This window comes from Nyctereutes procyonoides, unplaced genomic scaffold (genome assembly GCF_905146905.1).
Source record: "Nyctereutes procyonoides isolate TBG_1078 unplaced genomic scaffold, NYPRO_anot_genome, whole genome shotgun sequence".
In the NCBI taxonomy this organism is placed as follows: domain Eukaryota; kingdom Metazoa; phylum Chordata; class Mammalia; order Carnivora; family Canidae; genus Nyctereutes; species Nyctereutes procyonoides.
In genome coordinates this window covers 27,344,029-27,488,207 of record NW_026575047.1, presented here as the reverse complement: position 1 = coordinate 27,488,207, position 144,179 = coordinate 27,344,029, and the positions used below count along the sequence as shown (strand labels likewise).

The following is a 144,179-nucleotide window of genomic DNA, read 5'->3' as shown; positions in this document are numbered from 1 at the left end:
CAAACAAGGAGTAGTGGAAGGGGAGGCGGGCAGGGGGATGGGGTGACTGGGTGATGGGCACTGAGGGGGGCACTTGACGGGATGAGCACTGGGTGTTATACTATGTGTTGCAAATTGATCTTCATATATATATATATATATATATATATATATATATATGAAAGAAACTGGACTTTGGGTAATTAAAATGTGTTACGAAAGGTTCATCAACTATAATGGTTGCACCATTCCAATGGAGGATATTGACAGTTTGAGTAGCTGTGTCAGAGAGCAACAGGGGATAGATAGATAGATGATAGATAGATAGATAGATAGATAGATAGATAGATAGATATGCTCTGGGAATTTTGCTGGGAACCAAAAACTACTCTTTAAAACAAATTCTATTAATGATTATAAAAAGAATACTAGGTAAAAAGTATGAAGGCTGAACAAAGTATGGAATTTAACTAGTAATAATATACTCATGTTGGTTCAATAGTTTTATAACTATAGCACTATAATGGAAAAGAATGGGTGATACAGAGACCTGGGTGGGATGCAGGGTAAGGTACCAACTTTACAATTGTTTTGTAAGGGTAATAATATTCTTATGTTTGAAACTATATAAATTTAGAATGAGGAAAGAAAGAATTTACAATTAATTAGTTTGGGCACATTAATTTCTTTTTAATAAGAATATTGTAATTGGCTTCCACTTAATTATTCTCTAGGAGTATGCCAGGCATGTGCATAGCCCACATGAGCCTCAGCTCCATGTCTATATCATGAAGACCCAGGGTGCAGTTTCCTCTTGGGGTTTGTGTGGGAAAAAGTCAGTGAGCTTTCTTTACATACTTCTCCAATATGCAGTAATCTGCTTCATTCTGGGAGCATGCGGAGGCAGTGGGAACCTGCTGTGGACAGCCTTGGTGGGGCTCCAAACCTCTCCAGTTTCCCCAGGGCGCTATAGCACAAGTGCATCATTTTCTTAGTATATGGAGACATGAAATAATAACACAGTTTCAGCACAATGCTAGTACATTGTGTAACTAACAGGGAGTGACAGTCTGTTTCTCTCCATGAACACCCATAAAAGGGTGCAGGGGCATGGACAAGGATGAAGGGACCAATGATACCAACATGGAAGAGATGACATTTGAGCTGAATCTTGAAGGATGAACAGTTGTATGCCTGGCAAAGTAGTACTGGAAGGACACACCAAGTTAGGGAACAGCAGAATCAAAGACAGGAGGGGAACAAGCAAGTGTACCAGGTATTCAGGAAATGTTGGGCCAGTGGTTTAGTGTGGCCTGATTGGAGGGTGTGTGTGTGTGTGTGTGCGCGCATGTGCACGCGTTCAGAATGAGTTCAGAATGACAAGCTGAGCCAACAGGAAAAGAACTATACAGCTTGGTCTAACATTTTACCCCTTGCTTGGAATAGAACAAGCAAGGCAGAAGTTGGGATGAGATCACAGGAAGACTAAATGTCCATGCAAAGCTAGAGGAGGAAGTTCCATGTTCCCTGGCAAAATTTAGAGATAATTCTCAGAAAAGATCCTGGGGTCCATGTTTTCTTTATAAATATGCCTTATGTTCTAACCTGCAGTATTCTTCCAGAAAGAACCTGACTGCCTCTTGAGGGTCAAGATGAATTTCTCATTTTGCAGAAGACCACTATGGTCTATTGCTTTCTGGGAAACAAAGCAGTTTTATTTTGCCTATGTCCAGATAATCATCCACTAAAACATCAGGTCATGGTTCAATAAGGTGTTCAGGACAATGGGAACGAGGGGGAAATAGCCACCCCCAATACAATTCATGAAGAAACTCTTTAAACCACTGAGTGAATTGGTCAATATCCATACCTCTGTAACCTTGGAATTCCCAAATAGGTAGCTCTTGGATGGAAGCCAACTATAGTTAGGACTTTTGCTATCTTTATTGTGAGCCAGGACAGTGTTTTTAGAAAATCTCTGTTAGATACCAACCCAATTTCATATCCACACATCTGGATGTTAATCTATTTTTTTTAAAGTACATGAAGTCTCCATATTTATTTTTACTAATGTATATGTGAAAAGAGTTCATGAGTTCTGAAAATACTGACCCCTATGCCAGCATTCTCTCAGTCAATCAATGCTGGATGTTGACACTTAGATATCAGGACTACCCAATTTGCCACAATCCCTATCATTCCTTTTGTCCCTGACCCCCAAAGATAAGGGTCAGTTGGCATTTACTATCACTCTGGTGTTATTGTTTCTTCAAACCTGAGTTAAATAGAAAATGAATGATTTCTTGAGTCCAAAAATCATGAAAGGTGAGGTGACAAAATGTAGTGAGATCCACATCTTTGTGAAATGAGTCTCCTTCAATATGCTTGTGAAAACTAAGTATGTCTGTTTTTAACAAATACACCTTGAAACCCCAGTATGAGCCAAATCTGTTCTGCTTCATTTTATGTGAATAGCTTAGCCCCATAAAATATTTAGTGTGAGCCCAAAATAAAGTACTGCTATTGTCAGCAATCTGTAGATGAACAAATGGAGATTCAGAGAGGTTAACTGGTTGGAGAAGGTCACACAGCCAAAAGAATACCATCTCCAGGATTCCACATAGATCATTCTAGTATAAGACTCTCCCTATAGGACACTGACCAGAGGGAAATCTGTCCGTGTGACCTGAAAGTGAATATTTACAGCAGAAATCCCCAGACCACTTTTTACCAGCCTTTCAGAACCATAGATTCCTTTGCTCCTATGGTAAATTCAGGTGCTTCTGTGAAAACGGACTTAGAAACTGGGATGGCTTTTCCAGTTTCAGTCAATCATTCACAAACATTTTCTTGAGACAGTGGGAAAGATCAGACAGTGCATGTGGGGAGTCCCAGTGCTCAATTCTGGGCTTCTCATCCTACCATCTCTGTGACCTTGGACAAGCCCTGAATATCAATACACTCCAATTTTCCATCTGTAAAATAATAGGAATCCTCATTACCATATCATGGAGTGGATATGATGGGAATTCAAGGACCACGTTAGGTAAAATGGGCAACACTAGAGCTTGGCAGCTATGATAGTTTTGCTGCCACGGTCCTCATCCCATTAGGAGGGACTTTGCAAGGCTGAACTGCTCGCCTATCCTGGCCCCTGGGGGAAAGGGAAGGGCTTGGAGGAAGCAGGTCTAATGTCCTGCAGTACCTCCTTCCCACAGGATTACACCATTACACCAACCACTTTCCCTGCAGGAACTGGCTCCCTCCCAAGGGGCGTGGCTGGGAGGAGTGTGATAAAGATAGACAGGTGTGTGTGTGTGTGTGTGTGTTGTAAAATCCTGTCCGTCTTCAATAAAAAGAGCCTTCCCTGGCTGGCACGGCAGATGAGACAGCTGTAAGCCTGCAAGCTCACTCTCACATCTGGGATTACACTGGATCTGCATACTCAGAACAAGGTAAGAGTCTGGCTCTTTTAAGAGTTTCAGTCCCCACCTTTCTTTTCACTTCCCTGAGGACCTCAGGATCCTGGGTTATGGATCTTATCAGGGACACATGGGGGCTGAGTCTCAATGCCCTGATGAAAAAGTGGGTCTTCATATGGCATGCCTAGGCCCCTGTCCACGCTTCATTCAGGAGCCCACACACCTGTGACTGTCTCTCTTTCTCAATTCTGAGGAGAGGCCACAAGCCCAGGGTGGAAATAAGACCTGGATCATTTTCTGGGCCTGCCTCATACACAAGCAAAATCTATATTTTCTTTTTAAATGGGGCACTGACAGTATGAATCATCTTATCATGAATTATACCAAATGAAACCCTGAGTAGTTTGTAACTTTATTTGTTGTCAGTATTTTCCAAAGGACAGAGTAAAGCTGAAACTCAAGAAGTGAGCAAACTTGGTGGTTGGTGGTATAAAAGATCAAAGAGATAAGTTCTGGCTCCTTTCCCAGGTTTGTCACTTGCCCAATAAGGGATATTGAGCAATTTATTTACAGTATGAGCCTGAACTTTCACATCTGTTACCTGGGGTGATTTATTTTTACTTACCAAGCACAGCTCTTTTTTTTTTTAAGATTTTATTTGTTTATTTGAGAGAGAGAGAGCATGTATGCATGAGAGAGAGAGAGAGAGCGCACAAGCAGGGGGGAGGGGCAGAGCCAGAAGGAGAAGCAGACTCTCCACTGAGCAGAGAGCCTGATGGGGGCTGGATCCAGGATCCCAAGACCATGACCTGAGCCAAAGGCAGATGCTTAATGGACTGAGCCACCCAGGCACCCATGCAGTGATTTATTTTTAAAAGCATTGGTTGAGGGCTTTCTATATGCCCAGCACTGTGCCACCCAGGGCTCCAGAAATCATTTAGGTATCATCCTTCCCTTCAACTTCCTAATCTAAATGTTGTGGTAAAAATTCACCCCATCCAGGCTGGTTCACTTTGCGTAGTCAAATGGTATGACCTCCCCTCCTTCATGCCTTTCCTTATGCTCTTATTGCACCCTAAATGCCCCCCTCACAAACCCATCTATGTCAGAGTGTCCAAATCCCACACATGTTGAATGTCGGATCAAACGTCACCCTTCATGTCATTTGCTATGTCCATTCTTGTTGTGTGGTCACCTGAGTCCATGTAGAACTAGGTTAGAAATCTATCACATGGAGCCAGAGGAGACTTTGGGAATGATCATACCTAAAACCTCAGTATCCAGAGGAACTGAGACCAGAGGGGAAAGTGACTTGGCCAAGATCAAGTTGGGGACAGGATTGGGACAGACTCCTTGTCAATGCTATTTATATTGTCCAAAAATTTGCTTCTAATCTCTTTAAGATGTGACCTACTCATTCACATTAATAAAGCCAACATCTAGTCTGAGGCATGGTATATAGCAGATGTTCCATAAATGCTTGTTTAATGAGTAAATGAGGGAGTGAGTGAATGCAGGGGTAAAGGAATAGTGAATGAGGGATGAGACTTTATTTGGCTCAGAGAGTGGTGAAGGAATGGAGAAAGAATAGGAGGTTTTTGACATTCAGGACTCAAGTCAAGCAGAAATGTGAATAGATAGGCCGCTAGTCTAGTAATTCCAGGAACCAGAAGAATTCTTGATCTCACTTCTAAGCAAGGAGGCATGTGTCAGGGTATAGGGAGGGTCATCCTGCAGCACTGTATTGCTGATCTATTGCCCAGCACTGACTCACCTGCTCTTGTCAAACAGGTTCCCACCAAGCTGAAGCCATGAAGATCCATAGCCTCACCCTGCTCTCCTTCCTTCTTCTGGCTGCTCAGGTATCATTGGTAAAGGGCAAAAAGGAAGTAAAAAATAGACACGTCAGCAAAGGCACCAGAGATAAATTGCGTGCTCTGGGAGAGACCCATACTGAGCCACCCAAGCACCTGACCAAAGGCAAGTTTGTCACTCGAGACCATGCCAACTGCAGATGGGTGGTGACTGAGCAAGAAGAGGGTATCGCCCTGAAGGTTGAGTGTACCCGACAGGATAACAAGTTTTCCTGTGTCTTTACTGGCAATCCAACTTTCTGCCTAGAGTCAAACAAAAAGAATGTCTATTGGAAACAAATTGGCCGGAATCTGCGCTCTCAAAAGGTCATCTGTGGGGATGCCAAAACCATCCTGAAAACCAAGGTGTGCAGAAAGAAGTTTCCAGAGTCTAATCTCAAGCTGGTGAACTCCACTCTGATTTGGACCAAGAAACCCAGCCAGGAATTAACAGACCCCTCTCCCAGGGAGCAGAGCAAAGTCAGTAAGGCCTCCCTGGTGGAACCTAACAAGGTCAAAGAGTTATCCCCTAAGGAGCAGATAAAGGTCAAAGAGAACATCCCTTCTGGCTCAGTGGAGACCCAGACCATAGCCACCAAAGACCCCAAGTGTGAGGAAGATCCAGACTTAATAACTCAGTCAAAGATAGCCCTGGACTACTGTGGGGAATCCTGGGGGTCTCTCTGCAAATTCTTCATCACCATGGTCCAGGGGAATACATGCTAATGAGATCAAAAGAGAACAAAGTTCTTTAGGAGGTTTTATGTCAAAGTCCTTCAGTATGTGGTACAGCACTCTGAATAAGATGAACATTTGTGCTATGAGAGTGCAGTGGAATATTTAAACGGGTTTTATAACTTTTGTTTTTGTGTGTTTTGGAATTTACTTTATATTCATTTCCTTAAATTTTATTTTCAGAGGTTGTTTACCTCAGTGTATGTTTCTACGGCTCACAAAGCTATGTGTATATAAGCAGTATACATTCTTTGATCTAAGTGAGCCAGAATGATGATTACAGTGCATTGCACTTTCTGCTAAACTAACAAAGTTAATAAAGCTCTGGGTGTTTTTCAGAAATATGTTCAACCATTTTTTGTTTCTTTATGTATACTTTCAATGAACTCATAAACAGTCCCCATATATCAGTGGGAAAAATATGTAAGTAATGACTTTTTGTTCCCTACCCATCCTACGTCATTTCCAACTGTGACCCATTCCAGAATCTTTACCTTTATCCTTTCATCCATTGGTCTGTGGTGCTTGTTGCTTACTATGCTGTAATAATTAGGATCCCTGATTTCAAGAGGGATAAATAAGGCATGGTGTGATTAAAAACACAAATCAGGATCTCACAGATGGTAAGAAGGGAGGAAGGATTTGAACACAGGAGATCCATAAAGCCAAGTCCACAAGCTAGAGAAATGTCCTCCACTGACTCAGGTCAGAGCTGGGCATTACTTCTTGCTATATGTGAAACCCCTGATTTTCAGGGGCTCATTTCTGGCCTGAAGGAGAGAGGCTTGGTTAAGTACAGCATCTTATGATGAAAACCTCAATGGAAACAGGAAAAATCAGTGTGGAGAGAGGAGGTGGAAGCTGCTGGAAGAATTCTGGATGAACTTCATGGAGGAGGTATTACTGGAGCTGGATTTTGGAAAGAGTATCCATAGGTAGCAATGGGGCAGAATGGAGACACTTTGGGCAAATTACAACATGTGTTAAAGTGAAGAGATATAAAAAATCCTAGAAACTGGGAGAGGCCAGGTGGCTGGAATATGGTGGGATGTAGGGGTGATGTGATTGTTAGTCATTTACATGTTATTAAGAAGGATCTGAAAGTGTTTTTATTCAACAGTTGGGGAGAGAGGAGGTTGTGCCCCCAATGCCTTGTCACAATTTCACTAAAAGCAGAAAATGAAGAGCAAAAAATGGTAAAAAAAAAAAAAAAAGAAAGAAAAAAAAAAAGAAGGAAAAAAAGAAAAAAGAAAGAAAAAAAACAACAAACCAAACCAAAACAAAACACCCCACTGTACTGTAGAGTTCCTGTCAGTTGCAAGGAGGAATGGCAAGTGGGGTGTAAGAGTGGCCATTTACACTCACCAAATTGCCAGGACCTACACTGAGAATTGTCAATAGCCAATCTAGAGTGTGTTGTTATTCACAATGTCAGCACTAACATTTATCTCTCACTTGCCATGTGCGAGGCACTGTGCTAAGCTCTTTCCATGGAGTCTGCATACATTCATCCACTCACTCATTCATTCAATATGTAATTTATTAAGCACTGACTGCCAGGCTCTGTTCTAGGTGCTAGAGAAAGATACAGCAGTCCACAGCAGATGAGCATATGGATGTTCTGCCCCTATGGAACTACCAGTGGGGAAAGTGATGATAAAATCACAAACGTACAAGAGATAGAGAGGGAAAGTAAAAGAGGAGATGGAGGTAACAGTGATGATAGGTAATCAGTCTTAGATTAGATGGTCAGAAGAGGCTTCTCTGTGGAGGTGACTTTTGAGTCTAGATATGTAAGAAGTGAGGAATTCTGGAGTAAGGATGCTCCAAGCAAAGGGAGCAGTCAGTGCAAATGCCCTGAAATTAATTAATGGCCTATTGTGAGCTCCTACTATGTGCCAGACACTGTTCTAGGGGTAGAAAATGGCAGCGAACAAAAAGAAAAAAATCCTTCTCTTCATGGTGCTTATATTCCAATGACTGGCTCATGTTTGGCATGTTCAGGAACACCAAAGGTTGCAGAATCATTTGTAGGATAGGGCCCAGGACCTGATTAATGAAACTTACCCACATTTGCAAAAGAACTGAACCAACATTCCAGTCCATCCCAAGCTTCTCCTAGCCACCCCATGTAAGGGACATTTCCCCTTAAAGTCTACACAGATTGTAAGCCCTCTGGATCTCCTCTCTACTCCTACATCTCAGTTTCGTGTAGTCCCGAGACAAGAAAACACTTGAACACTTCTAGGTCTCATTAAATATTAACCCTGTTCTAGCCAGAATGACATGAACATTGAAGCACTGACCAGATTAGATGCAAAGACTTTTTAAGGCCATTTCCAGCCCATGAGAGGGTGGTTTTTCTAGTTCATTCATGGCCTTTGACAACTGCAGAACTGGGAGGAGGTTTGTTTCCAACATGGCAGAGTTTCCTAGATTTGGGTTAGAGATTTGCTTCTGCTGCTTCCCATACAACATCTCCGTGTCAATGGTTTAACATTCCTGAACTCCAATGAGCTCATCTCAACAATGGGGACAGTGAAACCCACCTGGAAGGGCTGCTGTAAGTCTTACATTGGTCAATAAATCTAAAGCACCTAGTGCCCCACTGTTTGCACAGAAGGTGTTCAACACAACTGACTGCCTTAAGTCCACAGCACAGGACCAAGGGAGTTCAAAATTTCCTTATAGAAACTTTTTAAAAGTGTGAGGGGTTTTTTCCCTAATGCAATAAGCAAAGAAGAACAGTGATTATTGATAATCTAGCAGGTGTCAGTGGCTTTGGCTCTTGGTTTATATAAATCCCCCTCAACAACCCTGTCTGATAGGTGTTATCATATTTGTGTTCTAGATGAGGAAACTGAGGCCCAGAAAAGCTGGGCAACTTGCCAAGGTCACCAAGCAGATCTGTAAGTGAGAAACCCAGGTCTGGAGTTTCCCCAACCCTTTCCATATTTGAAGCTCATGATTTTCTTTACCTGATGGGAGAAGAATGAAATCTGTGGTTTTAGACATGGACCAGGCCATAAATGCCTCCATCCTTTCCATGTGTACATCCCCTTTCATGCCCTACAAAAAGAAAGCTCCAGAAGTTAAGCTTTTGTTCATCCTTAGCCTTCCTACAGATTTACATCCCAGTGTAATGTTTTTAAAAACACAGAAAAAAAAACATTTTTTTAAAGACAACATAGATTTTACATTAGCTTCCATCCAACTTGGCACTCCATATTTTCTCTCTGGAGACTTTCTGAATATGAAGTGAAGGGGCCAGCTTGCATGTGTGCCCGTGTGTGTGTACACATGTTTAAGATATTGTTCTTCTTGACAGCAAGAGACAGGAAGATTTCAGGTAGGTAAGAGGTGCTTCAGGATGGCATGTCTGCACCCCCTAAAACAGCTCAGTAATGGGATTGTCTTATGTTCATCATAAAACTACCTCTTAGCATAAAGAGGGCCTCTGCTCTGCCTGCGGCACTGGCTTTATGTAGTAACTCACAACCACACCAGTGCCAACTTGAATCTCTGGAGTCCAGCCTACGTCATCTGGCCTCCTACCCACCCACTACTTCCCCCACCTCTCTCCTGAATTGTTTTTGGCAGAACAAAGAAGGGAGGCAAAAGTGTTTGGAACTGACAAACGCAAGGGCAGCCATCATCTGTGGTGTTGGTTCCCATAGCACCACACATACAACATTGACCTTCAGATGTTTCACTCAGAAACAGTTCATGAACAATATGCAAGAAAACATTCATTAGGAGCCCTGATACATGAAGCATCAGGATGAAGATGGGGAGATTTCAGAAAAGGGCTGGTGAGTTCAAAGAGGGTTATCCAAGGGGAGTTTTTATCAGGTAATTGGGTATGTGGGAAATAACACAGACCAAATGAGCACAGAGAGTGGCCCAGGTGGAGCTTGGAGGGCACTCTCTCAATTGTCAAAACAAAAGGACCAAAACATTGATTGGCAGTCCTGGCCACCCTGGGGTCCTCTGACTCTATCCCTTCTCTCCTACAAGCTAGTCTGCACAAAGAGGCAGCACACCTTTAGGTGTGGGTTTCCTAGATGCTCTGAGGATGAAATTACCCCCACTAGACAATGAGAAAGTTGTATCACATTCTCAGCTTGCTCAGTTCATTCAGAAGCAGGTATTTTGCTGAAGGCCAGGGGTGGAGAGAGACATGTAAAGATATGAAGGCAGCTGACAATTCTGTCTGCCCTGGTCCACAGGGAACTACACACAACATGAAAAATGTAAGTTTGCTGCAGCTCAGTGAATTAGAATTATGCATTTTATTTTAGTTTTAAATGCAAACCAAGGACTTGTTCTGGCACTCAACCAAAGGAAGGCCATAAAGGCAATTTTGACTAAAATCAATTTTAACAAAGCAGGCACTGACGCTAGAACCCGACCACCATGTGTCATGTGACTTGGCAATGGCATTTTTGTACTGTATGTCAGAACTAGCTTCCAATGTCCAGTGACAGCACCCAATAAGACCAGCCAGGGTGGGGTCTGCTCTATCACACAAGGCTTCCCAGAGCCTCTAGGTTGCCATCCCCATCTCCCTTAGCACCCACCTTGCTCTTTCATCCCTCGGTCCCCAAACTGCTCATTTTCTCCTAAGCCCTCTGCACAAAGGTTAACAGATAACTGGCATTTGCTAGAAAGAAGCTAAGGTGTGACTGTCTTCAGCTCCTTAACCCAGTGCATGCACACCTTCAACGGAGAAGAGCGTTCATTCAAAAAGGACCCGTTAAAAGAAAGAAGAGAAGGGGTGAGGTAGAAAGAATATGCTAGTCATTTTTGGTAATTCAAAAGTAGTACATCATAAGAACAGCAATGAACAAACTAGAAAGTGCACACAAGTAAGAAAGAAAGAATTCCACCCCATCCATCAAGAGATAACCCCAATTATACTTGAGTGTGGATCTCTCACATCCTCCCTTAGATACATTTAAAAATATTCTTAATTGGATTATAATATCTCCTGCTTTTATAACTTTTTTTTTTACTTAAATCATTACAAAGAAAAAATCATGAACATCTTTGACAATACACTTGTGACTGCAACATCTTTTTAAGTTTAAATAGCTTGCAGTATATGATATATTGAAATTATGGTAAGACCTTCCCACTGTTGCAAAATTCGATTGTTGCCAATTGTTTATTATAAACAATGCTGTTGAAAACTATCCTTAAAGATAAATCTTTTTTTTTTAACATTTAGGAATTTGTTTTCTTTAGGATAAATTCCTAGAAAGTAAACTGAAAGGTCCAAGATTTGGCTTTTGAAAGATACTTTTTATTACTGAAAAATACAAATATCTGTAAGTAAAGAGATGACTGTAACAAATGTCTAAGTATCCTTCACCCACATTAAACAACTATCAACTTGTGGCCAATCTCATTTGATCTATACAGTTTCCCAATTATCCTCCTCTCAGATTGTTTAGAAGTAAATCACAGATATACATCATTTCACTCATAAGTATTTCAACACATATCTCTAAAAAGATAGGGCAAGAGTACACTCATTTTTAAAGCTCTTGGAGCAGATTGCCAAACTGCCTGCCAAAAAAATTTTGCAACAATTTCCATTCCTACCAATAGTATTGAAACATGGCCATTTTTCCTCATTTCTGTCAATTCTGGGTATACCAGTTCAGTGTCTGGTTAAGGGTGGGGGGGTAGGAATCAAACACACAAAAGTAAAGCAGATAATTCAAGAGAGATGATTGAGTATGGGGAACCAGTTACAAAGATATTGGAAAAGCTAAAAGGGCAAACAAGGCACAGTGAGCCCAGGAGCCAGGATGCAGAGTGGGATCTGGGACCCTGAAGGGAGGAACCCCTGAGGGAAACTAGAGTCAGTGGCTACTGGGAGTGCCACCAGACACAGAGTGAGGGAACAGGGTCCTGGCTGCACTGCCCTATCCAACAGAAGCCAGTGGGTAAGGGAGTCTGGGAAATTAGTTTGCTTCGCCCCCCCTTCACCCCTTCACCCCCCCATACCAAGCAGCATGAGAGAGGATGGTTGTAGGTCTGAGAGCCAACAGACCCATGACCAGCACTCTGAGCATTGCTACTTTAGTTTAGCTTTGTTAATTAAAATAAGCTATTTATGGGCAAAAAATATCTGCAATTAGGAGGGAAGGCATGAGACTGACAAGTATAAAGTGTAAACTATAGAGCAACAAAGACATGCTATTGGAGAGAATGTAAATTGTATAACCCATTTTGAGGGGGAATTTGTCAATATTTCTCAGAATTTTAAATCACAAGCTCTTTAGCCTAATGATTTCCTTTTCAGAGATTTATGCTGCATATACTTGCACAAACCAAAGATACGTGTGTGAGGATATTTGTTACAGCATTGTTTTATAAGAGCAAAACACTGGAAACAATCTTTGTATCCATAGGCACTGGTTAAAGATATTGATGAGTTAGTTGGAATGATTTCTAAGAGATGCAGCTAAAGAAATAAACATTTAAAAAAAAACAGCTTGCATATAATGTTTCTGTGTGTTTATAAATTAAATGTGTGTAAAATATTTCTCAAATTATATACAATTTTTTCTCAAGTCATTAGTGGCAGCTGTTGCCTTTGGGGAGAGGAAGCAGGCAATTAGAATAGGAGAGAGATCTAGTTACCTTTTGTACATTTAAAATGTTTTCACAAAAAATAAATAAATAAATAAAATGTTTTCACTATGCATTATATTAATCTAAATCATAAGAAATTGCTGACATTCTCATTTTTGACCCACAAAACAGCAATTTCAAATGATCTATAGTACTATTCTTTATCAATAAAAGAAGTAATTAACTTCTAAAAGATCAAGAAGAGCTGTGACATTGGAATGTGAATTTGGTTGACATTTTCAGTAGGATAAAAAGGTGACAGGTGAGATATTACCCCATCCACTGTCAGAATGATTCCTTATTTCCTCAGTAGTTAAGTTAAAAAGCCATGTGACATCCCATGAGCTTGATTCTTTCAGAAGAGTATACAAGAATGGCTTCTTGATTCTCCAGACTATATGGCCTTTTAAATCTGCTTAAAATGAAGGACAGTTGACCACTGCCCTGGGGGCCAGTTGGTTAAGTGGGTGCCTCTGGCTCAGGTGCCAGGATCCTGGGCTGAAATACTGCGCATTCAGGCTCCCTGCTCAGTGGGGAGTCTGCTTCTTTCTCTGCCTCTGTACCCACCTTCCCCATCCCACACCTCTGTCGCCTGCGTACTCATGTGCACATGCTCTCTCTTAAAACATTTTTTAATGGACAGTTGAGAGGCAAGCTGGAGCTGTGCATGCTCTCCTGTCAGCTCTACATGCTGCCAAAGGCACAAAACAAATCCAACTAGGAAGTCAATCCTCCCTCTGCTACTGTTTGAGGATATTGGTAGCTCTCTGTTCCCAGAGCTTAAGTACAATTTTCCTCAGTTAGATGAAAAGAAATTTAGGCAATCTTGACGGCTTCTGATGAAAATAGCCTGAAGCTCTTCACATTCCAGAGCCTCACAGGGACTTGGAGAGTCTCCCAGATGATGGAAGTTGTTCTGATTCACCAGGATCACTTCACAGGGGAGGGTGTTGCAGTCAAAACAGCCAAGTTCCATGGTGGTAACATTAACATTGGGAAAAACAGGGGACATCAGTTCAGCAAGAAGAGCCTTACACACATTATCTAAAATCTCCCTCAGGAAGGTGCAATGTCTTGTGGCAATTTCACAGCGGAGAAAAGTGAAGCTTCAGTAAGTCCAATAACCTGGAACCTAGATCTGTCTTACTTCAAAGCTCATTCTCCCAGTTGTCACTCTGGACATGACAAGAGTTGGGATGTCAGTTGGTGACGATGGTGCCAGCTGGAAGAGGTAGTGCTGGGCAGGTATTGTTTGCTGGGCATGGGCTGTTCAGAAATGAAAAGGTGGTGGGCAGCACATCTGGTCAAGTCATTCCCTTGCTTCAAACTCCTCAATGGTTCCCAATTGCCTTGAGAATACAATCCAAATTTAGCACAGCATGCAGGAGTGTTAGGCTCCATCTGCCTTGCCGGTTTCCATTCTCCCCATGACCCTCAGCTCTTGCTAGATGCCCAACAGAATCCAAGCACTTTCCCTTTCCAGGGTGCCCTGTGCCCTTGCAAGCCAACTGCCTTTGCAAACTGTGCATGCTTGTTTCTGCCTGGAGTCCCTTTCCCCCACACTGCACCTGTGGCCAACTGTAAGAGTCCTTTTCTAATGCTCCCTCCTGGCCTCCACTCCATTCCCATCCCCAACCAAGGAGAGACTCCTTTTCTTGTCTTCTTTGGCTCCTGATGCTTCCCTTAAATCTGGCATCCTTCCCTTTCTCTCTCCTTACTTCTCTTCTTTCCTACTTTCCATCTTTTATTCCTTCTTTCTTTCTTTCTTTTAATTTTTTTAAATTTTTTTCCCTTCTTTCTTTCAACACTTTTTCATTGAGCAGCCACTCTATACCAGTTATTAAATTGTATTTGGGAGATGAAAGTTGAATAAGAAAAGATTCTTTTCTTCCTAGAGCTTATTGTCAAGAGCAAGAGGCAGATGATGACCAAAAGCTCACAGTTACTGAACATTTCTATGTGTCCAGCACTGTGTTATTCATTCAGCATGCATTACTTCACTTAAGCAACACTGCAATTCTATGAGGTAGTGACTTTTGTTTTTCAGAGGGGGAAAATCGAGGCAGAATCAAGGTTTGAACCCAAGCTATCTATCATTTAATTTGATGCTCTTACATGCCAAGATCAAAGAGGAGTTTTATAAGAAGGTAATACAGTGAAAACACACTGACCCCTAATCTCAGCTTGAGACAGAGAGAAGAGACTTAGACAGAGGGTTAACATGGGCAAAGGTGTAGTGGTGAGGGAAAGGATGGCTCCCTAGAAAACTCCAGGCTGGAGTGCAATGCTCAAGGATGGAACAGGGATGATGAAGTGGTGGCTGGGTTGCAGAGAGCCTCATTTGTCACTAGGTGAGTGAGTGCTGCAGGAAATAGGTATAAGATGCAGGGCAATTGACAAGAGTTTGATGAAGGGACTAGTACAAGAATATGGGCAGGGTTGAGGGAAACCCCCAAGGGGTAGTGGAATACCTGGATTAGCAATTCTGAGCCAAGCAGCCCCAATTCCCCTTGGCCAGAAGGAGCTAAAGGAGAGGCTGTTACTAGAATCCAAGAAGAAATGGTGGTGCTAGCTTTAACCCTAGAGACTCCACTCCCTCACCACTGGAGCTGGAGGCTTTGGTAAGAGAACCTCTGGCTGGGAAACAGGAGAATATCCCAGCTTCTTGCTTTTCCTGCCTCCTGATGCCCTCTGGCACCTCCCAACAGCCAAACCCAAACAGAGGCCAGAGGGCAAATGAATCCAGCTGAGCCAGTCTATAAGATCAGTCTCCTAGGGCAGCCCGGGTGGCTCAGTGGTTTAGTGCCGCCTTCAGCCCAGGGTGTGGTCCTGGAGACCCGGAATCGAGTCCCACATAGGGCTCTCCATCTGCCTGTGTCTCTTCCTCCTTCTGTGTCTCTCATGAATAAATAAAAAAAATAAAAAGATCAGTCTCCTAAGTCAGAGAAGGATAGAGAAAGGTGGCAAGTGGATCTGGAAGGACAAATGGAGACTACCCAGCACTTCCAGATTAAGGAGTTCATATTTTATGCCATTAGTGATGGGTGCCATTGAAAGTTTTTAGGTAGGGAGGCAACTTGGTCAGATAAGGGTTTTCAGACCTCTATGGCAGTAAATTCAGTGGACAGAGCTGCAGGCAGTTAAGCATGAGTAAAGAGACCTGTTGGTCCAGGGAAAAGAAAGGGCAAGGTGAGAGATGGTGAGGAATAAGGGATAGAGACAGAAGAATATGGATAGAGATGGAATGAGATGGACCATGTCAGGTGAGAGATAACAAGGGGCTGGAAAAAGGCATTGATAGAAAGGAAAGAAGATTAAGCTTTGATTTTAAAAAGAAAAGACAGAAGTCAAGGAGAATCAGGAGAATGAAGCTTCTGAGAGCACAGGCTAGAGGACCAACACTATTAAATACACTAGGAAAAGAAAGATAAGAGCGACTACAGATTGGAAGTAAGTCATGGGCGTCTTTAAGAAACAGCAGTAATGACTGAAGTTGGTAGATGGATTGCCATGGGTTGTGAAATGAAGTGAAGATGAAGAAATGGATCCTTCTGCTTACAAATCTGGATGATGGAGAAGAGTGGAAAGTTACCTAGAAGGACCACTCTTTCTGAGTCCACTCAGAAGTGGACCACGCCAGGTGAGTGGAATTTTCTGGTATGAAATTAACTTTGAAAAAGAGCTGGTAGAGAAGGAGAAGCAGAGGGAGAAACTGATCATACTTCAGAAGAGGGAAGATCACTGATCACTGATGGAGCCCAGACACAGAGGGACCAGGGCCAAGTACCTTCTACACGCTTTGCCAGGTTATCTGCCCAGACCCCCAAATCCCACTGCTATGCTGGGAACTCTATATTTTCTGTGCCAGGCACATTGTCCAGCACGTGGTTGTACTCAGTCAATGCTTGCTGAGTGAATGAATGACTGAGTGGATGGCTGGATGGATAGTCACACTATAAGATCAGAGTAGAAGAAAAGATGCTTCTTTCTGCAACTCACATAAGAAGGCTAAGGTTCAAACATGAACTCATCCAACAGAAGTCCAGACACCTTGAGCAAGATAACAGTCTACAGTGAGGAAATCTTCAAGATTTCCTTTATGTACACACATCTATAAACAAAACCCTCAACCGTACCAATCTGGTTGAAGACCTCTGATGAGGGTTGTTGGATTAGAATCAGAGAGGCTGGAAACCAATAATCTTTGTGTTTAGATGAATTGAACATTTCAGTAGTACTGATTTTTTTTAAGATTTTATTTATTTATTCATGAGAGATAGAGAGAGAGAGAGAGAGAGAGAGAGAGAGGCAGAGACACAGGCAGAGGGAGGAGCAGGCTCCATGCAGGGAGCCTGACATGGGACTCGATCCTGGGTCTCCAGAATCAGGCCCTGGACCAAAAGCGGTGCTACCCAGGCTGCCCCAGCACTGATTTTTATTAGCTCATTTAATTTGGCTTGGAAGAGGGTATGGTGATTTTGCGGTTTCACTTTTTACCTTGGGAGTGGTGGAGGTTGGGGGAGTCAGTTTTTTTCTCAAGGCATCTTTAGGTTTTCAGTTGAATTTCTCTCCCAGAACAACTAAAGGTTTGGTCACTTGCAAAGAGAGCTGAGGAAGGGGTTCTTGTTCCACTTGATCCAGGTCTCAAGACTGTGGCCTCCATAGCTCATGCCTCCTATCTGGGAATAGAATACTTTGAGCCCACAATGGGCCACATCAACCAAGAAAGTCACATTTACAGTAATTGGCTGAGAACAGGCTGAAAGACAAAATAAGAAATGTGGTCATTTGGGAAGAGAGTGAGAAAGGAACGAGGAAAGCAAAAAGCTGGTATTTCTTTTGAGAAGTAACATGAAGGAGCAAATTGCACTCACTCCTTGGGTCCCAGCTTCATGTTTCCTATTGGTGTAGGCAAAGCCCCTATGAACCTCATCTATAAAGCAGAAATTCATTCAATTAAAATTGTCCCCTGCAGTATGCCATACACTGAGCGAGGCACTTAGAGAACATCAATGAACAATAATAATACCCCTTCTTCTGAATATTTTTTCAATTTTTTAAAAGATTTTATTTATTCATAATAGACATAGAGAGAGAGAGAGAGAGAGAGGCAGAGACACAGGCAGAGGGGGAATCAGGCTCCATGCTGGGAGCCTGACGCAGGACTCGATCCCAGGACTCCAGGATCACGCCCTGGGCCAAAGGCAGGCGCTGAACCGCTGAACCACCCAGGGATCTCCTTCTGAATATTTTAAGTAAATGAAATAGTGTCTATAAAATTACCTGGTGACAATTTATGAAAGGTGCTGAATTAGAGGTAATTCTCTTTATATTTCAAATATGGTGCTTCTCATATGTGGAATATAATGACACAAGAGGGACGCCTGGGTGGCTCAGAGTTTGAGCATCTGCCTTCGGCTCAGGGCCTGATCCCAGGGTCCAGGATCGAGTCTCACATCAGGCTCCTTGTGAGGAGCCTGCTTCTCCCTCTGCCTGTGTCTCTGCTTCTCTCTCTGTGTCTCTCATGAATAAATAAATAGAATCTTAAAAAAAAAACAATGACACAAGAATGTGCCAGAGGAGGGGGTTTGACAGAATCATTAATGTCATGTCAGCTGGGCTGTGAGTTCCACGAAATTAGGGATCATGTCTACTGTATTCACCTCTCTGAATCACTAGCACAGTCCTTGACACATACATATCAGGTAATTAACAAGAAATCATTCTCAAGTGATTATTGCCAACTGAGTTACCAAGTTTGGTAACTTCAACACTATTACTTCAAACACTAATTTGAAGTTTGTGTTCTTCAGCTATAAATACCCCATAACCCTTCTGACAACTGGAGATAATGCAAGATACCGGATATAATGCCTGTTTCATAGAGGTACTCAGGAAAGCCAACCCATTCCTGGGGGTCACTTCTTATTTGTAGACTCAGCCCAGTTGAGTTTATTCACTTGGTAGTCATGAGTGGGACAGTCTTCAGAGCTCCTCAAGGGACTCCTGACGTGTATAAAGGAAGAATTAGGCACAGTGATGTGACAGGAGGTGCCTAGAGACACTCACTTAATAAAAGATAGGGCTGGGGCTGCAGGAAGCCAATGCCCTCAAGGTATGTCTGGTATAATTAGGGAGATCAGCTTCTCACCAGTGTAACAATTAAATCCATTTTGGCTGACTAAATGTCTGGAGCTAAGGGGAAAGAGTGTGAACAGGAATGGAGGAAGAAGCAGTGTGGAGAAGTGGGGACTTCAGCGGGGCCCTGAGAGGGAAGTGGGGAGGAGCTGGGGAAAGATTTATAATCAGAGAGCACACCTTGAGCAAGACCTCAGAGATAAGTGAGTGTGGTCAATCCAGGGTTCAAGAGGACAGCAGACTGGGAAAGGGACAAGGCTAACTGACCTACACCAAGTCCCTACACATGCCTGCCAGGGCTCTCCACCCTAGCTTATTTCACCCTTCCCATAAACTTACAGTACAGATTCTTGTTGTTGCCAAGTGGGACTCTGTGGTAAACACCAAAGCTGGTATTTGAACCAGGTCAGTCTAACAACAAAGCTTCTGTGCCTTTCACTCTACCCACAAGTCTTCCTAGAGGGACCAAGTGAGGCCACCTCACAAGATGATGAATCTCTCACTGGAAGTATCAGGTTCTACTCCTGAATAACAAAGTGAACTGGGCAAGTGATGTAGCCTCCATCCATCTTCCCTTCTGTCATATGAGGTGGTAATGGTTCCTGTTTTGTAAATGGGAACAGCAATTCCTGCCATACACCTGTCTCAGATCAGCCCACAGGATTTCCTCTGTGAGGTTCTCACCCCAGGGGATGGGTTGAGGGTGTGCCAGAGTCACTTTACTCTTGGAAAAGTAAAGCGGGGCAAATCATGCATAGATTTTTAAGGCTTCCACCCAGTGACACACTCGTTTCCGCTTCTTGGGCCAATGCAAATCCAATGGCCACACCAAAGCTTAAGAACCAGGAAAAGGCTTTCTTAGCGTGTATCTGGGTGAGAGAAAACTGGAAAGAGTAATGACTACCAGAGGTAACTCACACCTGAATCACTACAAATGTTTTGCAAGAGCTTTTGACACATCTGAGTTCTTTCTATCTTTCAAACTCAGGATGAAGAATGTAAATGTGATTCTAGGCAATGAGAGGTCCTTTAAGATTTCCAAGTTGGGAAGTGTAGAAGTGCTAAAGTTTCATAAGTCAATGAAAACTACAGTCAGGGTGGTGTTAGAGATCCGTGGTGATGGAATGCAGGTTACATTTGCAGTGGGAGAGCCTGGAAAGATGGGAGCCATGGAAAAGATGCTAGAATAGTCCAGGTCTAACCTAGACTTAGAATGGTGGCAATGGGAAGATAAGGCAAATCCAGAGATATTTTCATGAAATAAACACTAATCAAGTACCTACTCTGTGCCAAGCACTGTGCTAGGCACCAGAGGCCAGGGATGGGTAAGAATGATCTGACTATGGAGGCCCTTCCAGTCCTGGTGGATGAGACAGACATGAACAACTCTTCCTCATAGGAAACACACAGAATTAATAAACTCTGAGCTTGGATGTGGCCACTGGACTTGCTTTGACCAAAGAAGTAGAAATGAGCATGTCACTGCGCATCCTCTGATCTCACCCTTGCACCTGCCTCACAGTAGGATTCAACACATAGCTGTATCCCTTAAAAAGTAAACCTGAAACATGTCATTAATGAGGAGTCTACATTTTACTAAAGATGTCATCAAGAGTCTGAAAAGAGTGAACCATCCCACGCCACACAGCGGAATGTATTCCAATCCCCCTCCAATGATGTTCTTCTTCCCCTAGCTTGTACTTTGGCCACAGTGGCCTTACTTCTTTGTTCCAGGGCACCAAGCCCTCCCCTCTCCCATACTCCTCAAGCTGTTCCTTCTCTTTTCCAAAGTGATTTAATTTTCTCCCTGAACCTCTCAGAGTTTGCAGTCTGGCACACACCCGCACGTTCCAGGCAGGTGTTCAACCCTCCTTAGAATTCACCTTCTGAAGAGGAAACAGATGGTGGAAATCATCATTGGCTTTCTGTCTTCCCAGTTGCCTTCCCTGACCCTCTTCATGGCTAGGATGACAGTGGTTTCAGCCAATCTGTTACCTAATCCTCTCTCAGAGGGCTCTGAGAGGACAAAGCAGGTCATTCACTTGAGCCTGGCCTCATCTCACTCCTCATCAGGCACCCTCCCCTCTTCCTGTTGGCTCTGCCCTGCCACTGAGAGTTCTCCCTGCTGGGCCAGGCTGGCCTCCCCAGGGGTCCACAGGCCTCCCCAAGGAACTTGGGGGTTTGTGACTTTCTCTGCTTCTGCACACCGGTGATAGAATTCCAAGGGGCTTGGAGAAGGGGATGGAAGCTCCTATTTGAGAATTGTACTGACCTTTCTCTCCACCAAATGTTCTTTTAAAAACTCAACTCATGATGCTATAACTAGATAGGTAGAATTAATGTTCCAAATAAAAATTAAATGATGATTATTTGTAAATGCTCTTTCTAGCAACACTAAAGCAACCATTAAGTATTTGTTGATATCTTAAAAATGCTGAATGAGTGAGATAACATTCTAATGAACAGTGTCCATTCACTAAGTGTTGTTGAGATCCATTTCGTACCATTTGTTCCAGATGCTAAACTGTTGGCTGGACTCTGCCTCACCCCCATCACCCCCTGGGGAAGGAGAAGGCATTACATGTGTAATGCCTTGAATAGGGCTTCTGTCCTCACTTCAGTCAGGCCTTCTGGAGTCCCTCTAAGCCCTAAAGAAGGACCTATGACAAAGCCCTTCCCATCAGAAGAAGGCAAGTGTGAGCAAGGTTTTGTCTCTCCTAGTCCCAGATGGGGTCAAAGCTCAGGTTAGAACAGGGCAGTGGTGATAGAGAGGGGTACATAGGACAGACACACAGCACTGGTGACAGCTCCTCCCCTCAGACGACAAATAAAATTAATGAAACTTGAAGCAAGTCCACCAACCTCAGTATGTCCTTTTCCTGGAAAACAAACAAAAACCAAATAGCTGTAAAGCAGGAGAAAATGCACTGCCTGCACAAGTTCTTGCACCAAGCTTTCTTGTTGGGGAGGCCGTCCTGGCTGAGTACTCTGTTCCTGTTACAAAACAGAGAGGATTATAAACACCCACTCCTGCTGCTAGGGATGGCAAATGAAGTAGGAGAGCTGGGACTCTGGCCCAAGGAGAACATAACAGGACTCCGGACATCTCAAACCTTCAGTCAGCTGCTCAAAGCTGTGGAGGTTGGTTGTGCTTGCAGACCAACTGCTAAGGGGATATGATGGAGCCAAAGTCACTGCCCTACTCTATTAATCATGTTCTTTATTTTCTCTATTTTCTGATGCTTTGACATTTCAAGGCCTTGCTGACCCAAGAGATATTCCCCCTCCCACGGCTAGACAATTTCTAGAAACGTTAAAGGACCCACCAGCAAATGCTCCTTTCATAAGCAAACCAACCAATCCAAAGCCCACACCCCAAACATCTCCCCTGTCAGTTTCTCCAAAGGCTATTACACTTTAGGCCGATATTCCCATGTGCTGATCACCCCAGGCCAGGCACCAGACAACTCAGGACAGACAGCCCCTATACCCCAGAGCCTGCCAAAATTACTCAGACTAGCCAATTCTAGGTCTGCTTAACCTGCCTTGCCCATTGCTTCTGCAGAAACCACAATACAGACTCTTGCTGTGTGTTCTCTCACTCTGCCTCCTAACCCACCCTGGTGCTTCCCTGAGTGGCCTCGAATGGTGCAATGTGCCCCCCCTTTCTTGGGAACAGTGAGTAACAAACTATTTTTTCAATGGTGGTCATCTTCTGGTCTGTAGGCCTCACCATACCCAAATAAAAATGAAACCTACATTTTAATACACCTGTCTCGGGCCGAGGGCTGGAAGTGCCATGGGTAATATTTGAATGTTGTTTAGCTCTGCCTTGTATGGGGACAAAGGATCTTCAACTACTTCCAGTCTTTGGGTGTCCTGAAACTTCTGTCTGTCTGGGATTAATACAATGAAGGCAAGGCCTGGGACAGAGAGGTGAGTCACTGACAATTTGACAGGTCTCAAAACAGAATTAACTCTAGTAAGGGTTTCTCATGTACCGATGTTTTGCAGTGCAGCCTGTCATAATCCAAGGCCAATGTATATTCTTTCCATAAAATCCCACAGCCTTCTTCAAGGTGTCTATAACACAGGTCAAGAAGCATAACGTCTGTGTCTGAAAACCCACTGTTCCCCCAACACCACCCACTACCCACCTGCCATGTTTCTCTATTTTCTGATACCAATATCACACTCACAATATTTCTGGTACCAAATGTGGGGATTCTGCTCACCAAGCAACTGTGCCACACCAGCTGGTTGCCCTATAACTTCACTCAACTCTGAGACTACTGAGATAGCATCTGATTCCACAGGTAAGGGCTCAGTTCCACAAGACTGCCCCTACCCCCTTCATGCCAATCACAAGTAGTAGGTCCCAGGGTACTCACAACTTCTGTCCCATTTGGCTACAAATCAGAGATTCCTCAATCTTGGGTTCCATTTATTTGCTAGACCAGATCATAGAACTCAGAGAAACAGTTTGCTAGTTTCTTAAAGGATATGATAAAGGACCCAGATGAAACACCGGATGAAGAAATTTCACAAAGGATGAAGTGTGGGAGGGCCTCAAGCACAAGAGCTTCTGTCCCCTGGAGCTGAGGTGTGTTGCCCTCCTGGAAGTGCTCAAACCCATATCTTTGAGATGTTTATGGAGGCTTCATCATGGGGGCATAATTCACCGTCAACTCTACTTCAACCCTTTCCCCTCACCGGAGAATGGAAGTGGGGCTTCTAATCATGGTTTGGTCTTTCTGGTGACCAGCCCCATCCAGGAGCCCACCAAGAGTCACCTCATTAGAACCCAAAACAGTCCTGTCACCCAGGAATTTTCAAGGGGTTTAGGAACTCTGTGTCAGGAACTGGGTCAAAGACAGAGGAACAGAAAATGTTCCTAATACTCTTAACCCTTGTGAAATTATAAGGGTCTCAGGAGTTCTGTGCCAGGAACTGGGACAAAGACAAATTTATATATTTTCTATCATCTCCTAAGGTCCAACTTATGAAATTGGAATCCTTGTGAATAAATGTGTCTGAAAATAGATTACATACATCTCTGCTTTCTTAAGTTAATTCAAAGGAGGCATGGCAGGCCATAAAACAGGCAACCAAAACAAGAATATTTAAGTTCTTTGTGAAGGCTGAAGCATGTACTCACCTTCAGCAGGACATCTGAATTTTAGTGTTCAGATAATATCTATTTCAATGGTTGAAGCGACATTTGTTTCATTTTTTTTTCTAGCTTTCTGGAAAGCTAAAGTAATACTAATTTCTATTAGTATACTTGAGAGTAGATGTCTTTACTAATTTTTCGCTATTCTCATTTACAGAAGGAGCAGACAAAGTTTAAAGAAGCTAAGTGCCCTAAGATTGATGGCTTGAAAATAATGGAACTGGGCTCTGAAACTAGATCTGTCAGGCTCCTGAAACCCAATTTCTTAACCTCACTCATGTCTGGACTGAACAGCTAACATTGTCAGGTTAGTGGCTTGTGGTGACTAGTATATTACTACATTTTATCTAGAGCAAGGCTCATCAGTAATGCTGCTGGAATGATGTGAAATGCCACAAAGTTTGCAGGGTAGCAGAGAATCAAGCTCCAGCTGGCAGATCCTACAACACACTTCTGATGCAGTACAACACGACCCATTGCTCATTTAGGGAGTGTTTACTCTACAGACATTTCAGAACATGAATTTCAGGGGTCTCAGAGGTTCCCAACTCTGAGACTACTTTATCCTGCTCTGTGTTGGTTTGTTTTATTTTCCCAAATGTCATGAATATCATTTTTTCACCAGTGCCTCCTAACTAAGAGCTTGTCTCAGTAACAGTCTAGGATCTGCCCTGGTTGCAGCTTTGAAGTCTGATGTGGAGCTGTGTGAGTCTTTGCCTCAGCACTTGTACCTTCAACAAAGTATTTCTGAATGATTGATCTTGGACTCAGTTCTGCATCCACACAACTAGTAAGACCTCCCCACTTTTTTTAAAAAACATTTTTTTGATTGACTTGAGAGGAAGTGGCAGGCAGAGGGAGAGGGGGAGAGAGAAAGAATCTCAAGCAGACTCCCCACTGAATGCAGAGCCCTACTCAGAGCTCAATCCCAGGACCCTGAGATTATGACCTGAGCTGAAATCAAGAGTCAGATACTTAACCCGGGCACACCATGACCTTCTCACTTTTTAGTTGTACTGATATTTGGTTGTTGGACTAGAAGGCCAGGTTCTATTCCCAGCTGCTACTGATGAGCTGTGTGACCCTGGGAAAGTTATTTAACCTTTGCGCGCTTCATTTTAGTCAACTCACCTAGAAACAATTCGTTGAGGTCCTACCAAGTACCAGGCCCTGGACTAGGTTACATAGAGTACATGTTAAAAGTACAGGTTTTAGAGACAGATCTGGATTCACATTCTAGCCCATCACCCTTCTAATTGTGTGGCCTTGGGCCAGCCACTTCACTTATCCAATATGAGGCAGCAACCTGGGACTGCATGCTTTCTCCATCATCCCACAAGAATGGAGTATGCATACATCATGCACCACGTCTTCAGCCTTGGGTAAGGCATCAACAACATAGCAAGGGAAATAAGCGAAATAAGTCAGTCAGAGAAAAATAAATACCATACCATTTCATCCATATGTGGAATTTAAGAAAGAAAACAAATGAACAAAGGGGGATAAAGAGAGAGAGAGAGAGAAAAACCAAGAAAGAGACTTTTAACTATAGAGAACATATTCTTGGTTACCAGAAGGGAAATAGGTGCAGAGATGGGTGAAACAAGTGATGGAGATAAAGGTTAGCACCGCGTGATGTATGGAAGTGTTGAATCACTATATGGTATACCTGAAACTAATATAACACTGTAGGATAACTAACTGGAATTAAAATAAAAACTTGAACAAAAACCAAAGCCAACATGAGGCCAAACATTCTAAAAATAACGATCTCTTTCACTATAGCCTAGAGACTCTAGGGAGTCCCTGAGACCCTTCCAGGAGTTCACCAAGTCAGAACTATTGTCCCAATATATTAAGATATTATTTGCCTTTTTCACTCACCTCCTGAGGAAGGGACTGTGGAAGTTTCCAGAGCTTATAGGAATATCAGGACATATGGAATGCAGCAGCAAATAGGAGAAACCAGCTGGCTTCCATTAAGATCTGCAAAAAGATAAAACAATGCCACCCTTCTAGTTATTTTTTTTGGAAACTATAGTTATTTTTCATAAATATGTTTCTGTTATATCATGGGTTATTACTGTCTTTAAATAATGGTTTTAAATTCTCTTGGTTTTAATTTCTAATATAGTAAATATTAATAGTTATTACTACAGAAATAAAAGTTTTGGGGGTTCTCAATAATTTTCAAGGGTGCTAAGGGGAGGGACACCTGGGTGGTTCAGTGGTTGAACATCTGCCTTCAGCCCAGGGTGTGATCCTGGGGTCCCAGGATTGAGTCCCACATCGGGCTCCCGGCATGGAGCCTGCTTCTCCCTCTGCCTGTGTCTCTGCCTCTCTCTCTCTGTGTCTCTCATGAATAAATAAATAAAATCTTTTTTTTTTTTAAAGAGTACTAAGAGGTCTGGAGGACAGAATATTTGAGACTACTATGCCTTGTAGTCAAGAGGACACGGTCACAATCTTCCCAGAAAGACCTGGTAAAGACTGGATGGACCTGATTTGACCAGCAGGGTTGGAGTCCAGGCTCAAGGGAGTAGGTGATGAGTGGGGAGGGAAGGCAGGAGCATCTTTCCAGCCAAAGAAAGCCCTCGACGCATAAAGAAGAGTAAGCTGGCTGACATGGTAGTTTTAGGGAGCACATTCTCAGCCCCCAGAAGAGTCTGGAGGGCGTGTGTGCCTGCAGCGCGATGCCCAAATCCAAGCGCGACAAGAAAGTTTCCTTAAGCAAAACTGCCAAGAAAGGCTTAGAACTGAAACAGAACCTGATAGAAGACCTTCGGAAATGTGTGGACACGTACAGGTACCTTTGCATCTTCTCCGTGGTCAACATGAGGAGCAGCAAGCTGAAGGACATGCGGGATGCCTGGAAGCACAGCCAGATGTTCTTTGGCAAAAACAAGGTGACGATGGTGGCCTTGGGTCGAAGCCCAGCTGATGGGCACAAAGACAACCTGCATCAGGTCAGCAAGAAGGTGAGGGGTGAGGTCAGTCTGCTTTTCACCAACCGCACCAAGGAGGAAGTGAATGAGTGGTCTACAAAATACACAGAGATGGACTTCGCTCGAGCCCAAAACAAAGCAACTTTCACCGTGACCCTGGACCCCCGGGCCCCTGGAGCAGTTGCCCCACTCCATGGAGCCACAGCTAAGGCAGCTGGGTCTGCCCACTGCCCTCAGAGAGGTGTGGTGACTCTGCTGTCCGACCCTGTGGTGTGCAAGGAGGGTGATGTGCTGACCCCAGAGCAGGCCCACGTGCTGAAGCTTTTTGGGTAGGAGATGGCTGAATTCAAAGTCACCATCAAATACATGTGGGATGCACAGTCTGGAAGGTTCCAGCAGATGGGAGGTGACTTGTCCGAGAGTGCCTTAGAGTCAGCGGGAGAATCAGAAGGGGAGGATGACAGCTGACAGGCACCTGGGGCCAGGACTGAGGGGCCGCCACTGCCCCAGGCAAACAGCAGGGAGGGCAAGGGACGGACTGCTTTTCTGTAAGGAATAAAGCTGTCTGCAGGGTGGCTCCTGTGGACAGCAAAGAGGACTTTTCCTAAAAAAAAAAAAAAAAAAGAGTCTGGAGGATGTGAGCAATAAGGACCCCTCCTAAATTCTTGACTTGCTGATTCAGTGACATAAGGAATTCTAGAGAAGGGAATCTGGATAGAAAGATGCAGAGTGGTTTTCTGCAGGTGGTGTTTGAGGCGTGGTGGCTTCTCGTTACCAGCCACAATATGGGAAATCGGTTTCAAGTCCCTAAGCAAATCTAGGAAAAATAAGAAGATGCTTAACAGAATAGATCTTAAAAGTTCTTATCACAAGAAAAAAAAAAAGCTGTATATGATGATAGATGTTAACTAGACGTGTGATCATTATCTGTAGTATATCATGGTACTATATGCATATATGAAATCACTTTTCGTTCATCTGAAACTAACATAGTATTACATGTCAGTTATATTTCTATTTTAACAAGAAAATGCTTTATTAATGGCAACCTACAGTCCTTAAAAAAAAAGGGTGGGGGGACACCTGGGTGGCTCAATGGTTGAGCGTCTGCCTTTGGCTCAGGTCCTCATCCCGGGTCCTGGGATAGAGTCCCAGCATCAGGCTCCCCAAAGGGAGCCTGCTTCTTCCTCTGCCTGGGTCTCTGACTCTTTCTGTGGCTCTCATGAATAAATATATAAAATCTTAAAAACAAACAAACGAACAAATCGACAGCGATTCAGTCCCTTTGGAGGCAAAAGATCTGAGGGTAGAGTTGGAAGCCTCACTCCACCATTTGCTGACTCCAGGGGGTGGGCAATTCTTAGCGTCTCTGGTCCTCAGTTTCCCCATCTGTTGAGTGGTTACTTAAAACAGTCCCTACTTTTTAGGGTCCTTGTGGGAATCCAATGGGCGAGCATGTAAAAGACGCAACACAGTGGCCAATAAAATGCCTTTTTTATGGGGCGGGGGTGGGTTCCTCCTGGAGGCGCCCAACAGTCGGTCAGGAAACCCTTGTCATTCTCTCTAAATTCACTTTCCTTCCCCACCAAGCCGACGTAGTCACCGACTTGGCAACGGCGGGGCCTGCTGGCTCCCACGCCAGCCGCCGCGCACCTGGGGAAGAAGGGCAACAAGGCGGGAGGCAGGGGCCGCGCTCGGGCGGAGCCCGCGCCCCAGATCCGCCCGCCCCACCGCCCCATGTCGCCCCACCCACGCCGGCCAATCAGCGCGCGCGCCGGCCTCACCTGCCACCTGGCTCGCACCTGCCCCTGCGGGCCTGGGCGGGGCGGGCGGGGCCTCGCGCTCTTCCTGCGCCAGGTGAACCTGCGCCCGCCCGCCCCTCGCGTCCCCTCCGTCCCAGCCTGTCCACCGCCTCTTTTCCTTAAAAGGCGGGTTCCTCAATTCCTGCGGGCGGGGCAGGGGACGGGAGGGGAGAGGCAGCGAGCCACCCACAGGTAGGGCTTTCCTTGCGAGGCTGGCTTTGCGCTTTTTTTTTTTTTTTCCTTTTCTTTTTTCCCCTAAAATCCAAACTGGCTTTTTTCTCTTCGCTGGCATAGATTTGCACGGGGAGGCGACTTCACAGAAGAGGAAATCAGGTGGTTCAATGAGAGGACAGTGGGAACAGGGTGCCACGGGCCAGGGCCCCCAGGGGTGACTGCCAAGCCACCCCCACCCACTTCTACCCTGAATATCCTTAGAGCCACGAGCTTTATTTAACTTTGAGACCTTTCTTTCCTTTTTTTTTTTTTTAAGATTTTATTTATTTATTCATAGAGACACAGAGAGAGGCAGAGACACAGGCAGAGAGAGAAGCAGGGAGCCCGATGTGGCACTTGATACCAGGACCCCAGGATCACCACCTGAGCTGAAGGCAGACGCTTAACCACTGAGCCACTCAGGCGTCCCCTTTGAGGCCTTTCTTGAAGATGATCCTAGGGGAAGACACGATGTCTCTAATACCACTAATTGATTCAGATCTCTTGAGTACTTACAAAATGGTAGGCATCCTCCTAAAATGCTTTTTCCGTGATCTTATTTAATCTCTCCTTCGGAGGCTTGCGTCCTTGCCCCCAGTTTGCGCACAGGAAAATGAGGTCTGGGGAGAGGGATTTACACAAGTAGTAAATGACAGCGCCAGGAAGCGAAGCTCTTGGAAGCTCTCTTACTCCATGACGGATAGGTTGGTATCCATCTGAGAATCAAAATAAGATGTACTACTTTTCTTATCAGAGAACAAAAACAGACCAAGAGAAAAATATTCATTTTGATGGCGACTTTCTGACCCATTCTGTCTTCATGGTAGCTCATCAGAAAATCCCATGATTTATTTATTCATTCCTTCAACAAATATATGTCGAATCCTTTCATGAGCCAGGCACCATATTAAGGCAGTGCAGCAATCAGACATTTAACCCTGCCCTCGTGGAGCTTACATTCCGGTAGAGCAGGAGTTAGGGGGAGCCAGGCAATAAGCAATAAATGTAAGAAAATAGTAATTGTATTATGTAGCACAGTAAGTGTTATGAGAAATAGCAGAACATGATAAGGAAGGTTGGGAATGTAGGGTAGGACTTACTGAGGAGGCAACAAGGGTATGAGCTTGATGCTATCTTAGGGAAGAATTTTCTAGACAAAGGAGTGGCCAGGGCCATAGCTCTGAGGCTAGAATGTGCCCAGAGCAACTAGGAAGCTAGTAGAGCTGGATTGAAGGGAAAGGATGAATAAAAAGGAGAGAATGATACATATGAAGTCTGGGGAGAGACAGGAGGGGCATCTCCTGCCCTATAGGACCTTGTAAGTCATTATAAACACTGACTTTCACTCTGGGTGCAATTGGACACCATCAGAGTGACATGATCCAACTTTCATTTTAACAAGATCACTCTGCCCTATGCTGAGAATAGTGCACAGGAAGTCATGGGTGGAAGCAGAAAATCAGGTAAGAGGCATTCCCAGCAATCCAGTTGAGAGACATTGGGGACCCCAGACCAAAGGTGGGAGCACTGAAGATAAAGAGGAGGACTTGGGTTTTGGATCTCTTTTGAAGGAAGAGTGGTTGAATGAGATTTGGTGATCGGCTGGACGTGGGAACAAGAGGAGTCAAAGGTGATTCGAAGGTTTGACCAAACTGAAAGAATAGAGCTACTGTCACCTGAGACAGGAAATGCTATGGAAGGAATGCTGGTAGTGGAGATTAGGAGTTCACTTTCATTTCTCAGTGATTGTGCAAACAAATGATAAGACACAACCACATGTGGGAGGCTTTCCCCATGCTCCAGTGTGCTGTTTCATTATGTGAATTGGGCTTTCATAACACCATATGCCTCCAGGTTCCTTTCTACCATCCTTGCCTGGTAAATTTCTACTTATCTTAGGGAAATGGCACCTTTCTATGAATCCTGCACTGATACCAAGTGCCTGGTATGAGTCTTCCCTCCTCTCAACAATCTCAGTTCTCAAGTTCATGCTGCCCAATATGACACTGTATTATATGCTGTCATTTATAGTTCACTACTTCCTTGAGGTTTGCTAGATTTGGATCTTAAAAGGTCAAGGCTCACACTTTATCTTTTATATCTCACATAGGATTTGATGGGACTTGATCAGAGGGTATTGATTGAGCCCCTTTATACATGCATTGTGGTGAATGACCATTGCTGTCAGATGGGAGTCCCAGATTTGGGATCATGGAGTCAACATTGCTCTAGTTCATCTTGTCATTAAACGAGAAACCTAGGTCCCAGAAAGGGTAAATAACTGGTCTAAGATCCTTTATTTGCTTTGACTTTTAGACTGGGGCTCTTTCCCCCACATTCAAACCTGGTCCTTGGGCAACTGGCATCTCCTAAAATAGACTCCAGTTTGAGACTGCAATGGCCTAAGAGTGGGTACAAAAGAGGGTGTTTTGAAATAGACATTCTCAAACTCTGTGGTAATATAATTGCCACAACCTCCTTGGCAATAAATAACCAACTTTATAAATGAACAAACCCTTTATCCCAGAAAATCACTTTCTAGATATTTGTCCTAAAACAGACTCATATGCATTGGAATTGCCATTTATACAAGATTAGTCATTACATCAAGGTTGTAGTAGCAAAGTCTGGAAAGAACCTAAAAGAAAATTAATACGGAGGTGACATGATAAATCCTACTCACTCATGCAAGGTATGTAATTTAAAAAGGAATTCAGCAAGAACTTGTGGGTGGCTTAGTCGGTTGAGCATGTGTGACTCTTGATCTCAGCTTTGGTCTTAATCTCAAGGTCATGGGTTCAGGCCCTGAAATGGGGTCCTTTAAAAAAATTACTTAAAAATAAATAAATAGGAATGTAATAGATTCTATGTACTGGCATGTAATAGGGTCCAGGTGGGACAGCCTGGGTGGCTCAGTGGTTTAGCGCCGCCTTCAGCCCAGGGCATGATCCTAGAGACCCAGGATCGAGTCCCACATCAGGCTCCCTGCATGGAGCCTGCTTCTCTCTCTGCCTGTGTCTCTACCTCTCCTTCCCTGTCTGTCTCTCATGAAAAAATAAATAAAATCTTTTTTTTTTAATTTATGAAAGTCACAGAGAGAGAGAGAGAGGCAGAGACATAGGCAGAGGAAGAAGCAGGCTCCATGCACCGGGAGCCCGATGTGGGATTCGATCCCGGGTCTCCAGGATCGCACCCTGGGCCAAAGGCAGGCGCCAAACCGCTGCGCCACCCAGGGATCCCAATAAATAAAATCTTAAAAAAGAAAATGAAGTAGAATCCAGGCAAAATATGAAACAGTGTGTGTACAAGATGGTCTCATTTGTATAAGAAAGATACTGGCATATCTATATAAATATGCTGTGTAAAAATAATGTATTTCTGGATGGATACACAAGTTGATAACAGCAACTGTTTCAGATAAGCCTAGAAAAGGAGGCTTATCTTTATATACATTTGATTTTTTTCAACTTTCCTATAACTTTTTCTGTGAATTAATAAAATTAGTTAAAATACATTCATATCATTTAAATGCTAAATATTGCAAAAAAATTTTGCAAGGAGGCCTTGCCCTCCCCCACCCCCCCCCTTTTTTTTTGCAGATGACCTGGATGAATAAGTATGCTGTTTCCCAAGGAAGGAAATCTGTTAGTAACCATTTCCCTGAGAAAGCTCACTGATTTTGACTGTCAGTTGCATGTTCATTCTTGCTGGTGACTATTGATAAATTGGGAAATGACTCCATAACTAGGTGTCCTTGAGAGGCCAGACCTCGAAGGAGATCAAGAAAACAAGCTTCCACCTGTTATCTCTCACCTGTTTCCTCCAAAGATGGGCCCCAGACTTGGGCAATTGTGATCTACCCACTTATGCAGGAGGAAAGAGGACTTAACATGGCAGCCACTATCCCTGATTTAATGAATTAGAATCTTTGGGGTAAGGTTCTGGCAGCTACGTTTTTTTATCCCCTCCCCTGCACACTGAGGTAGTTCTAAGGCCCACAGCTTTGCTAACTTCTCTCCTCTCTAGTTCACTTATGAACCCCCTGAAACTTAGTTTCACTAGTAGAATGACAGTTTCTTAATGGGACTCTTGACATGATGACACACAAAATATCACCTATGAAGTTGTAGTAGACGTGATACTGCTTCACACAAAAGATGTCCATATTCTAATGCCTGTAATCTGTGCATGTGTTATTTTACATGGCAAAAGGAGTTTTGCAGATTAAATTATCACCCTGAATATGCAGGTAAGCCTAATCTAATCACATGACCACTTAAAAGAGGAGCACTTTCAGAGGGAGATGTGACTACAGAAGAATGGCCAGAGAGATATGGTGTTGCTGGCTTTGAAGGTGGGGAAGGGAGTCCCAGCCAAGAAATGTGGGCAGCATCTAGGAGATGAAAAAGGCCAAGAAACAGATTCTCTCCTAGAGCTTCTGGAAAGGAACACTACCCTTCCATCACCTTAATTTTAGCTAGTGAGACCTATATAGGACTTCTAACCTCCAGAACTATAAGACAATGAATTTGTATTGTTTCAAGCCACTAAATGTATAACAATTTGTTACAATAGCTATAGGAAACATAAGTATTCTGGGCAAAAGTATTTAATGTTAATCTAATCAAATGTCCACTTCAACAGGACTGTAGAAAATACAAAGACTAAAAGAAAGATTTAAATGACATCAAACCAAGAATGTAGCATGTTCTTAAAGAAACCTGGCCTAATTATCAAAAAACAATGGTAAGGATAAGAAATCTGGAGAGAGTGCTTTGGATTTAAATAGACAAAAGAGACAAAATCTAAGGGTAATGTATGCTCCTTGATACTTGCATCAAAAAAAGAAAAGAAGAAAATTATAAAAGATATTCTCAAGACAAATGGAGAAGTTTTTAAGATAGTCCATATTTTAGATCAGATAATAGAATTATTGTTAATATTCTTAGGTATGACAATGGAATTCTTGTTAGTAGGAAAATGTTATTACTCCCAGGAAATACTCGCTGGAATATTTAGGTGGCAAAGTATCATATAATATCTACAGCTTAATTAAAAAAAAAGTAGAAGGAAGGAAGGGAAAGAGAAAAATAGAGTAAGGAAAGAGAAAGAATATAAATATGATGAAATATTAACTTCTGTTCAATCTGGGGTAAGAGTTTCTGTATACAATGAGTTCATTGTATATTTTTTCAATTACTCTTATATTTGAAAATGCTTATAATAAAATTTGAGGTATGGAGAAACCTGAGCTTGTGGCAAATTTGAAGATAGAGGAATAGATCCTGAATCACCCGTTCTGGCAAATACTACAGGTGGATGAATGGGTTTTGCAGTGTGGGTTTTGCTATGGATTCACAGTGGAGAAAATAAAGCCCCTCCCCTTATGAAGTTTATACTCTTTTAAAGAGTGAGGATGACAAAAAAAAAAATAAAAAGTAAAAAGTAACCATGTCAGGCAGTGCTAAGTGTGACAAAGACAAACACAGCAGAGTGAGGTGGATAGGGGGTCTGGATGACTGGAATGGCCTCCTGAGAAGTTGAGCTTTGAGCAGAGACCAGAGGGAAATGAGGAAACCTACCATATGACACTCTGGGAAAAAAAAAAGAAGGGGCATGAGCTGAGTCCCTGGTAGCAAATATTCTTGGTGTATTCAACAAGCGACAATATGGCTAGAGTGGGAGATGGTAGAAAAGAGGCTGTAATAGAATATTAATAATAATAATAATAATAATAATAATAATAATAATATATTTGGGTTTTGTCCTTGTCCTGAAGTCCTTGGGATTTCCTGAATGATAGAGGGGATAGGCATGTATTTTGTTATTCATAACAAGCCATTTTCCATCATACCTGTTAATGCAAATGAGGTGACTCTTAGAAGATCCTTGGGGAGTTTCAAGATGGGGGCTGGTTGCCAGAGGAACCCCACCCCCACAACCCTGGGGAATAGAGAAGGAGTAGATACTGAGCTTAATCACTAATGGCCAGTGGTTTAGTCAATCATGTCTACATGATGAATCTCTATAAAAACCCCTAAACAATGAGATTTGGGGAGCCTCCAAGTCTGCAAACACATCCATGTGCCAGGAGGTGGCACACCCCAATGACTCCTGAGCTGGAGACACTTTCAGACCTCACCCCATGTACCTCTTCACCTAGCTGTTCATTGTATCTGTAGAAGAGAAAAAAGTTTCCCTACCCCCCTAGGACATTCCTGATTGTTTCTGAAAATAAAACTGACAAAGACAGATTAATGGGAGACAAGGATGCAAGTTATGTTGAACTTTTACATGTACATGGGAGCCTTCACAAGAAAATGAAGACCCAAAGAAGTGACCCAAGCAGAAAGCTTCTATATCTTTTAGATAAAGAAACAATACAGTTGTGAAGAATTGGCAAAGCAAAGGAGTTTGGACCAAAGATATTAAATACCATGAATTAACAAAGTTTGTTTATCCAGCCTATTCAGACCTAAATTCCCTGTCACTGATGATAAGAATATGTCCCTTCCTCCTGGTAAAGAAAGGATTCCTTTCACATAGGAGATTTCTCTCCTCCTTGCAAGGAGGAAAAGAAACATGGTGTGGTGGGGCACAGTACCTTCCTGCTTCCACTGTTTTCTCAAATTCCTCCAGTCTAAGATATTCAGAATACCAAGGTCCAATATTTTGGACCAGTGTGTCCTGAACCCCACCATATCCTTTATAATAAACTCCATAAGTAAGCATTGCATTTTTCTGATTTCTGTGAATCATTTTAACAAATACCTCTAAAGTAGGGGTTTGTGAGAACCCCTACCTTGTAGCCAAGTTGAACACAATGCGGGTGGCCTGGGGACCTGACGCTTTCAACCAGCATCTGACCTGAGGGCAATCTTGTGGGGCTGAGCTCTTAAAGCTGTGGTCTGAGACTAACTCCAAGTAGTTAGCATCAGAACTGAACTGTAAGACAGCTAGTTGGTGTCCAGAGAGTAGAATTGGTTGATGTGGAAGGGAGAATAACCACGTTTGGTGTTAGAAGTGTTATGAGTAAAAATAGATCATAGAATACTCCGTGATTGATCTTCCAAACTTTTTTTTCTGTTTTAGTCTCAAAAAGAGAACCAACGGAAGTCCACCTTCATGTGGAAAGGATCCAAATTTACCTCTACTTACTGCCACAGGGCAATCTGGATCTACCAGTTTACTGTCAGAGTTTGGTCAGAGGAGTTTGGATTTGATGGAGGTCCCAAGGTGATAATATACAATATTGATGATCTTATGATAATATTGAAAACCTAAGAACAAGCTAGGACTGACTTGAATGTTATCGTGACTCATGTGAACAACGAAGGGAGGTTAATAAACCCAACAAAGATCAAAGGACCCACCCAACCAAGCAACATTCTTAATCTGGTCAGGAGCCACCCAGGACATTTCACAAGTGACTGAAAAAAAAACTGCTGCTATTTGTTACCCACCCCTAAGACCAAACAAGGAGTCCACATTTCTTTGGTTTATCTGAATTTTGGAGAACACATATTCCTCACCTAGAAATATTGCTAGTTCCTGAAGACTTCCTGAGAGAAGGCTATGTCTGAGTGGGGAAATGAACAAAAGCAAGCCACATCTCAGTTATATAAAGGGATAACTCTCAGTGCTTTTAAGCCCTATGATCCCTGCTCAGATATAATTTTAGAGGTGTCTGCCACTGGACATGCAGAGTGGAGCCTATGGTGAAAGCCTGTATCTGCCTCCCAATGACAACCATTGAATTTTGGACCTGAAAATTCTACATGCTGCTGCTTAATACTCAGCATTTGAGAGATAATTACTAGCTTGCTATTGGGCATTTGAGACTGCCTGTATGGCTGAAGGACATGAAATAACCACGAAACCTGAGATACCCATAATGTCTTGGGTGATGTCAGAGAAATGCTCTAATAAGGACAATAGGGCCCCAAGGAGTTCCAGAAAAAAATGGCAACAGTTTCTACAGGAACATGCTGTTAGGGGAATTGAGGAGTCATCCACCTGTATGCATAGGAGGTAGTCTTTTTTCCCAGACTTTGGAACCACCTCAGGAGCTGCCAAAACCTGTCACCACATGAACAGTACCCTATGAATACCACTCAATTGACTAACCAAGAACTGCTTGGTTTATGAGACAGTTCCAAGGAGAATGAATACTATACTGTTTGCAAAGCTGCAACATTAATACCAGCAGAAGGAAAGACCCTAAAGAAGGTAAGAATAAATCAGCTCAATTAGCTAAACTGGATGCTCTTTTCATAGCAGTAATGGAAGACTTGAATAAAGGTAAAATCCTTGAGTTTTTACCAATTCATGGGCAGGAGCCAGTGCTGGTCAAGTAAATAAACAGTGGAAAAGTGGACTCTTAAATGGATGCCTATGTAAGATACAGCCCTCTAGAAATTGCTGTGGAAATTTAAGGGATGTGTTAAAGGAATACATGTTGATGCCCATCAGAAGAATTCTTTCCCAGATTCGAAAGATGATTGGGAACCCCCAAATGGACCTTCTGATGCTCTCCCTTGAAGTGACTATCTGGGTCCTTGGATTGAAAGGGAATGGCGGTGCTATAGCAGGCAGAGGTGAGCTGAATCTACATATTCCTCTTACATCTTCCGAGTCACAAAACACCAAGAACTGTTCTGTCTGCCAATAAGTGAGGCTGCAAATGGCTATGGGGAAAACTCCCCAGGAGAAAGGCCCCACCCATAGCTGGTAAGTGGATACATTGGACAAATGCTGGTGGCTCCAGGAAGCTATAAATGGGCCCTAGAGGAATAGACCCTCCAGACTGGGCTTTGCATTCCCAAATGTATGCAAATATTCAAACTACTATTAAAGGATTGGAACAGAATATACTGGACCAATTTAGCTGACTGAGTTACATTTCTTTAGGTCAAAGGATGCACTTCACAGCCCATAGTGTCCAACAGAGGGGCAAGAGATACACATCAAATGGGCATACCGTACTGCATATCGTTCTTAGAGGAGTAGTTTAATAGAGAATTGGAATGGGCAGTCGAACATTTGCTGACTAAAACATTTATGTCGAAAACAGGGGGAGAAATAAAGGCATGAGGAACTGGATTACATAACTTCATGAGTGTGTGTTCACCCTCAACATGAGAGGGGCTAAGTATCCCCACTGGATAGATTCCTCCAATTTTCTGGGGGATCAGGGGAAGGGGGTAGGGGAGAATGCTGGTGTGATTATACAATTCTCCCCCATGTCACCACAACTTTCTTTTTTCCTACCTGATGCCATGCTTCCAGAGCCAAGGATCTAACTGTAGTTACTGGAAGTAGAGATGATTCCTAAGTAGGAAGCCATAACTGTACTTTTAAACCTTTATGTCAGAATTCTTGAGGACCTGCTGGGGTAGACTGTGCCTACAACCCATCTGGGAAAGTTGGAGTTCACAGCAAATACTATTGTCATGTCTACTGGTTGAGACAGCCCATTAGTTGTGTATATGTGTAACCTTACCCTAGATGAATGGGAGTGGACTGAGGCAGTGGGAGGGGAAGATATTTGCTAGACTAGTATTGCTGCCAGCAATCTGAACCAATGTCCTTTCCAAAGGTGGAAAAGTCTGAGTAAAAAAGATACATATCTATAAACATATGGAGAGAAGGAGAAATAATAGCTGAGGGTAAAGAAATTATAAGCAAGCTATGCAACAAGGGAAACCCAATATTATATTAATCACTGTAGAGAGACTCAGAGCAAGGGAATAATATTATCTCTTAGCACAGTTAAACCAGATGCCCAGAAGTGTGAAGCTGATGTTTGTCAAGACCACTCCTGCTTTTGGAACCTGACAAAGTCAAATGGCAGCCTGAAAATCTGAGTGAGAGCACTCTGGAAGACATTCTGGTCATATGATATGATAATAAACTGGACCAACCGTAAATGACTAAATGGAATGCTAGTAATATGACTATATCTTTGGGCTACCAAATTGTACCATGACCACACTGCCATGTGGTGTAATCCTGGTGGTGTTGAAGATTCAACTATATCATGTAAATAAGTCCTATGGTAACACCAGTATTGGTTATCAAATGTATTGGGGGGTTGTGTCAAGACCTCTTCAGGACACGCCTACAGAAATTGACTGGCTTGAGGAGGAACTAACCATCAGTTGATTTCTATGCTAAATAGTCCTGCACAAACTTATCATAAGCACAAACTACAGTAGATCGAGGGAGAAGAGAGCAATCCAACTGGCAACCAAATTTTATTATAACAAATTAAAATGGCAGCCAATGTGCCAGTGTGCTATGCAGAGATACATATTACCCTCGTTTTTGTGGATGGAAAGCTTTTAAGCTGAATAGGTCAAATGTATGTAATTTTCAAGAATATGAAAGTGTCTGTAATGGCTTAGTGGGACAAATTAGTTGTTTCTTCAAATCTATTTCTAGCCCACATTGGCTTCTCCAAATCTGTTAGGTATATTCATGTTGGTACTATTGCTGTATCTATAATAATTCTATACATGCTGCATCAAATGTAAATGTTCTGACAAGACATATGATCATTTTGCTGAAAAGGATCTGTAGTCAAAGTCTGAGGAGTAACTAGTGGAATAATGTAATAATAATAATAATAAATTTGGTCTTTGTCCCCAGTTCCAGCACAGCTCCTAAAACCTTTGGAATTTTCTGAGTGACAGGAGTGGTATTGGAGCGTCTTTTGTTACTTGTAAGGAGCCTTTTTCAACCATACCTGAGTTTATGCTAATGAGGTGACTCTGGAACTCTCCTTAGATAGCCTCAGGATGAGGTCTAGTTGTCAGAGCAAACAGCCAGCTATGTGATTTGAGGGTTGCAACCTTCAACCCCATCCCACCCCACCTCTGGGGAGAGGAGAGGAGCTAGAGATAGAGTTCAGTCACTAATGGCCAATGATCTAATCAATCATGCCTATGTAATGAAACTTCTTTAAAGACCTCTAAACAATTGATTCAGAAAGCTTACAAATTGGCAAACACATCCATGTGCTGCTGGCAGGGTGATTTACCCCAACTCCACGAAACAGAAGCTCCTGTGCTCAGGTGCCTTTGGACAGGAGCGATATATATTACATATTATATATTATATGCTGCTTCATGTAGCAAATTATGGAACCAGGGGTGGGAGGCTGGGGAGTTGGAGGGGTGGAGAGTTAAGGGCTAGGAACCTTTGACAGAAGTGTGAGAAGCTTGAGGACCTGATATTTACTACTGGCATCTGAAGTGAGGGCAGGCATTCTTGTGGGAATGAGTCCTGGTGAGTCTTAGGTTAATTCCAGGCAGTCCGTGTCAGAACTAAATTGAATTATTCAACACCCCATTGGTGTTGGAGAATTGGTTGGTTACACATAAAAATCATTAGACACAGAGAGTGCCCAGCCACCAGACCTGGGGGTGTGAAGAGAAACCCTAATTCTCTTTTAAGTACTCTTTTATCATTTATATTTTTTGGAACACCAATTCTATATCCAGCTTCTTACATTTATTAATTCCCTTATTTTTAATATTCTCATTTATCCTTTGAGATCAGTATTATTATGTACATTTTTTTAAAGATTTCATTTATTTGTTTATGAGAGACACAGACAGAGGCAAACATAAGCAGAGGGAGAAGCAGACTCCTCACAGGGAGCCCGATGTGGGACTCAATCCCAGGACCCTGGGATCACAACATGAGCTAAAGGCAGATGCTCAACCATTGAGCCACCCAGGTGCCCTATTATGCACATTTTATAATTGTGATAGAAAGTAAGGCTCAGAAAGTGTTGTAGGTGACTTACATGTAGTCACACATATGGGGATGGGATAAACACAATTTGAATTCAGGACTGCCTGACAATGTCTGCCTGGCAAAGGCAGCAGCAGAATTGAGAGTGGAGGTCCCCCTGCTGTACCCAGATTCTTTGAGTGGCAGGACAAGAGTATTGGAACAAGAGGCAACTGCTCAGGTATGGCTGAAAGCCCATGAGAAGTAAGAGCAATGCAGTTCACCAAGGGGTATTGTAAGAAACTAGACAAAAAGGGGATAATGTTATTAAAATAGTGTGTCTGATAACATAGTTGTATTTTTCATTCCTTTTAGAGCATATTGCCATGTGGCTCCATGCTACACCGGGTGGATGGATGGATGGATTTCTCTGCTTTCAAAGAAGAGCTAATTAGAAGTCTTTTCTAATTAACCCCATACACAAGAGGTACAAATTTCCAGTTATAAAATAAATAAGTCATGGGGATGTAACGTACAGCAGGATGATTATCACTGATAGTACTGTATATATTACATATTTTTAAATTGCTAAAAGAATAGATCATAGAAGTTCTTCTCGTAAGAAAAAAAAAAAACTTGCAGGGGTGCCTGGGTGGCTCAGTCGGTTAAATACCTGCATTTGGCTCAGACCATGATCTCAGAGTCCTGGGATGGAGCCCTGTGTTGGGCTCCCTGCTCAGTGGGGAGTCTGCTTCTCCCTCTTCTCCTCCCTCCAGCTCATACGTTCTATCTCTATCTTAAATAAATAAATTAATTAATTAATTAATTAATAAGTAAAAGCTTTAAAAAAAAAAAGAAAAGAAAAAAACGTTTTAAACTATGTATGGTGACGGAAGCTGACTAGACTTATTGTGGTGATCATTTCACCATAATACAAATATTGAATCATTGTGTTATACAACTGAAACTAATAAAATGTTGGTGTCAATTATATTTCAATTAAAAAATAATATATATTGTTTCATTACAAGAACATTCATTAATATAATGCACCATATTAATAGCTTCAAGAAGAAAATTGTTACTATTTCCATAAATGTTGAATAATTTCTGACAAATTTCAACACTTATTCCTTATTCAAAAAAAAAAAACTTATTTCTTAGCCTTGACTCTCAAAGTTGACTCTCTAGGGACACAGTAGTATTAAATACTGGCCTTTTTTTTTTTTTTTTTTTTTTTTTTTTTTTAAGAGAGACAGTCTTCTCTACATTGGAAAAGTTCTTTACTTACCAAGAACCAAGTCTGGCCACCTAGGATCACAGAATCACAGAGAAAAGACCCCGAATAAGACAAAGGGGTCAGAAGCAAGTGTCCTGTCTACCACTTCTCAAGATTAAAGCCCCTGATGGTGAAGGAGTGTGAAGAACAATAAAAAAAAAACAACATGGCGTTGGAGTTAATGTAAAGGGAGAGCTTTGTTCTTGCACACCTATCATCACTAAGGCAAGTGGCAAGATCCTGAGAGAATGCCTTCATTGATCCTGGCACCCACATTAAGGTGGCCATGGCTAAGGGCAGTGAACAACACTGCTGTGCTCCCCGTCGTGAGAAGAAAGGACTCAAAGATAGACCAGAAAAGGCCTGGGCTGCTGATTAGGGCCAAGAGCTTAGAAACAAAGCCAAGACTAAAGAACCAGCCAGCAGGTGCTACATACATCAGCAAAGACCAAAAACCAGTGGCCCATCCTTGCCCCATACACTCCCTCCTGCCCCCAGAAGACTTTTTGAGAGTCAGAAGAAACCTTTGAGAGAGGGGAAAATAATGTTGATGAGCAGTTCTGTCTTTGAACTTAATACTAACCCCAAAGAGATTGAGTTAACCCCAGAGAGAATAACTAAATTTTTTTTAAAAAATTAATTAAAATAAAATAAAATCCAAAAAATAGGAAGCAATCTTTAATCACCTCACTAATCCTCTCTTTTGCCATCATTAGCAGGAATGAGGACTTGAGAGCACAATGCCGGTAGTCCACAGAAAATGTGTGTTTTGCAGATCTGAATTGTTTCCACTTGCCAATTCTGAGAACTTGCCTTACTCAAACTCTGAGCACCTTTGACATATTAATCACTCAATCATTCTGGAAATGCTCACTTTACCTGGCTGCCAGACATCATACTCCTGGTTTGCCTCACCTTACAGGTCACTACTTTTCAGTAGCCTTTGGCAGGTTCATCTCCGCCTTTTATTTATTTTTTATTTTATTTTTTAAAAGATTTTATTTATTTTTTTAAAATTAATTTTTATTTATTTATGATAGTCACAGAGAGAGAGAGAGAGGGGCAGAGACACAAGCAGGCTCCATGCACCGGGAGCCCGACGCGGGACTCGATCCCGGGTCTCCAGGATCACGCCCTGGGCCAAAGGCAGGCGCCAAACCGCTGCGCCACCCAGGGATCCAAGATTTTATTTATTTATTCATGAGAGAGAGTGAGAGAGAGAGAGAGGCAGAGACACAGGCAGAGGGAGAAGCAGGCTCCATGCAGGGAGCCCAATGCGGAACTCGATCCTGGGTCTCCAGGATCAGGCCCTGGGGCTCAAGGCGGCGCTAAACCACTGAGCTACCAGGGCTGCCCTCATCTCTACCTTTTAGTCTCTATATGTTAGAGTACCCCAAGGACTGGTTCTTAGCATCCTGCTTTTGTCATCTACATTCCTGCCTCCCAAAATATCCCAAGACCAATTTATCATCTGGGTTCAGACTCATTTGTCCAAGTACCTGACATGTTGCATGGATGTCTGGCAGACATTTCAAATTAAGCATGTCCAGAACTCTGACTCCCAACCTGCTCCTTCCCAAGTGCCCCCACCTCTATAAATGATATGATTATCCCTATTATATCTAAGCTATAAACCTAGGACCCATCTTTGACTCTTGTATTTCCTTTATGCCTTACATCTGGTCCGTTAGCAAGTCCTGCTAGTCTACCACCAAACCACGCTCTTCTCTCACCTTGTACTCTAACCAGGCTTCCTGCTACCATTCTCCTACAGTGAATTCTCTACCTAACAGCTTGACAGAATGGTTTGGGTTTTTTAAAAAGACTTTATTCATTTATTCATGAGAGACACAGAGAGAGGCAGAGACACAGGCAGAGGGAGAAGCAAGCTCCCTGTGGGGAGCCCGATGTGGGACTCTATCCCAGGACCCCAGGATTATGACCTAAGCCAAAGGCAGATGTTCAACCACTCAGCCACCCATGTGTCCTGAGAGAATGGTTTAAAACATAAGATAAACCTATAACTTTCCTGCCCCAAACCCTCCAAAGTCTTCTTCTCGCATATAGAGTGAAGTCCAGCCTCTTTTCCATGGCTTATACATCACTATATAATCTGCCCTTGCCTCTCTCTCTCTGGTCTCATTTCTAATATGTAGCATCTCTAACTCATTTCTCTGCTTTGCTCGCCCTATCCCAATTGGCCTGCTACCAATTGCACACACCCTAAACATTCCTAACTTGAAATCTTTGACTTTTGCCTTTTCCTCTGCCTAGAAGGTCTCCACTAGGAGTTCACATGACCGATTTAACTCCCCTCTTCTTAGAGACATTCTTGATCTCTCTCTCCCTCTCTCTCTAAAATAGCATGTCTCCATCATTTTCCATGTTTCCCATTAGTAGAGGGGGTTGGCTTGAGAATGAGACTGATACAGAAAACAACAGAGTTGGGTAGCCCTGGTGGCACAGCGGTTTAGCGCCGCCTGCAGCCCGGGGTGTAATCCTGGAGACCCGGGATCGAGTCCCACATCAGGTTCCCTGCATGGAGCCTGCTTCTCCCTCTGCCTGTGTCTCTGCCTCTCTCTCGCTCTCTCTGAATGAATGAATAAATAAATCTTAAAAAAAAAAAAAAACAACAGAGTTGAGAAATGGAGAGAAACACAATAATGATATATCTTTCTATAATCATATATCCATAGCAGATGGTCTAATAATGTGAGCCCTTGGTTCTAGGCATGCCTACACTTGGATTCTTTGCAGTATCCTGAGCCAACAGAATCTCTGTCTGAAAATCCTGTTTGGGTTGTGTTTTCTGCCATGTGTAACCAGGAGTCTTGATCCTAAGAATCAAACTCATGGACACCCACGTGCTGTCTACCTTGACAGGACTTCAGTATTCTGTCTTCATCAACATGACTTTACTCTGCTAGCTAAACCTTTTTCTTTTTCTTGTCCCTTAAAAAAAATTTCTCAGTAAGGGTGTCTAGGTGACTCCGTTGATTAAGCATTGGACTCTTGATTTTGGCTGTGGTCATGATCTCAGGGTTGTGCAATCAATTCCCACATTGAGCTCCTTGCTCAGCAGGACTCTGCTCAGGATTCTCTCTAACCCTCCCCGTCTGCCTCTATCCCTCTCTCTCCCTCTGTCTAAAAAATTGTTTTTAAAAACTCTCAGTGAAATCAATATTGTACAGAAATAGAAGTTTTTGTGAAAGTAAAAATTGCTAAATCACACTTCAAAATTCCTGAGTGGGGATCCCTGGGTGGCGCAGTGGTTTGGCGCCTGCCTTTGGCCCAGGGTGCAATCCTGGAGACCCGGGATTGAATCCCACATCAGGCTCCCGGTGCATGGAGCCTGCTTCTCCCTCTGCCTGTGTCTCTGCCTCTCTCTCTCTCTCTCTCTCTCTCTGTGACTATCATAAATAAATAAATAAAATTAAAAAAAATTCCTGAGTGGCAAAAACAAATTGTGCCATCAATTGTCTTTGACAATATGACTCAACTATTCCAGGGAACTCTTGCTGGGAAGATAAAGTGTTACAAATGACTGTATTATTCCTTTTAGGAGCTTTCTTAAATCATATCGATTGAACATCAGACTGCCCAGTATTTCAATAGATAGTATCTAATGACTGTTCATACCTCAAGATGCTTCTATTTAAAAAAAAAAAACTTTATTTATTTTTGTATTTGAGCACCTACATGAGTGCACACACAAGATGAGGAGAGAGAGAGAGAGAGAGAGAGAGAATGAGCAAGGGCAGGGGCAGGGGCAGAGGGAAAAGCAGACTTCCCACTGAGCAGGGAGCCTGACATGGGTAAAGATCCCAGGACCCCAGGATCATGACCTGAGCCAAAGGCTAGTTGCTTAACTGACTGAGCTACCCAGGTACCCAAGACACTTCTATTTTTTTTTTAAGATTTTATTTATTTATTTAAGAGAGAGAGAGCATGAGTGGAGAGGAGGGGCAGAGGGAGAAGCGGACTCCCTGCTGAGCAGGGAGCCAATGCAGGGCTTGATCCCAGGACCGTGGGATCATGGCCTGAACTGAAGGCAGATGCTTACCCAACTGATCCACCCAGGCATCTCCTCAAGGCACTTCAAAACCTTCACCCTGAGAACCTCTGCCTTGCTGTGTCCACTAATTCTAATCAGTCCCTACATTGAAAGACCTGCCTTAAACCAGCCCCTTTGATATTTTGATTTTCAAAATATCTAAATACACTGACTTTGTCTTCCCATTCTGATACTCTGTTACACTGTCAAGGTGGCAATAGACTCAGATTGGCTGACCTATCAGTTGTTCCAGCAATATTCTTACAAACAAGTTTTTAAGAATGATGGACACCTGACTGGCTCAGCCGGTAGAGCATGAGACTCTTGATCTTGGGGTTATAAGTTTGAGCCCTATGTTGGATGTAGAGGTTACTTAAAAGTAAAATCTTTAAAAAAATAAAAAGAATGAGTACAAGCAACTAATCCTAGACCTGAGCTCTGTGAGTATGAGTTTAGAGTGTGTGTGTGTGTGCACACATGCTGTTAGGGACTTTCTAAAGAATGCTATCTACATGGAGTCTCTTTGGCCACATGGGTGTCACATCCATTTTACCTGCTTTCTCCAGACCTGTTATCCTGAGTCCTGGAGGCCCAGGGAGGAGTGGCAGTTGGAGTCCAAAGTCTGCTAACCGAACTCCTTGCATGGGTGAGGTCAGTCTTTTTCTAATAAAGCCTTCAGCAGATTGGATAAGACCCACCACAGTAGGGAGGATAGTTTGTTTTACTCAAAGTTTACTGATATCTTTAAAAACATCTAGAATAATGTTTGACCAACTATCTAGCTAGGTAAGATGGCCTAGCCAAGTTGACACATAAAATTAGCCATTATACCATACCAGACTGTCTGTTTTTAACAATAATAAAAAAAATGATCTACCTCAATCTATTGTCATTTTTTCAAACTCCAAATATTACCATCTTCTACTTTTCTAAAGTTATCAATCATCAATTATGATTTTTATTTGAACTGACTGAATTTTAAATTTAAATTTATTTTAAATAAAGGTTTATTTCACTACATTGAAATAAAAGCTAGTATAATTTTAGATATACAGAAATTAATTATAAAAATAAATACAATGTGAAGAAATTTAAGGTATTAAAGTCTAGCTAGACACTACTGCCTCATCTAGGCTCTGGCTTGAGGCCTGCTCAAACTTTGTTAAAAGAAAAAAGAAACAAAAAGAAAAAACAACAACAAAAAGGCATAGAACTATAAAAAAAAAAAAAGAAAGGAAACATAATGGCAAACTGAACTCATTCTTGTTGATATATTCAGAAGGATTAAGAAAAAAATTTTAAAGAATAGTTTTTTTTAACTACAAGATTTGATATTGCATTATTTCTAGGAATGATCTAAAATCATTACGTGTACAACAAAAAGCATTTCTCATGGATATGTATCTTACTCCTTGGGAAACAGAGATGCTGTACTTTTGAAGAGAGAGAATCCAGTGCTTAAAGCCAAAAGAGAGTGAGAGAGACTAGAAGTGCATGTTTGATGAGGAACAAAATGCTTCATACTCTGTAAGGTAGGCTTTTTTCTCTATTTTCCCTAAAAACTGCTCAGTAAAATCAGCATTGGAAGCTAATGCAATTCATTCATCATAGATGTAAAAAAGTGCTGAGTTGTGTTTCAAAAGTTGCTGCACAGCAAAAACAAAATCCACAGAGACAGCCAGCATGTGGGTGATACATGCCTCTCATTCAAAAGATTATTGGACATTTATTAGACCAGGCACTGGTCCAAGGCTTGGGAATGTAGAGACAAAGAAGACATGGTCCTTCCCTTTGTGGAGCTCATGCTAGGGAGAGGGACGTGGTGGAGTGGGTGGTCTCCCACAGAACAAAAGCATTTTCATACAGTTATATGTAGAACTCCCCATTCTGTTACCTTTTTTTTTTTCTCATAGAACATTATCTAGTTTCCTTCTCTCTTGGGCAAATAGTATGTTTCCAGTTCCACTATTACATTACAAATTTATATTTTTAAATGTATTGGTATAAAAATCATATATTTACTTTGTTAAATAAGAGATTGAGAAATGACATGGCATGGTGAAAAAAGATCACTCATACGGGGAATACAAAAACTAGTGAAAGGGGTTAGAAGGGAAAGGAGGGAAAATAAGTGGGAAAAATCAGAGAGGGAGACAGAACATGAGAGACTCCTAACTCTGGGAAACAAACAAGAGGTAGTGGAAGGGGAGGTGGGTGGGGGGATGGGGTGACTGTGTGACAGGCACTGAGGGGGGCACTTGACGGCCTGAGCACTGTCATATGCTCGGGGGCACATACTATATGTTGGCAAATCAAACTCAAATTAAAAAAATGTACACAAATTAAAAAATAAAATTACCAAAAAAAGATTAGAATTTCTCATTTTTAGGTGGCCTTTCAGGAACTGGATAATCATTTTCTGACTCAAATTTTCTTAGAAAATTTGGGACTTGGGATCTCTGGGTGGCGCAGCGGTTTGGCGCCTGCCTTTGGCCCAGGGCGTGATCCTGGAGACCCGGGATCGAATCCCACATCGGGCTCCCGGTGCATGGAGCCTGCTTCTCCCTCTGCCTGTGTCTCTGCCTCTCTCTCTCTCTGTGAGTATCATAAATAAATAAAAATTTTAAAAAATTTTAAAAAAAGAAAAAAAAAGAAAATTTGGGACTTCCAAAGGCTTAATACTATATATCTCTTATAGAAAAAAGATTTGCAAAAAAAAGAAAAAGAAAAGAAAAGAAAAAAGATTTGCTAGTGAAATTTACTTTTATATAAAGTACATAACAAGTATATGCCCCTTCCATCCCTGTGTGGCTATGGGATTACTCTCTTGCCTATGGAATGTAAACAGAAATCTAGTAAAAAAAATAATAATAATACTCTGCTCCCGTTTTTTGGTCCATTCCTCATCCTGCTGCTTGGAACATCCTGAAACATTAGTTGTCATCTTGGAGCAAGAGGATGAAGGCCACATCCTAGGTGTGCAGAGTGGGGAATTTGGCTTGATTTGGTTTGGTTTGGTTTGGTTTGGTTTGGATTGGATTGGAGATATTTTGTTTCAGACTTTGGGGATTTTTTTTGCTCTTTTATTAAGTTTTTTTTATCTTAATTCCAGTATAGTTAACATACAATGCATATAACATAGTGTTATATTAGTTTCAAGTGTACGATGTAGGAATTCAACCCTTCCATGTATCACCCGGTTGCTCATCGTGACAAGTGCATGCCTTAATCCCCAACACCTATTTCCATTGTCCCCCTGCCCACCTCCTCTCTGGAAATCATCAGTTTGTTCTCTATAGTTAAGCATTTCTTGGTTTGCCCCCTCTCTCTTTTTTCTTTAGTTTGTTTTTTTTCTTAAATTCCACATATAAATGAAATCATATGGTATTTTTCTTTATCTGATTTATTTCACTTAGCATTATACTCTCTAGCTCCATCCATGTTGTTACAAATGACAAGATTTCATTATCTTCTAGGCCTGAATAATATTTTATATATATATAAATATATATATTTATATAATATATATATATCACTTCTTTAATCCATTCATCTATCAATTGACACTTGAGCTGCTTTCATAATTTGGCTATTGTAAATAATGCTGCGGTAAACACTGGGATGCATGTATCCCTTTGAATTAGTGTTTTTGTATTTTGAGGGTAAATACCCAGTAGTGCAATTACTAGATCACAGGGTAGATCTTAGATCTCTTTTGACTTTTTTAACTTTTAACTTTTTGAGGAACCTCCATACTGTTTTCCACAGTGGCTGCACCAATTTGTATTCCCAACAGTGCATGAGGGTTCCTTTTTCTCCTCACCAACACTTGTTGTTTCTTTTTTTTTTTTTTTTAATTTTAGCCATTCTAACATGTGTGAGGTAATATCTCATTGTAGTTTTGATCCCATTCTGTTACTTTTTACAGTAAGAAAACAATGTGAAAATAATATTGTGCTCTTAAAGAAACTGTAATGAATGATTTTCACTAGCAGGTGATTTTCTTTCAACCAATCCTGAATGTTTAAATTTGAAAAAATAAAGCTGGCAGCCCCATCTGGATTATGGATTCAAGGTTTTCTATTTCTGTCTTAGCCCAATATCACTGGCATACATTAGTAACTGCTTCAGAGCAATGTATCTTAAATCTAGATGGTAGATTTATCCATCCATACTTTTAAGCCTGGAGCCGATCAATGTATTGGCTGTGACATTTAAAGCTAAATCCAGTGACCCACTGGTGGCCCATTGTTCCATAAATGATTTCTGGATTATAAGAGCTTCTCTATTTAGGAAATCTGGAGGGAAATACTAAGTGATCAAACCTGTGTTGACTGTGTCTGAGCCTGAAGACAGCAGAAAGGACGTCACACTTCTCCACCCACCCGGCCTTAGGGGGCAGGGTTGAAACTACTTCTCACTGAACCCAGTAGTGAATAGTCACCTGCTTTAATCACTTTCCCCCTGGTCTACAGAGTAACTGCTGTGATTAAAGGAATTCATTTTTGCATAAAGTTGGGGCATTTCTCAATATTCTTTCAATACTGGAATTGAATGCCTTTGTTTAAGGCAGCTGCACAAAAGGAAGAACAGAGTAGTAACAGTAGTAGTAGTATCAATATTATTATTGCTTTTTTAATTCCTCTTTAAAAAATTAAAAAATTAAATTAAATTAAAAATTCCTCTTAGATAAATAACACAGTCAAATCTCTGCTTGCTCCCATTTCCAAGTCTCCCTTATTAGTGCATTCATTTGTTCATTCATTCATCCATTCAACAAATATTTGCTGCTTATCCACTATGACAAACATAAGTTGCCTTTGCCTTTGAAGATCTGATGGATGTGAACGAGAAAACTGACCATTTTGGCACACTGTAAGCAGCTAAGTCATGATGGTCAGGACAGGCTTCCTGAAAAAGGCAATGTTCTCGCTAGGTCCTGAGGACTGAATATGTGTCAGTCAGGCAGTGATGTCAGAGAATAGGGTTCCAGGCAGAGGAAACACCACGTAGAAAGACCAAACTGAAAGAGCATGAAAGAGGAAAAACATGGGGGAAAAGCAAGAATAGTTGCTCCACATGACTTGAGTGAAGGCATTTGGGGGAAATGGTGGAGGGACATTTTATATAGTTTCAGCCCTATCCTGAAAATGGTGGAGAGCCATTTAAGGAACTTACATTAAATTAATTCCTCAAGCATTATATAGGTTAAGTAGTTAGTAGTGGGACTTCTAGGAATAAGAGCCATCCCTCACACAAATTTAAAGAACAAAGCAGATCTGGGACACCTGGATGGCTCTGTGGTTGCGCATCTGTCTTTGGCTCAGGTAGTAATCCTAGGATCCTGGGATCAAGTCCCCTCACTGGGCTCTCTGCAGGGAGCCTGCTTCTCCCTCTGCCTATGTCTCTGCCTCTTTCTGTGTGTCTCTCATTAATAAATAAATAAAATCTTTAAAAAGAAAAATAAAAAAGCAGATCTAAAACCACAATGCAATATCTCCTCACACCCACCAGAATGGCTAAAATGGAAATGATAAATAATGCCAAGTCTTGGCAAAGATGTGAAGCCTCATCCACTGAGATAATGTATATTGTGACAATCACTTTGAGAAATTTTGTTGGTAGCAACCACTAATTAATAACCTATGACTCAGAAATCCACTCCTTAAATATATACTCAATAGAAATGTGTACATATGTCCGTCAAGAGACATGTACAGAATCGTAGCAGGATTGTTCCTAATAACCTAAAACTAGAAATTTCCCAAATGCTCATCAAGAGTATAATGGGTAAATGAATTATTATATATCCACACAATAAAATACTGTACAGTAATAAGAATGAGAAAATTTTAACAACATACAGCAGAAATGAATTTCACAAACACAATGCTCAGCTGAAGACACCAAACACAAAAGAGTATATATTCTATGATTCCCTTTGTATAAAATTAAAAAGAGGTAAAGAAGCTCTCTGGTGTAGGAAGACAAGAGAGTTTGCCCATACTGGGTAGTTACTAAAATGAACATGAGAGAAGCTTCCGGGATGTAAAAATGTGGTTTCTTGACCTGAGGCCTTGTTATATGGGTGTGTTCATCTTGTGAAAAACTAGTCAAAGTTTTTACAATTTGTGTACTTTTCTGTATATATGTTACACTGCAATAAAAAGGTACTACCCTCAGGGACCTGGGTGGTTGAGCATCTGCCTTTGGCTCAGGTTGTGATCCCGGGGTCCTGGGATCAAGTCCCACATCGGGCTCCTCATAGAGAGCCTGCTTCTCCCTCTGCCTGTGTCTCTGCCTCTCTCTCTGTATCTCCCATGAATGAATAAGTAAAATCTATAAATTAAAAAAAAAAAGTACTACCCTCCCCCAAACACACACACACACACACACACACACACACACAGAGGAAGTATAGAATACCAAAGGTACCAACACATTGAACTGAGACTCAAGTCTAGTGAGAGACAGAACAGCCTTTTCAGCAGGGAGTTGCACTTAGTGCAAAAGTAACGAAAGGTTGTCAGCTGACATGTGATTTTGGTATCCTCCACAGTATTTTTAACATTTGTAATTACAGTTGACCCTTGGACAACATGAGTTTGAACTGGGTGGGTACACTTACATGTAGATTTCTCTCTCTTTTTTTTTTTAAACAATAATCTTTAAATATTTGTTTGTTTATTTATTCATGAGAGACACAGAGAGAGGGAGAGAGAGAGAGAGAGAGTCAGAGACACAACACAGGAAGAGGGAGAAGCAGGCTCCACGCAGGGAGCCCAATGTGGGACTCAATCCCAAGACCCCAGGATCGTGCCCCAAGCCAAAGGCAGACACTCAAAGGCTGAGCCCACCCAGGCATCCCTATATTTCTCTTTTTTAAAATAAATATAGTACAGTACTATACAGTACTCTTCATTATGATTTCCTGAATAACATTTCCTTTTTTCTAGGTTATTTTTCAGTAAAAATATAGCATGTAATATGTATTATATACAAAATATGTGTTAATCGACTGTTTATGTTATTGGTAAGGCTTCTGGTCAACAGGAAGCTATTAGTAGTTGAGCTGCAGAGGAGTCAAAAGTTCCCATGGCTTTTCAACTGTGCAAGGAGGTTCATGCTCCTAACCCCCATGATGTTCAAGGGTCAATTAGACCCTTCACTAACACTAACACTGTGAAACTTTTACATAAAAACCTAAATGCCCTTAGCTATTTGCTTCTTTAAAAATCAATAAAGATCTAACAACACTACAGGGCGCATGGAAAATGTCCTGTGCTTGTTTAAATTCTAAGAGGAAATCCTTGGCTGCTTTGTGGAAAAATACTGGAAACAGGAAAAGCAAAAGTGAAGACCAGATAGGAGACTGTTGCTAGAATCCAGATAAGGAGCGAGAGTATCTTAGGTCACAGAGATAACAGGGAAAATGCCAGTACATGTGCACACTCTAGATATATTTTGAAAACACAACTGACTGGACTACCGTGCATACAAAGAGAAAGCCAAGCAGAACTCTGAAAGTTTTGGCCTGACCAACTGGAGGGAGAAAGTTGTCAATCACTGAGATAGGAGAAGCCTGAGAATTAAGTAGGATTTAAGGGGCATGAATGGAGAGTGGTCTGTTTGGGATGTGTTAAATTTGAGCTAGCTCTTAAGTAGTCAAGTGCAGATTCCAAGAGATAGTTGATATTTGATTCTGGGGCTCAGGAAGGGATGTAATTGTGAAAACTGTCAGTTTATGGTGGTATTTAAAGCCACAAGATGAGAGGCAAAGAAGGAGGTGGAATCCAAGGCCTGAGGCTGGGGGGTGGGGTATAGGAAGCAACAAAGGAGACAAAAGAGTGGTCAAGAAGGTAGGACATAACCAGGAAAGTATGGTATCCCATACAAGGAAAGCAAATGTGTTTCTGAGGATGCAGCAATCAACTGTGTCAGAAGTCAAGGAAGGTGAATACTGCTGAAGGGCCAGTGGATTTAGCAGCATGGAGGTAGTTATGACCTTGACTCTACGCTCTCTTGATAGTATAGTGGGGCAAAAGGCAGACAGGACGAGTTCAGGAGACAATGGGAGGAAAAGAATAGGAATCAGTGAATTTAACGCTTTCATAGAATTTTGCTGCAAAAGGTAGTTAAGAAGTAAGATCACCAATCCAGGGATGCAGAAAAGCATCTTTCTGTTTGTGTGTCTGCATTTTGTTAAGTGGGAAAATTAACTGCATGTTTGTGTGCTGATAAGAATAGTCTAGTAAAAGCAAACAATGTCATAGAAAACAGAGGGGGCAGACCAGGTGGCTCAGTGGTTTAGCGCCGCCTTCAGCCCAGGGCATGATCCTGGAGACCTGGGATGGTGTCCCACCTCGGGCTCCCTGCATGGAGCCTACTTCTCCCTCTGCCTGTGTCTCTGCCTCTCTCTCTCTCTCTCTCTCTCTCTCTCTCTGTCCATCTCTCTCCCTCTCTCTCTGTATCTCTCATGAATAAATAAATAAAATCTTTAAAAAAAAAAAGAAAAACAGAGGGAAATTTTGGGGGAAATGTTCTTGAGTAGGCAAGAGAATTAAGGTCTGGTCCACACACAATTGGCTCTTGATATCATCCAAGGTGGTACGTTGTTTGGGTACAGATGCTAGTAGAGAGAAAACCTCTATTGGTCTCGGTTTCCTTATTCATAACTGAGGCATATAACGCTTATTGCACCTAGATTTTATAAAGGCTAAATGACTTAATATAGCTGAGTACCTGGTTCCCAGTAGCACTCAAAAAATGACAATCACACTGACTTGTCTCATTGTCCCTAATCACAGTTTTCAGGTCTGGAAATCTCTCTGTTGAGTGGTTGTACATCTATTAAGTAAATACAAGAAGTTAATGAGATTAGGTTTATCCATAAATAATTCATCAAATTTTTTAAACATTTTTACTCTTAGTAAAATACCTCAGGGTGCTGTATGAAATGCCTTCTTATTAAAATATTAAATCAAAGGCAGTAACAAAATCTGACAGAGCATCATATTTCCTATCTTTGGCATCTTGTTTGCATAGGTTAATTTTAAAACCAAAGATTTATTTAAATGTTCCACAGCCTTTATAACAAAATTCAGGTATGGGAGCTCCTTCAGGCTGTGGGTCAGACTCTGTGAGAAACCACCTCCTGCCTATTTGATTTCACAGCACAGATCAACCAAATGGATAAGCCAAAAGTTTGAAGTCAGCCAAGCTGCACTAATTAACTGCTGAAATTGAGGTTAAGGTCAATTCACTAGGAATCATGAACGCTGGGTGCCAGTTCTGAGGTTAACTTGCCTCAGTTGGACCCGATCCTTGGAAAGAACTTTCACTTTCTGGGCCTCTGTTTCTCAACCTGAAAAACAAAAAGCTTAGGCCTGATGCCATCATTTCACCTCCTACAGTCTATGATTCTGAGAGTTTGAGATTATGGGAGGCTTTATGCACAGTAGGAAGAGATTACTTGGGGCCACTGCTATCCCACTGCAGAACTTGGACAGATTATGCAACTTCTTTGAGTCTCAGTTTTCTCCTCTTTTCATCTGAGGTGTGAGGACCAAACAATCCCATTCAAAAACCACTTTATTAAGGGCACTCTGCTGCTCCAAGCTAAGGGGTAAAGCAGTGGCCTCAAGCAGGAGAGGGCAAGGTATGCCAAGATCAATCTGTGGAGCATACTTAAAACAGTCACATCTCCCCTACCCCTCAGAAGGTGAGCCGGAGTGGTAGACAGATGTCTTCTCTTTTTCAGACTGGTAGATTTGTAATGGTGGCATAGAGCCTTGACCTGGGAAGAATGTTAAGGGCACACATGGACTTTGTTGTTGATTAATGCCATCTGCAGTGGATACAGGAGTGGTGAGACGTAGCTGTGGCTCTGTGCTTGCAATCCCGGGTTTCAATGTGTATAGGTTTGTCAGAATGCTTTTTTCAGTTCCATTTCTGTCACTATTCCCTTCGTCTCCCTTCGAGACCATATCCTCTCCATACATAGGCTTTGAGTGCTCTTCAGTTTTTAACTTTGACTAACACTGAGGGAAGTCAAGTTCATGGAGAAGTGTGGCAAAGCTGACTTTTCTTGTTGGTCTCTGTGGTAGATTGCCTGCAAAGGTGATCACTATGCCCCTCCTCACATCAGGAAAGGTGTCACTTTCCCCAGTTCCATAACTGAGCTGGCCTTGTGATTTGCTTGGACCAATAGAATGCAGCCAATGTGATACTTTGGAATTTCTAGGCCTACACTCTAAGGAGTCTCCATGGATTGTTCTTTGACTCAGAGGAGAATGTAGCCAACCATAGAAAGCCCAGACTATCCATAGAAAAGAACACATAGAGAATAAGCTAGATTCCAGACATATGAGTGATTCCAACCAACACCAGAAGAGCAAGGCCCAGTCATAACTAGTGGGTCCCCAGCCATTCAAACTGTTCCAGCTAGGACAGAAGACACTTGAGTGAGGCCACCTTGAGTCCTCTAGTCCCCAACGAGCCATGCCAGCTGAGGCCATGTGGGGGCAGACTTGAGCTCCTCCAGCTGGACCCCCGCTCCCTCAGATTCCCAGCCCACAGATTGCTGCACAATATAATGGTTACTGTTCTAAGCCACTAAATTTTGAGAAAGCTGAGTCTCAGATGAGTTGATTACCTTACCCAAAGTCACAAAAAGAGTAAATAGCAAACCTGAGATTAGAACACTAGCCCAGGCTTTCCTAAATTGATGATGAAATTCGTATTCTTTCTCCTCACATTCCATACTCATTGCATAAAGAACTTGAATTTCAAGATTTTAATTACAGAATGATAGGCTTCAAAGCACAAGCATGTTTAGTTGGTACCTGAAAATTCAGTTCTCAATTATACACTGACTTACTCTGCTCTCTAATTATTTGATCAGATGTATTTCAGTTTATAACTTTTCAGAAATCAGCAAAAGGGAATGTGCTTCCTAACAGTATTTTCAAGAATATTCATTAGATTTATTATAGGTAGACCTTATTTTTCATAATAAAACCAATCTTTTAAAAGTGTTATGAAAGTTTTTTCAAGTTTTATGTAAATAAAGCTGTTGTAATTTGAATTATATTTTAATGAAATAGAAGTTTCCATTTAAAGAAAATTAGCAGTGAACTTTTTTTTTAAAGATTTTATTTATTTATTCATGAGAGACATAGAGAGAGGCAGAGACACAGACAGAGGGAGAAGCAGGCTCCATGCAGGGAGCCCGACATGGGACTCGATCCCAGGACCCCAGGACCACACCATTGGGTTGAAGTCAGGCGCCAAACTACTGAGCTACCCAGGGATCCCAGCAGTGAACTTCTTAATAGAGCTTTTGAAGCATTTTGAAGTTGATAAATCATTTAGGGTCATTTTCTGTCCTAGAAGCTGAGATTTTTATGTTAGTTTTTTTTGTTTGTTTTTTTTTTTGTTTTTTTTTTTTAAAGATTGTATGTATTTATTTGACAGACAGACATTTATTTGACAGAGAGTGAGATAGCACAAGCAGGGACAAAGGCAGGAAGAGGGAGAGGGAGAAGCAGGCTCTCCGTTGAGCAGGGAGCCCGATGCAGGCTCGATCCCTGGCATTATGACCTGAGGCCAAGGTAGAGGCTTAACTGACTGAGCCACCCAGATGCCCCTATGTTAGATTTTCTTAAACTGGGGCACAGCTTTAAAAGATGAGAACTGGGGTGCTGGTTCCAGTCCCCATCACAGACCTCTAAAAGCAGAAACCCAATAATCTATATTCTAACAAGGTCTTCAGCTGACTCAATGGGATGGAAGATAGGTAGCAGAACATCTGGATTAACAAATTGACTCTCCCAGTTCTTCTTTGAAATAGAGTTGGTTACTGGATTAGAGATGGAAATGTTCTTAGGGGCCAAAGAGCTTCCTGAGAGAACAGGGAAAAACTTGAAAACCTTCCTTTTTGCAACTCAACACTAGTAGAATGTATTTGGTGGTTGGAATGATCTTGGCTGAGGTTAAGCTTCCAGTGGGGAATTCCATAAGAGGAAGTGGAAAGTCAGGCTCCAAGCCAAGTTTCCATGATAGAAATGCTGATTCTGGCTGGTATGTATCTCTGCCTGAAACCCCTATCCAACCCTACCCTGCTGATTTGATCATGCTTCTGGGGGCTTGCTAAGCATTTGAATTTCAACAAAGTGTTCCTACCATGAGAGTTCAAGCATACACCCAATTGTCCAAGTGTGACAGTCAAAGAGTAAGACCTTCTTGAAGAGTTATTGTGTCTTTACTACAAGGTCAGACTAGTGTTCTTCAGTGGTGCAGTGTGGCCAGAAAACACACTCTGTGCTTAGGACATTTAAAAGCTGAACTGACTCCCTTAGCACTAAGAAGACTGCTGAGATTCTCGGAGGATTGATGGGAAGAAGATTGGCTCTTAAAGCTCTTTGTCCTGCTCTCGATGTACTACACCTTCAGGTTTACCTTGCCCTGCTCTACTCTGTATCCATGAGGGTGCTGAACCTGAGGGCTCCTATGTCCTCTGGCTTCTTGCTGAGTTCAATCAGTGGAGGAGTTTGTGAGAGCCTAGAGGGCAAAGAGGAGGGAGAAGTGAATGCAACTCTCCCACACTTTCTGCCGAGGTCAGCAAGCTTGTCATCCCTGCTTCTGACCTTCGGGTTCATCATGGTCCCATCTTCAGCCACGTCACTTGGCCCCCAGGTTCTGTTGACACATTCTCCTCCCTTTGGTTTTCTAGCCTGGGGGCAGCGATGGTTTCTTGATATTATTCATCTCTATCCCCTGTTTGGCTTCTTGGCCTTTTCCATTACTGATGTAATAAATTCCCTGCATTAAATTCCCTTTGTTGTAAATACCTAGAACACTTTCTTTTTTTTTTTTCCTGATCAGAACTTGATGATATAATTGATTTGGCAATTGTAACAAAAGGGTAAATTGGATCTCTCAACTGAGATACACAGATAAAATAGATCTCAGATATCAAAGGGAGTTGTGAATCAGATGCCACAGTCCTGAGAATTTGCAAAAGATCAGGAGACTGAGAGGTGTTGTAAACCCCTCACAGACACTGAGGGTTGATCTCTATGGTGTGTATGCCCCGGGCTCCTATGCCCTCTGGCTCCTGGTTGGCTTCAGCCAATGTAAAACACTGGTTGGAGATGGGCGTGCAATAGGAAGAAAGAGGGGGTACTAAGACAAGTTTCCTAAAGCATAATCATGGTGCCAGCAGGTGTCAGGTGAGGACTCCAGTCTTGGACCCACCCCAGCCAAAATCAGCTGACTGTCACTCCTACTCCGCTCTTCCAGTCTGAGATTTTAGCAGTGGCTACTTTCCTCACCTATGGCTAGTCTCCTTAGCAGGCAGTCTCTCTCCAGTGATTACAGCTTTCCCCAGGTCCCTCTAACACTCATACCTAGGAGTAATAATAGCTCCCCTCTGTTGCTATTCACCAGATGCTTCCCATCCTCTGTTGGTTCCATTAACCCTGCCCAGACTTTTGGAAGATGACCCCTCTTCCAACTCTTTGTAATTACCCTCTAAGTGTGCCATCTGTTTTCTGCCAACAAAGTGATTTATACAGGGCACCCAAGGAACAGGAATTGAAGATTAAAGACAGGGTGTGTGAAGAAGACTTCCTTTGAGGAAACTGAACTGGGAATTCAGGAGGAAGGGCATCAGGGGTGCCCAGGGAAGAAAATGACTTGGGTCATTGGAAGTTCTGGGCACAGGGTACAGAAGCGGAAGTGCTTTTTGAGTGTGGGCTTCACTATAGGGTGTTCTGACAGGCCTATTTCATTGAGGAAACCTCTGATGTCATGGGCTGGTCAAAATTACTAGAGGAGATTCCTCAAATCTCTTCTGAATGGCAAAGCCACACTTCAATTTTGTAAAGATTAAGTGGAAAAAGAAGAGTGGGAGCAACGTCTCTGCATTCAGAATTCCACCTGACACTTCCTTTTGTTTTTGTATTTACCACCGCTTTTGCATGCGACCATTGCCACATCCTCTAAGATCCTCTCTAGAAAATAAACCTCCGATCATCACCCAAGGGGCAGAGGAGAATATGAGAATTTCAAATATTTCTTATACAGACTAAGGAATCCTCTGGTCTGACACACCCCTCTCCTTTAGTTTCCAGAGGTATCTAATTAATTCTTTCTGAGGGATTGGTGATGTGTATAGTTTGCTTGGGTTGCCACAACAACATACCACAGCCAGGGGAGGCTTAAATGACAAAAATGTCTTTTCTCACAATTTAGGAGGCCAAGAGGCCAAAATCAAAGTGTCAGTAGGGTTGGTCCCTTCTGAAGCTTCTTGCCTTGGCTTATAAATGGCATCTTCTCCCTGTGTCTTCATATGGTCATCCCTCTGTGCAGCTGTGTGTCCTAGTCTCTTCTTATAAGGACATCGATCATATTGGATTAAGGCCTACCCTAATGACTTTAACTTAATCACATCTTTAGAGGCCCTGTTTCCAAATACAGTCTCATTATGAGGTACTGGACATTAGGTCTTCAATGTATGATTTTGTGGGGGAATATAAATCAACCCATAACAAGCAGGATAAAATTGAATTATTTTGACTTCCCCCTGTGCTAGCTTAAATTTAGCTTTTTCAATTTACTAAGTCCACTCAATTGCAGCTGTTTTCTACCTTCCAAAATGTAGTTGTCATTAAGAAATAAATAACCTGGGGTCCCTGGGTGGCACAGCGGTTTGGCGCCTGCCTTTGGCCCAGGGCGCAATCCTGGAGACCCGGGATCGAGTCCCACGTCGGGCTCCCGGTGCATGGAGCCTGCTTCTCCCTCTGCCTATGTCTCTGCCTCTCTCTCTTTCTCTCTCTGTGACTATCATAAATAAATAAAAAAATTAAAAGAAATTTAAAAAAATGTTAAAAAAAAAGAAATAAATAACCTGAGTGTTTTCTGAATCACTTGCATTTTGAAGTTGAAAGGAAAAGGGAACTCTTAGGTGTTTCCCATTGACTTCAGATAAATAATGTGACAAAACAACCATAAATATTTCCCATCATTGAGTTTTTGACAAAGACACCATAGACATCAAGGAAGTTAGGCCTTGCACTTGAGAATCTAGGACCAAACCCTAAATGCTCTGACATTTTTTATCAGTCCAATCTGGAATCTGTCATCCAAAGATTATATTCATTAATTTTTCTTTGTTACGTATCTATTTAGAATATATTCTTAACTGACTACAATTTTCAGAGAGAAAATTCAATAATTGCTACTCTAAAGCAAAATATTTTAGAATATTATTCCTTCTTCCAAAATATATTTGTTTTGCTTTCCCCCATCACCCTTGGCTCAAATATATTTTATTGCATCTCTCTGGCAAAAACTTTTGACTGAATTCAAACAAGGATACTTGAAGGTTAATTGAAATGCAAACTTTTTTTTGTAATCTTTTCCCATTATTAATGAATTTCTGCCAAGCCAAGATAAAGGTGAAATGTAAAGATAAGTCGATGTCTTCCAAATTAGAAGTCTGGCTATTATGATGATTCCATGCCACATCACATCCAGAGTGGCACTGCATGGTCTAATTGAACATGGTGTAACTAAGTGAGAAGCCAGGAGAGTTGATCCCTCTAAAAATGTTCCCAACTTCCTCTGGTCTGGAACAAACAAAAGTATAGCAAGGACTTCTGAGAATTAGCCATATTCATCATTTTTTTTTTTAGATTTTATTTATTCATGACAGAGAGAAGGCAGAGCTAAACCGCTGAGGCACTCGGGCTACCCCATATTTATCATTTTCAAGGAAATCACAGAATATTCATTAGAGAATGGCTTATGTGAGGTTGCCCTCATTAGGAATTGTGGGAATCCTTGCTATGAATCACTGGAAGCTAGCTGGGTATCAGATGGCATATGATAGGGAAGGGGAGGCACTGAATACTTTGGTCCCTCTAGTTGTGAACACAAGGAGAGGTCACATTCCTTGAATCTAATGGGGATCTACATGGTTCCCTCCTTTGCAGGGTCTGCTAGATCCCCAGTCTGTTCTATAAGCCACTGCTAGACTGATCTCCCAAAATCCTTTCCACACATATTTGCTGGTGGCCACTTACTGACACGATGATTTGATGATCATAGAACTTAGAGCAAGAATGATCTTAGAAATTACCTTGTCCAGCTCTCTCACTTAAAAGCACAAGAAAATTGAAGCCCAGAAAGGTGAAGCAACTTGCCCAAGGCCAAAGAGCAAGTTATTTCCATGCTAACTCAATCCTCAAGGCAATGTCCACTTATCTGCCTCCTCACAGAGATACCTAAAGCATCAGACACATTCTCCTTATGGGTTGAAAATATTCCTACTGCTGAAGAAATAGTATGTGGAAAAGTGAGGGAAGCCAGAGATCTAGAAGAGTCCTGAAGGCTCCACTGGCAGGGCTAGGAATCAGTTATAGAGAGTTGGCCTTTTCCAAAGAGGGCTAACTTGGCTGATGTCTGAATGGAATGTGTTTCCAGCGAACAGCTAGAGATGCAATGAGTGCCTGAATAGCAGGGAGGAAGGCTGCCCTGCTCTTCTTCCCTTCAAGCTTCGAAGAAGGCCCTAATTCCTCATCCACATGAGGATGGGCAACTCACCTTGAGGTCTGAATAATTTAGGGATTAGTCTGTCCTGGTCTCCAAGGTTTCAAGAGCTAGTGAGGTTTTAAGGGAAATCCAGCAGAGAGATGAGATGAAGCTGCCAAAAAAGAAAAGAAAAGAAGGGTTTGCCCACCCTTCCCCTTCTCCAATAGCCCAAGATAAGTTAATTCAGTTACTATTGATCACCCACAATTACTTACAGAGTCGGGCTATATCCCAAAGACAGAAATTAATGGTGACCATGTCAATGAAACAGGTAATATTTTGGAGCATTTGCTCCATGCGAGGTGCTCCACTAAGTATCTTCAGTTCATTAACTCCTGTGATCCTCACGGTGGTATCATAGCATGTGCTATGATTAGCACTATTTCATAGTCAAAGACACTGAACCATGGAGAGATCATATTCCACAGCCAGTAAGAGAAATGGCTGGACTTTAGAGTCAGATCACCCAAGTCGTGAGTCCATGTTTTTAGCCCCTTCCCCTGCCCTTAAGGAGATAACCATGTAGCAAAGGGTGCAAACATGGGAATAAGTAAATTTCCATTTACTCCTTCACCCATGCAGACATTCAGTGGGCATTTATCGAACACCTACTAAATGCTAGGCAGTGTGCTAGGCTCCAAGGAAATAAAATCCAGAGAGGCCTGAACCCCAGAGTCAGAGATACAGGGTACCAGATCTCCCTTCTCTGGTTCCCTGGAGGGCTCCATTTATAGCACTGTGTTTGCCTTACTCCCTAACTAGATACACAGCAACCTGATGCCAAGGATGTGTCTCATGCATCTCTGTATCCATAGCCTCCAGGCAAGATACCTGGCATGCAGGAAATGCACAGTGAATATTTTTTGGATAGAATGTAAACAGCTTGAAAAGGGTCCAGGTGTAGGAAAACGATTCCCTGGTTCATTTAGCTTCTGCCTTGTTGAATCCACAGAAGAAGCATCCATGATGTAATCTATGTAGACAACTTGGCTGACAGTATCCGCTTGTGGGTGTCTCCCTGTATATCCAGATTGGAGCTCTGGGTTTTGCAGTCAGCTCCCTTGATCCTGGAATCTATCACAAACTTGGACCTTACCAAAGCAAATCCTTTCAAATAGTAGCATTAATATCTAGAATCATGATAAAACTGAGTGAAGAAATGAATTTTGGAGTTAGACAGACTTGAGTTTGAATGCTAGCTCTGCTCCTAATCGTTTTTTCTAAAAGTCATTTAATTTCTCAGATTTTCGGTTTCCTCATTTGTAAAATGGGAACAGTAGTCTACTTAGGAGGATCATTGTGAGGATTAAGTGGTATGATAGTTAATTTTATATGTCAACCTGGTTGGGCCACAGTACCCAGATATTTGACCAAATATTACTCTGGATGTTTCTGAGAGTGTGTTTTCTGCAGATGAGATTAACATTTAAATCAGTGGACTTTGAGTAAAGGAGATCATCCTTTGTGTGGGTGGGCTTCACCCAACTATTTAGAGGCCTGAATAAAAAACAAAAATGGACCTCCCCTGAACAAGGAGGAATTCTGTTAGCAGATAAGCTTCAATCTTTTTTTTTTTTATTTTTTATTTATGATAGTCACACAGAATGAGAGAGAGAGGCAGAGACATAGGCAGAGGGAGAAGCAGGCTCCATGCCCTGGGAGCCTGACATGGGATTCGATCCTGGGTCTCCAGGATCGTGCCCTGGGCCAAAGGCAGGCGCTAAACCGCTGCGCCACCCAGGGATCCCGATAAGCTTCAATCTTGAACCGCACTATTACCATTCCTGGGTCTCCAGCCTGTTAACCCATTGTGCAGACTTTAAACTTGTCAGCCTCCACCATCGCATGAGCCAATTACATAAAATAAATATCTCTTTCAGAGCGCTCTGTTGGCTCAGTTGGTAGAGCATGCAACTCTTGATCTCAGGGTCACGAGTTTGAGCCCCATGTTGAGTTGTTAGAGCATACTTAAAAAAAAAAAGTTAAAAAAAATCTATGTGAGTGTATATATAAACATTTATGTGTGTGTGTGTGTGTGTGTGTGTGTGTGTGTGTGTATACACAAACAAATCATACTGATTCTGTTTCTCTGGAGAATCCCAACTAATATAAACGGTATGATACACGAAAAGTCCCTGACATACAGCATGTTCTCAATGGATACTAATTTTTTTTTCCTTTCTCAGAGACCTTCAGCCTGTTCATTCCAAAGGTAAGCAGAAGGCGGTTCAAAGAGGTACCAAGACTCATCCACTTTCCCAACATAACCTTGAAGAGTTTAAGAAGATGAATGAGATAATCAGCTTTAAGCATCACAACTTAAGGCACAAAACATCTGTTCCAGGCCTGAAGGGATCATTTCATTTTCAACAAAGTATCCTTGAAAGGACTTCAGAGTTCATCTGATGCAAAATTACAAGATGTTGGCCTAAGGACCACATACTGATATAGTTGGTTTTGGTTTTTTAGGGTTTTTGTTTTGTTTTGTTTCCTTATTTTTTACTCACGCAAGCTTTTATGTTCCTGGCTTCTTTTGATAAGTAGAAGGTCTGGTGACCTCAGGGGTACATACCTGGAGCTGAGAGGTCACTGACACCATTGGGTCATTGGGCCACTTTATTCATTTGTGTCAACCCCTGAAGACATTTGAGTTTATGACTCCTTGTGTCTTCCAGCGCCTTCAATTCAGAAAAAAAGGAAGCATAGATGCGAGAGGGTCTAATGTACTTAAACAAAGCCACATGCCAGATTGGCAAAGCCAGATCTAAAACCCCACAGTTTTGCCTCTGAGACCCTTTAAAAATATGCTGTATTCCAATTGAGCACAAATGCTTTTATTAACAAATTAGATGATTCCTAAGGGTCTTTTGTTCCCCTGTAAGGGTTATTTATTTTAGCAGTAAGATCAAGTTTAGTGTCACAATTGAAAGCAGTGTTTTAAGATGGGGCTAAAATATGAATTGTCTTACTTATCTCTGTGTTTATAAGCACAGTTCTGTGGTCAGACCAAACTTGGCTTTGCCATTACCGTGGGCAAGCTTCTCATGTTTCTAATAAGAGTTATATATATCACACAGTGACAATGGTGAGGATTAAATGAAATATTTCATGTAAAGTGCTCAGTATGGTGTCTGGAATATAGTAAGCATTCTACAGATTTTGTTGAATTATGACCTCAGAGAAATTAAAATAAATATGGCAAAACTAGCAAAGTAGCTAAATACTTTTGCATCTGCAGATATGTATGGGTTCAAAGTGACCCCCACAAATTCAAATCCAAAACCATGGTGTTTTCCTCAGCATCTCCCATTTTATACATGTGTTCCATGGACTCATTTGATCTAACTTGCAAAACATGAAGTATGTCCATACAAATCTATTGATTAAAGTTCAAGACTTATTTGTGGTTATTTTTAATGCCCTCAGAATATAATTCACTAATAATACACAGTCAAGGTATTATGTTAAAAAAAAAAAACAAACAACATGTCTTGAATTAACTCCCATTGTCTGGATGGTTGAGCTATCAAGGTATACACAGTTGGGTTAATTTGCCATTCTTTGTATTGATTTTAGGATCTGCTTTATTTCATCCTTTATGGTTTTGTTTTGGCATTTAATAGGTTATGCTTCAGTTTCAATCAATAAGTTGAACTATGTTATTGTATAGCACTGTGTTATTGGAATTAGAGCAATGAAAAGGGCAGAGGCCTTCTAAAAGCCTAGCCAGAGTGGAGGAGCAGACATGTAAAGAGACCATTATTATAAGCAATGTCTGGGATGTGTGCACTGAGAGCTTAGGCAGGTCTTAGTACCATGAGCCATAGAGCCATAGACAGTGGGGCTTAAGGAAGCTTGCTGAATGAATGAATGAATGAATGAATGAATATGAATGAATCATTGCATTTGTCTCCTCTAGACTGTGAATTCTTTAAGGTAAAGACTACACCTAATTCATCTCTGCATCCCAGCTTTGACCTGAGTTAGGCTCCATCTGTGCTTTTAGAGTGGAAAGCAACAATCCAATGGTCCCGCATGCAGAACTAGGCCCTAATTCCAAGAATACAAAATTTTTCAGTTGCTGGAGTAGCTATCCTTTTCCTGATCTTTTCAAACTCCTCACTTGCTGCCACTCCCCTCTGTTCTGCACTTTGCTCTGGTCTATGAGGAAACAACGTCCCTCCTCCTCCTCTCTGGGACCCACCCTGTATGCGTCCCTGGAAAACCCTTCCAGACTAACCCCACCTTCCCCCTTCCAACACCCCCGCTGGCCTCTGCTTCTTTCTTATGCAGAATCTCTGCCTCTGGGCCAGAGTGACTGTGGACGAAGCCCAGGGACTGCACTGAAGACTCTCCTTGACCCACCTACTCTTCAAGGTCTGAGATAATAACTGTCCTCCTAATGCAGTTTCTGTGTAATGAAAACTTACGGGGTGCTAAGGTCTTTATTTGCTTCCTCTTGTCTAACATGACAAGAGCAGCCCTTTGATGGAAGCATATTTTTGAGATTGTGTGACTTCTCTGTGTTAAATCATCAGTGATTCTCTTCCTGAACATTAAATGAAAGAAAACATAATGAAAGACAATGCCAGCTTGCCAGCGGGAAGGACCTGAAAGGCCACTTACCTCGTTTACTGATAAGGAAGCTGGAACCTATTCACCATTTCATCTGAGGACACCTATTGCGCGCCCTGCCTTTATGGACCTTGTGCGCTTTTCATTATGTATTTTACTTATGATAAGTTTATTAATTCACTCAACAAATACTTACTTAAAATATGCTAGCCCTTTCCTAGGAATACAGCAATGAATAAAACTGGCAAAAGTCCCTGCACTCCTTACAGCTTACATTCTAGTGAAGGCAGACAGAAAGTAAATAAGCATATACATAAACACTCTGTCACATGGTGCGGTGTGCAAGGGGAGGCAGCCCAGGCAGTGTACAGCCTGGCTCCCCCCTACATGAGCTCTAGAACTTTGGTCAAGCCACATAAGTTTTCTGTACCTCACTTCCCTCATCTATAAAATGCAAATAATAATAAGGCCCGCATCAGAGGAATGTTGTGAGACGTAAGCAGGATATTTTGGAAGTGCTTAAGATAGTCTCCAGCACATAGGAAGCACCATGTAATTTAACGAAATGTGCAGAGAAGAGGCAGATGCAAGGAGGAATACAGCGTATAGAGGCTGGTCAAGGAAGACTGCCAGAAAGAGAGACATTTAAGCCAAGACATGAGGAGGGAAGAGAACTTACTGTGCAGATATTGAGCAAGCGTTCTAGGCAGAGGGAGTAGCCCGCGCAAGGCACCAAATGGGGAATGGCAATCAGGGAGGAGGCCGGTGTTGTGGGAGCAAATGAACCCAGGAGAGAAAGGAAAAACTGAGGCACACAGACGTGGAATGGGGGATGCAGAGAACCCCGAGGGGCTTACAGTCCATTTTGGCTTTTGCTTTACTGCGCCAAGGAGCCTTTAGAGAGCTTTAGCCTCAGGAGGGACTCTGTCTGTGTTGTGTTTCAAAAGCACCCCCCTTCCATCTGTGCATGTGGGTGGTGCGGCCCTCTCTCTAACCGGCGGTTAGACCTGGCGAAGCACGACTATTGTAAATGTGTAAACTAAGAGGATGGTTGGATTTTTTTTCAATGTAAACACTAGAAACAAACAAACAGCAACAACAACAAAAACCCACAAAATTTTTATGAACAGCAAACTCAATGTAAAGGCATTTTAGTATTAATTTTTTATTGATAATTTGCTTAAGAATAAATATATGAATTATTGTAAAAAAAAAAAAAAAAGCACCAGTCTGTCTGCATCAGACTCACTGAATGGAGGCAGAATCAGGAAACCAGTCAAAGAGGAGTTTGCAAGAACCTGAGGTAATTAGGGGCTTGAGAAAGATGGTGAGATGTGGTCAGGTTCCAGATATATTTTGGAGGTCAAGCTAATGGGATGTTCTGTAGGCTGGATATGGGATTGAGAGAAGAGTCAAGGAGTGTAATAAAGGAGAAGTACTGGGCACTATGAAAGCACAAAGGAATTCTGGAAGGGGACTGAAGAAAGCAGACAGTGAGGAGGGCCCCAGGGCTGGAATTAGTAAGGAAAAGCCTTGAAATGTGGGGCCTGAGATAACCATTCCATTTAAACATCAGCCTCCTCAAGTCAGAGTTATTGTTTAAATACTTAATCCCTTGAATTTCCAGAGCATATGGAACAAGAGCCAGAACAAGCATGTGGATACCCTACAGCCCATACATAATGCACCTGTCAGGTCCACTCTGAGCCCATAAAATGGGCTGTTATACCAATGTGATTGTCTATCTCCTCCTGCTGGCCATCCTTGTATTTCAGTTTACATGCTGGCTGTTATTTGCAGGGTATTGTTATACTTACCTTGAATATTTGCCACAGCTTTCCTTTACATATTCAATTTTTATATGGGCATTTTAAATAGAGCCAGATTTATAAAAATTATATTTTTGCCTTGAATTTTAAAATGATAATTGAAAAATCATATCACCATCATCATCATCATCACCACCACATCAATAATCCACCTTTGTTCTATGCTTTCCCCAACATTTTCTCCTACTCCCCTCCATGAGGTAGGTAAGTTACTCCCATTTTATACAAGGAAAAACTGAGGCTCAGAAAAGTGGGACTTTCTACTCTGGGACTGAGATGAAATGAATGAGCTTTTTGGATTTGAAGAAATAGTTAGGTAAGAGCTTGTCTTTGTTTGACATTTTTAATTTTCCAGAATATTCTTATATCCAAGTTGTGTGTATCCACAGTGTATCCACTGTGTCACACACTCAGCCAATACTCATCCTCTTCTTTTCTGGGTTTTCTTTTTTTAAAAAAAAATTTATTTATTTATTCATGAGAGACACAGCAAGATAGGGAGGCAGAGACATAGGCTGAGGGAGAAGCAGTCTCCATGCAAGGAGCCTCATATGGGACTCCATCCCAGATCCCGAGATCACGCCCGGGGCCAAAGGCAGACGCTCAACTGCTGAGCCACCAGGTATCCCTTTTTCTGGGTTTTCATCCACTGGCCTTGGCTGAAAAATAGCCATTAGTCTTCAGCAAAGAAAGGAAATTTAAGAAACAAAGTACACAGAAAACCTGACTACCTGCCCTTCAAATCAACCCCAATATTTGCAGTAGATCCAGTAATAAGCTCCCAGGACAATGCCTTTAATGTCTCAGAAAATGACATTATGAAAGTGGAAAAGCCCAGATCCCTTTCTCCAATTTAAAACCCAGCCCTTGGTTCAACACTTGTAAAACAATCAATGTGATTCATTATATCAGCAAGAGAAAAACCAAGAACCATATGATCCTCTCATTAGATGCAGAGAAAGCATTTGACAAAATACAGCATCCATTCCTGATCAAAACTCTTCAGAGTGTAGGGATAGAGGGAACATTCCTCAACATCTTAAAAGCCATCTACGAAAAGCCCACAGCAAATATCATTCTCAATGGGGAAGCACTGGGAGCCTTTCCCCTAAGATCAGGAACAAGACAGGGATGTCCACTCTCACCACTGCTATTCAACATAGTACTGGAAGTCCTAGCCTCAGCAATCAGACAACAAAAAGACATTAAAGGCATTCAAATTGGCAAAGAAGAAGTCAAACTCTCCCTCTTCGCCGATGACATGATACTCTACATAGAAAACCCAAAAGCCTCCACCCCAAGATTGCTAGAACTCATACAGCAATTTGGTAGCGTGGCAGGATACAAAATCAATGCCCAGAAATCAATGGCATTTCTATACACTAACAATGAGACTGAAGAAAGAGAAATTAAGGAGTCAATCCCATTTAAGATTGCACCCAAAAGCATAAGGTACCTAGGAATAAACCTAACCAAAGAGGTAAAGGATCTATACCCCAAAAACTATAGAACACTTCTGAAAGAAATTGAGGAAGACACAAAGAGATGGAAAAATATTCCATGCTCCTGGATTGGCAGAATTAATATTGTGAAAATGTCAATGTTACCCAGGGCAATTTACACGTTTAATGCAATCCCTATCAAAATACCATGGACTTTCTTCAGAGAGTTAGAACAAATTATTTTAAGATTTGTGTGGAATCAGAAAAGACCCCGAATAGCCAGGGGAATTTTAAAAAAGAAAACCATATCTGGGGGCATCACAATGCCAGATTTCAGGTTGTACTACAAAGCTGTGGTCATCAAGACAGTGTGGTACTGGCACAAAAACAGACACATAGACAATGGAACAGAATAGAGAACCCAGAAGTGGACCCTGAACTTTATGGTCAACTAATATTCGACAAAGGAGGAAAGACGATCCACTGGAAGAAAGACAGTCTCTTCAATAAATGGTGCTGGGAAAATTGGACATCCACATGCAGAAGAATGAAACTAGACCACTCTCTTGCACCATACACAAAGATAAACTCAAAATGGATGAAAGATCTAAATGTGAGACAAGACTCCATCAAAATCCTAGAGGAGAACACAGGCAACACCCTTTTTGAACTTGGCCACAGTAACTTCTTGCAAGATACATCCACGAAAGCAAAAGAAACAAAAGCAAAAATGAACTATTGGGACTTCATCAAGATAAGAAGCTTTTGCACAGCAAAGGATACAGTCAACAAAACTAAAAGACAACCTACAGAATGGGAGAAGATATTTGCAAATAACATATCAGATAAAGGGCTAGTTTCCAAGATCTATAAAGAACTTATTAAACTCAACAGCAAAGAAACAAACAATCCAATCATGAAATGGGCCAAAGACATGAACAGAAATCTCACAGAGGAAGACATAGACATGGCCAACATGCACATGAGAAAATGCTCCGCATCACTTGCCATCAGGGAAATACAAATCAAAACCACAATGAGATACCACCTCACACCAGTGAGAATGGGGAAAATTAACAAGGCAGGAAACAACAAATGTTGGAGAGGATGCGGAGAAAAGGGAACCCTCTTACACTGTTGGTGGGAATGTGAACTGGTGCAGCCACTCTGGAAAACTGTGTGGAGGTTCCTCAAAGAGTTAAAAATAGACCTGCCCTATGACCCAGCAATTGCACTGCTGGGGATTTACCCCAAAGATTCAGATGCAATGAAATGCCGGGACACCTGCACCCCGATGTTTCTAGCAGCCATGTCCACAATAGCCAAACTGTGGAAGGAGCCTCGGTGCCCATCGAAAGATGAATGGATAAAGAAGATGTGGTTTATGTATACAATGGAATATTACTCAGCCATTAGAAACGACAAATACCCACCATTTGCTTCAACGTGGATGGCACTGGAGGGTATTATGCTGAGTGAAGTAAGTCAATCGGAGAAGGACAAACAGTGTATGTTCTCATTCATTTGGGGAATATGAATAATAGTGAAAGGGAATATAAGGGAAGGGAGAAGAAATGTGTGGGAAATATCAGAAAGGGACACAGAACATAAAGACTCCTAACTCTGGGAAATGAACTAGGGGTGGTGGAGGGGGAGGAGGGCGGGGGGGTGGGGGTGAATGGGTGACGGGCACTGAGGGGGACATTTGACGGGATGAGCACTGGGTGTTATTCTGTATGTTGGTAAATTGAACACCAATAAAAATTAATTTATTAAAAAAAAAAACAACCCAGCCTTACTTCTCCTGACTTTCTTGAAAACCAGGTGATGTACATGTTATAACTCAAAAACTCAAAATGGTTTTCTACAAATGCATTTAAACATCAGTAGTGTTTCTTATAAATCCCCCTGATGTGACACTGAATACATTAAAAACTCAAAAATATGCTACAGCCCCATAACCAAACACAAGACATATTTATCAGCATAATCAGATGTCGAGCCTCACGTAGGGTAATATCTCAAACTACCAAGGCTCAGAATTTTCTTTTAGTAAATAGTTGGAAAAAGAGTCCTTGGGTTACAAATACTGAATCACAAACATCTTATAAATTCGAGTCAGCTAGGACTGTATTGGTACAGAGGACTCTATCTCACTGAGCAGCAGACTGTCACCCTGAGTCCCTGGGAGCCAGCAGGGCCTTGATACCAGAATCCAAGGATGAGGCACTGTTTTCACCCAGGATCTTCACAAGAGGACTGATAAGAGGTGTCACTCCCCCTATTATACCCATGAGGAAAGATTCCATGAGGAAATGAAGCAGTGTGTTCAAAGTCAGACAACTAGTTAATAACAGAGGTGGGACTCTGACTCCAAGTTAGGATGCCCAATTGTCCCATTTGCCTGGGGCCGAGAGGGTTCCCCAGATGAGGGACTCTCAGTGCTAACATTGGGATAGTCTTGGGCAAACCAAGGCAAATTGGCCAGCCTGTATATAAGTCCAGTGCCCTTCCTACTAAAAGGGACTGCTATGAGGTGACCTGGTCATCCAACCTGTCTTAACAATATGAGAATTTCAAATGCCTAGTTAAAAACAATCTTGTGGGATCCCTGGGTGGCTCAGCGGTTTAGTGCCTGCCTTCAGCTCAGGGTGTGATCCTGGAATCCCGGGATCAAGTCCCACATCGGGCTCTCTGCATGGAGCCTGCTTCTTCCTCTTCCTCTCTCTCTCTCTCTCTCTCTCTCTCTCTCTCTCTCTCTTTCATAAATAAATAAAATATTTTTTTTTTAAATCTTGTGTGGTCCTATTCATCTAATTCCATTATGGCAACCCACAGCCTTGCATCACAATTGGTGATGCTGAACTAGGTTATGACCTAGATTTATTTTGAATATCTAATCATTACACCAAGGATTTAGAAAAGGTTCTTATTCCTAAAGGACTAATCATGGACAGAACAAATTGGCTTACACCTGAAAATCTGTGAAGGTAGGAGGCTATCACATGGCAGCCCAGTTGGAGTATCTGCATGCCCCAGGGGGACTATAAATTCCCTACTGACTTGCTGGATTATTACAAAGCACTGAACAAAAATAGTAATATATCCACCTCCTGACTGCAGATTTTATGAGACCAAAAAGCTATTGCAATGACCATTCAATTGGGGCCATAAAATAAATTTATGGAGATGATTTGGCAACTTTAACTGGAAAGAATGCCTTGGTTGCTATAGATACAACTGACATTGGCAAAACAATGCAAATCTTGCTTTTCTTTAGTCAAGCAGTATTATCCGAAGATGGTCAGCACTGCAAATTTGCTGGTAAAAAAGCTCCCCAAAACTATTGGATATAGACTAGATTGTGTTGGATATGAAATTCCAGGCTACTTTGTTGTAAGATGTGTCTTTGACCATAATTAATACATCAAAGGTTTATTTTTTTATTTTTATTTTTTTAAAGATTTTATTTATTTATTCATGAGAGACACAGAGACAGAGAGAGAGGCAGAGATACAGGCAGAGGGAGAAGCAGGCTCCATGCAGGGAGCCCGATGTGGGACTCGATCCCAGGACTCCAGGATCATGCCCAGGGCCAAAGGCAGGCGCTAAACCGCTGAGCTACCCAGGGATCCCCTACATCAAATATTTAAATCACGTTTGTGTCCTTAGCAAAACTGGAAAAGCAAAATATCAAGCCGAAAATGAGAGCTCAAGTTGGGTGGCAGAGTTTGGGAACATCTGTAGTCCCATTGTCATTACCAGTAAAATTTACAAATGGTCATGTTCTGTGGCCATCCGTGTAGTAGAGCTTCTTGCATGTACTTTCTGAGAATTTTAATACCAGTGGCTGCCATCCTGAACTCTTTAGTCTGAGCTTGATAGGCTATCGGTTCTCTTTGGAGAGATTATTGTTTGAGTTATTAATGGAAAAGTTTTAATGACAAAACAAAACACTTCTGTAAGAAAAATTTAAAGAGAAGATATATTATTTTATTGAAGTGCCCTATTAATTTTTTATAGTCATGAATTCATGAAAAGAAGTGATTGAACACTGTTAATTATTATACCACTTTAAAGAGTAAGAAGCAGTTAGTTTTCTTATCTGACATCATGTTTTTTCTTTAATTATGTTAGTAGCATTTCAGTGATATTAACTGAATTTTCTCATTTATTCTCATTTATTCAGACTATTTCCAGTGAATCTTCTTTTGGTTCCTTTAAATACTAATCAGTATATTCCAAAAACCTTTACACATTTTGAAATTTTCAATGAAGAATCAATGCCTCTTAAACCAACAACAACAAAAAACAACATTTTTTTTTTAAACACTGTCCATTGATAAGCTACACATTGAATGGCAGGGACAGGACTGGGTGGGGCAAATGTGACACCTAGGGAATTGCACAGGTCAGAGAGTGATGCCTCCCTAAATTCTGTGTCCTCAGTGACTTAATTCACCCTCTACACTGCCAAGTAGAACAGACATAGACAAAACTTCCTGGCTTTGAAGTATCCTATTCGAGTTTCTGATTGATAACATACATATGCATGCCAATTTGATAACATTGCATGAATTTAATGTCTTACTTGGGTTAAATTAACTCAAGAGGAAAACCCCATGTCAATATCGACGTTTTCAAACACTTTGTCATTGATGAAGATTTCCATCAAATTCTACCAACTTTTTTTCTTTCGTACATAATTTATTCAGATAAAATATATTTCTATCAGCTACTTTTTAAAGTAAACTGACATTTCTATTCAATTTGAAGATTAAACGCTATTTTAATCCATGAAGACTGAGGGCTTCTCTACTTCAATATGCCCCAATTTATAGAAATAACACAATTTTATTGATCTCCTTCCAATAAATTCAAACACATGGGTAAAGCTTTTGGAGGGCACCTTAAAAAATACATCTATCCTTACAAGCACAAGATTGCTCCTGACTTCCAGAGATCAGAACAGGGCAGTGCCAGGAATGATAGAGCGAGAGCCTTTCTCCTGAGTCCTCAAATGAGCAAAGTGTACATAGATGGACAATAAGAATGATGATAACAGACATCTGTTGCAGGCTTACTATGTGCTAAGGAGTAAATTGTCTACATAGGCCAGAGCCAACCAGCTTCTCTCCAATACCCACTCTTGCCTTCCTTTAAAGGAATAGCATTTTTATGGCTGAACAGAGTAAAACCTTCACTTTCTGGCCTACTCTCCCACTGGGTGAAGCCACATGAGCGAGTTCTGGCCAATGGGGTGTTATCAGAAGTGCCCCATGGCAGTTTTCTGAAAACTTATTGAAGAAATGATGCAGATTTACTCTTTTGCTCTTTGTCATCCATTTTTCTTCCTGCACGGAGCCATCGTAGACCATGAAACCAAGAAGATGCATCATAGTGATGAGGGAGGAGGTCAGGTCTTTGAGGACCCTCTGAGCAGAAGCCCCCCATCAGCCACAGACCCTCTCCTCTGGGCTTTTACATGAGGGAGACATAAACACTATCAGATTTAACTCACTGTTATTACAGGGTTTCTGTCACTTTAAGATAAATCTAATTTTTACTAATTTCTGCCTTACTACAACCCATCAAAGTAGTCATTATTATTTTACAGACCAGAAAACTAAAGCTCAAAAAGTTTACAGACAATGGGTGAAAATCTTCACAGCATGGAGCCTGTGATTGAAGGCTCCATGCTGCTCTCTGGGGCACTTCTGTTCTCCCTCTTACTCTCTCCCTCAAGGGGACTCCACAAGGCAGGGCAAGCTCCAAAAAAATAAAATAACAACAATAATAAAACAGCTATTTATTAAATCCATGTGGCCAGCCAGGCACCCTTTATTCTACGCTTAAGGGAGCCAAGGCCTGGGGAACATTGGCTGAAGTCACACAACTCATAAGAGATGCAGCAGGATTCAAGCCCAGCCTCTGGCCCAGAGCCTTATTCAATGGCTGAATTTTATTGCCAGACAGAATGCACCAGGTGCAGACAGCATGTGCTGAGAGGTGGTGGCAAGAGCAAGCACCAAGGAAGCTACAAGACTGGGGCTGAGGAAGACGGAGAGAGAACATCATGTGAGAGAGGCTTGCAAACAGGCAGGGTCACAAGTCTCCCCCACATGTTGCCGTTGACCCTTGGTTCCCTTTCTTCTCACTGTTCAAGGATAGAAAAGGGAATTTCTTATTTAAAAATGGCTCTCAAAAAAAAAAAAAAAAAAAAAAGGCTCTCTAGGGATCCCTGGGTGGCTCAGCGGTTCAGCGCCTGCCTTCAGCCCAGGGCATGATCCTGTAGTCCCGAAATCGAGTCCCACGTCGGGCTCCATGCATGGAGCCTGCTTCTCCCTCTGCCTCTGTCTCTGTCTCTGCCTCTCTCTCTCTCTCTCTCTGTATCCCTCATGAATAAATAAATAATATATTTAAAAATAATAATAAAAAAATTAAAATGTGAGACACAGCTTTCTTCAGGTTCTGTCTCTGGCAGGTTCCATCTGCTCAGCCTGTCCTCCACCAGCATCCTGAAGAGCGTCAGCCACTGAGAGGGATGTGCAGCTGAGGGAATCCCTCCACCCCCGTGCAGATTTTGAGGCCCTTTAATTCATAAATTCTTCAACCACCCCCAAAGGAGTGCTCCAGAAAGGACACATCAACTTCTGTGTTGCCAGTAACAACGGCTCCTTTCCTGAGGCTGTCTTGATCTTCATCACTATCATTTCTGACATTTCAATCATCTGAATCTTTTATAACTGCCTTACTTTCTACCACCCTGACCGCACCCTCTTGAATCCTTATTCACTCATCCTTCAGACCTCGATGGCCCAGGAGGAGCATGGCCATAGCTTCTTGACAGTCTTTCTACCGCCACTGAAGCCACTTTCCAAATTATTTTCTACAAAGTCATCAGGATAATCTTTCTATATTTTAAATCTGAACATGTCTCTGCCCTGGTTAAAATCACCTCAAGTGTGCTCAATGTCAAAAACAATAGCCACAAATTCCTCCCATTTCTGTATATACATTCCTTTGTAACATGAATTTGCAGCTTCCCTGACCAAGAGGTGGACCTTATTCCTCTATCCTTTGAATCTGAGCTTGGCCATGTGACTTGCTTTGACTTGCATTGCTCATAATGTTTTGTTTTGTTTTTAATTTCTCTTGAGTAGACTTCATTGTTTAGAGCAGTTTTAAGTTCACAGCAAAATTGAAGTGAAAGTAAGGAGAGTTCCTACATAGCCCCTCTCTTCAAACACCCACAGCCTTCCACTGCATGTAGCCTCTCCTGTTATGGTTACATTTTTTTAAAGATTTATTTATTTACTGAGGGGATGGGAGAGAGTGCGTGTATGAGTGTGGGGAAGGGGCAGAGGGAGATGGAGAGTCTCAAGCAGACTCTGTGCTAAGCACAGAATCCCACACGGGACTCAATCTCACAACTCTGAGACCATGACCTGAGCCAAAATCAAGAGTTGGAAGCTTAACTGACTGAGCCACCCAGGTGCCCCTACTATGGTTACTTTTTAATGGAAATAAAATAAATGTAGCGAAACAGGGGATGGATAAGCAAATTATGGTACAATTACATGGTGGAATATTCTTTGCCAATTAAAAATGACAATGTAAAGTTCTACTGACTTAAGGTGATGTTTGCAACATATTAATTGAAAAATTCAGATCACTGTAGGGTGATAGCATTTCTCTGAACATGTATCTATTTTATTAGATCTCAGATGTCATCAGTTGTAAGATGGGCTGTTAATTTACTGATCACTAAGAAGAAAGATACTGCCAATTAAACCATGACATACTACTTTCTAAACACATTGATTCAAAGACCTATCAGGATTTCAGAAATTTTAAAATGTGGGGGGAAAAAACGTTCTTAGTTGTGCATGTATGATTGATATGAAAAATGTGATGTACTTGAAAACTGTGTAATATATACACAGATGTTAAGAGTAGTGACTCCTGCGTGGTAAGATTATCAATTATTTTATTTTTTATTTTTTATTATCTGTATTGCTTTATATTGAAGAAAAGACAACTTAGCTAGTAAAACTTTTTTTTAATTTTTATTTATTTATGATAGTCACACAGATAGAGAGAGAAGCAGAGACACAGGCAGAGGGAGAAGCAGGCTCCATGCACCGGGAGCCCGACGTGGGATTCGATCCCGGGTCTCCAGGATCACGCCCTGGGCCAAAGGCAGGCGCTAAACCGCTGCGCCACCCAGGGACCCCAAACTTTTTTTTTTTAAGATTTATGTATTTATCTTAGAGAGAGCACACATGCATGAGTGGGGGTAGAAGCAGAGGGAGAGGGAGAGAATCCTCAAGCAGATTCCCTGCTGAGCATGGAGCCCAACATGGGGCTCAATCCCAGGATGCCAAGATCATGACCAGAGCAGAAATCAAGAGCTGGACACTTAACTGACTGAGCCACCCAGGCACCCCTAAAAAAACCGTTTTAAAGGAAAACTAATCAGTACCTCGCCTCTTTGGGGAAGCTTTCATCCTCTACTTCTTGCCATTCAGCAATGGGCTTTTTGCTCACTGAGCACATCTGGGTTCTTGACAATCCTAACCATATCATGCTCGGCTCTCTTGAATAACTGGTTTCCCAGTCAACACAGTGGGCAACTGCAAAGTAGGGCAGAGTAATGACTTCCAGGCCCAAGCTGCAGCAAAGAGCTCCCCCGCCACTGCCCTTCAATCAACAAGGAGTAGGTTATAAGCTCCATGAAGATAGCTCTTGCCTGTTTCTATCAATATTCTGTTACTAGCATCTGGTACCAAGAAAACAATAGACTAATAGCGGTGGCTGAATGAATAAACAATAAATCAATTATTTAATAGTGAGACTGAAGCAGTCAGCAAAGCCAAGTCTGGAAGAAGGAAAGAATCAAAGAGTCAAGAATTAAGCAGGGTATCATGGAGACGGGAGCAAATACTTTCTGAGTTTCTATGACATGCACAGGGCTGATCATAAAGCAGATTGAATCTTGCATCCTGGAATGAGATTCAGGGTGAACATGGATGGGAATGGGGGAAGGGATTTGCTGTCCTCTGCCAGTGGCTTCCATCTGTAGGTCTAAGGCTGCTACTAGAGTTTCAGTGTTTTTTCAGCAAAGGGAAGGGGAGGGTAGTGGAAAATCTGGGACAGGTGGCTTTGTCTCTAAGACAACCAAGCAATTGCATTAATCATGTCTCGGAGTCTGGGTAGTCAGACCCAGACACCGAGCTGGGAATGTATTCTGTGGTCGGGAAACCATGTTCCCAGTTACTAATGGGAGTGCGGGACTACTATTTAAGAAGAGGAGGAAATAATGGATGCTAGGCAACAGTCAGCAATCTCTACCATTCTTATGCTTTGTGAGAAGAAAGGGAGACACATACAGGGAGAACAACCTTGACTCCTAGGTTATTGCCTACAACTCAATATCCACCCTCCATGACTCATAAAAGAAGAACTGTCTCTTCACTTGTCAAGTGAATGAGTGAAATCACTGCTCTGTGGCCAAAATGTTCCATAACTCTGTCATGATTCTTTATTAAGTTACTGCAGAAATGTCTACTTTGTTACTATTGTTGTGAAAGTATTTGACACGGTAATGGTCATGGGTGACACTGAAAAAGTAACGCATCTTTACAATCACCCATCTGACAGCACAGACTCAATGATTCATCCCATCTTCGAGAAAGCTGACAGCAGAAAGGACACCTGACACCACAGAACAGAGCTTTCTTCTTCCCACCTCACTGGTCCAACCAAGCTGCGCCCAGAGAACCTACCAATTTCCATGGCCATGAGCCAGACAAAGTCAGAAGATTCTGAGCAACAAAGATTAATCTGAGACTTAGTGGCTCCCCAAAGGGCTTTTCTCCCTCCAACGGCCAATGTGGATCTTATTATTATACCCATTCAGGGAAATTCCTGGAAGGCAACTCTGAGAAAACTGGACTGATTATTGGGTCATTCACAAAGCAGGATTTATTCAGTTCCAAGTGAAGGCTTGGGTTGGCTACCCCATTTCTTCTCAGTCTTATCCTTTTTGAGTATTCTTTCTGTTTATTACACAGGAGACAATGTCTACTTCCAGCACCTTTTCCCTTCTGATTTCAACTACCAAGGAGAGCTGCACACCTTTCCTATCACTGAGAGCAGAGGTTGGGGTGGCAACACCAGGGGAGGCTGTTGAACTCCTGGTCAGCTTGAGAAATGAAAATTATACATTAGACTTAGGGCAGTGGGGATGGAGGGGGTGTCCATTAATATTGTTTGTCAACATCCAGTTTGAGATGGGACAACCCTGGTGGTTGGCAAGAGAGCCATTCCCTGCCCTCTTGTCTATTACCCCCGGGGTCTCAGCCTCTAAACCAAGTAGTCTTGTCAAGGCATTTCTAACAAAAAATAAAACAAACATTTTCTAACAAAAAAAAAAAAGTTCTAACTTTTTTTTTAATTAAAAAAAACCTAACCTTAATAGAGCTCTTACTTTGTGTTAAGCACTATTCTGAGAATTGTACATCTATCATCTTGTTTAATGCTCAAAACAACCCAAAAAAGTAGGTACTTTTGTTACCTCATTTTCTAGGCAGAGAAACTGAGCTCTGTTCTAAACATTTTATGTGTATCAGGCCCATACATCATGGATCTGTACAGCCATGAATCTGAGGCTAGTGAGCCAGGGAGGCAGGTGCACATTTGACATGCCATCCACCATAAGTCATCCACCACATGCTTTGGTTACAGCAATCCCCTCACCCCCCACCCATGGTTTCAGTCACCCATGGCCAACCACAGTCCAGAAGCAGATGATCCTCTTTCTACCTATTGTCAGTAGGTCACTAATAGACTAACACTAGGTTAAAATGCCTGTGTCATTCACTTCACTCCATCTCATCACGCAGGCATTTTGTCATCTCACAGCATTACAAGAGGGATGAGAACAATACAATAAGATATTTTGAGATACAGTATTCACATAACTTTCATTACAGTATAATTATTCTATTTTATTCATAATTATTGTTGTTAATCTCTTACAGCACATAATTTATAAATGTTACCATAAGTATATATGAAAAAACAGAGTATACATAGGGCTCAGAATTATCTGCAGTTTCAGGCATCCATTGGGGGTCTTAGAATGTATCCTTCACAGAGAAGTGTTGGGAGACTACTGTACTTCTATTCCCAGACACAATAGTGGCTGCACCTGGCAGTGACAAAGCAACAGCCTGGTGTCCTCAGGGCGAGAACAACTTCTCTACCTGACCAGTCTGTGGAGTAATTTTGGGTGTTGTTCTTAGCTAAGAGGCTTCAAACTGTTTTTTTTTTTTTCCCTCCTGGAGAATCTATAAGCTGTTGATAGTGTCTAGAAATTTATTTCCAGCCAGAGTTGCATTCTGTTGTTGTGGCTGAGATCACTGACTGATATAAAATGTAAAGTGCCTGGTGCATTACATGTGAGTTTTCTCTTCTTTGCAGGTCTACATTTGTGCTTCAAGCCTTTAAATGTTGTTTCAGATTTAGATACCTTATTAAGAATCACACATTGCACTATGTCATCACTATGTCATCACATCACATGGAGGTCCCAAGGTGAGTTATCTTCATGGAGAACAAAAGTATTTCTCAAAGCTTAGATTCTTGCTGAAAAGCAAACAGCACTATTCTTTCCTTGATGTCTCAGAACATAAAGAGGAGTGAATGAAGACTTTTGGCTTTTCAACACACTGTGAGTTCAGACTCTTTTGGGCATCTATTCCCACCTCCCTCACCCATAAGACACACTCAGGATGACCCCATTTTCCAGGTGCCCAACTCCCCTGGTCTTGGGATGGGGTGCATGAGAGGACCTGTGGCCTTTGGCAGTGCATCACCAGCTTATTTGATTCTCTCTTCAAGCCCAGAAGTGACTGTGGATTTTTTTTCCAGCTTTATTGAGGTATGATTGACAAAAAAAAAATTGTATTTAAGGTACACATGTGATGCTTTTATATACACATACACTGTGAAACAATTACCACAATTAAGCTAATTAACTTACCCATCACCTCACAGTCGTGTGTGTGTGTGACATGAACACTCAAGATCTAGTCTCTTAGCAAATTTCAAGTACACAGTACAGACTTAGTAACTATGTCACCATGCTGCACATTAGGTATTCAAAATATATTCCTCCTATAAATAAAAATGTGGACCTCCGACCAGGTTTGTCTCCCTGTTCTCCACCCTCTCCAGCCCCTGGCAATCACCATTCTACTCTATGTTACTAAGAGTCTGACTTTTTTTAGATTCCACATATACATGAGATCATCTGGTATCTGCAGAGATAACTGTTCTTAAAAAAAATGATTCCACAAAGTCTTTATTATTCTTTTATTGTTTTGTAATTTATTCATGCCTAAGTATATTTGGAACTTGAGATTCACAGAAGCCATGAACTTGGCCAATGGGTCACTATGCATTAATTCCATGGTTTTTACTACTTTGAATTGCTCGTGCTTCGATCAGAAAGCAAATGGCACTGTGCACCTATGTGGTCAAGGATTAATGCCCTCTCAAGGACCAGTTTAAAGTCTTCTGTGTTTTGTATGAGTTGAAAGCCAGCAAACCACTGCCTCTGGGGGCAGCACACCAAGGTACTGAGTTCCTGATGAATTGTTTAAAAACATATATGTTAAAAATGACAGCTCTTAGTAGTATAAATTAATTAACTGCTTCATTATTTTTTAAAAACTGTGGGAAAAATCCCTAGGTTAAGCATTCACATAATGCCTTTCAAAGTTATAGTATATTCTAGGTTTAACATTTTACCCCGTATGGTTTTAATTTGCCATGCGTAATATTTATTCTTGTCTAAACAACAACAACAACAACAACAGCAACAAAAACCTTCTGTGCAGTATGGATTCTACCTGAGAAACTCAAATCACAGTCTTAGGAATTATTTTAAGGAGAAATGGGATACCAGGAAGTAAATCAATGCTGTTCCTATCAGGAATTTGTGCAGATATGGGATCAGCTTGTTTCCAACAAGAACTATGTGTTCTTTCAAGTATTCAACCTAAAATTTCAGAACCTTATTTGAATATCTTGGATGCTATAAGATTAAGAACCGCTACAGAAGGAAAGTAGTGAGCCTTTGGAAGTGAGATAGGGGAACTTAGGTCCTGGATCACAGCCTTTGAGTTAAGTATGATGGTGACTTCCAGTTGGGGTAGTAAGGGCATATTCTAGAGCAAACAGGAATGGAGTGGGGAGACAGGGAGTAGCAGGCTGATGAGTAAAGTATGAGGTTATGAGAAGTCAGTAATTCAGTGAGGATGTCACTTATAAGAAGAGGGATATGAAGGATGTATTTATATACAGAGGCCAGAAAGTCCTTAGGGCTAGAGATGGCTGCATGGTCATGGTCACGGTCATGCAAAGATACCCAAAGTTGGAACTCCAGAGAGACAGAAGTCATCATGGGAATGAAGATACAGAAATGGAATACAAGGAAAGAGTGCCTCAGCCCCCTGACACTCCCAGAGCTCCCTGGGGTACTTGATACACAGTGTGAAAACCTTGGGACCAGTATCCTCTTAGTGTCTACCAGCTTTGAACTTGAACACTCACATGAGTCTTCTTGGGGGAAAGCCTCTTGGAAACTGACTGCTACTCTATCTGTTTTATCTGTGGAAGGGGATGTAAAGAACAAAACTTTTCTGACACTTCAAGGGATATCCTGGTGAAGAAGGAAGATACATTAGAGAGTTCAGAAATCAGCAAGTAAGCCCAACAGCAAGGCAGAAAGGGTTCAGACAGGAAAACAGCCAGGTCACCCATGGGGTTCGTAGGGAACTATTACTGAAGACATTCTGCAGATGAAGTTCATTGAACTCTGGGACAAGCCTGAGTCTTCATCAGAACTGGTCATGAGTATCCATCTTCATGTCCAGCCCAAACTAAAGCCTGTGAGGATGTGCCTGTGTGGACACTGGGACCAGTGAAGAATCTGTGGACTACCCACAGTGGCTGTAGCTGTCATGGCTCCTGATGGAACCCACCCTGGGACCAGCAGAAAGGGGCTAACCTTGGTGGAATGCTCGCTTACCTATGAGGCACCATGCTGCACCATTAATTGTTGTCATCTTTTAATCTCAACACACCTTCAGGGTGGTAAATTATAATCCTTATTTGAGTAGCAAGGAAGCCAAAGTACAAAGAGTATTTCATTCAAGATAACAGAGCAATGCCAAAATATGAACCCAAAACATCTGACTCTAAAATTTATACTGTTTTCAACACATCTAATGGGGTTCCTGAAAGATCTTCAAATTAGTTTATTCTTCATTCAACAAATCTGTTTTTTTAAACACTTAGAAAATCTCCAGATATTTGAAAATCAGGCAACACATTTCTAAATAACAATTAAATTAGAAAATATTTTTAACTGAATGATAACAAAAAGAGACAAACCAAACTTAAGATCTGCAGCTGAAGCAGCACTCAAGAGGAAAATTTATAGTACTAAGTGATATATAAGAAAAGAAAGTGTGCTGAAAAGTCAATGACCTAAGCTTCCATCTTCAGAAAGCGAATAAAGAAACTTATGGAAATTAGAAGGAATTTTTATATCCCTAATAATAAAGAGAAGAGTGAAAAACCAATTAAATAGAAAGAGAAAACAAAGCTAAAGTTTAGTTCTTTGAAAGAGTAATAAAAGTGATAAATCCCCAAGCAAGACTACTCAAGATAAAAAGGGAAAAACAAATTGCCAATATCAGGAACAAATATATATTTTAACTGCCTATTATATATGTAAGACATTGAGCATGAGGAGAAAGAGGAGGAAAAAGAAAAAAAAAGTATGTTTTTGAAGCCACCCAGAAAAACCACAGTTCAGATTCTATTATATTTAATATAATCCAACATGCATTTATTGGAAGAGAACATAAAGCATGTCAGCTGGTATTACAGGCCTAGAAAGAGACCACATATACTTTGGAGTCAGATAGAGCTGAGTTGAAATCCAGCCTCTACCTTGAACTAAATGAATGACTTTAGGCAAATTACATATCCTCTGTGAACTTCCATTTCTCATCTAACATACAGGAGATAACAGTACCAACCTCATAGGACTATTGGAAGAGGGGGAGGTAAAGTACATGGGTAGTTTATATCCTACAGAATTCTTTCCCCAGCATGACCCATAACTATGGCATTTATATTTTAACTATTTGTAGAAAGGGTACAAAAATATATCCTGAGACAAGGTCACTCATTCAGAAATGTAAAATTTCTTTAAAACGTTTCTCTTAATAATCTACACCAATAAGAGAGGTTTGGTATGGTCATTCTCCACAGAAAGGATGCTACCAACATATAAACAACATAAAAGCACCTATGAAAATGAAAATGAAATAACTTAATATAAAATTTTCATTCTAATTTTATGCCATAATTTTTTCATGAGTATTAGGAAATCAAAATAAAAACTATGTCAATAATATAAGTTATTTTAAAACTTTGGGGGAAATACTTCCAGCTCTAGTGTTGGCAGGATGACAGAAGATGCCCCCCAAGTCCTCAGCTTCCCAGCAGCGTGTCTCCTGAGTCATGCATGCTGATGTATACAAGGCTCAAAGATCCAAAACGACCACGCTGATTGGCTCATAAGTTTTATCTGCAAGATGAGTGCTCAGGATTTTTCACACACTGAAGAAGCCTGACAGGCCTATGACAAGAAAGAAAAAAAGAGGTAAATCAATCAGCAGTGCAGTACATCTATGGTTCAATTCCCTAGTGCAAGGAGTCCTTCATTAGCAACAAAAGTATGCACGGACCACTCAGCATCCACACAGCTTCCTCTCCTGCAGTGACAACACAGAGAAAGGTCAAGTCTAGGAATGAACAACTTGAAGTATGGCCTAATTTGGTTTCATTTCACTTGTAAAATCATAGAAATAAATACTGAGAAGGGATGTTTGATGATAATGAGTGAAAATGAAAACAAATGTCTGGTTCTAACATGTCACACTTGCTATGAATGTCAGCTAATGATCAAGATGTAGCAGAGGCAGTAACCTGAGATGAGGGACCTCCATATTTTTTGTTGGTGATTTGCTTTATCCTTTTCAGAAGCTTCCTGAGAGAGGGTTGAGCCACAGGGTCAGGGGCAAAAGAGAGAGTAGAGACTCTCTGGGGGAAGGCAGGTGGTCATCAGCAGGAAGACCACACATGTCCTTTGCACAGAACAAATCCTAGATAAGAATCTAGCCAGTGAGTGACTCTCACTTTTATAAAAATGACATAAGAAAGCCACAGGATCCAATGGGAGTGGCTGGCCTATGGAGAAGTGTGGATAGTGAGGAATGTGGTTCATTAAACTGTAGCTGAATCTGATTTTGTTAAATGTGAGTCAAGAAAGAGAGAGATCCTTAGAAGCAGCTAACAGTACTGCTGGGCTTCTGGGATGGCCCATCTTAGGCTTGTCTCAACCCACAATCATGACCAGCTGGGCACAGTGGCTCTAAGTGTAGAGTGACTCCATCCCTGTTAATATGGTGGCCTGGGATCACCTACATGAATAGCTTCCAGGGGGGAAAAGTATCCTTTGTTTAAGGAGATCCTGCTATGGAAAAAAATCCTTCAAAGACAATCAGAAATTTTGAAGCTATCTTTGCTTTACATTAAATGAAGAGAACAGGAATATATTCCTTAATTAGTTTCTAATTAGGGGGAGTTCAATTTTGGAAAAGAAGCAGCAGTTACGCTGTTAAGATGATCTCTTGGGCAGCCTGGGTGGCTCAGCGGTTTAGCACCGCCTTCCGCCCAGGGTGTGATCCTGGAGACCCGGAATCGAGTCCCATGTCAGGCTCCCTGCATGGAGCCTGATTCTCCCTCTGCCTGTGTCTCTGCTTGTCTCTCTCTCTGTGTGTGTGTCTCTCATGAATAAATAAATAAAATGTTAAAAAAAGGATTATCTCTCACCACAGATATATAAAAATATTCATATCCAATGTTCCAATAAAATGGACATACTTTGGATATGTTGGATAACACGTTGTTGGATAAAGTAGTATATTTTGAAGTAACATAGGGGAAGAAATACACTCTTTAGTTTTTTGTGTTTTTTTTTAAGATTTTATTTATTCATCATAGACATAGAGAGAGAGAGAGGCAGAGACACAGGCAGAGGGAGAAGCAGGCTCCATGCCGGGAGCCCGATGTGGGACTCGATCCTGGGTCTCCAGAATCGCGCCCTGGGCCAAAGGCAGGCACTAAACCGCTGAGCCACCCAGGGATCCCCACCCTTTAGGTTTTTTAAAAATATGCTACAAGGAGCACTAACCAGAAAAAACATGCTGACATTTTTAAGGTAATCCAAAAAAGTATTGTTACTCTCTATTCATTCCGCTTGTGAGAACATATGTGAAGAAATTCTGTATATATTTCACCAGAAGTGTGAGTGTGTGTATGGGAAAAAGGAAAAGGACTTGAAGGATATATAACTAAATGTTAATAGCATTTGTCTCTGGGTGGGATTCATATGGGGATAACAGCAGAATCAGTAGGAGGTCTAATCTACATAAGTGTATTTATACTCCTGTTTGCCAATCAAACAATCATACCAAAACAACTAGACAAAAGTTTGCTAAATTGGAAGGTATGCTTGCCATGGAGTGATTTCAACTTCAGTCTACATCGATACCCATGACACACACTTTAGGCTCCCCCGGGGACAAGCAGCCTTCTTGCAAAGCCACAGAAATCTTAAGATCCAACAAGGTGCCCTGAGGAATCAGTAATTTAAAGAATCATGCTGAATATATCACAACCTTATGGTTAGAGAAAGGACTAGTGATTTCAAATAGGATCTTCAAGTTTAAGGACACTCGAGATGATGCTCAGAATGACATGTGTTGGCTTACAAATCACTTCCTTCCATGTGGGCCACTGTACAAGTCCAGATGGAACGTATGCTTTTACATTCTTCCCAGAGGGAGAACGAGTGAGCTCACCTGGAGCCTGCAGTCAGCATGCATGAGGCTGACTGGTGGCCATTAATGCAAGAAAGGGGAATGATTAAAATGAGAATAAAAGGGGGGGGGGTGTTGAGGGTTAGACCCATGTAGATTTCCCAATCCTCCCCTAGATTTTTAGTGTTCTAGTTTCCCAACACGAGATATCTTTGAATAACTTAAACGGGTCAGATGTCTGCAATGCTTCTTTTAGAATTGCCCTTGCTCCTTTGTTCTGGTTGTTTTCCCATCTAACTGCAGTAGAAAGCTTGTGTTATTTTCTGGCAGTTTCCAGAGAGGAGCCAACTGACTGAGGGGGAATTCAGGTCATTTTGAGACAAAAGCCCTCAGTGAATATTCCTGGAATCTGTCCTTCTGCCTTTCCAATAGGGTCGGTGGGAGAAGGTGGTGACAGAAGGATACAGGAAAAGGATTCTCGATTTCCAGCCTCTGCATTCCTTGAGAACATTTTTCTCTGCATCAATCTTATTCTAAGCAATCACTTATGAGCAAATCTCCAAAGATGCTTCTAACAAGGAGTCCCTGCCGCAACTACTTAAAAATGAGTCAGGGTCCCAGTTTGGATAACAGTTGCAGATGACTTTAAAAATATATACTATCTGTAATTTTAAATGTTTCCTCTGGTAAACATGTATTACTGGTAAAAAAAAATTAAGATTTTACATTTTCTAATTTATAAAAGATAAAGTTTGGTAGATATCTACATGGCAACATCTCAAGTGTTAGGCAGCTATACTGAGACCCAACTAAAGAAACTTCACATGCAAGATATTGCCATGTTACAAGGATTTTACAAATCCTTTGCATTTGACAAAACATGCTTCTGCTCCTCTGAAAGCCAGCAGGTTTGCAAGCCCCAGGTCAGGCCTCTTAGGTAGGAAACTAGGAAATACATTCTCAAAAGCTGAGTCAGTTCAGAGCAAAATCAATGATTGGGGCATGTGGAGAAGAAAGGAAGAGGAAGATGGGGGAAAGGTGGCCAGTGAAGGCAATGGGCTGGAAATAGTTTATAGGCTGGGCCAGGAGGAAGAATGTTCACTATAGGTCACCATCTGGTATCACCGTCAGGACCCAAGAGGGATTCCCACAACCCTCCGGGCTCAGCCGAGGCCAAGGAGAGGAAAAATACCTATAGATGGCCAGAGAGCCATTTCTTTTCCAAGAAACCAATTACCTGTAGTTATTCTGGCAGACAAATATAATATTCTTTGTCTTGAGAATCTGTTTCAGATTATTCAAGGAGGAACTTGAGCATGAGTCACTGGGAAAGAAAGAAAAAATAGCCAAGTGATAAGGTTCTCACAAACATTTCCTGATCTCAGTGTCTTCTAGGTAGCAAGCCCTGAGCCAGGCCCTGGGATAAAGTGGAGCAGAAGTTATTTTTAAGTGCTCACAGGGCAGCTGGGGATCTGAAGGTGTGGACTACGTAGATACTTATTGTGGATATGAAATTGAGAGGTTGCTGGGATGGACTGAATGTCCAGGGAGGCCCCAATCATTTTCTGAGTCACTGTTCTCAATGCATTCTTGTGACTGTGGCTTCTTCCATGAACAAATTCCAAAAATAACCCCGAGGATATATACGCACAAAGTAGGAGCATATACCTGGGGACACTTTCGATGTTATGCATCACCCAGGCCTTTAGTGTATGAACCTTCTCTGGATGCAAATTAAAGACTTCCACACGTCCAAAAGTGCTACAATAGAAGAAGCAGAGAACATTGTTAACCCTAAACTGAATTGTTCAGCCATCTACAGGCCTTGTCAAGAGCCAGCTCTCAGGGAACCACTGGTTAGAACCTGCCCTTTGGAATGGACCAGTGGTTTACACTAGAAACAGCCCATCTCATTCAGTGTGACCCTTATGGAATAAGATTCTCAAAATAAGATTCTTAATCGGTACTTTGATGATGATTCTTTAAATACTTCTGGTTCAAAGAGGGAGCCTTGCACCAACAGAATGAGCATCGCCTGGGAGCTAGCTGGACCTGCAGAATCTAAGCCCACAGCACCTGCTGAACCAGAATCTGCAGCCGAACCATCCCCAGATGACCCACACTCAGTAAGGCTTGAGATGCACTGCCCCGAAAGCCCCTGATGCCCTGCTCTGACTCCAGCCCTAGACTTCTCCCCATTGGTCTCTGACAGCTGCCATTCCCATTGCAAGTACTTTGATGCTGAATATCAGATTATAAAATCATGGAATGTTGACACTTTCACCCAAAAGCCAGCAAGCTTGAGGTCAGAAGAAGACAAAAAGGACAAATGCTTCCTTGCAGAATTAGATACAGAATTAGATTAGACAAATGCTTCCTTGCAGACTCTCTTCTCAGTCTGATCCAGGAAAAGACTAGAGAACAAAGGCTAGAAAAGTATCCAATGTGGTAAAAACTGTAAATAGAGAAGGAGGTCAGAGAAGGAGGGCATTGGTGTGGCCAGGTGCTGCGCTGTGGATTTCAATGTAGATTAACTGATAGTCACTGAGAGCTCTCTCTGTTGAGAGGCACAGAGCTCAGCACTTGCCATACATTATCTCATTCATTATTGAAGACCACTGTCATGCATGGTCTTCAAACTACCACCACCACTTCTTCTGGTACATACTACAGGGCTCCCAGAGGTTAGGTGCCCAGCCTATGGTCACACAGGTAATAAGTAATGACCACTACCATAAATTATGGGCAACACCCAGAAAGAGATAGTGAAGGCCAAGAGCCCAGCACAGTAGTGATTTCACTGCTCAACTGGGATGCACACTCTTCACGAGGAACAGAGGAATCAGGCCAGATCTTCAGATGGTAAGGATTAAACAGATGGGAGTGGGAGGGGAGCCCGGGAAGGGGAACAGCATGAACAAAGGTGGAAGTTCAGAGAATTCAGAAAATTATACCGGGCCTTGAAAAGCTAAGAGGAGGACCCAGACGTACAAGGGCCATTGGGCCAGTTAGAGGATTTTACACAAAGGAGACATCAGACAAAAGCATTGACTTAGACAAATCTATCCATAGACAACAAACATTTTACCTTTTTAGGCCAAATCTTCAGTACTGACTTAACCATGAAAAAGCATATTCTCCAAGGGGTGAAATATTTAGGAGGAGGCTGTACTAACACTTGTAAATAGGATGTAAAGAAAAGAGTACCTTTTCTCATCAAAGGTGTTACTGATGGACCCATTGAGCACCACATGGACCACACCACAGGCATCTTCTGCAAACTTAAAAGAAAAAAAAAAGCCCACCATTCCTCAGCATGCAAATTTAATTTCCATACCCCAGCAGCTCCTTCCAAAACAATTCTTAGCGTCAGCCTGTTAAGGAGGGCTGTATGGTTCTTGCTCCAGAATGCCAGGTGTATGTAATTTGCATCCTAAGCCACTGGCAGGATTATGCTTCATATGAGAATTCTGAAAGTGGTTGTTCCAATCTGTGTTTGAACAATGAAGGTCAACATCATTGTTCACAGGGTTGCTAAATTGATGATTCAGGAGCTGGAAGTTCAAGGAGTAGGAGAAACATTGTTGGAGGAGGAAGATCAAAGCGCTTTCTTAGTGCCATGCAGTATAGACACTGCACATGTCATTCAGCGGGAGCAGGGTGGACACTACAAGGCTAAGGGAAAAGGGGACAGGAAGAAAGGAGAAACTGAGAGAAAGCCTGCACAGGCAACAAAGGGAAACAGGGAATGAATGAATGAACGAACAAATGAATTACTGAGCAAGGAGTTTTATTTCTTCATGCAACGAACATTCAGCTGCAATCTTTGCTAGGCGTTGGGAAAAACAAAATGAACAAGGCAAAGCAATCTACAAGTCCCACCAAAAGGCCCCACCCAGATCCCTGGGAGCAGCTCAGGCTCACTTCTACATAGTATTCTAAAGATGAGCTCATTGTGGGTTTAGTCGTCACCACTGAGTGCTCTTTGAGGGCTGGGATCATGGTTGTCCCATCTGTCACCACAGCCCTGGAGCCGGTGCATGGCACAAAGAAGGCAGAGGGAAAAGAGGGAAGGACGAAGGAGGGGAAGAGGAACAAGAAGTTTAAATAATCATCAGTGATGGAGATTAGGAAAGAAATAGAAAAAACATGGCAGAGGGCAACAAAAGCGAGGTCCTGCTGGGCATATAGGATCTCACCCAGGAAAGGCTGAGGCAGGTGCAAACAGAAAGGCCTAGAGATTTGAGAAAACAGTCTTTTTGGTGAAAACCTCAGTGGATACAGAAGTTGGGTAAGAAAACAAGTTCACAGAGGGCTATGAATGCTTGGCCAAGGAATCTGGCCTTTATTCCCACTGAACAATTTGAAACCGAATTATAAGACTCTAGTGCAGCTTCTCTCTTTCCGCTGGGGGTGATGAACAGAGGACAGAGGCCCGATTACTACCAATAACAAGTGCTAAGTCAACAGAGTGCTTCCAGAGGGCCAAGTGCTGAGTCTGACATCTATGACTCTCCAGAGCCCCCATGAAATAAGCATTGAGTCATTTTGCCCCCAAGGTCACACCACTTGGAAGCAAGGAGGTGAAATGGGGATTCAAACCCCAAGCAGCTCTGCCTCTCTTGTCAGGAAAAGGACCTCCCCTGATAAAACGAGGTTGTCTCGGTACATGTGTGAGCATTTAGCCAAAATAAAGCTGCAGCCCCAGGGTAGCTCACAATGGTAAAGCGCATCATCTTTGATCACCTTCACCACTGGGCTCCTAGCTTCAAGTTGTTGACTGACACAGATGAAATGTGTCACATAGAAAAGTTGTTTGCAATAACACTGCCCCAAAACATATCAGAGAGTGAGAAAATAAATAGGAGCCTTTCTCAGAAACAGCAAGCAAGCAAGCAAACAACAACAAATTATACAGTGCCTCTGTATAATTACACAGCACTTAGTATTCAACATATTTGTTACTCAACATATTTGTTAAAGGACTGCATTCTGAGTTAGTTAATGGGGTAGCGGTATCTTGTTTAAACATGGCAGTAACCCCATGGGACAAGCATTTTTTTTTTAAGACTTATTGATTTGAGAGAGAGAGAGAGAGAGAGAGAGAGAGAATGGGGTTGGAGGTAGAGGGAGAGATTCTTCAAGGAGATTCCCTGCCAAGCAGGAAATCCAGCTTAGGAATCGATCTCACGACCCATGAGATCATGACCTGAGCTGAAACCAAGAGTCACTTAGCCGACTGCACCATACTCATTAGCTCGTTGACCTTGGATGAGTCACTTAACGTCTGAGTTTTTGCACCTGCCCACAGCACGTACTGTGAGAACTAACTGGGGTGACATGGGTATGGGACCTGGTCAGGGACTTGTCATGAATATGCAATTAGAAAATGTGAGTTTCACTTGCCCTGGCTCCTCGGATGGCTAGACTCAATTCTGGAGAATTATAAATAGTGTCGTTTTACTTTCTCCCTGGTTTTCTCTCCTCCAGTTCTTTCTTTTTCCTTTCTTTCCCTTTTTTTGCTTAGGGCATTTGCAAAGAAGCAACTTATGAGGAAAATAAATGTGCACCAAGGCAGATTAGAGTCAAGTCAGAAATAGAGAGCAATGGGGGAGGGGTGATGTAAGTAATTGCCAGCAGGAATTCTGGAACTGGAGTCAGACAATTTGGGATAAACTCCCAGATCTGCCGCTTACTGTGTATGTTTAGTAGACTGTGTATTTACCTGCACCTCCATTCTGTCATCTGTAAAATGGGTATGAGACACATGGTACCCAATTGATAGGATTCTTGTGAGGATGCAAGCTTTTAATCCATGTAAAGACATGCCTATACCTGGCACACAGTAAGCAGTCTACAAATGTTGATTATTCAGACTGTTTCAGGAATCTAAGTTAGGCCAATGCTTAGATGAGAGGATTAAAACAAGCTGGAGGTTCCTGGCAACCAAAGCCCAAACATGGGTAAGAGCTGGGATTCGCCAACTGGAGCCCAGCGACCCTCCATGAATGCTCTAAAATTATATGTGAAAATTTTCTGGTATGTGCTTAAGTATATTATTCTCAATAAATAATCCTAAATTTTTTTTTTCCTAAACGGATCTGTGATCCAAAAAGAATTAAAACCAACCATTGACTGAATGACCTCTTAAGTTCTTTGGTCTCCAAAATTCTAAAATTTCCCTTTTGGTACTCACCCTTTTGGACACTGTGTTCCAGAATACGGAAACAGAGTTATTGCTGCAGTCTTCCCTCCAGTGTGGACAAGATTGATAGTTCATTTCTAAAAGGCATAGTTTACAGAAAATAATTAAAGTAGAAAGGAAAGGGTATAATTAAGCTCTGTTTTTCCTGGGCTATTCGATCACAGTGGAGCCATGTTCCAATAGCATCCCTGCCAGGATGGAGGATGGAAAATGGACTCATCTCGACCCAATTTAACTAAAGGCCCCCTGAATCCCTTCCAAGTCCTTACCTTACCCTCCAAATTCCTGACAGGAACACAGTGACCAGCTTTGAGTCATCGTTCTGGAAAATTACAGCAAAAGTTCATCTGGCAGAGATGAGCCCTCAACAATATCTCCTTGTCCAGGAAAAACTAGAGATAAAACTAAGGGCCTCAGGAGCCTCCCTTGCCAGCTACTCCTCTGCTTCCTGCCAATTCTCAGCTGTCAATTCTTGTTGACAGCTTTCCTCCCCGAAGTGCCTCAGTCCCCACATGCACAGGCTCAGAGAGCCTCGGAGTCCTACTACACTCACTCGCCCCAGCCGGTGAGATATAGCAGGTGCAGGGCACGAATGCATCATTTCTGTGGTACTTCTCCCAAACATATCTGTCTAATACACAAAAATTTTTTAGATTATCTTTTGAGATATAACTAACAAATAAAATTGTGACATATTTAAAGTATACAAGGTGAGGCTTATATATAGAGAGACATCATGTAAAGATTCCCCCACATGAAGTTAATTTAACAGATTTATCACCTTCCCTACTGATCTTTTTGTGTGTATGAGAGAACATTTGAGTTCTACTCCCTTAGCAAATTTCGATTATATAATACAGCGCTAGCAACTATAATCCCCATGCCAGAATCTCAGAATTTATTCATCTTATAACTGAAAGTTTGTACCCTTTTTCCAACCTCTCTCTCATTCCCACACCTCTCGGTCCCTGGCAATCACTTTTCTCTCAATTTCTAAGAGTCTGACTTTTTTTTTTTTTTTAAGATTCCACATATAAGTGATACCATGTAGTACTTGTCTCCTCTGTCTGGTTTATTTCACTTTGCACAATGCCCTCAGATTTATTCCATTGTGTGTGTATATATGTATGTGTGTGTGTGTATGCATGTGTACCTACTTTTTTTTTCTTTTTTTATCCATTGCACTTGACTACACAAACATCGAGTATTAGGTCCTAGGGATAAAGAGATGAATCAGATAGAAGCCCTGCTTTCAAAGACTACATGATCTAGTACAATCAAATAAATTAGAGAATGATCAACATGGATTGAGGGGGGTGGTATTCAGCACCTTTCGGGAAGGCTGATGTTCCACTTGGTTTTGCAGGATGAGTAGTCTTCAGATAGATAAGGTAGGGAAAGGTGCTCCAGGCAGAGAGGGCACAAGCAAAGACACCACAGGTTTAGATCAGTATCACCTGAGCCAAAAGGATGAGAAGGGCATAGGAAAAGCAAAGGGCAAGTCATGCTAAGGAATTTAGACTTTATCTTGGAGACAAAATTTAGGTTGTAGGTAAAAGACAGAAGCAATCCCACTGTGGTGGCTGGATGGAGGCTAACCTAGAGTGGTAAGGAGGGAGCAGTAAGAATCTTACAACAGCCCCCACAAGAGAGCAGGGTGTTCATGTGCTGGACTCAGGCAGTGGTAACAGGGTTAGAAAAGGTAAACAGGGGACACCTGGGTGGCTCAGTGGTTGAGTGTCTGCCTTCGGCTCAGGTCGTGATCCTGGGTCCTGGGATCGAGTCCCACATCGAGCTCCCCACAGGAAGCCTGCTTCTCCCTCTGCCTGTGTCATTGCCTCTCTCTGTGTGTCTCTCATGAATAAGTAAATAAAACCCTAAAGAAAAAGTAAATAGATTATGTTGGTGACTCTGAGGCAGAATCTGAGAACATCATACTTCACTTCTGGATCATTGAGCAGGTAGGACAGGTACATAAAGAGAAGTCCTAGAACTTTCTCATATTTCCTCTGTGAGTATGTGTACAGCTGACCCTAGAGAAGCAACTGTCTTTCTACTTCTTCCTTGTTATGAGTTGAATTTTGTTCCTTCAAAAGATATGGTAAAGTCTTAACCCTTGGTACCTGGGAATGTGACCTTATTTTGGAAAAAGGGTCTTTGCTGATATAAGCAATGAAGATGGGGTCATTAGTGTGAGTGAGTCCTAACCCAATATGAGTGGTATCCTTTTCAGAAGACGAAGTATGGCCACAAAGATAGACATACACAAAGTGAGGGATACTCTGAAGACAACCATGTGAAGAGGCAGGGTTTGGAGTGATGCGTCTACAAGCCAAGGAGCACCAAGAGTTGCAGCAAACACCAGAAGCTAGAAGAGGCAAAACATTCTCCCCTAGAGCATTTGGAGAGAGTACAGCCCAGCTGACACCTTGACCTCAGACTTCTAGCTTCTAGAACTTGAGAAAATAAATTTCCAATGTCTGTGGTACTTTTTTACAGCAGCCACTGGAAACTATGCACTTAGAGTCCACAGACATGCACTTGACTGCCAGTGGCAGGGAAAAAAGTTCTAGATCAGAAACCCTTCCCAAGATGAGGAAGTAATTCTGGGAGTTTTTATAATAATTAAATGCTAAAAACAAAATCACACAAATAAAAAATATTTCCATGCATAGATATAAATAATTACTGCACAGTCCAAAGATGTATTCGAATCATCTCCTGACAGAGGCCAAAATCTTGACTATGATGCAATGAACATGCATTTTGTGAGGTGCTGCAAAGGTGCTACCATTCATAGGTTTTCAAGAACATAAATTTCTTGCTGCCTGACATTATATAAACAGACCATTTAATAAAATTTTAAGGTCACAGCTAAAAAGGAAGGAGGGAAATTTTACAACAAAGTAAGAGAAATTAAATTAAATACATTTAAAAAGGAAGAATAAGAAGTTTTTTAAAAAAAGATCAATAGGTCATAACAAAAATTGAAACTTTCAGGGGCACATCGCTGACTCAGTCAGTAGAGCATGTGACCCTTAATCTCCAGGCTAGGAGGTCAAGTCCACATTTGGCATGGAGCATACTTAGAATACAAATTTTAATTAAAAAAAAATTAAAACATTCATAGTAAAACAAATACTAATTTAAAACTAAGTTATAAAATAATGTGGACACCAGAATATATAACAATTAAAATATAAATATCAGGAAATACAGTAAATAAAATAGGGAGAAAAGGTTAAAATAAATAAAAACTGAGGCCAAAAACAAAAACATGAAGTCAATAAAATAACCTATACAGGTTTCAAGTGAAAACTGAGCAAAAACAAAGAGCTCTAAAATATAAATAGATAAGAATTTGATTTTTTATTTTATATATCTCCATTTTATTCAAAGAAAGAATTGAGGTGGTAAATTGAAAAGTAAAGTCAAAAGAGAGAAGTTTTCATGGTAAACAAATATAAAACCTAAAAGAATTCAATGAATGATCAAGAAAAGCTGACTTGCAAAATGGGAAATTCAAACTGGAAAGCAGGAAGCATAGCAACAGGTACAAAATTTAGGGGCTCCTGGCTGTCTCAGTTAGTAGAGCATATGACTCTTTTTTTTTTAAGATTTTATTTTATTTATTTATTTGTTTGTTTGTTTGTTTATTTAAGAAAGCACAAGCAGGGGGAGCAGCAAGCAGAGGGAGAGGGAGAAGCAGGCTCCTCACTGAGCAGGAAGCCCAGTATGGGGCTTACTATCATGACCCTAAGATCACAACCTGACCCAAAACCAAGAGTTGGTCATTCAAACAATGGGGCCAGCCAGGTGCCCCAATATGGCTGTATTTCTATTTACTAATTCTTAATGAATAAAGCAAAGTTGCAGAATAGTATGTGTACCTTTTAATATATGTATTTATGTGAACATAGGGCCATGCATGGAAGGTTTCATTCGGAATTGTTGACAACAGTCCCCCTTTGAGAAATGAAATGGAAACCGAGGAGCAGGGAAGGTGTAGGGTGACCTTCACCTTTTACTTTTATACATTTCTGTAACATGCAAGTGCTTTGCAAATAAGCATGCATCATTTTTGTAATTGAAATAATGTAAGCCTGGGATGAAGAAGCTACTATAATAAGTTTTTTACAACAGCCAAAAGCAAGGTGCCTGTGTGGCTCAGTTGGTTAAGTGACTGACTCTTGATTTCAACTCAGGTCATGACCTCAGGGTCCTGGGATTGAGCCCTGCCTTGGGCTCCATGCTTAGCAGGTAGTCTACCTGAGAGTTCTCTCCCTCTCTCTCTGCCCCTCCCCCCACTCATGCTCGCTCTCTCCCTCAAATAAATAAATCTTAAAAAAAAAAAAAAACAGCCAAAAGCAGTAAGAATAAAACAATATAAAGTAAAAATATGCACGATATAAATAGAAAGAAAGAAAAAAAAGAACCCCTGGGGTCCAGGGATCGAGTCCCACATTGGGCTGCCTCCATGGAGCCTGCTTCTCCCTCTGCCTATGTCTCTGCCTCTTTCTCTATGTCTCTCATGAATGAATAAATTAAAAAAAAATCTTTAAAACAAAAAGGATGTAAATGACATCAGGACAGATATCTGTGGCTCTGTCTTCCACACTAATCTGCCACAGCCCCCAGCACAGCCCAGGGCTCCTTCACGTCCCTGGGCAATCCCAAAAGGCCCCAGTCCTCACCAGAAGAGCCTGAGTCTCCACACCACTTGAGGCCATCCGCCATGTAACCCAACAGTGTATCCTCCAGGGTGTACATATCCCGCTGGACCCACGTGTAGTCATGCGCCAGCTCACTTGATTTGCTCCAAAAGAGGGTCTAAGAAAGAGAAACACAACCTATTATTTTTTAATGGTCCCTAAAGAAACCTTTTAATTTTTTTTTATTTTACTTAAATACAATTAATTAATTAACATATAATGCACTACTGGTTTCAAAGGTAGAGATTAGTGATTCATCAGTCTTATATAACACCCAGTGCTCATTACATCACGTGCCCTTCTTAATAACCATCACCCAGTTACCCCTACCCCCTACCCTCTCACCTCCTACAACTCTGTTTGTTTCCTATGATTAAGAGTCTCTTATGGTTTGTCTCCTTCTCTGATTTCATCTTGTTTTATTTTTTTCCTCCCTTCCCCTATGATCATGATTTGTTTCTTAAATTTCACATATGAGTGAGATCATATAATTGTCTTTCTCTGATTGACTTATTTCATTTATTAGCATGATACCCTTTAGTGCCACCCCCACATCATTGCAAATAGCCAGATTTCGTTTTTTGAGGCTGAGTAGTATTCCACAAACACATTCTATTATCAACAACAATTCAGTAAGTCAAAAAACAAAAAATAGAAAAATAAAAAACAAATCCACATCTTTTTAAATGAAAGAAGAACAAGAAGCAGAGTAAATTATATTGAGTAAGGGTGAGTGCTGTTAAGTCCATCACTGCTTTCTGTACGTGAAACTGAGAGCATGAGTGTGGGGGGTATGTTTTCTAGGTCATAATATTTTTGGCGGCAGTAAAAAAAAGTCTGAAAGCCATTGGTCAAAATCTTACAATAAACACAGAACCAGAACACATCTGGAGAAGGCATTAGGAAATTTCTAAAGTTATCTGCAAAACAATTTTGTCTACGTGCTATTTTCTGGTGAAAGTGCTCCTTAAGAGGTTCCACAACCTCTACTTCTTTCCTCAACTCTCTCCTCTCCCCACAAAGAGAAAAGAAAGAGAAAAAAAATACAGTGAATTTTTTCAGGATCCCTTGTAAAGGTACAGAAGGTCAAATTTCAGAACAATCTCAAGCCCTGTTCTTCCCAACAGGAGGCAGGGGAGGGTGGGGCTTGAAACATGGGCCCTGGAGACCCACTGCCTGTGAAGCCAGCATCACCACTTACAGCTGTCTGACCCTGGGCAGCCAAAGCCTTGCTGTGCCTCACTTTCCCCATCTGTAAAATAATATGGGCATATCTGTAAGGAACTCAGGAACATGAAGAGATGAAATGAGACAATTGCAAATCAAGTGCTTCGTCCTGTATCTGTGGCCTCGATACTTGTCACTGGGGTTATTTCCCAAGCAGCCCCTCTGGGCAAGGCCTTGCATCCATGCACCAGGCAGGAGCTCTGTAATAACTCCAGCTCTTCAGTGATGGGATGAGTGGCTATAATACATGGGTGGCTCAGGGGCTTCACAAAGATGACTGGGGGTACATTGAATTTTCACCCTAAATGCTGTTTTAAAAAAGAGGCACTCCATTAAACATTTTCCAGTACAATCAATGCCTCTCTGGCTCCTAATCTTGTGCTAAAACACATCAGCTGGTCACTTCCAAGGCCATTAGACTTGAACAATCACTGATGCCTAACCTCATCAAGCCGAGGTTTTCTCACTGGTCAAATGAGGGTGTTTATTATTATGCAGGGTGACTGAGTTATTATTAACATCATCATCATCAGAGGTCAGGTGACAGTTTGGCAATTAGGTAAGGTTGGGTCATTTTTGTTTGGGTTAGACTGGGCTGTGTTTTGGATAGGCTTGCTTTGCCTGTATTTTGGCCACGTCTCCTTCCTCTTTCCCTGTTCCCATTTCTCTCTTTCTTACAGTCCTTCCCTAGACGTCCTAAATTCTGATGAGATCCTGGTCCCCTAAAGGCCCCCCAAACTCCATGTCAGCCAACCACACATACATTCTAACATCCAGATTTTCCTCTTCCCTCATTTTGGCCAAAACATGGTCCTGTGACCTCTTCCTTTGCCTTTTATCCTCTGTTAACATCAATAGCTTGACCCCCATTACCTTGTCACAAGGTACAGTTTGAGTTGTCAGTTCCATTAGTGGCCGATAGTCCTGTTCTGTACTGCCACAAGGGTCCTTCGAAAGAAATGCACTTGTGAATGCCTTCCCTATCTTTTGGCAGTCTGTATGTCTGCGAGATAAAACATGGAAAAAATAAAACAGGAAAGGTTAGATTTCAAACCTTGTGCTCCATATTTTTGGAGCACAATTACCCAGAAAAATGTCACTTGGGAAGCAATGACCATGTGCCAAGTAGTTCAGGCACATCATCTCATCTAAATATGTGGCATTTTTGATGATATGAACATTACCCTCCCTACTCTACAAAATCCTTGTCCCTCCTGGAGCTCACTCTGGTTAGAAAGACAGATAGTACTCAAATAAGCAAATCAGTTCACAAAATAAGTGTGAATTATTCTAAGTATTCAGGAAATCAATGGAGAGGGGCATCAGCAAAATACTGAAGCAGTAACCGATTAGGGGGGCTGGTCAGAAGAGTTGCCCCTGAGAGGTCACATAAGCTAAGACTGAATAATGAGGAGAGCATTCCAGGCAGAGGGTACTGCAAGTACAAAGGCCCTGAGGCACACAACATAGCTGCAATAGAAAGGAAAGTGAGAGTGGTTAAAAAATCAAGTCAGAAAAATAATCAGACGTTAGGTCATTTACCACCTTTGAACCAAAGAAGAAGGCATTGGATGGTTTTAAGCATGAAAGTGGTCTCATCTAGGGGCAGGCACCTGGGTAGCTCTCAGTCAGTTAAGCAACTGACTTCAGCTCATGTCATGATCCCAGGGTCCTGGGATCAAGCCCTGAGTTGGGCTCCCCACTCAATGAAGAGTCTGCTTTTCCCTCTCTTTTTGCCTCTCCTCGCCCCACTCGTGATCTCTTCCTCTTAAATAAATAAACAAAATCTTAAAAAAAAAAAGTGGTCTCAACCAGATTTTTTTTTTTTTGAGTCATCACTAGAAAGCTCTAAGCTGGCCCAAAAAAGGAGAAAAGTCTCTGAAACAAAATTCCAATTCCATGTCCCCTCCAGACAACCACTGGTAGTGAGAAGGCAAGCAGTCAGGCAGGGAAGAGCAGATGGAGGGAGGAGAGGATCAAGGGATATTGGAGAAGACAGCAATTGGAACTCTCCTTGCATTTGTGTTAACAGGTGCACAGAAACTTGTCACTGCCTTGGGACAAAGAAGTGGGAGTGCTCCCTTGAGAGCACTCAGTTATCATTATTGGGATAAACTCCAGTCTTTGCAATGGTGATCCTAGGTATGGTACCAAGGCAGACAACTTGATCCAGGGGAAATAAAGACCCTTTGTCTTCCATTCCCTTCTGAGCATCTTTCCCACTGCCCTCCAGAGGGTCTCCTACCTGCCCAGCCCAGACTGGCTTCTCCCTGTTAAGCCAAGGAATCAGAGAATATCAGTGTATACAGGCCTTTTTACACAGGAGCACCCAGCCCACCGGGTGTATTTTTTGGACACAAAACATCGGAAAGCTTTTTTGTTTAGGGCAAGGAGGAAAGCCCTTGAGTTAGGCTGCCTGCCGGAACTCTCTGGTTTTGGCAGTTATGCTGTGTGTCCTTGGGGATGTCACTCTCTCCCTCTGTTTCTTCATCTGTAAAGTATCTACCATCCCACGCCTGAGGTGGCAAGAGCACTGAGCTACTAGGAGTCAGATCTAAGGTGCAAACACAAGCCAGAGGATAATATCACCGCCCATCCCCTTGTCCACAGGCAATATGATTGTTTCCCTGCTCTCAACTTTGAACGGGAATGGCATCCACCCTCACCTTTGTAAGAATCAGCCTATAAAAAAATCTAATGGCTTTGATGTAAAACAGCCACAGGACAGAATTCCACATCAGTCACCAGCAACTGGGTGGGCTAAGGTAATAATAATAATAGTAATAATAATAATAATAATAATAATAATAATAAAACAATAGTAGCACTTATTGGGGCTTAATATATATTTCACATTCATATCTCATTTAACCTCATAACATTTCTATTAGCAAATATATCAGGATTTGACTTGAGTTAATAAGATCTAAGATTTCAGGGACTTAAGAGAAAACTTTATTTCTTCTCCATAGCTCAATCTCAAAGCCAGCATCTGAGATTTCTATGACATTCCACATGTCTGAGACCCAGCTGTTTGGTCCAAAATGGGTGCTTCAGTTCCAGCCCTCATGACTACATTCCGGTCAGCAGAAAAGACTAGGGAAAAGAAAGAGAAAGAAGAAAGATGAGGAAGAAAATAACAGCAGAAGCAATGGGCATGTGGACTGCCTCCTAAGGACAGGTACTTACAAGATGTTCTATTTACATTCATTTCATTTGCTATAATGTCATCACAGGCCACAACCAGCTGCAAGGGAAGGTGAGAAATGCCATCTTTAACTGTGACGACCATTGCACATCTAAAATCACTGTTTCAATTCTAGGGGAAAAAAGGCCTTTGTCACAGGGAGATACCACCATTTTCCCATTTTACAGATGAGGACATTTGGTGGCTGTGAAGTTAAGCAATGCATCTGAGGTCCCAGGGAAGCCGGGATGGGTCCCAAATCCATGTGAGCCTGAAGGTCAGGCTCCTACCACACTGCTGGAGCAAAGTGCTCCAGCCTCAGCTCCCTCGTCTATAAAAGGGAGGTAATAACACGGCACTCATGAAGGTTTGTGAGGATTCCGTGAGCAAACACACAACATGCTCTCTCGTGCCAAGGTCCTTCCATTCCCCAACCTGCACAGGACATTTAAACTCTCATCACGGTTTTCCTTCGAAAGGAAACCATTCCTGTGCCAGGAAACCATTTTCCACCTGGCTTTCTCCATACATTATACATTTAAAGGTAGAAGGTGATTGTATTATATACTTCAATGTCAATCAAAATTTATGGGCACCTGATGGTGTTCATGGGGATCATGCTTTAATTCCATTAGTTTAATGCAGTGGCTTCTCAAAAACATGCTGTTCCAGATTCCAACTCCCTTGTATAATTTTTCTACCTCTGGCCTTAGCAGCATCTGTGGGACTTGAAGCAAAGATTGAAGGGAGAGAGATATCTCCATGGGATGAAGAGCAAGAGAATTTGCTGAAAGTTTGAAAAATTTTTGAAAATTTGCAAAAAATCTGGCACTGAGTCCACCCCATATACCAGATGTTTTCACGAACATATTCTTATTTAATTACCAAGGACTCAATGGGATCTCCTACAGAACTCACAAACCTCCAGATTAGTTTTATGTTTTTTAGATATACAGATTAGTTCTGGAAAAATTGCTTTCTGGGCTCAGGAATCCCCAGGTTAAAAATTTAACAGAGCTCATTGTTCAGAAGGGGAAGAGTTATCCAACATTAGAGTTGGAACAGACCTCAGAAGAGTTTATGACTCAGCTGCCTTCCCTCTGTCTTGGAGACCACAGTCCCCAAGTCCCCACAAGTTAGAGAAAAGTGGGGACGGGACAGGAAAAAATCTGGAGGCAGGCTTTATGAAGCTGCTTTTTATCCTTAAATTCAAAAGTAAAAATTTCACCTTCAATGTGCAAGTCAACATTTTATTGGCATAAATGGAGAGAGAGAAATAAAAAGGCATGAGGACGGCATTGTACAGAGATGTCTGTAGTACTTATCTATACAGGTCATCACAGAAAGGAGCCTCAAATTCACAAGGCACGCATATTGTGGTACCAGACTGAAAAAGAACAGAACTAATTATAATCAGAGCACTGGTGACTTGCCCAAATCACTAAAACTTGAAAATGCAGTAAATAGTAGAACGTTTTCTAATTTTTTATTATAGAAGATAGAAACAGAATAAAAAAAAAAACTCCTTGACTAAATATTAATCAGTATCCTTGTTTTGAAAATGATTTTTCTCTGTATGCTACTCCAGTTGTTGTGACATGCAAAATCTATCTGCATATATAACCACTATGGGTTTCTATTTGCCCACTTTCTGGCTTTGCTTCCTTTGATGGGGTCCAGAGAGATTAAAGATGTGTAGCCAACAGGAGGGGATGGTTTCAAAAAGTATCTCCACTTAGTGGAATATAAAGCAGCTTTTGAACAAAGCTTGAAATCACTTGGAGAATGTTTATTTTACCTTAAGTGATGAAAGTAGACCTCACCTTATAGAAAATAGAAAAAAGATGCCCATCAAAGTAGTAGTTGGGGTTGTCTCTCAGAAGAAAAATAAAGACAAATTTCCACTTTTACCCCATATTTTTCTGTATTGTTGGTTTACAGTAAGAATAGATCCATTTATTATCCAAGACATCTAAAAAGAAGGAGGGGGTTAGAACCCTCTTACACTATTAGTAGGAATGCAAACTGGTACAGTCATTCTGGAAAACAGTATGGAAGTTGATCAGAAAATTAAAAAGAGCTACCCTATGACCCAGCAATTGCACTACTAGGTATTTACCCCAAAGGTACAAATATAGTGATTTGAAGGGGCACACGCACTCCAGTGTTTATAGCAGAATGTCCACAATAGCCAAAATATGGAAGGAGCCCAGACATCCATTGACAAATGAATAAAGAATATGTGAGAGAGATAGATAGATAGATAGATAGATAATGGAATATTATTCAGCCATCAAAAAGAATGAAATCTTGCCATTTGCAACAATATGGATGGAACTAGAGTGTGTTATGTTAAGTGAAATAAGTCAATCAGAGAAAGACAAATACCGTATGATTTCACTCATATGTGCAACTTAAGAAACAAAACAGATGAACATAGGGGAAAGGAAGGAAAATAAAATAAGATAAAAACAGAAGGAAAGGCAAACCATAAAAGACTCTTAATTCTAGGAAATAAACTATGGGTTGCTGGAGGGGAGGGAGGATGGGGTAACTGGGGGATGGACATGATGGAGGGCAGGTGATATGACGAGCACTGAGTGTTATATGGAACTGATGAATCACTAAATTCTACCCTGAACCTAATAAAACACTCTATGTTAATTAACTTGAATTTAAATAAATGATAAATAAAATTTTAAATTAATTACTTAAAAGAGGTGGGGAGTTTCTCTTTAATCAGAGACATAGTATAATCACAATAAATTTTTAAAAACTGAGGGAAAAAAACCTCACAGGAATCAAACCATGTTTTAAAAATAGTTATATCTGGATGTGAGAAGTACAAGGGTTGCTTTGTAATCTTCCCTTCCTTATATTTCATGTTTTCCTATAATAAACATATATTACAATGGAGATCATAACAAAACTTTCATTTCCCTTTAGAGTCACCTGAGCAATTAGACCAAGCACTTAAGAATCTTAGAAAGCTTTAGGACCCGGGTTGAAAGAAAACATATGGCCTTAGGAATTCCTGTGCCCAGCAGAGATGGATATGGATATCCACTTGGTCACCACTTATTATTTTTTGTGTCCTCTCTCATGTCTCCTAGTTACAGTGTTTTTTCTCATCTATCCTCCAATTAAAGACAATAGCATGTGGGACACCTGGGTGACTCAATCAGTTAAGTGTCTGGCTCTCAGTTTTGGCTCAGTCATGATCTCAGGGTCATGATCTCAAGATCGTGAGATGGAGTCCTGCATCAGGCTCCATGCTCAGGAGGGAGTCTGCTGGAGATTCTCTCTCTCTCTCTCTCTCTCCCCCTCTGCCCCACCCCCAACTCTCTCTCTCTCTTTCAAATAAATAAATAAATAAATAAATAAATAAATAAATAAATGACAAAAGCAGTAACTGGGCAGGATTTGGTGCCCCAGCCCCACTTCTCAAGGCCCAGTGACATGATACATGAGGAGGGGTAGGGGCTATGGCTGCAGACTTTTTCCAATGGAGCTTTCTCTCCAATTTAAAGACTTTCTTGAATCCTTAAGCAAGATTGGGTTGTCCAATCACTCTTAATCACAGAGCATACTAAGAAACTCTATGAATAATATCAAGGAGGCAAGTAATCAAGAGGCTCAGACAAAGCAAGGGAAGGATGGCACTTCCTACATAGCCTCCCCGGTGTCCTACCCACCTTCCTGCATCGGACACACACTTTCTCACCCAGAATCATGAATCATGCCATTGAGTGGGTTCTATAGGGTATGTCACACAACTGGAAGGATTGAAATGATGAAACATCTCCATCTTATTCCCCAGAGAGCTCCACAACTTACATGACTTTTCCAGAGACTCACAGACTATGAACTTATTTTAAGTGATCCTTTAACCAAGGATATCCTGTTAAGGACATTCAAGAGATAGGCTTCTTTGTTCTAGCAAGAAAATAATATTTAGTCTATCTACCTGGAAGTCCAGTTGATAAGGAAATTAGACCACCACTCCCTTGCCTTCCTTTCTTTCCCTCAGGATCATCCTTCCAAAATTAGTTAAAGCCACCAAAGCCAGCTGCTCTAGCTCCTTCCTTGCTGGGACCCAGATAGCACAAGGTTTTACATGGAGATATTGGTGATGAAAAAGAGAAGCAGAGCCCCTGACACTCAGGAGCTGGCCTGGCACTCACTTGGTATTCTACTGCTGGACCCCATCCAAAGACACCTAATATCAGATAAGCCTCTCTGTACCCCTGAGACTGTGATGTGAACAGACAGAAGCCACACACACACACACACACACACACACACACACACACACACAGACCAAATATCCTTCTATCTTAGCAAATATCAATGCCTGCTCCTTCTTTACCAGTAATAGCTTTGGTTTTGCTTCATTCTTCCAGCTGACATATAAGATTAATCTACCCTATCAAAGAATTAACCCCATTCCTAGTGCTTCTGGGCAGCATCCAGGCAAAGCCAGCCTCCTTGAAGCTTGCCCTAAATCTCACAAAACAAGCTCCAATCCTATAAATTGTTCCTAACATCATCACACTGAGCCCTTCCTTGTCCCCATGAGCTCACCTATTGAATGCTCACTCTTGCAAAGAGCCATGAAACCCTTGTTCAACTGCTGTGTTCCTGGTGGTCTTGGGCTGAGGGACATTGATAGTAACCTGCCATCTTGAGGCGGATATTAAAGAATCAAAAGGCCTGTGAGAACCAGCATGCCTTAAGCAGTGTGTATGCTTGACAGAAGTTCCAGGAGCAGCTTCTGGAAGACTCAATCTGCTAGTAAGAAAGTCTGCATGTTGAGCTGAAATCTTAGCCACGACAGTATTTCTCTGTCTGCCTCCTTAACTGGTGACCTGGAGGCTAGGTACAAATGTCAGGACTCAAGGTCAAGGACATGTCCTCCCTCTTCCTACTACTTGGCTTCTTCTAGCAGACCCCAGATGGTCGTCAATTGCCCTATCCCCCATGAGTCAATCCCTCTTGCTCGCCTTCTCCCTACCTCTGACCTACCCAGGCAGTGGTCTCTAGGAGCACAGAGGTAGGAGGGAGTGCTAGAAGGTGGAAAGGAGAGTGCATGACCACCACAGAGTGCTCCCCATGTGCTGGACACTGTGCTTAGTCCTCAACTCATACTTATCCAATTTAAATCTCACACTAGCCGCATGAGGAGGATCCTGTCATTATCACTGTTTTAGAGTTACTGAAGTTCAGAATTTAGTAACAACTAAATCCAAACAATTAGAGAGGGACAGAGCTGCCTGACATGCCAAACTAGGCTCTTTCTCCAGAACAATGCTGCCTCCCACAGGACACAAGTTGTTCCTAACATAAATGAGGACCTAAGACCGCAGAGGGCTTGTTCTTTCCCTAGATCCCATGAGAAGCTGAGGACCAGAATGGGGCATGTTTTCCCCAGGTGATGGGATAGAACCACCAGTGGGGTCCAGGGGATGCACAGAGGGTTAAAGTCCTATGCTAAGGTGAAAACCAGGTACATTTGGTGGTTAAATCTGTAGGTTGTCAGGCTCCTTAATGTTTCATAACTCTGTGCTGTCACCTCTCAGCACAAGTAAGTTTTATTCAAAGTCCCCCTCTCACCCCGGCCCCACTCTGCCCACAATAAAGCAACATCACCTTCTTAATGTTGGGAAATCTCTCACACCATAAATCCTCATCCCTAAAAGCACTTAGATCTCAAAGGGTAATTACATTCATTCTATGAATTTTCCTGCTGTCAAGTCCTGCAGGGAACTTTGTCTGGACCCAGGGAAGACAAGCAGGTTAACTGGGTTCACTCTCAAATTAAGGCTGAGGGAACCTATATTGTAGGTGAAGACTGCCATCTTGTGGGCAAAGAGAACAACTGGCGAGATTCACTGAGGAAGACAGGAATATCCAAGTAGGGTCTCAAAGGAAGAAGACTCTTGGGGCTACCAGCTGGCTCAGGGGGTAGAGCATATAGGATTCTTGATCTCAGAGTCAGGGTAAAGAAAGATCAGAAGTCATTAATTCCATTAATCTGCCTCTAATGCCAGATATGTTCAAGAAACAGCAAAGAAGCCAATGTGGCTGGTGGCTGGATCAGAGAAAGCCAGGTAGATAGTAGACAGAGGTAAAGGCAGACTGGGGGAGCTTCCTAAACCATTGTCAGGAATTTAGCTTCTACTCATGGAGAACTGAGGAGCCATAGAAGATCCAGAAGCACATGATATTACTTAAGTTTCAAAGTATTTCTCTGACTGCCTCGTTGAGTACAGAGGAAGGAAAGAGCAGAGGCAGATAGACTAGTAATCTGGGCAAGTGCCAGTGATTCACACCAAGATGGTGAGAGGTGATAGATTCCAATTACCCTTAAGTTTCCTAATGGACTGGATATGTGGGGTTAGAGAAATAAGGAATCAATAATAATTCCAAGGTTTGAACCCTGAGACACTGGAAGGACACAGTTCCCAAGAACTGGGATGGATTAGGCTTGGGTGGAGCTGACACTGATCAATTCAGCTTTGAACATGCCGTATTTGAAATTTCTATAGACGTGCAGTGAAGCTGTGGAATAATCAGATGACATATGACTCTGAAGTTCAGGAGAAACAAAGGCATGAAACTCTCAGATCAGCATCCAAAAGAAAAAGAGAAGATGACCAAGGATTTAGCCTTGAGGCAATCATCCAACAGAAGAGGTTGGGAGAAAAAAAAAAAAAAAACAAGAAAAACTGGAATGTGGGACAAAAAGCAGGAGAATGGGTTATTCTGGAAGCCAATTGAAGAAACTATATTGGGGATCCCTGGGTGGCTCAGTGGTTTAGCACCTGCCTCCAGCCCAGGGCGTGATCCTGGAGTCCCGGGATCGAGTCCCATATTGGGCCCCCTGCATGGAGCCTGCTTCTTTCTCCACCTGTGTCTCTGTCTCTCTCTCTGTGTCTCTAATGAATAAATAAATAAAATCTTAAAAAAAAAGAAGAAGAAACTATATTAAGCAGGAGGAAGCGATGAACCATGTAGGATGCTCTTGACTGGTCAAGGAATATGAAGACTGAGAACTGATTGTCTGAAATATCACTAAGGAAGGGCTGTTTTAATTTCCAAATGCAATGGGTGTTAGGGGGTGCATATCTTTTTGTTATTGATTCCTAGGTTTGTTTTGGTTTTTGGTTTTGGTTTTTTGCCTTTATATGTCATATCATGTATTTTGTGGATTTACTTGGGGGAAGATCGTGGGAAATGCTGCCTATATTTAAATATTTTATAAATGTATCCTTAAGAAAGCAATATCCCTGAATTTATCCTTCCATGTGCTCACCTTTCATGCTCATTTCAAGCTTAGGCATGTCTTCTCCTAGAATATTTTTGTTGTTGTTGCAAAAGGTGCTTTTATTAAAGTACGGGAACAGGACTTGTGGGCAGAAAGAGCTGCTCCTCCTAGAATATTAAACAAGCCAGTTCCTTACTAATCAATCATTTGTTGGAATGACAATTTTCCTAAAACTGTAAAGCAAAAAAAAATTAGAAAATAAATTTAATGTTGAGGTTTGAATCATTCTGTGATAGTCACTTCTTGCAATTGCTTATTTCAAGCTTTTATACTCATTAACACCTAGTATCATTATTATAATATCCAAATACTACAAATATGAACTTATAAAACATATTTATATTAACAAAACTATTTGTATTTCCATTCTTTTGTCCAATTAATACAGAGCACTTGCTCTGTGCCGAGCAGAGCATTAGGTATATTCTAAGAATGCAGTACTTAACAAGACACATACTACCCCTGACCTCCAAAGCTTTGCTCCATAGGGAATTACAGTTATTAAATAGGAGGTGACCATAAAGTGAATCATGTGGTGGCTAAGGAAATGTATCACTTTGGGACCTGCTCTTTTGGAAGATTGGATCTTTTTGGAACTGTATATAAGTAAAAATGTTAAATGCCTGTACCTTGATAACTACATGAACTCTGGCCACCCCTGACCTAAAACTGTTTGCCTCTGCCCTTCATCTTCTAGGTGCCAAAACTGTCCTATTTCTCAAACATGTCAAACTTGTTTCTGTCTAAAATTTGTGAATACAATACCAGCATTCAAAACTTGAATTATTAGAAAATATTTTCTAAATTAGATATATGTGTATATATATATATGTATATATATATATATATATGTATACCTATACTTGAAGAGAGACTATAGGAATGCAAAAATAGGAACTATTGAGCCATAAATTTAACAAAATATATGCAAGACTAGTACTCTGAAAACAAAACATTGCTGACTGAAATTTTTACATGCCTGAAGAAACTGAAAAGTGTACCACATTCATGGGTTGGAAGGCTCCCTATTAAGATGGAAACCATTTGCTAAGATGTATCTGTAGATTTATCAGATCACAAATAAAAATTCCAGTATACTTTGTTAAAAATATTGACAAAATAATTCTAAAACTTACATAAAAATACAAGCAACCTAGCCAAAGTCAACAAAAGGAAAAAAGCTGGAAATTTTATGTTATTTGACTTTAAGATGTACTAAAGAGCTAGAGAAGCCTGGGTGGCTCAGTTGGTTAAGTATCTGACTCTTAGCTCAGCTCAGGTCTTGATCTCAGGGTCATGAGTTCAAGACCCACATTAAAAAAAAAAAAAGGATGTGGTAAAGACCTCCAGTAATTTAGAACATGTGGTAGTGGTGAAGAACTGATACAGATCAAGGAAAGAGAATGGAGAGTTCAGAAAGAAACCCATACTTACATGGTGCTATAGGTTGAATATTTGTATCCCCCAAAAATCAGGTTAAAATCCATCCCCCCAGTGTTAGGAGGTGGAGCCTTTGGGAAGTGACTACAGCATGAGGGTGGAGTCCTCAAGAATGGAATTAGTGGTCTTATAAAGAGACCCCAGAGCATTCCCTCCTCCCTTCCCCCATGTGAGTGCACAGAGAGAAGTTAGCCATGTGAGTTAGGAAGCCAGCTCTCACCAGACACTAAATCTGCTGGTATCTTAGTCTTGGACTTCCCAGCCTCCAGAACTGTCAGGAATAAATTTCTGCTGTTTATAAGCCACATAGTCTCTCATGTTCTGGTATAGCAATCCAAACAGGCTAAGGCATGGTTGATTGGTTTTTCAGCAAAGGGGCCAAAGCAATTCAATGAGAAAAGAAAAGCTCTTTCAAAGAATGATGGTACAGCAAATAGATTCTCATATTAGAAAAAAAAATGAAATCTACCCTTACTTCATACTCTACACAAAATTAACTGGAAATAGATGAAAGACAGCACAGGCTATACAGACAGTCCCCAACTTAACAATGGTTCCACTTATGATTTAGTACAAAACTGATATGCATTCAGTAGAAACTGCACTTTGAACTTTGCATTTTGATTTTTCCCCAGATTAGAGACATGCAGTCTGATCTTCTGTCACAATCACTGCAGGCTCCTATAAGCGTTCTGAGTGTGCTTTAAGTGGGCTAGGCTAAGCTATGCTGTTCAGTAAAGTAGGTGTATTAAATATATGTTTGATTTACAATATTTTCAATTTATGATGGGTTTATTGGGATGCAACCCCAGTGTAAATCAAGGAAGATATAAATAAGAAAAAGTGAACAAATCAGATCTTGTCAAGATATAAAAACAACTCGACCCTTTAAAAGACCCCATGAAAAAATAAAAGGAATACAGCAAAATGAAAGAAAACACTTTCAGTACACATCTGACAAAGGACTTCTATTCAGAATACATAAACCAATAACTCAATAAGAACAAAAACCTAACTTTTTTAAGATTGGCAAAAGATTTGAAAACTTAATTCAATAAGCCCATGTTCAACATCATTGGTCATGAGGGAAATGCAAAATTAAAAGCACTATAAAAATACCACTACAAACTCATTAGACTGGCTAAGAAATAAAAGTCTGACAATATCAAGTGTTAGTAAGAATGTATAGCAATGACAATATTCATACATTAATGGTGAACACGTAAAACCATACAATTACCTTGTAAAACCATTTAGTATTTCTTAAATCACTTTGTAAATCATGTGGCTCTGCTATTTCAATTCTGGGTATTTGCCCAAGAGAAACAAAATCATATATCCATACCGTAACTTTGTTCATAGGACCTTTATTCATAATATCCAAAAAGGGAATACAAGCCAAATGTCCATCAAAAGATGAATGAAGAAACAAATAGGGTATACAAGCACAAAGTGGGCTACTATTCAGCAATAAAAGGGAACAGTCTACTCATACACACAACAGGGATGAATTTCAAAAACATCATGCCAAAGCCATGAAAGAAGCCAGACACAAAAGAGTGCACAGTTTATGATTCTGTTTCTATAAGTACTTTAAAAAAATGTAAACCAATGCCTAGTAACAGAAATCAAACCACCTTTGATGGATATCAAGACATTAGTAATTTAAACAATGTGGTCATTGTTTTGGGATAAATAGATTATAAAGCAGATTGGAAAACTCAAACTAATGAACTTGAAATCAATTAAAGTGCTGCATGTTGGTAAATTGAACACCAATAAAAATTAATTTATTAAAAAAAAGAAATCAATTAAAGTGGCATTATAAAGCCCCTTGTAAAGGATGGATTATTTGATAAATATTACTCACACAACTGACTATCCATCTGTGGAGAAAACAAAATTAGGTCCCTACATTACACCACACACAAAGATAAATTCCAAATGGATAAGAAGAGTTCATTGCAAAAAAGCAAAAGTTTAAAATTTGGGGAATATATGTGACCTTTATTGTGATCTATGACTTAAAAAATAAGGTCTTAAATAAGATGCAAAAGGCACAAGAATAAAAGATAAATGGGATTACACTAAAAATCATCAGTCATACAAGAGATCCAATAAAGTCAAGAGTCAAGACACAGATTGGAAGAACATATTTGCAATCTGCAAAACTGACAAAAAATTAGAATCTTGAATGTTTAAAGAAGACAGACAATTCAACACAAAAAAAGGGCAAAAAACAAAAATAGGTACTTCACAGAAGAAACCAGAATGGCCCATAAACATATAAAAAGATGATCAATTGAGTTAGTAATCAGGAAAACAAAAATTAAAGCCACAAAGAGAGGGGCAAAATTGTTCTAGGCGATGGTAAGGATACATAGCAACAAAGACTTTCATGCTGCTTTTCTGAAAGTAAGTTGACACCACAAATTTGGAGACTGGTTTGAGCATATGTAATGTGGCAGACACTGTTGGTTCCCAACCCAAATAGATTTTCCTTACTCTTCTTCCCTCTTGGCAAAGTATGCCTCCTATCACATTGATTCAAAATATCAAATACTCAGTTCACAAGCCTCCTTTCCAGCTGGGGAGCCATGTGGCTCAATTCTGCCTAATGACAATTGGGGGAAGCACAGAGGCAGTTTAGGGAGGTCTCCTGGGAAAGACGTTATTTCCTGATAAAAAGAGACTCAAAATGGTGATTTTCTTGCCCATCCTCCTGCTCTCTGTCCCTAGGCATTATTCTATAAGGAAGGACATAATACCTGGAACTGCAGCAGCCATCCTGTGACAAGAAGCTTAAGGATGGAAGCCACCCAGGGACATGGAGAGTGAAAGGGAAGTCCCACACCATCACTGAGCATGGAACCAACCCTAGGACCACCCCACCTCTAAATGTCTTGTAATGTCTGTCTGTAACATCTCTTGTCTTAAACTACTTCCATTTGAGCATTCTTTTACTTGTAGCCAAAAGCATCTTCATTGATACACCCACTGGTATGGAATGAATTGTATCCTCCCCAAAAGATGTGGAAGTGCTAACCCCCAGGACCTTGGAATGTGACTTTACCTGAAAATAAGGTCTTTGAAGATGATCAAGATGAGTATAAATGTGGACCCTCATCCAACATGACCGAGATCCTCATAAAAGGGAGGAATTTTGGGGTGCCTGTGTGGCCCGGCTGGTGGAGCGCCCAACTCTTGATTTCAGCTCAAATCACAATCTTTGGTTCATGGGATGGAGCCCCACATCAGCTCCAGGTTTAGCGCAGGGTCTGTTTGGGATTCTCTCTCCCGCTGCCCCTCCCCCTGCTCACATGCACACAGCTATGCTCAGTATGTATAAATAAATAAATAAATAAATAAATAAATAAATAAATAAATAAATCGTTTTTTAAAATAGAGAGTAATTTGTACACAGAGAAAGACATGTGCAGAAGGAAGACAATGTGTGTAGACACAGGGAGACCATCATTTACTGGATAAAGTACACCTAAGGCTTCTAGAAACTAGGAAAGAGATATGGAACAAATTCTTCCTCACAGCCTTTAGAAAGAACAAACCCTTCTGATAACTGAGCTTCAGATTTCTGACTCCAAAAATATGAGACAATCCATTTCCATTGGTTAAGCCACCCAATTAGTGGTAGTTCCTTACAGCAGCCCTAACAAACCAGTAACACCCAGTAGTGGGTAAGAACGCATATTCCATGACTTAGTACTTCTACCTCTAGCTAAACTCTTTAGAGAAAAAAAAAAAAAAACAAGCACAAGTAGATGTGTGTGTTCTGGCATCACTTATGCCAATAGAAACTGAGGAAAGGGAGTGGTTTAGTAAACGTAGGATATGGTCTTTCAGGAGGATCTCATACACAAGTTGAAATTAATGAACTGAAGCTCATATATCAACAAGGATAAATCTCTAAAACATGATTAAAATCACCAAAATATGGAAAAAGCAAAGCTTATTCTACAGGCAAAACACAAACTACATAACAATTAAACTGCAGTCACATCTTTCCTTATCAGACTGATAAAAATCAGAAAGTCTGAAAACACCCTGTGTGGTAAAAGTATAGCAACACAGAAACTATCATTGCCTCAAAAGGAAAATTGCCTCACAAAGGGAAATCTGGCTATTTTCAAAATTAAGTTCAATCCTTGAACTTAGCGATAACTCTTCCAAGATTCTTATACAAGAATTTATTGCAGCACTGTTTCATAATATATTACAAAAGGTTTTCAACAACCGAATTTGTCTATCAGTACAAATCTAGAATATGGTAAATCCATAAGCTGGAATACTCTGTAACCACACTGATAGTCAAGCAAGATACATTATGAAATGAAAAAAGAAAAGTGAAACACAGAAGCACCAATGTGTGTGGGGAAGAAAAGGAATATGGGAATATACATATACAGAGAACATTTCTAGAAAGATACAAGAGAAACAAGCCATAGTATTTGCCTCTGAGAAAGAAGAAAGGGGAATTGTGGGGAGAAAGACTTGTATTTTACCTGTTGAGTTATTTCTGTAAAACTGAAAAGGGGCACCTGGGTGGCTCAGTCTGTTGAGTGTCCAACTCTTGATCTGAGCTCAGGTCTTGACCTCAGTGTCATGAGTTCAAGCGCTGCACTAGGGGGCTCAAACTAAAAAAAAAACAAAAAACAAAAACAAACAAAAAAAAACCCTAGAAAAAAGATCTAAAGCAAATATAGCAAACATGTTACACCTGTTACCTCTGCATAATGAGTAGATAGGCATCAGTAATATTATTCCCTAGACATTCCAGTGTGTTTAAAATGTTCATAGTTTAACATCTTTAGCTTAAAAAAAAAAAGACAAATTGAGAAGAGATACAAACATGAGAGTAAGGAATATTGAAGAAGGAAAAAGACATCCCTTGAGAAAGAAGAATGAAGTAAACTAGTCCTGGCAAATACAAAGAGGACAGTTCTGGGTAGTAAATTGGTGTGTTCCTATAGGTGGGATTCAAAAGTCCCCCTGAAAAAATTCTGGAAATGCTAAAATATGAAAGAAGTTCCCCCAAATGTGATCGATTGTCTTTGATCTAAGTCTCAAACGTTCCTTTGTAATTCTAAATCTCTCACAGTTTCAGGGCACCTGGGTGACTCAGTGGTTGAGCATCTGCCTCTCTCTGTGCGTCTCTCATGAATATATAGAGGGATCCCTGGGTGGCTCAGGTTTAGCACCTGCCATCGGCCCAGGGTGTGATCCTGGAGACTCGGGATTGAGTCCCGCATCGGGCTCCCTGCTTGGAGCCTGCTTCTCTCTCTGCCTGCCTCTCTCTGTCTCTGTCTCTCTCTCTCTCTCTCATCTTTAAAAATCCTTTTAAAAATAAATAAATCTCTCACAGTTTCAGTAAATAGAAATAGAAAACCTGAACAGGCCAATAACCAGGGAGGAAATTGAAGCAGTCATCAAAAACCTCCCAAGACACAAGAGTCCAGGGCCAGATGGCTTCCCAGGGGAATTCTATCAAACGTTTAAAGAAGAAATCATACCTATTCTACTAAAGCTGTTTGGAAAGATAGAAAGAGATGGAGTACTTCCAAATTCATTCTATGAGGCCAGCATCACCTTAATTCCAAAAGCAGACAAAGACCCCACCAAAAAGGAGAATTACAGACCAATATCCCTGATGAACATGGATGCAAAAATTCTCAACAAGATACTAGCCAATAGGATCCAACAACACATTAAGAAAATTATTCACCATGACCAAGTAGGATTTATCCCCGGGACACAAGGCTGGTTCAACACTCGTAAAACAATCAATGTGATTCATCATATCAGCAAGAGAAAAAACAAGAACCATATGATCCTCTCATTAGATGCAGAGAAAGCATTTGACAAAATACAGCATCCATTCCTGATCAAAACTCTTCAGAGTGTAGGGATAGAGGGAACACTCCTCAACATCTTAAAAGCCATCTACGAAAAGCCCACAGCAAATATCATTCTCAATGGGGAAGCACTGGGAGCCTTTCCCCTAAGATCAGGAACAAGACAGGGATGTCCACTCTCACCACTGCTATTCAACATAGTACTGGAAGTCCTAGCCTCAGTAATCAGGCAACAAAAAGACATTAAAGGCATTCAAATTGGCAAAGAAGAAGTCAAACTCTCCCTCTTCGCCGATGACATGATACTCTACATAGAAAACCCAAAAGACTCCACCCCAAGATTGCTAGAACTCATACAGCAATTTGGTAGCGTGGCAGGATACAAAATCAATGCCCAGAAATCAATGGCATTCCTATACACTAACAATGAGACTGAAGAAAGAGGAATTAAGGAGTCAATCCCATTTACAATTGCACCCAAAAGCATAAGATACCTAGGAATAAACCTAACCAAAGAGGTAAAGGATCTATACCCTAAAAACTATAGAACACTTCTGAAAGAAATTGAGGAAGACACAAAGAGATGGAAAAATATTCCATGCTCATGAATTGGCAGAATTAATATTGTGAAAATGTCAATGCTACCCAGGGCAATTTACACGTTCAATGCAATCCCTATCAAAATACCATGGACTTTTTTCAGAGACTTAGAACAAATTATTTTAAGATTTGTGTGGAATCAGAAAAGACCCCGAATAGCCAGGGGAATTTTAAAAAAGAAAACCATAGCTGGGGGCATCACAATGCCAGATTTCAGGTTGTACTACAAAGCTGTGGTCATCAAGACAGTGTGGTACTGGCACAAAAACAGACACATAGACCAATGGAACAGAATAGAGAACCCAGAAATGGACCCTGAACTTTATGGTCAACTAATATTCGACAAAGGAGGAAAGACGATCCACTGGAAGAAAGACAGTCTCTTCAATAAATGGTGCTGGGAAAATTGGTCATCCACATGCAGAAGAATGAAACTAGACCACTCTCTTGCACCATACACAAAGATAAACTCAAAATGGATGAAAGATTTAAATGTGAGACAAGACTCCATCAAAATCCTAGAGGAGAACACAGGCAACACCCTTTTTGAACTTGGCCACAGTAACTTCTTGCAAGATACATCCACGAAAGCAAAAGAAACAAAAGCAAAAATGAACTATTGGGACTTCATCAAGATAAGAAGCTTTTGCACAGCAAAGGATACAGTCAACAAAACTCAAAGACAACCTACAGAATGGGAGAAGATATTTGCAAATAACATATCAGATAAAGGGCTAGTTTCCAAAATCTATAAAGAACTTATTAAACTCAACACCAAAGAAACAAACAATCCAATCATGAAATGGGCAAAAGACATGAAGAGAAACCTCACAGAGGAAGACATAGACATGGCCAACATGCACATGAGAAAATGCTCTGCATCACTTGCCATCAGGGAAATACAAATCAAAACCACAATGAGATACCACCTCACACCAGTGAGAATGGGGAAAATTAACAAGGCAGGAAACAACAAATGTTGGAGAGGATGCGGAGAAAAGGGAACCCTCTTACACTGTTGGTGGGAATGTGAACTGGTGCAGCCACTCTGGAAAACTGTGTGGAGGTTCCTCAAAGAGCTAAAAATAGACCTGCCCTACGACCCAGCAATTGCACTGTTAGGGATTTACCCCAAAGATTCAGATGCAATGAAATGCCGGGACACCTGCACCCCGATGTTTCTAGCAGCCATGTCCACAATAGCCAAACTGTGGAAGGAGCCTCGGTGCCCATCGAAAGATGAATGGATAAAGAAGATGTGGTTTATGTATACAATGGAATATTACTCAGCCATTAGAAACGACAAATACCCACCATTTGCTTCAACGTGGATGGAACTGGAGGGTATTATGCTGAGTGAAGTAAGTCAATCGGAGAAGGACAAACAGTGTATGTTCTCATTCATTTGGGGAATATGAATAATAGTGAAGGGGAATATAAGGGAAGGGAGAAGAAATGTGTGGGAGATATCAGAAAGGGAGACAGAACATAAAGACTTCTAACTCTGGGAAATGAACTAGGGGTGGTGGAAGGGGAGGAGGGCGGGGGGTGGGGGTGAATGGGTGACGGACACGGAGGGGGACACTTGACGGGATGAGCACTGGGTGTTATTCTGTATGTTGGTAAATTGAACACCAATAAAAATTAATTTATTTAAAAAATAAAAATAAAAATAAATCTCTCACAGTTTCAGTATATTTTCAGTCTTTCTTTGCTCTTGAAGAATTCCCAAGGAGATTTAATTACTAATTTGACACTGCTCTAGGTAGGTTAATTCATCAACAAACTTTTACTCCCAGGAAACATGATAATGAGGAAAGTAATTTTATTATGAAATTATTTATTATGAATTTCACAATACTTAAACTATAAGGTGCCAAACACAGCAATGGCTTTGTAATATTTACTAGATAGTCATAATAAAAGTAACATTTGAATGGTATCAAGGCAAATATGGACTGAAGCCAGGTAAAAATACTTTGGGGGGAACTTCTCACATCCCTTCAAATCAGACTTTCCTGCTTCAAAACATCCAAGAACCAAAGACGTAAATAACTTTCTACCATGTGGATGCATTGTGTTTGCTACAATCTACGAGGAAGTAGAAAACTGAGCTTAGTGATTCTCCTAAAAGTCACATTATAAAAGACATTTGAATTATGTCTATAAAACTGTGTGTGCTGAAACCATCTATTTAAGCAGCTCTTAATCTTCCTTTTGTGAATCTCCTTTTTTTTTTTTCTTTTTTGTAATTGTGGCATTCATCATTATTTAGAATTCCACTCTGGGGGTCAAGTGATTTTGTATTCTTCTCTATATCTTTGTATTTTTCTCAATGTCCTCCAATAAGCTTGTCTTATTTTTGCAATTAGAAAAAAATAAGAGTCATTGCAAGGAAAAAGAAAGTTATTCTGTTGCTACATTTATTCTTCAAATTTCTTACCTCAGCTTTCACTGCCTTTCTTGTCTTCAAAGCAAGATTCTCAACATCCCCTCCCTCCACAGTAGATATCTACTGGTGATATTTTGTTGAAAAAGATAATCCCATTCAGATCAACTACAAAAATCTACAAATATGATTACTCCTCCCTTACCAAACCCTGAGTCATTAAAACACATACACACACACATACACACACACAAATCAATTCTCGATTTTATCTCATTCAATTTCCTGTGTTGTTCTCAGCATCTTGCATTCATTCTTTCCACCATCCTTCACTTACAGAAAACTTTGTCTTGGGGGCCCTGGCTGGCTCAGTCAGTAGAGCATTCGATCTCTTGATCTCAGGGTTGTGGATTTGAGCCCCCCGCTCGGGTGTGGAGCCTACTTAAAAAAATAAATATAGGGGTTCCTGGGTGGCCCAGTCGGTTAGGCCTTTGGCTTAGGTTGTGATCTTGGGGTCCTGGACTGAGTCCCACACTGGGCTCCCTGCTCAGGGGATATCTACTTCTCCCTCTGTCCCTACCCCTGCTCATGTTTCTTTCTCTCTCTCTCAAATAAATAATTTTTTTTAAAACAAACCCAAAAAACTTTGTCTTGGTAATTTTCTGACCTGATCTATTTCTAAGGGATTCCTAAATGGCAAGAAAAAAAATACCTGACCACATCTCAGTTCATTTATTGCAAAAACTCTTACCTGACCCCTAAGTGATTCAGTGCATTAACCAACACTATATATTCTTTTTACATAATTAATAGGCTACTGTCTAGTACATCCAACCTGGTTGTTTATTTATCTATTTATAAATCTGCTTATACTTGTTATTTTAATTATATAATTTAATTAAATTGTACATAAATTAGAGAAGTAGGAAAAGAAAAACTTTTCTATTTTTTTAAACTATGAAAACTAAGTTGAATGGCTTGGTAAAAATGATCATAGGTGATATATTTTGAAAATGTTACAGACCTGAAATCGAAAAGAAATTCATTGGTAATCTCTAGAGACTGATAGGTCATTAACCAGCTCATTATTCTGTAAACGATAAACAAGGGAAAAGAATCAAGCATCTATCTTGACTTTCTTTTATGGACTCTATTTCAGGGCATCCAAGTGGTGGGTGAGAGAAAGGCTTCTGTTTAGATGAATCAGAGTAAATAAATGCAGAAGGAGTCTTAGAATTATAAAAGATTCACGATAGCCCCTATGGACATAACCAATCCAATGCTGCTAAGCTAATTAAATGAAGAGTTGTGAAAGAACTCTATAACAGATGAATCAGGCAGATACAACCCAATTCTTTTAACCCCCTAATTGTGGGGTGCTACGATTTTTTGACATTATGTGCCCCCTGCTGTGACTGATGCTTGAGGAATTCCGCAGCTCCCTCTATAATGCATTCCTGGCCACCCTCAAATCCAATTCGCTTCCCCAGTCTCTTCCAAGTTAATAGGCATTTAAAAATGGAGGAGGAAAAATGGTTAGGAATTAGAAGATGCTTAAGAGGGGCGCCTGGCTGGCTCAGTCAGTAGAACATGTGACTCTTGATCTTGGGGTTATGAGTTCAAGCTCCATGTCAGATGCAGAGATTTCATTAAAATAAAATCTATTTTTTAGAAAAAATGATACTTAAGATATTCTTTAAGATATTACTTAAAGGATAAAGTAGCTGAATGCAACGTTTGAATTTTTATTTGAACAAAATCGATTATAAAACTACATTTTTAAGAAACTCATGGAAAAATAAACAGCGTGGATACGGGGTAATACTGAAGAATTAGTCTCAGTTTTGTCAGGTGTGACAATGGTATGTCAACTATGTTTTTTTAGTGTTACTTTTTGTTGGAGATATAGACTGAAGTATTTACAGACAACATGATATGAAGTCTGGAATTTGTTTTAAAGTACTTTAGAGGAGGGAAGCTTGGGTGGCTCCATCTGTTGAGCATCTGACTCTTGATCTCAGCTCAGGTCTTGATCTCAGGGTTGTGAGTTCAAGCCCCATATTGGACTCTATGAATGGGGGGCGTAGATCCTACCTTAAAAAATAATTAAATAAATAGGGGCAACTGGGTGGCACAGTTGGTTAAACATATGACTCTCAGTTTTAACTCAGGTCATGATCTCAGGGTCATGGAATTGGACCTGAGCTCCGTGCAGAGTCTGCTTACATATTCTCTCTTCCTCTCCCTCTGCCCCTCCAAATATTTGTTAATCACTTTTGAACATAAGTACCTACAGAAAATGGACGGGATGATGGTGACAATCCCCAGGTGGGATAAAAAATACTGTACAGAGGTTCCTGGGTGACTCAGTCAGTTAAGAATCTTACTCTTGATTTCAGCCCAGGTCTTGATCTCAGGTCATGAGTTCAGGCCCCAGTGTGGAACCTACTTAAAGAAAAAAATATTTATACTTACCTACTTGGGCTGACAAGCAACATGATTCTGACATAGAATCCAAACAGGTGCCATCTCTTGGAACAATTCCAACCAACAGGTAGCATCTATGTGGCATACTGTGTAGACAATTTTGAGGCTGGGCCAGGCTAACTCAGTGAGATGTGATCCATCAGCAATGCTTTCTATAGACACAGGATTAGGAATGAGGAGTGTGCACTCCATCTTTCCTGACCCAGTTCTAGGAGGTGATGGTTCAAGAGGAGAGATAAGCCATGAAGAAAATGTCCTGGTAACCAGGCATGCCAAGTCCTGCATGGTTACCAGGACTTGGCATTCTGCGGCTTTACCTGCAAATGTCATAATAGCATCTAGAGTACAGAGAAAGCTCTAGGCTCTAGGACCTTGCCTCCCTAAAAGGAGGAGCCCAAAGACCTCACACTGCAGCCTCAAGACTCACCTTTGAGACAGAAAAGTAACAGATTCCTTCATCTGGAGACTCTACAAAGACTCCTACCTTTGGAATGAGTTGCCTCAGGCCCTAAGACATGCTGAGAATACACTCTTTTGAAAGTCTTTTTATGTAATGGCTATAGGCTGTGCATTCAGTTCAAAAACCACCTCTACCACTTACCGGCTCTGGTCCTTAGGGGGAAAAAAAATCACTGCATGCCGCAGTTTTCCCATCAGTCTAATAGGTCTGATGAGCCCAAGAATGGAAAGAGATGAGTTTCTTCCATGTCCTAACAACAAAATTGACTTTGTGGGCATCTGACCAATGCAGTCACATGGGTCCCTGGACTCAGAAAGGTCCCACATTTGGAATTTAATGCTCTACAGTTGCTGCCTGGAAATTTTTTTTTTAAGATTTTATTTACTTATTTGAGAGAGTACAAGTGGGGAGAGGGAGAAGGAGAAGCAGACTCCCCACTGGGCATGAAGTCTGATGACAGGCTCGATCATAGGACCCTGGGATCCTGACCAGAGCAGAAGGCAGACATTTAACTGACTGAACCACCCAGTGCCCCACTGTCTGGGAATTCTTAGTAATTTTATCCTTGCTTTGCGTCTTATGAGACAAGGCCAGTGGGACACTGTCTCACTGCACTGGGGGGTTTGAATCCTTGGCTCAAACTCCCCAGGACGGGTTCTCAGGCTGCCATATGAGGAGTGAAAGCGCAGGTGGGTGGGATTAGATGCACCTTCCCCACATGCCAAGTTGTGGTGTGCGATCCCAGGCACCTGTGAGGGTCTGCTCGCTCCCTGCAAGAATCCTGGTACCCAAGGGGACTCAATTAAATAGCACGTAAAAACCATCTGGCTGACAAGACGTCAGAGGGAAATAAAAGCTTTCTCCTGCTTTTTGAACAATAAGCCCACATTTTCATTTTGCATGGGGCTCTGCAAATTATCCAGCCTGCTCCAGACCAACTGATAAGCCAAATTATTTAACCTCTCTCAGGCTTCATTTCCTCCCCCACAGGATGTGTCCTGAGACTTTTCTGACAGGATTCTAATAAGAGAACCAACTATATGAAGTTCCGAGTATATTGCAGATAACCCATAAACATTGATTTCCAACCTTTCTCTCTTCAAAAATGTTTAAAATATTTTTTATTTATTCATGAGAGACACACGGAGAGAGGTAGAGACATAGCCAGAGGGAGAAGCAGGCTCCCTGAGGGGAGCCCAATGTGGGACTTGATCCCAGGACCCCAGGATCACACCTTGAGCTGAAGGCAGATGCTCAACTACTGAGCAACCCAGGTGCCACTGTCTCTTCAAAATTTCTAAACTGACTTTTGGCAGCTGTTTTCCAAGGGCTTTCTCTCCAAAGAGAAAAGGGGAAAGCAGAGAAGTCATGATTGTTCATTGTGATAAAGAACAAAAGCTTTCTCCAGGCGGAACACCACCACTTCCCTGTTAATAATGATATCAGAACCAGAAGCTTAGGCTCAGTAGTGAGCACTTCTGACCTTTCTAGAAACTTCCAAAGTGAAACAGAAATAGCATCTCTCCTTTTCCCTCTTTCTCTTATTTCTGCCTTCCCTCACTCAGCCATCTGAGATGCCCCCAGGGCTCTCACATAGCCTCTCCTTCTAGAAGATTCTAGCCCAGATCTACATCCTCTCAAGTGTCTTGATATCACTTGAAGCCTCACAGTTCCCAAATACCATTTACTTGCATATGTACTCCACCCTTCCTTCAAAAGATAACTCTGTGGAAATAACTTCCCCATTTGCTCACAGCAGCATCCAGGCCCCCCACTTGGGAAACCAGTTTCACTTTCCCAATTTCACCCTCCATATTCAGTCAGATGCATCTAAGACTCTGAACACTGGTCTATCTTAGAGTACAGCATGAAAGATGGGGTTAAAGGAAGCCTGATAATCATAGTCCTAAGCACTGAGGACACACAGGTGAACATGAAGCCATCAACTTGACTCGCTCTAATGAGGTTCAGGGTCTTATTGGGAATGCAAATGTTGAGCAGGCAGTCATCCCATCACCCACAGAGAAAGTATTCTAGAATTCTGTCCTGTGCAAATATGGTCACATTCATATTCTCTCACACACTGAGAAGGTCCAGGTTGTGGGTGGGCCAACATGAGGTCCACATCCTCTTTCCAGTGGGGTCCTGCCAAAGTGTGGAGGCCGAGAAAAATTAAGGCCATCCCACCTAAAATTTAGCATTAGCACAAGTACAGCCATCTTAGGCCCCTGTGAATAAGAGCTGAACTTTACAGGAAAAACTGCAGAATGTCCTTGGCAGGGAATCCCATATCAGAAAGACAACAGAGCTCAGAATTGCCCTAGGCAGAGAATCCCATATCAGAAAGACAACAAAGCCCAAGCCTGTGGTAGAAATTCCCATATTAGAATGAGAACAGAGCTCAATGTCCTTGAAAGCCCCATATCAGAATGTAAACAGAACTTGAGAAATTCTTCCACCCTTTCTGAAAACCCCCTAGACCAGCCTATAAAAAATCCAGCTGTAACCCACTTCAGGGTCCAAGTCCCTGCTCCACTGTGTCGGGTATACTTGGACCCGAACTCGAGCTTGCTAATAAATCCCTGTGCGCTTGCATTGGTGTCGGCTCCGTGGTGGTTTCTCGGATTCGCAATCTTGGGCACAAAAAAGGTCCCATACCCTTTAAAGGGTTTTGGTCCAACTATTTGCCAGTCTTACCCCAGAAGTAGCATCTTATCTGCCTCCCAGATTCATTCAACAGGTTAACGCACACTGTTCAGAACACCCTTTGCTGAAATTCCATTGTAAAAGAAGACTTCATATGCTACTTCTTTCATGAAGCCCTCCTGACTCTACTTGGGTGGGTGGTGCTCATTTCTGAATCTCTGTGACATGGTGCAAGAACTTTGCTCACAGAAATTCATATATTTTGCTTGATAGGTACTTCAGTACATCCAACACCCTTTCCCCTACAGAATCCAGCAAAGGGCTTAGAGAACAGAAGCCACCCCTCCCTCCATGGGGCCCCTCTTGCCCATGAACCCAGCCACGTGCTATTACAGATTGCACTGCAGCACTATCTCCAGGTCAGTCCTCCCAGATCTCCCCACAGGACCCTGGACAGCAGGGCTGGTTTTTTCTTCCTCTCTCTGAAGCACCCTCTCCTCTAACCCTCCAGTAACCCTAGCACCAGGCACACAGTGAGTCTTTACTATTTGTTTGTATGAATTTGCTATTTTGTACATTTTAAACTCATGAATTTTACTGAGTAGAAGGTAATAAAATGCTAAAGTCATTGAAATGGGAGGTATGGGGAAGTAAAAATGAAAACTTGCCCCCTGGGAAATCTCGTTAGAAATTTTGAAGAGGAAGGAGAAGCAAGGAGAAATTGAGAAATGAAGAAAAGGGAATCAGAAACAATAGTCAGTACAAGCACAGTGCAGACAATCTATCTGTCTGTGATCACCAGAAGGCAGGATAAGATGGATGGAGTTTCTCACTGTATATGTTTATTTTTCCACCAGCATGATTTGGACTTGACTGAGTTCAACTTAGCAAGCAGCTACTAAGGGACTGTAATGTGACAAGCAATGTGCTGGACGGCCAAGGGTGCAGGGGTGAATAATAAAGTCTCTCCCTTGGGAACCCCAGCTTGTATGGGGCAGGGATGAAGAGTTGTCACAGGAATGCCCGCTTCTGTCCCTGACACCCAGTGGCTATCATTGATGGCCAAAATTTATGCAGAGGGCTGGTTTTCCCCAAGGCAAGAAGATTTCTGGAACTGTAACATACCTCTGGGTGCCTCTCTAGAGTCCTCCTGCAGACTCTGCTCTGCCTTCCCACATTCCCCAGCTCCTGACTATTGCACAGACAGGTAACATTCTCCCATACAATAGCACTAACTGTCTGCTAACATTCTGGTGAGTCTTGGCCACATGTCTGTCAGGTCTCACAAGCCCGGGGCCATCTTAGGACAGAATGCAGCTGGTGGATATGATCTTGAGACAGCAGAACCAGGTGTCATCTGTTCAAGAGTATTTGTCATTTAATGTGCATGGCTCAATTTTAGAAAGTCTCACCTTGATAAGCAGGGACAAGTTTCAGTGCTCACCTACCCACACTAAAAGACTGGCAAAGAGTGACTTCTATAGGGGTAAGAGATTTTGGGAAAGGAAAATGAAGGAAAAGGAATATATACAAAAGATAAAGTCCTAGATCTACAAAGAAACACTGAGAAGCTATTTACATAAGAGAAAAATCAATACCCTATACGCCCAAAATAGAGATTGATGAATTTGGGAATAATGGTATGGAAAATTTGTTGGAGAGGTATATTTATTTTAGCTTTTTTTAAAAATTTTTTTTAATTTATTATTATTATTTTTTTAGTAGTAGTAATATACTGGCTTCTATATCATTCATTTAATTCAACTATTTTGCTTATTATATTGCAGGCACTACTTAAGGTCCTCGATATATGTCACTCAACAAGTCCCTTGATTCAATGAGCTTATATTCCAGGAGGCATATATCAGATTTTTATCATTAAATCTAATTAATAAAAGGTAATAATGTATAAAGAGCAATAGCTGTAATAGAAGAACAAAAAACACAAGGAAGAAATAAACATTTAAAAGCTAACTTAAGGGACACCTGGTGATTGAGCAGTTGAGAGTCTGCCTTCAGCTCAGGGCATGATCTTGGACTCCAGCGATCAAGTCCCACATTGATCAAGTCCCATCCCCTGCATGGAGCTGGTTTCTCCCTCTGCCTGTGTTTCTGCCTCTCTCTCTCCCTCTCTTTCTCTCTCTCTCTCTCTGTCTCTCACAAATAAATAAATAAATCTTAAAAAAAAAAAAGTGGTCTCAAGGCAATGATCACATCCCAAGTGCTGCCAGTAAAACATGCTCACAGGGTCAAGACTTCAGGGCTGTGACTCTAAGGCTCTGAACAGCATGGAGAAATTGAGATACTTAGCCTTTCTAGCATCCCAGGTAATACCATCCTTTCAGCTGACCTCTCCATGGTGCCATTCATGTGAGTAATGCCCCATTTATTTTTGGATATTCCAGCTTAATTGAGCTCCCAAAGGACTCCAGCCCCAGTCAATATCACAAGGAGCAGAAGAACCACTCAGCTAACCTCAAGCATTTCGCAGAATCATGTAAAAATAATAAAAAGGTTTATGTTTTAAACCACTAAGTTTGAGGGTGGTTTATTATTCAGTAATAGATCAGCAAAATGCCAATTATAAATCATTTGAAGCTGAAGACTAATAAGGAAAGAATAAGGAAAGAAATCTACAATAAACTTATGGATGGCCTAAAAATCAGTGGTGGAATAATAATAGTCAGTGGTTAATAATTCCATTAACCCATATTTTATTATCTCTTTTTATTTATATTCAGTTTTACGTAGTTACAATTATTATATGCATAGTTTTTATACTGGTTTTGTTTTGCCTGGTATCACATATCAAAATTTTTTTTAAGATTTTATTTTTCATTCATGAGAGACACAGAAGGGAGAGAGGCAGACACAGGCAGAGGGAGAAGCTGTCTCCCTGTAGGGAGCCTGATATGGAACTTGATCCCAAGACCCAGGGATCACAACCTGAACCAAAGGCAGATGCTCAACCACTGAGCCACCCAGGTGCCCAACATATCAAATGTTTTTATGTTAATACGTAGTTGTGGGCAGCCCAGGTGGCTCAGCAGTTTCGCACCGCCTTCAGGGGATCCTGGAGACCCAGGATAGAGTCTCACGTCAGGCTCCCTGCATGAAGTCTACTTCTCCCTCTGCCTGTCTCTCTCTCTCTCCTTTCTGTGTCTCTCAATAATAAATAAATAAAATCTTTAAAAAAATACATAGTTGTAATAAAGACCTACAGACGTAAGAACTAGAAATAGCAGGTCAAAGTGGAGTTACGAGGTTGAATAATTTGACCTAAATGGATGCTTTGGCCCAATACAAAAAGCCAAAGCAGGAGACAGTGACCCAACAAGGAATGGATATGAGAAGAGGATCACAAGAATGATTTCAGAATTCAACAGGGAAAATATTTTTTTCTTTCCTTTTTTTTTTTAGATTTTTATTTATTTATTTGAGAGAGAGAGTACAAGAGCAGGGGGTGGAAGGGCAGAGGAGGAGCTGAGAGAGAGAGAGAAACTCAAGCTGACTCTCTGCTGAGAGCAGAGTCCAACTCAAAGGGCTCAGTCCCAGGACCCTGAGATCATTACCTGAGCCAAAATCAAGAATGAGGGGCTTAACCAACTGAACCACCCAGGTGCCCCAGGGCAAAGATTTTTGATGCTAAGATAGTATGACTCAAAGAGAAATTGTCAGCATGCCAGACTTGCAACAACAGAGAAAGAAAGAGTATTGATTAGAGTCTTAACCTTGAAGTTAAAGTGTCAAGAGTGGAAGGGCAACAGAAATTCCAAGGGTTCCAAGGACAATGAGCAGAGAGAAAATACCATATATGTGATCTACAATATATAAAGAACTCCTCTAAAAAGAAATGAGCAACTCAGTAGAAATTAGCAAGGATCTGAACATAAAGTTCACAGACAAAAATATAAATGACCGGTTAACATATACAACATGTTATGATCCTCTGATAATCAGAAAACAATTAGATGCTATTTTTCTCATAAGTAAAAAAGATTGATACTGTTGAGCAATGAGGAGATTGTAAGAAAGCACATCCTGTGATAGATGGTAATAGGAGCCTAAAATGGTACTGTTATTTTGGAGGGAATTCAGAAACTCTTAACAAAATTTAAAATATGCATGATCCTCCCTTTGATCCAGCAATTGCACCACCAGAAACCTATCCTACACACCAATAAAAATTAATTTATAAAAAAAGAAAAAAAAATTACAGGAAGCCTAAAAAAAAAAAAAAAGAAACCTATCCTACAAAAACACTCCTATAAGTGCACAAAAATATACATTCATTGAAGCATGTGACTCCCAACTGGGATGAAAAGTTTCATGAGAGTGGGAAGTTTGTCATCCACTACTGTGTTGTCAATAGTAGATTGCTGCCTGGAAAATAGTAGATGCTCACCAAATATTTACTGAATGAATGAATGGGACTGAAAATTGGTAACTAATTTTCTGTCCAAAGAGATACCTCTAAGCTATGGAATACCATGAGCTGTTAAAAAGAATGAGGTAAATCTACCTGTGCTAACACTGAAAGATCTCCAAGGACATGTGTTTAATTAAAAAAAAAAAAGGCAGTAAATAAAAAAAAATTGGAAACAACAAATTCCATCATCGAAGGACTGATTCACTAGATTGTGATTTAAATACATGTAATACTGGGTATCTCTTTTGAGTTGGCCTTGATCTATATCTATCATTGTTGAAAGACGTCTGTAACACTGCATTTCCAAAAATGAATGCATTATGAGCACTCATACAAATCAGGATTATTCCTCTTGTTCCTCAGAATTCCCACCTGTGGTAGGTACCATCTCCATTTGCCAGCTGAGAGCAAGACAGCACAGAGAAAGTCAGTAACTTGCCTGAAATAACACTGAGGCAGAGCCAAGATCTAAACCCAAGCAGTGCACCTCCTGAGTTTGCACACTTAAACCACCCAAGGATAAAGAGACCATATGTTCTGGTTAAGTCTATTGACTCAGCATAATTATGAACAGCATCTCCTTCCCTTTCAAAAGTCTTACATGTAGTCAATAAATTACGGTCACTCTAGCTAACAGAACATATATAAGCTGCATAGTGTAGTGGCTGAGTTCAGTTTCTGGAGCCAAATTGTGGACAATTAACTCAAACTCTACTTCAGTTTGTTCAAATGTAAAATGGGGATGGCAGTGGTAAGTGCCTCGTATAGTTGTTGAAGGACTCAATGATTTGTTATTTAAGTGGCTGGAACATATACCATATTAATGACTAACCCATTTATATAGTGTCTGTATGTTTGTGTGTGTGTGTGTGTGTGTGTGTGTACACATATTGTGAGATACTTGGAAGGATATTCAAAAATATTAACAATACATATCCCCTGTTGATATTTTTGAACATGTACACATATACATATGTATATGTTGGATATATGTGTGTGTGTGTTTGTATGTGTGTACTACTAAGTGCCCTGACAAACATTAGGAAGGCTTGTGGTTTCTGTGATGCATCTTGCTTGCTATACACTGGTGATAATCTATCCAATAGTGCGAATTTATCAGAGATAACTGAACAACAACAACAACAAAATTTTAAACGGTTACATTACATTGGAAATTCAAAGACCGCTTTTATCATCACCGTGCCAGATGGGCTATAGCTTGATTTTATTGGAACTTTTAAGAATGACCTAAAGGAATGCCTCACCTTCTGGTTTCTCAATTAACTCGGAAACAAAGCACTTAAGGGACCCTGGCAATCTTTGGCCTTGAAAAATGTGCAAGCCAGACCTCCGGGATCTGTATTAGAATACATGGGCTGAGAGCACGCGGGGAGGCGGGGCGGGGCGGGGCGGGGGAGGGGTGGGGTGGGGTGGGTTGGGATGCGGATTGTACCGCTCAGCTCCGGAGTTGCAGGTGTTTCTGGCAGGTGGGATCAGTTGTGCAACCTCGAGCTCACAGCAGAAACCCTGACTGCCAGGGCCCCCCTCGGGCAGCCAGAGAGAGAGCTTTCTTACCTCCCCCTGGCCCTACTCTGTGTACAACTTCAAAAAAATGAGTTCTCTGGGTGAAACCAAACCCTGGGAAAGGAAGTCCAGAAAGCGAGCGGTTCCCCTTGCGGGGGAGATAAGGAGCTAGCTGGCAGGAGGCACGAGGAACCGTCCGGAAAGTGTCCACGGACTGCCGTGGGCGCTGTTCTCAAGGTCTGTGCAGATCCATCGGACAGATGCACCTTACGGTGTAAATTTCATCTCCGTTCTCAAAGTTGTTCTTGTTTTGGGTCTGTTACTGAGATCTCTGATCCCCTGTAGCTCTGGGCGCGCAAGCAGTTGTGGATTTGTGAGAACTCACCCTGGCGGTCTGACCCTCCTGGTGCCCCCCACCCCACCCCGCGACCCCCTGCCCGGGCCGCAAGCCACTCAACCAGGTGTCAGCTGTGACTCTCTGGGGGCGCTTTCGGGCCGGGGACAGCCAGCAGAAACCCCATGCCTAGCAGAAAGCGCTTTCGATCCCCGCGCCTACCGGTTGCCCGCGTCCCAGCAGCGCGGCGGCGAGCGCAGCGGGGCTTCGGCTCGGGGCCGCCCGGCCCGGGCGCAGGAGGCGCGGGTCCCCGCCGGGGCTGGGCGCCCCGAGCTCGTGCGGGGGGCGCGGGAGGGCAAGGCCGCGCTGCCTGCTCGGCGCTGGCCAGCCGGCCGGCTCTCTGCTGACCCGGTTAATAAAAGATGCTTTGTTGCGCGCGCGCGCCCGGTGCCCAGCTGTGCCCGCCCCCGTGCCCCCCCGTGCCCCCCCCGTGCCCCCCGGGGCCCAGCCGAGCGCCACGGACGCGGACTCACCGCAGCTCAGGTCGCACGACCTGAGTGTACGTGTAGCACCGTCCCAAGAGGATCTCGTAAAAATGGGCAGTGGTGCCCGGCCCCTTCCACTCCTTGTGCTTGGGCGGCTGGCGCCACATCAGGATCCCGACCGACACCGCGATGCCCACCACAATCAGGAGAACAAAAAGGACACAGAGACAGATCTGGGCTTTTCTGGAAATGCCGCAGCAGGGTTTCTCCTCCTCGGACACGGAACTGAATCTGTGGTTGGCCATGGGGTCCGCTGAGGGGTCTGGCGGGCAAAGTTGGAGGAGAGAGCCGCCCCGGGGCCGGTCAGGGAGCGAGGAGAGAGAGGGCTAGCCGGTTCTGAAACTGCACCTCCCCTTTATCTTGCACTTGTCTTTTCTCGGCTTCCTTTCCCACTCCCACCCCCTTCCTCCAAAGTTCCGTGACCGGCTGGACCAATAAGGACTTAAAGAACTGGAAAGACTCTACTACTACAGCCACTCACTGCCAGACTCCTGAGCAGACAAGGACCGGACTTTGCATTTCCAGGGAGAAGCGGCCACCTTACGCTTTCTCTGCAGGTGCCTGCAAAACAAACAGCAATCCCTTATACTTACTTCTCGGCCAGCAAGCTTTATCAGACTTGCAATTTACACTTCAGTCACACCTGATGCTAGAAAGCGTCAAGGCTTGGCTCAAGGCTTGGCTGCCTGCCTCTGCACCTGCCTGCAAGCAATGTCTGCTGCCTGGGAAAGGTTGCTCTACCTCTCCTTCTTCGCCTTGACAAATGCCTGCCTGCTCAGCCCCTTTCAAAAGCTCTACTCAAGCTTCACCCCTTCCCCTTAACTCAAGTGACATCAGTTGTTAAGCCTGGGTTCAAATCCAGCTCCGCCACCCACTACTGGAGCCGTATGGGGCAAGTTACTTGATGGCTCTGTGCTTCAGATGTAAAGCAAGGATTATAGCATCTACTTCGTGAGGTATGATGAAGACGAAGTGAGTTTATAGTTACCATGTGTTTGGCACAAATGCCTGGCACATGCTAAGCACTCAATAAATATTAGCTATTACTACCTGCTCTGCGAGGCACGTCCTCTCTCAAGGTTCCTTAGCACTAGGACCATCTGTGACATTTCCGCAGAGACCTAAGGAAAGTGAAAAAACAAGCCACAGGACTTCCTATGGCAAAGGTTTTCCAGACAGAGGGAATAGCAGAAGTAGTGGCTGAGACAAAACAAACAAAAAAAAACCTCTGAGGCAAAAAAGGAGAAAAAAAGAAAAGAAAAGTTCGTTCCTTAGCCCATTCCAGGAGCACCATGGAGGCCATTGGAACTGGAATGCAGGGTTAAGGGAGGCAGAAGAGAAAAGAAGTTCTGAGGTTAGCAGAGGGCCAGATCACCAGAAGGACTTTTTAGACAGTGAATTTTATTTTTAACCCATTCAAGGTCACTGGGTGACTTGATTAGGCATGACATTTTAAAGGCTCAATCTGAGGGCACCTGGGTGGCCTTTGGGTCAGATGGTGATCCTAGGATCCTGGAACGGAGTGCATCAGACTCCTCATGGGGAGCCTGCTTCTGCCTCTGCCTATGTCTCTGCCTCTCTCTGTGTGTCTCTCATGAATAAATAAATAAAAATCTTGAAAAAAAAAATAAAGGTTCAACCTGGCTTCTGTATTGAGAATAAACTGTAAGGAAGTAAGGATGGAACGGTGAAGACCGGTTATGAGGACTTTGACCAGGGGAATAGTTATAAAAGTGGCAAAGAAAACAAGCAATTGGATTCTGGATACACTTTGAAGGTAGAAACAACAGGTTTTGCTGATAAGTTGGATTTGGGGTTTGCAAGAAAGAGGAGTCAAAGAGGACTCCATAAATTTTGATCTGAATAACTGACCAAGGGAAGGACAGCACTGGCATTTATAGTGATGGGAAACAAGGATGAAGGAGATTTGATTTGGGAGAAAAGGCACCAGACAAAAATTTGGTTTTGGAGGTAAGTTGAAGATGCCAATTAGACCCCTAGGAGGAGACATCAAGTAGTTAATTGAGTATAAATATCTGGGATTCAAGGGGTCAGTGCTGGAAACACAAATATGGGAGGCTTTATCATACTGCGAGTTTTTAAAGCCAAGAGGATAAATAAGATCACATAGAGAGTGTGTGCAGAAACAGCAGTTCCAGAGACTCAGCCAGGCGGTTGCCTGTGGCAGAGATCAGAAAGATGAGAAGAGCTCCAGCAAAGGGAGCTGGCAAGAGTGACCCCTGACACAAGAGGCTGAGACCAGATAGGGAGTCACTGGTGCTCTTGACAAGAACAGTTTCAGAGAAAATGTGGAGGACAAAGCCAGATGAGAGTAGGTTCATGAGAGTGTGTGAGAGGAGAATGTAGTATCAGTATGCAAGATGACTCTTTTTTTTTTAAGATTTTCTTTATATATTCATGAGAGACACAGAGAGAAAGACAGAGACATAGGCAGAGAGAGAAGCAGGCTCCTTGCGGGGAGCCCGATGTGGAACTCATTACCGGATCTCCAGGATCATGCCCTGGGCCGAAGGCAGATACTCAACAACTGAGCCACCCAAGCATCCCTCAAGATGACTTTTGAAGAGTTTTCTGTCAAAAGAATAGAGAAATGAGGACACAGCAAAAGGACACTGTGCAGTCAGGAGAGAACAAAATGTTCTCACTGCTTGCTTACTGCATGTCAGGAGGGACTTACCTATTGTCTGTAGGATGACTGGACAGCCCAAGACATAGGCAACAGTTGATAATGCAGAAGAGGGGGAAACTGCTTAAAAACTTGCAAAAAGCTCATGTAGAGGTGAGAAAAACCCGAGGCACAGGGGCATATGTGTAGACTCTGCTACCTCATAAAAGGAAGGTGAAAACTGTGGCTTTTAAGAGTTCAGTTAGTGGGTTAGCTGATAGTGACATGTGAGCATCCTCTTTTGACTACTTCTCAGTGAAATGAGGTCACCCATCTACTGAGAGTGGGTGAGGGCTTGTAATGGCAGGAGACCAGCAGAGTGGACAGAGCAGGGAAACGAGAGGTTCTCAGGGTATCAGGAAGTGGTCAGGAATTTAAAGAAAGGTCAGTCAGGGGCACCTGGGTGGCTAAGTGGTTGAGCGTCTGCCTTTGACTCAGATCATGATCCCAGGGTCCTGGTATCCAGTCCCATATCGGTCTCCCCGCAGGGAGCCTGCTTCTCCCTCTGCCTGTGTCTCTGTCTCTCTGTCGCTGTCTCTGTCTCTCTCTCTCTCTGTGTCTTTCATGAATAAATGAATAAAATCTTTTTAAAAATTAAAAAAAAGAAAGGCCAGGCAATGAGGGGGCACTCTTCTGTCTGGCTACTCCCCGCAGCCCAGGAGAAAGGGCAAAAGTAAGCAGAGAGTGGGATTTGATGAGGTTGGGGTTTGCTGGATTTGCCAGGGCTGAAATAACAAAGCCACACAGTCTATTGTGGCTCAACCAACAGAAATTTATTGTCTTCCAGTTCTGGAGGCTGACATCAAGGTATCCACGGGTCTAATTTCCTCTGAGGCCTCTCTCCTTGGCTTGTGTCCTCACATAGTCTTTCCTTTGTGTATCCACATTTCTCCATTCTATTTTTTTATGCTTTTTTATTTTTTTTAAATTTTATTTTAGTTTTTTTAGTGGGGGGTAGAGGCAGAGGAAGAGGAAGAGAGAGAGAATCTTAAGCAGGCTCCATGCCCAGCACAGAGCCCAACATAGGGCTCGATCTCACAACCCTGAGATCATGACCTGAGCTGAAATCAAGAGTTGGATGCCTGACTTACTGAACCACCAGGCACCCCTCTCCTTTCCAATTTCCTCTTCTTATAAGGACACTAGTTTTTATCAGATTTGGGCCCACAGTAATGACCTCACTATAACTTAATTACTTCTTTAAAGGCCCTGTCTTCAAATCCAGTCACATCCTGAGGGTTAGGAAGTTAGGACTTCAACACATGAAGTGGGGTCAGGGCACCATTCAGCCCATCACACCAGGTAAGTACAATGGAGTAAGAGAAAAGGAAGGAAGGAAACAAAGATGGGATTTTAATAATTGACTGTCATACCAAAGTCCCACAGAAAATGAAGTAAGGGCAGAAGGAGGATTCGAGACACTGGAAAAATGAGAACCCTTGACTGGGATGTCCTTATGAGACCAAAATGTTGCCAAAAGGAGGGAATATCTCTACTTATAAATCACTCCATCCAAAACTCAACTGTTAATCTTCCTCTTTCAAGCTGACTTATTTTCTGTTTGTTTATTTGTTTTAGTAAGCTCTGTGTCCAAGGTGGGGCTCAAACTCATAACCCTGAGATCAAAGCCTCATGCTCTACTGAGTCAGTCAGGCACCCCTTCTTTTCTGGTCTTTTGAAATCTGGTAAAAAGAACCTAAATCCCTGCCTGATTGCTTAAGCTAGGAATGTCCAACTATTCTGTGCTCTTTGCCTCTTCTTCATCCCACACATCCACCTAGAAGTTGGCTTCTCTGCCTAAAAGTTATTAAGTATCCACTTTGTTCACCTCCACTACCACTGGCTTCGTGCCAGACAGAGTCTACCCTCTTCCTCACCTACAAAGGACTTCCAACCATTCTCCCCAAACCCACCCTCCCTACCTCCTCCATCCATTCTTTCCAGACAAGATGGTGGCTTCCTTTTAAGCCAATCTTTGGGGCACCTGGGTGGCTCAGTGGTTGAGCATCTGCCTTTGGTTCAGGGTGTGATCCTGGGCTCCTGGGATCAAGTTCCACATTGGGCTCCCTGCAGAAAGCCTGCTTCTCCCTCTGCTTCTGTCTCTGCCTCCCTCTCTGTGTCTCTCATGAATAAATAAATAAAATCTAAAAAAGAAAAAAAGCCAATCTTTTATAAAGAAGTAACTTTGGAAACATAATTCTGATTACCTCACCTCTCCACTTGCTCTAGACATAACAAGCATGTAAACCCATGGCTCCTCCTCCTCCAGCCTGCATGAGCATGTGTCTCTTCAACCCTAGAGCACTGCAGGCCTGCTGGCCTTCTCTCTGTCCCCAACTAGCCCAAGCTCTTCCCTGGCACAGAGGCCATTCCCTCTGCCTCCTAACTCCTACTGATCTCCTTCAATGCCATGTCCTCAGGAAGTAAGCCTTTCCTGATCCCATGTAGTTACCAAACTGGGTTCCATTTCCAAATGGAACACTTTCCTACCAGAATAATACAGATGCCAGTAGATCTCTTGGACAGATCTCAAAAGGTCTGGTCTGGACAGCCTAGCCCTGGAACACATCCTCTGAAATTTTTTTCTAGATGTCCTCTCCCAACTAGACTAGGAATTTGCACAAGGCTAGGTTGGCAAAAATTAAAATTTATTCTCTTAGTATCCCAGGACTCAAAGTGCTATCCACAAATGGTTGCTGAATGAATAAATGAATGAATGACCAACAAAAGTTTTACTTTCCGCACCCATTATTCCACCCTTTCCAAATCAAATTCATACAGTTATTCTCACAATCCCGCATCTAAGCAAAATTATGTGGAAATGGGATGAGAAATGTTGGTTTTGCTGGGGGTTCATTTATCAGCTCTCTGACCTTGCTGTGTTCTCTGTCTTCCTCCACCCCCTCATCCTGGGCACAAACTTTTTCTTGTATTGAATATTGTGCAAGGTCCAAAATCACTTAATGTGTAACAGAACTTGGCATCCGTTCCTTTCTGAACTGAGCAGACTGGTATTATTCCGGCTAGTAAAACTCTGAAGACCTGTCATAAAACAACCCTTTTAAAAAGGGTATTTGTTTTTGATAATAAATACGATAAGTATACAGGGAGTAAAAGTCAAATAGAACGGAGTGATTTGTATAGAAAATCATTCTTTCTCCTTCTCTGGACTTCTCTCTTACTATAATAAGGAGGTAGCATTCATACATAGATACAGAGGAAGTGAGCTTTCACTGTTCCATAAAAATTAGAGCATTCCGTATTCCCTGTTGTACACCTAGCTTCCTTTACACAGTGACATATGTTGAAGACATTCTCTATCACCACACATTGCTCTACCTAATTCTATTAAATAACTTCTAGTATTCCATTGTATAGCCTACTAAAGTTTGTTTAACTAGACCTATATCAATGGGCACTTAGATTTTCTACTTCATTCTGACATTAAATTTTGTAATAAATATTCTTGTGTCAGCAAATTTTTTCACATATGCAAGTACATACACTCCTAAAAGCAGATTTCCTGGGTCAAAGGGCCCAGACATTTGGAATTTCATCAGATACTCTCAGAGAGGTTGTACCAATTGGCACTTACACAGCAGTGTCTGAGAATATGGGTTTTCCACAACCACACAGTTACACTTTCAGATTTGCTTTGTCTTAATTTCTAACTATGAATCAGGAGTTACTTGGGAGCACTTCAGCTTTTAGTTTCTCCTTCTGTTAAATACAATGAACACTTGGAAAATAAAGTCTAAAAGGACCCTGTAATCCTTTGCTCCTACAAAGTCGTTTGGTTTGTGAACTCTCTCATTTTTATTTATCTTTCTGCAAGTAAGGTCTTCAGGTACAAATGTCAGACACTTTGGTATGCCCATGGGGAAGATCACAAATGCACAAAAAAGTGACCACCCTCCAAATACACAATCTAAGTGTGGTATGACTTGAAGCAAGTTGCACTTTTGTTAAAGATTTTATTGATTCATTTGAGAGAGAGACAGAGAGAGCATGGGGGGAGGGGTTGGGGTGGGGGACAAGCAGACTCTCCACTGAGCACGGAGCCTGACATGGGACTTGCTCCCAGACTGTGAGATCATGACCTCAGCTGAAGTCAGACACTTGACTGACTGAGCTACCCAAGCGCCCCAGGGCAAGTAGCACTTTTGAATTTCAGTTTTCTCCTCTGAAAAATGGACACAGTGTAATGTCTACTTGTTAGATTAAAGTGTAGATTAACTGAGATAATAGACCCATCTAGGACAGGCTAGGCACTCAACACATGGTAATATTGTCATTGTAAACTTATTTGTGCATTATGACAAATTGCACAGAGGCTCCAAAAATGGCATATCCTGACTTTCATTCATTCAACCAATATTAAATATTAGGGACCATGTGTCAGGCACCATGGTAGCTTTGCTGAAGGCACAAAAATAAAGTGACCCTGAGGAATCCCTGTAGAGATTAGTAAGCACACAGCCTTTCTGGTCAGGTAGACCGGAGCGGGCCCTCCCCCTTGGGCAAATAACAAAACTTCTCTGAAAGACAAGTTCGTCTTCTGTAGAATGGGCTAAAAAAATATCCGCAGGCATCACTGAAATATTTTGGGGATTGACTCAGATGACATTTACAGAGAATTTAGCTGAGCATCTGGCCCCTAGTAAGTATTCAACAAATAAACGCAGTGGTTCCCCCTTAGCCACGGGGTATACGTTCCAAGACCCCCAGTGGATGCCATCAGCACCGAACCCTATGTTTATTCCTATACATGCAGACCTATGATAAAGTTTAATTTATAAATTAGGCACAGTAAGAGATTAACAACAATAATAATAAAATAGAACAATTATAATAATATACTGTAATAAAAGTTATGTGAATGTGATCTCTCTCTCAAAATACCCTATTATACTGAATTCACCCTTCTTGTGATGATGAAATAAGATGATAAAGTGCCTGCGAGATCAGAGATGAAAAGGGTTAATGACGTGAGAATTGTGACGTAGCACTAGTCTACTATTAACCTTCTGGTGATTGGTCAGAAGGACGAGCATCTGTCTCCAGACTGTAGTTGACCACTAGTAACTGAAACCATGGGAAGTGAAACTGTGAATAAGTGGGGGGATCATATGACTAATACTGGGATGGCCACGTGCAGATGGGAGAGATGGCAAAGAGTCAGTAGATTCTAGGAAAACTTTGACAAGACGAGGACACTAGGTCAGGTCATTGAAGGGAAAGCACAAAGTGGGGGAAGGCATTCAAACAGAATTGTAGGGAGCACTGCAGGGTGGATCCTGGGATGTCTGTGGCACCAGAGGTGAGACTACCTCTGGGCCACATAGCTGGGTTATGGAAGTGTGGTTCCTGCCATGTGAGTTTTGAGCTCTCTTCTTTCCTTGGTCAACGTCATTAGCCATTTTTAAATTCTTCAAGTAATACAATCACATTTTATAAATTGAAAAGAGAAGAGAAAAAAAATGCCCCCCCATTCCAAAGCCCTAACCCCAACTATCTAACATTTTGATATCTTTCCTTCCAGCCTTCATTCTAATCTTTGACGGCTTTAAAAGTAGTTATACTTTATATTATTTAATATTTTATATATACATATATACATTTTTAAATTTCTGCTCTTTCCACTTCACTGTGCATACATGGTTCCAGTCAGGCCATGTCTCCTCTTCCAAAACACTGAGTTGGGCGCTCAAATCCCAACTCTGCACCCATTGGTAGCTTTAAGCTGAATGTCTTATCCTGTTATTTCCCTGTGTCTCAGGCTACCTGTAAGAAACTGTAAAGAACAGCCCTGGCACAGCCTCTTAGAAATGGGGCTTCTGGGACCCCTGGGTGGCTCAGTGGTTGAGCGTCTGCCTTTGGCTCAAGACATGATCCCAGAGTCCCAGGATCAAATCCCACACAGGGCTTCCTACATGGAGCCTGCTTCTCCCTCTGCCTGTGTCTCTGCCTCTCTCTCTCTCTGTGTGTCACTCATGAATAAATAAATAAAATCTTAAAGAAAAAAAAAAAGAAATGGGGCTTCTTCCTCTCCTCACACTTCTTACTAGAAGATCGGCTCCATGAGAACAGGGCTGATCCCCATTTCTGCCCACCAATGAGCCCCTACCACCTGAATGATGCCTGGTATGCAGTTGGCACTCAAGCAATGTCTGTAAAACTCCCTCTCCCGCAGTTCAAAACCAATGACAACAGACTGATGATCCACCAGAGATGGAGAAACTAATACGTCCAGGGTCTTCAACAGATTCACCAGCTAAAACCAATCTATCAGCATCTGTTGTTCATCTCCTGAGTAGTGAAGCACAGTGTCAAAGGGGAAAGAAGGGGGAGGCTATGATTAATTACATAATTCTTCTTTTTCTTCCTTCAACAATAATTACTAATATCAAGTTTGCCCTCATAGAAATATAAACTATTTCCATGTTACAAACAAGGAAACAAAGGCTTAGAAAGGTAAGCAAAATTAAGTTAGTCAAAAAGGGTTTTGACCCCAGATAATCTTATTTCAAATCTGTCCAGCTAACACTACCTCTACGTGATTAGGCAACAGATAGTTAATGGGTGGGGATCCCTGGGTGGCTCGTGGTTTGGCACCTGCCTTCGGCTCAAGGCATGATTGTGGAGACCCGGGATCAAGTCCCACGTCAGGCTCCTTGCATGGAGCCTGCTTCTCCCTCTGCCTGTATCTCTGCCTCTCTCTCTCCCTTTCTCTCTCTCTCTCTCTTTCATGAATAAATGAATAAAAAAAATCTTAAAAAAATAGTTAATGGGCACCCACTATGAACTGGCTCAGAGTTGGCAGACTCAAGCTGTTCTGGCTGAGGATTTGTGATCTACAGAGGGAACTTCTGGAAACATAGTTATGGGCATGGGTTGGTGGTAGCCATGTGGCTCTGAACATCACTGAAAAGCTTGGAGTGGACCTGTTCTCCTGGAAGGTGTTTATCTTCTCAACATGTTTTTAACTTCCTCAAATTAGATAACTTTTACCAGAAAAAAGGGTGAATATCAAAAATAACAGAACACTCAATGATGTTGCCCATGATCTGTTTTTTTCCAGCAGTCTTGTGAAAAGGAAAGCTGCATGATTTCTCCTCCTACACCCAGAAACTGAGCAGAGCTGAATTTTGTATTCACTCTTTATTCTGCATTTTCAATGATGCAAGAATTAGTAGGACTCTGCAGAATGCCTTGAAATGCTTTTCATTCACTTGTGTGTCACTGGTAGTCACTGGCTTGTTTGTTTAATCTGGGTGTAGTTTTTTTTTTCTTAATGTAATTTTTATGAGCATTTGGTGAATTGTAAGCAAGGTCACAATCTGGGTGTAGTTTTGAGTGCTGGAGAAGTCAACTTCGCAGCCACTCCCTCAGTTTCAGCTAACCTCAGCATCGCAGATTCTGTGACTTCTTGATTCTCACCATCCTCCACCTCTTTACCTTTCACTTCTTCACCTTGTTCTTCCCCCACTTTCTGCTGGCAGCTTAGATACCCCATGCCTTGGACATCTTTTATGAGTTTTCTCATTGTCCTCCCTAGGGTTTTTATAACCCTATACTTCCTAATTTTATTTTTTGGATTTGAATAGTTTCCTCCTCTCTCCTTTTGCACCACACTAGACTGCAAATTGACTCTGAAACAGTGTTCTTCTTGAGTATGATTCCAATGACTAGCAAGTCCCTCATACCTAGTAGACACTACAAA

General features: G+C 41.7%; 2 protein-coding genes, 2 long non-coding RNA genes and 2 pseudogenes across 5 annotated transcripts; 5 read left to right on the top strand and 1 right to left on the bottom strand.

Annotated features, from left to right (window-relative positions):
* The first annotated feature begins 3,311 nt into the window (after nucleotides 1–3,311).
* On the top strand, nucleotides 3,312–6,340 carry LOC129510371 (fibroblast growth factor-binding protein 1-like). Its single transcript, XM_055326492.1, has 2 exons — nucleotides 3,312–3,434; nucleotides 5,193–6,340. Exon 2 carries the CDS (start codon nucleotides 5,213–5,215, stop codon nucleotides 5,978–5,980), a length of 768 nt encoding a protein of 255 aa, XP_055182467.1. The 5' UTR covers nucleotides 3,312–3,434; nucleotides 5,193–5,212; the 3' UTR covers nucleotides 5,981–6,340.
* A 20,298-nt stretch (nucleotides 6,341–26,638) lies between these two features.
* LOC129510372 (mRNA turnover protein 4 homolog) lies at nucleotides 26,639–27,358 on the top strand (annotated as a pseudogene).
* Nucleotides 27,359–31,441: 4,083 nt separating this feature from the next.
* LOC129510107 (uncharacterized) lies at nucleotides 31,442–42,569 on the top strand. 2 transcript variants are annotated; one of them, XR_008664523.1, is made up of 4 exons: nucleotides 31,442–31,597; nucleotides 35,998–37,502; nucleotides 41,020–41,131; nucleotides 41,896–42,569. It is a non-coding gene; the product is annotated as an uncharacterized LOC129510107 (long non-coding RNA). The 2 variants fall into 2 exon arrangements; XR_008664522.1 differs by having other exon boundaries at nucleotides 35,998–37,635.
* A 3,324-nt stretch (nucleotides 42,570–45,893) lies between these two features.
* On the top strand, nucleotides 45,894–65,880 carry LOC129510108 (uncharacterized). The gene is made up of 3 exons (XR_008664524.1): nucleotides 45,894–46,628; nucleotides 47,401–47,509; nucleotides 64,760–65,880. It is a non-coding gene; the product is annotated as an uncharacterized LOC129510108 (long non-coding RNA).
* Nucleotides 65,881–68,400: 2,520 nt separating this feature from the next.
* LOC129510185 (hypoxanthine-guanine phosphoribosyltransferase-like) lies at nucleotides 68,401–80,614 on the top strand (annotated as a pseudogene).
* A 925-nt stretch (nucleotides 80,615–81,539) lies between these two features.
* Nucleotides 81,540–134,326, bottom strand: CD38 (CD38 molecule). Its single transcript, XM_055325995.1, has 9 exons — nucleotides 134,252–134,326; nucleotides 133,759–134,032; nucleotides 101,406–101,535; nucleotides 99,288–99,423; nucleotides 94,585–94,670; nucleotides 91,596–91,669; nucleotides 90,057–90,149; nucleotides 89,626–89,712; nucleotides 81,540–86,143 (listed from the first exon to the last, which is right to left on the bottom strand). Exons 2-9 carry the CDS (start codon nucleotides 134,013–134,015, stop codon nucleotides 86,089–86,091), a joined length of 918 nt encoding a protein of 305 aa, XP_055181970.1. The 5' UTR covers nucleotides 134,016–134,032; nucleotides 134,252–134,326; the 3' UTR covers nucleotides 81,540–86,088.
* Nucleotides 134,327–144,179: the final 9,853 nt, after the last annotated feature.

Excerpts from the sequence above, each read along its gene's own strand:
- LOC129510371 (XM_055326492.1), top strand. The coding sequence starts at position 5,213 with ATGAAGATCCATAGCCTCACCCTGCTCTCCTTCCTTCTTCTGGCTGCT.
- CD38 (XM_055325995.1), bottom strand. The coding sequence starts at position 134,015 with ATGGCCAACCACAGATTCAGTTCCGTGTCCGAGGAGGAGAAACCCTGC. Across the intron at positions 99,424-101,405 it reads AAACTGTACCTTGTGACAAG|ACCCTCTTTTGGAGCAAATC; the intron begins GTAATGGGGGTC and ends TCTCTTTCTTAG. Across the intron at positions 90,150-91,595 it reads AACACCTTTGATGAGAAAAG|CACTTTTGGACGTGTGGAAG; the intron begins GTACTCTTTTCT and ends CTTCTATTGTAG.